The sequence below is a fragment of the Parasteatoda tepidariorum genome, chromosome 8 (genome assembly GCF_982258835.1).
Source record: "Parasteatoda tepidariorum strain Cologne lab strain chromosome 8, Ptep-v5.0, whole genome shotgun sequence".
In the NCBI taxonomy this organism is placed as follows: Eukaryota; Metazoa; Arthropoda; class Arachnida; order Araneae; family Theridiidae; genus Parasteatoda; species Parasteatoda tepidariorum.
In genome coordinates, this window is record NC_141762.1 from 61,836,924 (window position 1) to 61,972,524 (window position 135,601).

The 135,601-nt window shown below is 29.0% G+C and overlaps 4 protein-coding genes across 4 annotated transcripts; 2 read left to right on the forward strand and 2 right to left on the reverse strand.

Moving 5' to 3' along the window:
* The first annotated feature begins 41,792 nt into the window (after positions 1-41,792).
* On the forward strand, positions 41,793-64,666 carry LOC107448857 (uncharacterized). The gene is made up of 11 exons (XM_043050410.3): positions 41,793-41,901; positions 43,588-43,679; positions 43,777-43,873; positions 44,958-45,066; positions 48,165-48,251; positions 51,141-51,176; positions 53,471-53,604; positions 55,586-55,855; positions 57,360-57,469; positions 60,697-61,147; positions 64,090-64,666. Exons 1-11 carry the CDS (start codon positions 41,861-41,863, stop codon positions 64,136-64,138), a joined length of 1,476 nt encoding a protein of 491 aa, XP_042906344.2. The 5' UTR covers positions 41,793-41,860; the 3' UTR covers positions 64,139-64,666.
* Positions 64,667-76,495: 11,829 nt separating this feature from the next.
* LOC107448858 (LIM domain transcription factor LMO4-B) lies at positions 76,496-105,267 on the forward strand. The gene is made up of 3 exons (XM_016064212.4): positions 76,496-76,591; positions 83,128-83,393; positions 102,332-105,267. The coding sequence occupies exons 2-3, from the start codon at positions 83,182-83,184 to the stop codon at positions 102,603-102,605; spliced, it is 486 nt and encodes a 161-aa protein (XP_015919698.1). The 5' UTR covers positions 76,496-76,591; positions 83,128-83,181; the 3' UTR covers positions 102,606-105,267.
* An 11,303-nt stretch (positions 105,268-116,570) lies between these two features.
* On the reverse strand, positions 116,571-118,199 carry LOC147806194 (four and a half LIM domains protein 3-like). The gene is made up of 2 exons (XM_087149434.1): positions 117,814-118,199; positions 116,571-117,036 (listed from the first exon to the last, which is right to left on the reverse strand). The coding sequence occupies exons 1-2, from the start codon at positions 118,082-118,084 to the stop codon at positions 116,840-116,842; spliced, it is 468 nt and encodes a 155-aa protein (XP_087005560.1). The 5' UTR covers positions 118,085-118,199; the 3' UTR covers positions 116,571-116,839.
* Positions 118,200-119,636: 1,437 nt separating this feature from the next.
* Positions 119,637-125,437, reverse strand: LOC139425632 (prickle planar cell polarity protein 3-like). The gene is made up of 4 exons (XM_071181032.1): positions 125,186-125,437; positions 123,410-123,586; positions 121,859-121,975; positions 119,637-119,849 (listed from the first exon to the last, which is right to left on the reverse strand). The coding sequence occupies exons 1-4, from the start codon at positions 125,435-125,437 to the stop codon at positions 119,637-119,639; spliced, it is 759 nt and encodes a 252-aa protein (XP_071037133.1).
* Between the last annotated feature and the right edge of the window lie 10,164 nt (positions 125,438-135,601).

Here is a 135,601-nt window from a genome sequence, read left to right on the forward strand (position 1 = left end):
TTATATTTTTATTTATTTAGAAGAGAGGGGTTAGTTTCAAAGGAGGACGGGTACATTGTTAAACAAGCCGTCCTCGGGGACGGGTACAATTTAGGAGTTTTTTCGAGCCCTGGATGAAATTATTATTTTGTTTGCTTCACACTATTCATTTGTAATGTTTTTCTTTGCCATATTTCTATATTTTGCACAAAAAAATTCCGTTACAGCAAAGCATCGAAACTTGATCAATCAATTCACAATCAGCTTTCTTGAAAATACTCTTTCAGTTAATAAAGTGTAGTGATGACTGAAATGTATGCTCTTTTCTGTTATTAGTACCAAGTCAGTCAAAAAAAAACATTTCCTGCAACGTTGTATTAATAAGTGACTATCAAAACAAAAAGTATAGAAAAAGAAATATTTTGATTCACTTTTCGACGTTATTAATAAAAAAAGTAGAGTTATGTTGTTGACAATCCCGGATCTGAAAAGATCAAAAAAATGCAGGCTTAAATATTTCAGCAAACCCAAAAAAATGGAACTCGTAGCAGCCGTATAAGCTAATCTCAGATGCAAAAAAGAGAAAAAGAACGGAAGAAAGAATTTTACTCTGAAATCCCTCACATTTCCTTTGTTTTTCTATTTTTTTTTTCTAGTAACAAGTCGATAAACCTTTATATATTTGAATCCTAGCCTGCGGTGTCAGAGAGTTTTGATGGCTGGTAAATATGATTTATGTTACTTTTTTTAACAGTTTAATTTTTTAAATAGAGCAATAAAATGGAAAACAGAAGGATTTTTGCAGCATTGTTTGCTTGAACATAATAAAAAAAAGTGATTTACAAATCAATTTATAGCCAGGATTTCGTAATTAAATTAATTTTAAAAAAAATTAATGTATGGACAGACACGAGAATTTTTTTTAACCTTGACAAATGACACAAAACATGCGGTTTTGTAATGTTAGTAAAAAATATTAGTTTTAAAAACAATATTATTTTTTAAAATAACTATGTAATTGTTAACAGGACCAATACGCAAATCAAAAAATTACTTTCTCTTTCTTACTTACTTACATACTTCAAAGATACAGCAATCTTTGAGCTACATTTCGTTAACTAGGAGAATTATTTCGTCACGAAATCATGTGATTTGTGACGAAACAGAAACTCTCAAGTATGTGATGAAAAGCTATATGTTTTCTACGATAAAGTGATTATTAAAAAAAGTTATATATATTAAGCACAATAGTTTTTTCTTTTTTTTTCGGAAAAAAATAGAAACTTTCATGAGTGTTTTTTATGAGTTCATAAAACTGAAATTAAGTTTCAGTTTCTTGTTTCACGAATTAAACTAGATGTACAGAACACAAAAAATAAATAAAAAATATCTTAAAAACGTTTAATATAGTCATCGGAATTGCACGCACGAAAAAATACAATATTTGTTACTCATAGATTTTACCTAATGGTTACTTTACCTAAACTAACCTAAATATACAATTAGCTTTGACAAACACCCTTTTAAATTACAAAATAAGTCACAAAAACGTACTTGCTGAATAAACAATTCTTTTTTCTTCGATGGATTCGAATATTTGACTCTCAAATCACCTTCAAACTAAAAAAGATAGTTCAATCTGGAGAGTAAGCAACAAAAATGGAAAGCTATATCAAAATCGGTCAAATAGGTCTTGAAAAATGAACATTTTCAAAATATTTTTTGAATTGCATAATCGATTTTAAGTTTAACACTTGATTCTAATTATGACCAAACAGTTCTCTCTTTCAAAATACTCACATTTTTTCACAGATATAAAATTTGTTCCTCGAAATAAGAGATACAAAAAAATACTATTCCAATAACCAGGAATTCAATGTTCCTCTTCCCTTGACAAGAGAATTCGAACGCTTTCTAGTTTAATCTATTTGCTTACCCTCTAATAATTTTTTTTTAAAAAATTGGAGAGTTGGCTATTAATTTGTTCAGCCAGCTCTCTTCTTTGAGAAAAAAAAACAATATCCAAAATTGTAACGAACTTAAGCAGAATTAGGTGAGTTGGCTGTTGATTTACAGCTCCCATCTTTGACAAAAACAACCTAATGCCTGTAATTATGAATAACATCTGCAAAATTTAGAGCTCGTCGTTAATTTATTCAATTAATATATAAAACCTCCTAACTCAATTCAGGGGTACACACTCTTATCCATGGTTGCCACAGCAACAAACTAGGAGCACAAAGGTTTCTGGTTCAAACACTTCAGGATCCTCTCTCGACTTCCGCTTCATTGGTGACCACGGATAGTAAACATGCAGATCTCTTCTTCCTCGACACATGGCAGCACTGCCCTATTTTGCCTCACTTCATGATTCATCTTGAATGTATAAACAAATTGCCTGAATCCCAAACAACATCAAGGCGCGGACTGAAGATACCTTTTTCAAGCATAACGTTAATTTATGGTCAGCAACACCTTGTATTTTACGAAAAAAAATTACAGGTAAATCTATATTTTTATGTCCATTATTACCTTGGAGCATAAATTTATTTTTATGATAGGTGACTGGAACATTTCTTGCCAGTCACTAACAGTAGTGACTTTCTTTTAAGTGGATAACTCTGGATGAATTTTCGCGAGTCTTCTTTTTTTCTTCATACAATTACAAAGCTTGTCTATTCAAAGAAAATCTCACACGAAAAACAGTTTTTAATATATATTACTTTTATTATGTAAATTAAAAAATACTTAAAATATAGAATTGTGGTTCAAATGGAATGGAAAATTTGGAATAAATATTCAAATACTCTTAAATTATGTAATTCTACGCGTAAAAAAAACTCAAAATTTACGAAAGTAAGTTTAATGTTTCTTAAATAATAAAATTTCAAAAATATCGCATTCTTTACTTTAAATTTCTGTGAATTTGTTCTTCGTTTTCCTGTTAAAAATGTGAAAGAAAAATTATCCGATTGAACTCTCCTTACACTATTTTTAATCTACATCTATTAAATTAAAAGTTATCTTCATATTTTGTGTCTGATTTCGAAACTTGAGTAATAGAAAACATTAACGATTTAGTTCAAAAATTATTCAGAGTTAACCTTTTCTTTTGGCTTACCTTACACCATTTACCTATAATGCTGTAATGGGATCAATAAAAAGTCGTTCTAAAACTATCAATAACCCTTTGTAACCTTTATTTAAAATTATTACAGCTAAAACAGATACAATTTCAATTATTTATATTGAAAGTACCATTAATAATTTTTCTTACTTAAATTAAATAAATTATTTCAATAAAATAGTTAAAATGATAGAATTTCATTAAAATGTTTTGATAGACGTAAGCAAATCCATTAATCGACTGAGCGCACGAATTCACTTGTTCATATGTATCACAGATTGTCTTGCTCAGCAAGCCGTTTTGCAAAAAGGAAAATAGTTATATATTTTTGAGTTTTGTATAAAAGAAACAATAGTACTTTTTCATTTTGATTAATTTTACATTTTTTGATAAAGTTTGGATAATAAATGACAAAATGGTAAAAGAAGTAAATTATAATTAATAGCTCTTTCACCCTCAATGAATTGGATTAGTCCAATATTCGAGGAAGTTTTTCATTTCTTTAAAAGAAAATGCAACAAAAAAAAACTTATCCTTAAATCTTTTCAAGGAAGGATTTTGAAAGACAAAGAATATCAAAACAGATTTATAAAAGTAATTCAGCCGTATTCTAAAATAAGCTCTACTAGATAAATTTTCCATAAACAAGTTTCTTTTATCCTAAAAATAAGCTACGTAGTTTATGCTGAGTTTAATTTAGCTCAAAATAATTGTTTTTACAAATAAAATTTATCTTCCAACACCAAAGTGTCTTTTGTAACCATAAACCTACTTTTTTTTGGTACGTTAACTTTTAATTAACACAAATATACTCGCACAACTTCATTTTTAAATATACTTACGACGTTGGTCTCTACGACGTCGTTTTAATTATTTCTAATTCCAGGACCCACATATGAGAATATTGACTAATTACTCCTGGGAAATTATGTCTATTTTAGTTATTTTGGCTGATTATATCTGCTACATGAAAAAAAAATACAATCAAGCTTACAAAAGATACTTTATAAAAGAGGATATATTCCCATTCTCTTAGAAAGTCTCCTTTTAATTAATATTTGTTTTAATTAAAATATTCTCTTACGCTCACTAGTGTATAGTTTTATTAATAAAACTTCATTTGTTGGCTACGTCCATATGTTTATGCACAATAAGCCTATTTTAATTTTTTTCTTCAACTACAAAGGATTTATCTGAAGCAAAGTGTATTCTACAGTCCATTGTTTAAGCTATGTACATCGAATATATTTTTTTTTTCTATTTGGAATGGAGTTATAGTGGCATTTACGGTGTAATTTTTTCAAAAGCTAGGCACTATTAATAGTTAATAATATATTTGACGTCTTAAATAAACTTTTCAAAAGCATTTTAAAGCTGCATTAAAACTACTATTAGTTAAATGGGAGAAGGGATTTGTGTATTTTAGTTACTGTATGATAAACGTTATGTTCTTTCAAAAGTTTAGAGACAGGTTTAAATAGAAAGTTTTTATTTATGCGATAAGTTTTCATTTACATTTTGAACATCTGATCCTTTTTGAAATCATAGTATATAACTTTATTCAATGTAGTGAAGTAATTAATAAAATAGTTAATTTAAATTTTCAAAAAATCAAGGAAAACAGCAGGGTTAATTTAAAGTATTTATGTTTATTTTTCCTCAAATACAAAATTCATTTTTTATTTATTTACTATTTTTTTTAATTTACTTATTTGTTAATTGCTTAGAAATGTAATCATATTATAAAGAAAAAGTAGTAAAGGATCAATTAAATAATACCATTACAATTTACTGTTTTTTTCGGTACTTATAAATGAATCTCGATTCCCTTCCAATTTAATGAAACCAATTTAATTTTAGTACAGTGAATTGTAGGCTGAAATCTGAGTTATAAAGCTTATATTTTACTCTCTGTGAAATTAATTAGCTGGAATGAATAATTAAAGCAAATATTTATTAATATTTAGCATATTTCCTCACAAATTATTTGTTCATTTTCTAAGAAATAGTGTTATTAGTTATTAAAGTTCGTTAAACCCTTTAAAAAGAATTTATGAGAATTTAATAACAACTATAAGAGTCACACGCGAGTGATGCGAATCTTAGGAATATGAATAATGGGGTGATCTTTTTTTTCGCAATATCGAATCTTTTAGTTTATAGTTATAGAAAAATTATATAAATAGCATTTGCTATATAGCGTTGCTTCATGTGGCGATGAAGACTTTGAAAATCAGCCTTAAATGAGTAAGTCTAGCTATACCTTATTATAGAAATAATTGGGTGGGTCAGCCTATCAGGTTTGACTCACACCCTTGACGTTAATTGCAGGCATCCAATTGAATATGATCCAAAAAATGATTCAGCGTGATATTAAAGTCAGGCTTTGAAGTTGCAACTTTAAAAAGCCATGCACAACCACATAATTAGACATAATACTATGCAAAATATAACTCTTAGTAAATATTATATATTTTTTGTTATTTTATTTACAAATCGTCGTAAAAATTTTTAAATTGCAAGTTATACAATTTTTTACATTATTTTAAAAAATACAGTTTTAAGTGGCATAATACAAACTGTAAGCGAAATCAGTCGAATTTTTTCCAGAGAAATCGAATTTCGAAAAAGTCGAATTTTTAAAACTTGATTCTTCAGGAACTATTCAGCTAATTCCGCTCAAATTTTGCATTTTGCCTTTGAAAACTGCATTCTTTAAAATTATGCAAAAAAAATTTTATGCCATACAATTCAAATTTTTCGCTGCTATTATTAATGGAAATATTAAAAAATAATAAATATTCTGCATAGAATTATATTTCCGTAAACAAATTTTATAATTGTGTCCAAATAATTTTCAATTAGCTTAAAATGTTTACGAAATATGGTAAAATATTCAAAAATAGAAATTTGTATTAAAGTGTCCAAACTTCGGACAGCTCTCCAAACCAAACTATTGGGACTTTATTTCCCAGATTGCAACTAGATCGCTGTCAAAAATCCAAATTCGTCGGGAAAAAGGTGTGTTTGTTCAAAGAAGGTACGTTTTTATAACTTCAAATATGTTCGCACTAACTAGGTTGCATATTTGAGATCATACCTTCAAACCATTAAAATTGAGTCTTAGAATTTGAAGATCCAATCATTGGATTAAACTTTATTCAGGGTGGTCCTTTTTTTGCGCACTGTACAGTTCTTAATAACTTTTGATCTAGTAATTAGATCTTCTTCTACTAGAACAAATAGCTTAAAGAGGTTACCTCAAATATGCTAATTATTTAGTGGATGCAATATTATTCTTTGCGCACTGCACAACGGTGTAGATTCAATGCAAATTTAACTGTTTTTATAGTTTAGTGGAAGTGCAAGTACTCCCCTAGGAAACATTCGAATTAAATCACTTATGTAGAGCAGAGTGTATTAAAATATATTTTTTTTTCGTTTTTTACTTTATTCTATACATTTTATTGTAAATTTTTTGTTCCTCTGTAGGTGGAAAAGAGCAAATATGAATTTTAAACCTGTTTAATTCTTCAAAAAATAAAAATAAATTTTCCTTAAAACGTTAATTTAAAAATGTTTCAAGTTTCAAAAAAAAAATTATGATCTAAGTATTTTATTTCGTCAAACATTTTACTCGTACTTCTTTTTCTTTACAATCATATTTTTCCTTTTAGACTCATCTCATTTCAAACACTAAATTTTGAGGGATAAAAAATTTTACATTTTAGACCGACAAACACTTTAGGATTTCATGCAAATGAAAAAAAATTGTTTTCTTTTAAAACAGTAAAACACTTCATAATTATTACATTGAGCTTATGAATAAAAATCTTTCTTATTAGCGAAAATTATAAATGATAGATATTCAGCTTATTATCAAACCTTCAATTTATTCTTTATAATGAGCGTATTTCAGTATTCAAGCGAATATTCATGTCTTTTTATTAAATTATTCTTTTTTTAATTTTAATTAAATCTTTTCAAATTTTGTACAAAAAAAAACTTCTATTTACATTTCAATTTAGTCAATACATAGATTTGTTCTACACAAACTAAGACACATGAAAGTTTTATTAATTGAAAAGACATTAAAATGAAAGGATATGAAATCCTTAGTTTTATCTCCTTCAAAATGGCACTCTTACATTCATTTACTAATTAAATCTAATATTCTCTTTATTCGCATTTTGCTTTCTCCCAGACGTATCCTACTGATTTCAATTTGCATAAATAAACATTTGATATCGGAGGATTAATTTGAGCAATTATCTTTCAACAGAAGAGTCTTAACAACTCACAAAAAAAATTCTTAATCTCATATTTTTTTAAAGTTTGCAAATGCTTTTGCATGACCATTAAAATTAAGTCCAAAAAGTAATTAGAATTTTTTAATAGGAGCAAAACTAAATCTTTTGATTGCTTTTATTTTGAGAAAGGTACTAATTGAGTGTTAAATAAAGTACTCACTTTTACGAATTAAATCCATCCTTTTATATCTAAATTGCTTTTTCATATGAAAACATTCTAATTGACATTTTTTTTCGAAATTTTTTTTACAGCATTCAAATCTTAAGTCAAATCAAAGAGTTGCTTTCTAATTAAGCAAGGATTTTAAGCTTTCGAAGTTGTTTTATACCTATATGTTATTTTTCCAAGAACGTTGCAAACAATGTAACATTTTTATGCATTAAACGTTAATTATACGGCATACATTAATGCTATATACTTTAGACAGCAGTTTTAAATAATTTTTGTCTCACTAATATATCTTTAGATGCACTATTAATTATGAAATACAACTGAATTACTCCTGAAATAAAAAAAAAACCCGACTCTATCTGGCGAATACGGCTGTCTATGGGCTGAGAAGATTTATTAAATCTAGGTTTATTTCTACAAAAACAAAGTTCTTAATTTACAAAGCTCTTGTCCGGCCAGTCTTGACATATGCTTTTGAAGCTTGGACAAGGACAAAACTGGAGGGAAATTGTATCGCAATATTTGAGCGAATGATCTTTCGGAGTTTACTTGGTGGTGTAAATGAAAACAATAACTAGAGAAGGAGATTTAACTTTGAGCTGTACAAGATTTATAAACAACCTGATATTATTAAATACATAAAAATAAATAGAATGAATTGGATCACCCACGTGATTCGAATGAGTGATGACAATACAATAAAAAAGATACTTCTTTTTAGACCCACTGGAACAAGAAAGCGGGGAAGGCCGCTGTTGAGATGAACTGGCTCAGTGGAGTCTGATTTTCTCTCAATTAATGTAAGGAACTGGAGATCAAAGATAAATCAGAAGTCGTCATAGAGAAATCTTCAGAGAAAGGCATTGGCTCACATTGGGCTGTCTGACCAATAATGATGATGATGATGATTAATTATTAAATAATCAATTATTAATGAATTATTTCTTTAATGTCTTACAATAACGCTGTTGCGGAACGATAACTAAAATGGAGATTGTGCAAAATTATAATTGTATTAATATTATAATAATTTATTACTGTGTCAAGGATTAATAACTAACTATATTATTAAAAAAATTACCACCACTTTGGGTGCCAGTACTTTTTACATTAAAATCCATTTTCACCGAAACATATTACTGTACAAACAACTGGTATAGTTTATTTTTTACAGTAATAATTATCGTAAAATTAAGGAAACCCTCTAATTAAATTAATATTACTGCAAAAATTACAGTATAATATTTTACTGTAAAAATGGATTTTACGGATGATGTTCCCAAAATGCTTATCTTGTACTTTATACCGTAATTTGATCCAAAAAATTTTTCAGTGTAATTGGTAATATTTTGAAAGTAAAACTTTTTTTACAACATTCAAATCTTAAAGTATCATTTTCCTAATAGGAAAGTATTAAAGATCCCTTAGCTTGCCGAAATCACTGTCTATCGATATTTCTTTTTTCACAAACCGTTTTAAAAAATTTCACATTTCTGTACATTAATTGTGAAATTTCTGAATTCCCCGCATCCCCCCTCTGAAATTCATTAATACTGAACACGTTCGTCATATGTTTTGAAGAAGGTCAGTTTCATTTATATATCATCATGTTTTGTAATCCGATATATCTTTATCCTTATTGTCTCATTATGAAACGAAAGCAATAACAATAGTGAATACTTGAAAATATAATATGATTCGACGATTCTTTTATTACTGTTTTAGAATAAAACAACTATATATTATTAATCATTCTAAATATTTTTTCAAAACAAAGTTATTGATCTGTTTAACCAATTACGTCTTAAAAAAAGTTCATTTCTAATTAAGAAAAGATTTTTAGTTTATTAAAGCTACCTTAAATTTCATTACTAGAAATATATTTTTAAAAAAACTATACAATTTCTACACATTTCTAATCAATAATTTCTAATTAGCTGCATTCCTGGAAAAATTATTGCCACGCATTTTGAAAAGAATTTTTGTTTCATTAATATTTATCTCTGCACAATATTAATCAGCCAATATGTTTCTCCCCTTTATTGTCTCAAAATAACATTCCAAAAAGACAATTATTTAGAGAGAGTCTGCATGGTTAATATAATTGAAGCAGACAACTTTAGAATAAATGTATCAATACAAAACTATCCACTTTCTACTTTTGATCAAAATGAAGCTTTAAAAAAACATTCAAATCTTAATGAAAGAGTTGTTCTCTAATTAAGTTTGTTGAAGTTACCTTTTAATTTTTTTTTCATTCTTTCAATAAAGACTCAACAAATGTCATATTTCTGTACATAAACTGTTAATTATCTGAATTTAAGTCATAAATTATTACCATGAACTAGAGACAGTGAATTAGAGAACTACTTCTTTCATTCAAAGGAAAATGATTAAGTATCAATGTTTTCTTTCATCGGTTTATATATTAATACCCTTTTATGTCAGCCTTTGTATGCTATTTCTATTAACTCAAATCTTATTTTCCTCAATAAGTCGAGAAAAACTGATTATTAAGTAAAAATAAGAAAACTAACTCGGAGAAAATTCGTATAAAATCATTTAAATGATACTGACTGGATATCTGAAATAATGCAATTTAACTCAATTTAGAATAAGAACGATGAACAAATATTTGAAATATTTCGAGTGACATTTTTACTCGAGTAAATTTAAATCAAGATGAGAAAGCCCATTCCATTTAAGCAAATAAGTTTAACTTACTGAAGGTGAGTTATTTTCACTTGACTACTTTAACAATGCTTTTCGAGGTTCTCTCGCCAAGGAAAAGAATAAAGCCACTGCGAAGTGCAAAATTATAATTTTAAACAATAGATATTACCTTACTATACATATAATATACATATTAGAATTACCTGGGGCTTATAACGGACAAATAACTTGAATAAAAATGGTGGGCACATTTTTGAAGTTATACTTCTTATGCGACTTCCAACAAGGTTGCGTTAAACGTTTAACGCTACATTTTTATTGGCCGGGAAATCACGTGGTAGGATCCCGTTTCCCCTCATTCATTTCCATATTGTTTTGGCTCTCACTTGCATAAAAATAATAAAAGTATTGTTTTTCTATAAATATTTTTTTAGTTTGATTTGATACACACATAGTTTAATAGGATAGTATTTTTTATTTTCAAATTTAGTGGATAATAATTGTAAAAAATGAGTGAAAACAATCCCACGGACAATGCGACGGATTTAAGGTTATGTCAATTTACGTCTCTTGTGAATATCAATTGATTGTTAGGTTTTCTCTTTTGAAATTACATTATGACGCATTCACATACAGTATTAATACAAATACATTTTCCATGGCGAGAGGATGAAGCAACCACAAGCATTTCCACTGGTTCAAGAGGTCCACGAGGGAAAAATGCACAATATTACTGTTATTACAGAGCACGGAAGAGAGCGGAGCAGGAAAAAGAGTCGTTGAATAGAACTAGTGATCCTTCTACGACTGCTGATTCTTCTACAATTAACGTCGCAGGTTACGAAGTTTAACTTCTTCCGCGCGGAGGGACTCTACGCACTATTTTTTTTTTTTTTTTTTTTTTTTTTTTTTTTTTTTTTTTTTGTATTTATGCAAATACTTAAGCTCGTCTAGTTTGGGAAAGGGGACTTCAAATCAGAAATTGGTGTTGCTATTAAAGCTACAAATTTTTTTTAAATTGTTTAGTTAATTTTGTTTCAAATGTACAAGTTTAAGAACATTAAATATAACAGGGGATCACGTAAATGCTGCGAAAAACTTTTAAGGGAGTTAAAGCACATCATAAGGATTTAAACTGCATAGGAACTCATGTCTGGAAATGTCATCTCACGCGGCTATCTGCACATACCTATCATGACCTGTTCAAAAGTGCGCGAAGAATCAGTTTATAATAGGGAAGCGAACCTAGCGGTGTATGGCATTTCTGGGCAATTTTAATCCTGCAGGGTTTAATCCTGATGATGCTCCCTAACTCCTTTAGAAAATTGTTGCCATATTTTGGCAACCCCATGTTATTGTTTATTCATATCTCGACCCACCCTATTCAAGGGCACACGAGATTAGAACATACACAAACAATCCCATGGTATATATAAAGTTTTTAACCTTGTACATTTTAGCAAAAAAAATAGATTAAAATTTAATTTTTTAAAAAAAAACTGCACATTTGAAATCAGCAACATCAAAATATCCAAGATGCATTAAAAGACAAAGTATAAGACAAAAGAAGAATAAGATTAATAGAAGAAGATTAATAGAAGATAAAAAAATGTTGTTCCCTAGGGTGATTTAAACTTTATTAAAACTTTTTTTTAAAAAAAATCACCCAATTGACAAAATTTTTTCACATAGATGAAAATTATCAAAATCAGTAAGGAATTCTCAATTTTCTGCAAATTTTTATGAGTCTAGATAAAGTAGCGTCGAAGAAACCTTATCAATATTAATAAAATAAATCACAATCACAAATGTTTTCCATTTTCACAAAACTGGGACTTTTCTTCACACAGTTATTTTGCGCTATTCGCGTAATTAGGAATGGTAAGCGGTTTGAGGAACTTAATCAAACAGTCTCCTGTATTTGTCATATGGCTGTTACTAACTCACAACATTTATAAATATAGATTTCGCTCAAAAGCGTTGCTTCGAGTGACGATAGAGTCTTTAAAAAACATTCTTGAACGAGTAAATCTAGCTATGCCTTATTTTGGAGATAAGGTAATTACTGCAAGCGACGTCAGACGTGGGTCAACCAATCAGGTTCGACTCACTCGCGTGATGCCACTTGCAGGCATGCAATCTCATCTAAAAATTTATTTATCGTTACTATAAACCCAGGCCTTAATGCTGCAATGTTAACAAGCCATGCACAAGTACACTATTAGACACAATCATGTGACTAGTTGCACACATAAATTATAGTAAGGAACAAATTTATTTTTATTTTCTGTTGCATGGGAATTTTTATCCTGAATATTTTCAAGTCGTTAACTTCAAATCTGCAATCAATATCTCTCTCCAACTACAGTTTAATGACATTTTTAGTCTATTCTTTGTTGAACCTTTTAAGTTAAAAGTATTATAAAAACTAGGGCTCGCTAAAATGTTGATGCGAACTTCTAAGGGAAATATGGCATATCATCAGGATCAGATAGGAACCCACTCTCGGAAATGTCGTCATACGTCGTTAGAAACGCTTTCCTGTTATGAACTGCTTCTTCGTGTGCTTCTCAATAGGTTATATTAAAAGAAGCTCCCCCAGCTACTTTTGGCGACATTTAGGGCATGGGTTCCTATGCAATTTTAATCCTGATAATGTGCTTTAACTCCCCTATTAGTTTGCTTCAATATTCACGCTACCACCTGTCTGGAATAACGTTTCCAAACTTGCACATTTCAACAAAATTGGACAAAAAATGCCAGTTTTAAAAACTCTGTAGCTTTTGGAGCAAAACTAATTTCTGATTTGAGATTCCCACACCCAAATTACGCATGATCAAATAGTTGAGTAAATGAAACAAAAAATGTGTTCCTCAGTGTTTTTTTCTCCAAAAATTCTTCACATAAATAGCTTCAAAGATAAACAAAAATCTTTTAATAGTACATTCAGCATTATTTTTTTATAATCAGCGCTTATTTCAACTTAAAAACTTTTCAGCGCATATTTTGTCAAACGCAGATTAACTTCAATGACTGTTTTTTTATCCATTTATTTCATATTTCACTGTTTTATCTTTTTTCCTTAAACAAAGCGATTTTTACCAAACCATTAAACTTTATACGACCTCTAATCGTTCAATTTTCGAAAGAACATGTGTATGGGAGTCCATTAAAATTGAGAAGCTCTCTCCGCCTTCGAGAGCGAATATATCATTCTAACTGTGCAATTTGTAGCGTTTCGGCTTTTTTAATTGCTGTGATAACTTTTTCCCCCTGCTGAATAAAAAAAGGTTTACTGGGTCATTTTTCGCTAAGTTCTGTGAATAGCAACTTAATGTTTCCTATCTTATCATTATTTTAACTTTTTTTATTTCCTAAAATGCTCGTTTGTTTCAGTTTTGTGTAACATTTTTAATTTTTTTTGGCTAGGTTAGAATTTTTTAATCTAAAATATTGCAATAATCTAACGCTTACGTGCTTTCAAGGATATAAAATATTATTTCCTGCAAACATTACTAAATATTCTTATGTGTTCAAGAATATTTTTAGCAATATTTAGTTTTGGAATTAAATTATTAGGAATTAAATTAATAATGGATCAATGATAGTTTGCGCGTTGGTGAATCGATTCAACACATGAGTATATCCGGGATTTGGTGAATTGATATACTTGAAAGAATGAGGTCATTTTGTAAAGAGATTAAAGGAGAACATGGAGACAAAATTTCTGGTAAAAATTGCCATACTGAATGGAAATTATATTTCCAGTAAAAAACCTATTTCTGATTAATAAAATAAAAATATACTGCATATAAACAATTCATTTTCTAATTTTTCCGTTCATATGGTAACGGTATGCAGGAAATTCTAGTTTTCAAAATTATAGTTCACATAACCACACATTTAGTAAATAATTCAAAAGTTAAAAGAAAATTTCCACCGAATAAAGGGAGATTTTATGCCCTACTTTCATAGAACCTGAAATATAGTAAATTTTTAAAACGGAAACCATATTCCGGTAGTTTTGACCATACTGTATGTATCGGTGAAAATTTGTTTTAAATAAGCACGTAAAACTCAGTGTAAAACTTGTAGTATTTGAATGTTATAAGAAAAACTGAACAGAAATTGAGGCACTCATAGAATAAAAACGCAAGATCTTAACCGACCTCGACAGGTGTTAACAAATATTACACACCTGTTATAATATCAGTTAACTTGATAGAATAAATAATATATTTGCGCAATTTCAAGAACAATAATGTTTTAAGTGCTATCAATTTAGGGTATTTCCTCCAGATGTTATAAAACATATTAAATTTCCACAAACTTTTATTTAAAAGAGCTGGAATGAGATGTTAAACAGTGTACTTAATAGTATACTCGCTGGTGCTTAGCTATGCTCACGACTGATAACCGTCATTTTATTTAAATAGTTTCTAAAATGAGCTGAAAGTGATTTAAGATAACTTTGACATGTGCCTGTTAAATATGTCTTTAATAAAAATATATAAGATATAAATAAATATTGTAATTTGCTGAGAAATACCATTATAACTAATACTAAACTCATGTTGATGACAACCAAATATTCCTGTTTCTTCATTGTTAATTATATATCTCATCATATGCTTTTTCTGTTCAACAAGAATGCACTGACAACAATGTGAAAAAATTTTGGATAATAATCTTTTTACGTGTATAGAGATACAAAATTAGAGATGTTTTTTTTGTTTCAGATTTTTAACGCATCAGAAACATTTTTGATTCTCTATTATACTTTTAGCAAAATAATTAACTTATCTGAAATCTATGAAAAAATATAAAATATTCAAAAAATGCCTATATATATATATATATATATATATATATATATATATATATATATATATATATATATATATATATATATATATATATATATATATATATATATATATATATATATATATATATATATATATATATATATATATATATATATATATATAAGCTTCCAAATAATCTACTAATTTCTTTTTATTCTTATTTCAGCAATTTCTAAAGATCAAAAATAAATTTTAACTTCAATAATTGATTTTTTTTAATTCTTTTCCGCTGCAAATTGTTCAAAATAAATGAGAAAATGCATGTTTAAGCTTTTATTTTTATTTAGTCTTTCTTCACAGTTTACATTTTAAATGGGAAAAAAAGCTTCTGTGGGGAAAAAAATTGAAAACTGCTAGTGACATCACAGCTGTTATTAATACTATCCAAAATTTATATTTTTGTTTGAACTTTAGTTGTATTTTTAATTTAGTGCGTTTGGAAAACAATCCGCTTGATTTGTTTGATGCTTTTTATTTGAAAATTAAAAGTTTCTAAATTATCAGTAAAAATTTAATTAAATGAACGTAGTAAAATTATCTCATGCAGAACAATTATTGCAGAGTTTAATTTTGAAAATAACTCTTGAAATAACTACGACAGTAAATTTATCGCTCGACTGATTTGTGACCAATGAAGTGAGCTATAAATTTTTTGTTGAAAAAAGTGAATTTTTATTTTATCTTTTTTGACCTACAAAAAATTTATCTGAAATTTTGAAAAGCTAAGTACAGATAGGGTCTGCGGGACTTTGAAGTGCATTTGAGTTAATTATCTATCAAAGAATTATTTTTTGTATCTGTGTTTTTGGTATAACAAACTCCAAAACTAATATTGGGGGTGCATTGATTTCGCGCTAACTTTATTAATGAGGGAAATTTTGAAATTATTTATAGTCTTCCAGTTTTCTTTGAGATTTACCAATCATGTTTGAGACTCACTACTTCCGTTCACGAAAAGTTCTTATTTCGATTTCTTAATGTGATAAGTGATAAATGTAGGTAATCCATAATCATCATCCTAAAGACATAGACTATTTTGGAATCCATATCAAAAATAAAAATAAAACTTTATGACAAAGTTATTATCTCATATTAAAGTTAGGAAAAACTAATACCGCTATCGAAATCTGTCAAACCCCTAGTGAAGAGCGTGAGATAAAATACGTCAAAACAGTGTGATTGTACACGGAGAAAAAAATTCTAGTAAAACTACAGTACATGTATAGTAATGATAATTCTGGTAATAAAACAGAAATATATGTATTTAAATCATTCTGTAATTTTACCATTCATTTAGCAGTTTATCGGAAATTTCGGTTTTCAAAATTATAGTTCCTATTACCAAACATATAATAAAAAATACAAAACAGAAAACTCATTTTCACAGAGTGGCTTTTATACCATGCTCTAAGATATCAAGATAATATTACCAAATTTTAAAATATTTACTAGATGTTTTCACATATTTTAGAACCATATTTTATTGTTAATTTTACTGAAATCATTACCTAATCTCTAGAGTGAAAGTTACCGTACTTTTTAGTGTTCCTAATAGAGCGAGAAACGCGGTTACTTAAATCATATTCTGGTAGGTTTGAGCATATTTTTGCCATATGATTTGACCATGTGATCCAATTATTGAATTTCAACTCCTCTCGGTTTCCTCCACCAATCAAACAAGTCTTAAGTTTCTTATCCTACCTTCCTCAGAAAGGATATGTTACATTTAATTTGTGCTTTTCTTTCGTCTTTGTTTAAACCTGAAGTTCGATGTATAATAAAGATGGTCCTTAGAGAACATCCTGCATGTCCAATATTCAAAATAAAAATCAAACAGCCTGACTAATTTTCAAATACAGATAAGATACTCATGTATTTTCATTTTCTGTCTCAGTTGTAATTAAACAGTGTCTTGCTTTGTGGGTGAAAAGTTATTTACCTTTCCCTGATAGGTCATGTGATGGGCACCAAGAAACCTGGACCTTACACCATGTGATTTCTTTTTATAGGTCACTTCAAAGTCTCTATGGTACCAAAAGCAGTGCAAGATTGACAAATTGTACAGAAACTTTTCTTTAATTTTGGGTATTGATCGTCTTAAGATGTGTAAGCTACCCATTTAATCTGCAACTTAGCAAATAAAAATTCAATAATTAAGACCAAACATTATAAGGATGTTCCGCCTTTTATATTACGCACTGAACGTCAGACAACATTCTGTATTTATACTGCATATTATGTCTAAACCATTCTCTGACTTTCTCTTTTCTTGTGAAATAAATCAGGGTCATTCATGCTCTAGATTATAAGAAATATGTTTAAAAAATCATAGTACAAATATATAATATAAAATAATTAAAAAACAGATGATGGAAACATCCATAATTATTGAAATTCACATGTTAAGCTCATTGCAAAGGAAATTATACAAAAGAAATTAGAAAAAAATTATACATCTTTGTATCATTTCTATTCCTGATGATACAATTCAGTGATGCAAATATCTGTCGCATGGTTTTTGGGAGGATTATACTGTATATTCGATTTAAATTGCTCAGAAAATAACAGAAACACAAAAAGCAGAACTTTTTTCCACACCTTAACGCTCTTATTAGCAAAGAAATCTCAGATTAGTTACCAAAAAAATTTTAAGAAATCTCTCGTTTCTTCCAATCACAACAAATGTTGAATGACAAGTTCAAACCCGCTATAATTATTGTGACGTTTGATTTGTTTTTGGCAACTACGTTCCTTATAACGAAATAATCGTGAAAAAAGTTGCAAACAACAACCAATTTACAGTACACCTGTTTGGAGTGCAGTTTTTTGTTTTCTAAATGTTATGATGGAAATTTCCATCATGTTGAATGACAACAAATGTTGAATGACAAGTTCAAACCCGCTATAATTATTGTGACGTTTGATTTGTTTTTGACAGCTACGTTCTTTATAACGCAATAATCGTGAAAAAGGTTGCAAACAACAACCAATTTACAGTACACCTGTTTGGAGTGCAGTTTTTTGTTTTCTAAATGTTATGATGGAAATTTCCATTATGTTGAATAACAAAAAATGTTGAATGACAAGTTCAAACCCGCTATAATTATTGTGACGTTTGATTTGCTTTTGGCAGCTACGTTCTTTACTACGCAATAATCGTGAAAAAAGTTGCAAACAACCAATTTACAGTATACACCAGTTTGGAGTACAATTTTTCGTTCGCTAAATGTTATGATGGAAATTTCCATCATTATGCAAAGGAGGGTTAAAACTAAGGGGGAAAAAATCGATATATTTTTTATTAATTAAAAATTATTATCAATCACCAAGGCTTGGATATCATATGGATATGAAAGATATAAATATGTAAGGGTTGAAAGTCAGTGATAAAGTTCAAATAACCTTTATATTCGGAAAAAACACACCCGCAAACACAGATATTTTATTAAAAATCCTCTTAAAGGTAATTAATTACCAACAGTTTACATAAAAATCGCATATATTATAGTTAAATTAATAAAAATGCGTATTTATAGGATTCAGAAAGTAAATTCTTTGCAACTTATCGATTTTGCAAAGTCCAACAAACCTCTACTTACCGCAAGATACATATGTTTTATTCATTTATTCCTTAAAATATTAAATTAATTTATCAAGCTTCTTCAATCTTTGTTTTCAACTCATACTTCTGATCTTCTTATAGGAAGAAAAAGTAGATAGCTGAGAAAACTTAAATAAACTCTCTTATGCCTTGCTTGAATTAAAATTTTCTGATATTTTTTGAAGGAAGGGACTACATTGTAAACCAAAAATAAATAAATAAATAAAATGAAAAACAATATTTCAACTGTTAGTTTTTAAAAATAAGCTCTGTCTGAAAATAATTCCCTCACATGGGACTGATCTGTTTACAACTAATGAATATGTATTATTTTATTTTTTATTGTAAAAGTAATTCTTAAGATATTTATTCCTTCCCAAGATATGCCTTTGCTTGAAAGTTGAGAGTTAAATAAAAAAATAGCTCGTCATGGAATAAAATATGTTCATTTATAGTATTAATAAAATTAATTAAATAACACATTCTCAATCTTACATTGATGACGATGTGAATAAAGAAATAAGGTTAAAAAAAACTTAGGCAGTGTAAAAAAATAATAAATAATCAAGCATACTTCTGAAGTATTCCTTTTATAGAATATTAAATTACGATCTTTATACATAAAAACTAGAATTGCTTAGAATTAAATTTTTAATCTCCACAGCTAAAGACAAAATCAAGTTATTTCTCATAAAAAGTCTACTTCAATTGAATTTATAATTATTTCCTTTTCTAATTGAAATATTAAATTAGTGGCAGAATATAATTTTATTTGCTACAATACTAACTCAAAACAATAATTCTGTGAAGTGTTTATTTTGGTTTTTTTAATTATGCAATTATTCGCTTTTTTTTCCTAGCTTGTTAATGAATGAAATCTAATTTCATTTTTATTCCAAATTTCATTTTTGTTCTTATAAAAGCAATTAGAATATTTCAGATGTGTTCGAAAATAATTGTTTAAAGTATGCTTATGCTAATTGTGATTGTTTGAAGATTATTCAAGTACTAAAGTGCCTTTTATGGGTATAATATTGTCGTATATAAATTTCGATTTTTTTTTTACACTTTGTTAAATGATAGGCAGTTTGTTGATTGATTGTTGATTAAATTAAAATACACTTATATACTTTCTTTTCCATTTTATTACTTATTTTTAACAAAATAATCTCTGTAATAAAATATAATTACTCTTGTAAACTGAGTTTTGCATAAGTTGTATGTTTGTACAAATGAAGTTCGTAATTAAAAATCTTAATTTTTAAGAACACATGATTGAAAGGTATTAATTTCTTTTCCTTTAAACTTTTGCTTACGACTGGTACAACATGTGGACCACGTGTGATGGTACGACATGGTGCACCGTAAGCAAAGGGTTAATTATTTTCAAAAATCTCTGTTTTCTGCCGTTCACGTTGAAGGACATGAAGCAATATAATGATAAGTCACATTTTCAATTTGTTCAATAGAGCATTTCTCGTGAAAAAATTATGAATTTCGGCAATGAAATATTTCTAATTATTGTGTTGTCCTCTAGCAGAAATTTGAAAAAGTCGTTAGGTTCCGAGGTAGAAACAACATTAAGGAATAATTTAATGCAAAAATGTTTACTTTGGAAAAAATTATATTTTTAAATATGTTAATCTGCTCCTTAAACTTGTCGAACTTGTTTCCGCTTAACTAAGAAGTCAACTTTTAGGGAACATGGAAAATTAAACTTGAAATTGAATCACATTTTCTCCTAAACTTATGATTATTTATATATAAAATTACCTTTCAACTACAAACTTTATTTCTCAATTTTAAAAAGAATTCATGCAGAAAATATGAATTTTGAAAAAATGTTGTTTTCGAAATTCAAAATCGTGAAACTATTGAATAATAAATTAACAAATTTATCTTATGTTCATCCACGATTTGTGATTCCAAATAATGATTTTAAGCTGAATAAAAATGTATTTTCCCAATGCAAACCTGTTCTAATATGTCCCATGTGACATTAAAACTCAATAGTATTTTCGTCTAAAAGTTGATATTGCATGATTATAAAAATTGACTCTATACTGAGCATCTCTGCGAATATGATATTGAACAGCCCAAAATAATCTTACACAAAACTTACACGCTTTTACATCACACGAGAATAATTTTCATTTCTGAGAGCACCAATGTTTGGTGATCTTTAAATCAAGAAATGCCAAGTAGAATATCGCGAGTAGTTTGTTTACCATCCGAAATAAGCTGACAATAATTTTTTGTCACTTCAACAGAAACAAAAATTCGCTTTTAAATATATATACATGCTTTCAGTTGTGTAATATAGATAATTATTTTTTAATTTTTAAATCTCTGAGGTGGTAAGTAGGGCTCTGGACTCACGTTCTTGAGAACGTGAGTTCGAATCCAGACGTCCAAATGGTGACTGGAGCACGTTTAATCCGTTGGGTCACAAAATGTTGCATGTTCCCATAACAAATTATATCTCTAAGGGTACTGAATTGGAGATTGATTGTTCTTTGGTTCAGGTCAAAATTACGATCTGTGAATGAATGAATGGGTGTATGAATGGGTCCACCCTATAAACGGGTGTGATGTATGGATGTGGCCGAAGTCGAATTCTTGGATATAGATGGCGCCACTGGAAAACAAAAACAATAGCACCTCTTGCCTTTAATGGCCCACGACAACAACAACAAGAAATCTCTGTGAACTGTATTAACTGATTTTATAATATATAATTTCTATCGGCTTCCGTTCTGTTAAGTCTGGTTCGTAAGATTCTCTCTGTTCTAAGCGTATGTTTGATTTAAAACCAAATTTTATTTTAAGAATTAGCGTATTTATTTATTCTAAATCAATGATTCTCATTTTACATTTTATTGTAAGAACAACTTTACTGACTCTTATGTTTATCTTATCTTACTATAATTACAAATTCCGATATTATTGAATAACAATAACGGTAGCGGCTACTTTACCTGAAGTAGTGTAAAAAAAGTATTCGCGTAGTGTACCACTATGGTGAAAAGTAGTTGCCACCATTTTTGGCGTAGAGATACACTAAAATTTTTTACAGTGTTGTGGATGATACTTATGACCAAAAAATTTAGATTTTGCGAACCAAATTTTTTAATTTAATTTCTACAGTATCCCTTGTAACATTAAAACTCATTCACATTTTCACCGAAAATTAATATTTCGAATGACTTTTAATATCTAGTGACAACAATTACAAGTACAAGAAAATTCCCTGCACTTAAAAGTCCAATATTTGACTTAATAAAATTGCTAAGAGCTTTTAGCCATTGCTTGATAAATGGCTTCTACCATTGTCATCTGTAATTTATGAAACTTTCAACAGGAATTCATTTTCACGGGTCAAATAAAGTCGATAGTTACATGCATAATCTCCAATCTTCCGGTAAAAAGACCCTTACAGCACTTACTATTCTCACTCATTATAACTTAAGTAATAAGCCATTCAGACTGCAATGTGCACCCTTTCCACTCTAAATTAATAAATGCGCATAAAAGCATCCCCTGTAGCACTCAATCTCTGCGCTTTAACATTTCAAAATGCACTCAAACTCTGATGGTAATGCATCACTTTGATACAAAGGAGTTGTTTAATAAATATTTATGCTCCCAATATCGTAGAGGACATAAATTTTTAATGGATCGTTTCATAAAACGTATTAATCAGTTTCCGTTTACTCGACAGCTGAAAGTGATGATTCATATTAATAGGAGAATTTTATTTTCAAACTAATATTAGAGATGGTAGTAAATAGATCTTTATTTCTATATGTTTAGTAAAATATTAATTGCGAATTAATTTATAAACTTGCACTTTCACTGGCTAATATTAAACGTTTAGATAAGTTGCGAATAAGCAAAAATATACACTGGTGGACAAAATTAAGAGATGGTAGTAAATAGATCTTTATTTCTATATGTTTAGTAAAATATTAATTGCGAATTAATTTATAAACTTGCACTTTCACTGGCTAATATTAAACATTTAAATAAGTTGCGAATAAGCAAAAATATACACTGGTGGACAAAATTAAGAGATGAAAGACATTTTCCCAAATATGTCAAAAAATACTGAATGTAAAAAAAATGAAATTTGGTATGGATATAGCCTATTCCATGATAATAAATTATGCAAAACAAAAATGAAAGTGCCATTCACTGGCAAGACCTATTGCCAATAAATCCAATGTAGTCTGAACTTAAGGATAAAAGATGACAATAAAAGTGAGGCTTGTACAGTGTGTGTTGCCTCTAGTATGGTGTATGGTCACCCCTGACAGACAGACAGCATGCACAACGAGTATGCATGCTGTTAATTAGGGAGTTAAGGAGGACTGGTGTAAGATCCGCCCATTCTTCCACCAGAGCAATTTTTTAATTTAGAATGGTTCTGGGGGGAGGTTGGCGCATCGCAATAGCTCTCCCAAAAGCATCCCAAGCATATTCAATAGGATTCAGGTCAGGGGATTTAGCTGGCCAATCCATTTGTTGATTATCCTCGCTTTCCAGATACTCATCAACCATGAGAGTTCTTTGTGGTCGCGCATTGTCGTCCATAAAAATGAACTCAGGGTCAACTGCGCCCCTGAAAAGACGCACATAGGGCTCTAGGACCTCCTGCCTGTACCTCTGGGCATTCACGGAACCATTGTCAAACACATGGAGCGGTGTGCGGGTATCTTGCATGTGCGAATGAATGTGCGAAAAGGCTTTGTCCACCAGTGTATAAATGCCAGTTCGTAAACACGAAAATTTGATTTCAGCGTTGAACCATGACAAATGCACCGTGTACAATAAAAAATCAAAGTATCATTCGTATTTAAGCAAAAATTCCTCTGCTTCGTGCTTCAATAAGCTTCTTAAAATTTTTTACTTACGTTAAAATTATCTCAAGGAAATAAGAAGAATGTTTCAGTTAACACAAATTCTGCCATTTTAATGCAAAAGTTAACTTTAAAGACGCACGTTTAATTTTAAAAAAAAACGATTGGAACAATACATAAACTTTATCAGACATGTTTGAAATTCTCTAGAGGACAATAATAATAACAATTTTATTCATTTTTTCCAAAATTTTGAACATTAGTGTAAAAAAATAAATCATGAGCTCAAGTAATTCAATTTAAAGACTACTTAAGCCCAAAAAGATTATTTGTGTATTATTAAGTTCAAAAGTATTATAGTAAGTTTGGCGCATGTTTGTGCATTGCTAATTAGTAGTGTTTCATTAATCATTACTTATTTTTTACCCCTTCCGAAGAATTATGCTATCCAAATTAAACATGAAAACATCGATTGATTAATAACTGTGTAACTGTGTACTCTGTAGAAATTATGGGGCAATATTTCTTCCAATATATTGACTAACCCAAACAATTGTGTAAAGAAACCCTTTATATCAGGCTAACACTAAATAAAGGTTTAATATGCAATTTAAAGGGTGTAAGTTAATTCGAAACACACAAAATAAAAGAATCTTTCACCAAATACTCACTCAGTTCTAAAAAATGAGAATTACTTTAACTTTTAAAAACACCGATGTTAGCGAGCTTTGAATATCGCCTATAGATTGTTTACATTTGAATACAAGTTGACGGGGTTAGGTAAAATCTTTGACACCACTATACATCAACCAAAGCAAAAGGGTGCCGTGAAACTTTTTTTTATTTCCAATGAGCTGCACAATCGGTCTTGCCGATGAGCAGACCTAGTGCGTTCTCCAGAGGTGGTATTCACTCTTTCAGGACCACCACTATGGGTGAGATACCGTTGGTCATGTTAATTTGGACGTCTAGTTTCTGCCACACTAGATGGCAGCACCGAGACTCTATTTGGATGCTAAAGTGCACTAGGAATTTAATTTTGCCGGAAATGCCAAGAGCCAATGAGGCACTCCAGGGATCTTTTACATGCCACATAATCATACGACATGGCCGCTGAGGATTTTCTGCATCCCGAAAATCCGGTGTCTGGGCCGGGGATCGAACCCGCAGACTTGGGCTCAGAAGGCCGACGACAAACCAACTGCGCCACCCAGCCACCCGTGAACTAGTGTATTTTAAAATTTGAATCTCTAATAGTGTATTTTAATTTTTAAATTTTAAACTGTACTAAGTGGTTTTATTATGAATAATAAATTCTATTCTTTTAGAATGGCTAATAATATCTGCATTCTGTTAAGCCTAATTCGAATTCTTCTTTATATTCTTTCTAGTTTTGTTTGAAAAACTAGTGTTTACATGTATTCTAAATTAATGATTCTTACTTTAAAGCACATTCTAGATGGTTTATAACACCAGAAACTATCTTTGATTCTTGGTGTAGTTGAGTATCACTTTGGTGTAAAGTAAATGACCATAGTTTTCATGTTAAGATACACGAATTTTTTTTACAGCGGAAAGTGCTCTAATTACACGAAAAATTACTATTTGAAATAGAATCTAAACTAAATTACTAAGGCAATATAATTCAAACTTATTAAATTAACATACACAGTAAAACTTTAAAAATTACGCAGCTTTACGAAAAGAAAAAAATCTTTGTGAAAATTGACTCCTGTGAAAACAAATCATAGTTTACGTTAGTTATAATATATTATAATTTCATACGCTCTTTCTTTCCTTACAGCTGTAAAAAAATCTACATGACTACATGAAAATTATTCGCAAAATGGTTATCATTTTGATCTCTCTCAAATATTCATCTCTTTTAATGAATATAGTTAGGCATTGAAAAATAAAAATTTTGTAGAGATTCTCATTATAAAAATAATGATGCAGAAACATCTAATTACCTTATTATTTTATTTAAACTATTGCAACCATTAAGCTTATTTTGAACAATGGAAGCACAATTGTTTTGTTTTGTAGAATCGAATGCTTATGTACACATGTGTAATGAGGAAGATTTGGGTCATCATGTGATCAAATTCCAAAACTAGTTCAAGTTACATAACATTTGCATAATGACTGTTTCATTTTATATAATGACTGTTCAGGAAACAGTTTCGAAAGGATATAGTTCCATCCTTTGAAGGGATTGAGTTTGAAATACACGTCGTTAAAATTGAAAACGCATGCTTAATATATTAAATAAAATCTTACAAAAATAAAAATATACTGTAATAATTTATTGCATGTTCAAAATTTCTTCAAATTATGTGTGTGTTTTCTTTTCAAGTTTTTTTTTAAATCGTTTTTTTTTTAATTTTTTTAAATTTTATATTGATTCCTTTCATCAGAAATAGATAACTGCAAACTAAATTATTTTGAAATATTGGTTTAATTAAATATATCGATTTAGCACTTTAAAAACACATATAATAAGTTAGAAAAGCATAAATACGGAGTAGACCAAGAAGAGTGATGTATAGTTCCGAGAACGGTCAGAAATGTTATTTACAGTGCATAAAAGTACCCTAATAACTATGGATCTAATAATCGGATTTTTAAGTTGTTTTTGTAGATTTTTTTTCGATTTTAATAGTTTGAGGACCATTAATTAGAGCAGATGATGTTTAAAATTCAGAAATCAGACACAAAACCATACCTTTTCTATCTATAGATACTCCTGTTTAACCCTGAAACAGATTACTAGGAGCAGCCGCCATTTGAAAATTATGATCATAATATTTTGATCGAAAGTTGGGGCAGTATGCTAATTTCTCTTTTTGAGAATTTCACTATACCTTTACAAAGCTAATCGCACACTTTTTGCATGAAATTTAAAAACGTTTTCATCCAAAAGTAATTCTATGTATAAAAATTATAATTATTTATTTTTTATTTACTAACGGTCGAAAAAAAATTGAATTGTAAGGTATAGAAATTTTAACTTCATTTTAATCTGCGCAATTCTAAATGACCGAATCCAAATTTGATAGTGCTCGGCAGAAGCAATAAAAATTTTAAAGCTTGAGTTCTTTGAGTTTGCAAAATAAGCAATCTTGACCTAACTTTCGCAAGCGTCCTAACTTCCGATCGCTGTTCTGACTTATTTTTTGGGATAATGTCTTTCAGATTTCGCAAGAAATAATATTGACGCAATAAAAATGTTTCGTAAGAAAAACTACGTTTTTGTTCCCTTTTTCGTCACCTTTAAATATCGTCTGCGCTAATTGATTTACATAATTAAGTTATAGTTATCGAACCATTACTGTAAAATGTCTTACTACGTTAAAATTTGAACCTAAAATTGAAGTGTTTTACTTTTTATTTTGAGCTCTGTACTCATCTTAACTTTTCAAACATTAGATTTGTAATACATTTTGCTTGGATTGTTGGATAGATGAACCTATATGAACCTCTTTGGGGTGGGCACCTAAAGCTTGAAGCTTACACTCTCAACATTTCACTATTACTTTCGGTACAAAATATTTTTTAGTTAAAAATGCTCTATTTTCTATAAATTATCTTATTTTAGAAGCTCTAATTCATTAGTTGACTCAATGGAGAACCCCGAACGGGGATACTCTGATCTACTTTAGCAACTTTTCACGAAACTTTTAAAGCATGTTTTTGAAAATAACTCGTGCAAAAAACATAAGATCTAAAAAATTCAAGAATCTTTTGGAAAAAATATAAAATAAATTTTAAAAAAAAAGAAATAAAAGGAAAAAAGAAAGAAATCTGTTGGAAAATATATTTCCCACAGCAAAATACAAGGGTCATTGAAAGTGTAAGCTTCTTATTGCCCATTAAAAGACACAAAGCATAATTACTTAAAAAGATTTGATGCAGATACAGCAATAATTAAAATATGCAGCAATGAATAAAAGATGCAGCTATATTTTAGCTACTTCTGAATATATTAACCCCTGGAACACTTGTTATTACTTAGGATAAGTTTCTGTTGAGCAGAATGCATAGCAACTTGCTAACAGGAATTGCTTCATCTGTAAGAAAATGATGTCTGGAATTTCTTCCATCGCAAGAGCAGGTGAAAGCCTCAGAGATCAAAATCGGGACTTTAAGGTGGAGGGTCAAACATCTCCCGGTGAAACTTTTGCAACAACCTTTCTGAAATTCTTCATAGGGGAGCAACAGCACATGACTGAGCATTCTATACCTCTCGTTCCGAATGGCTCGTTGTAAGTTACTCAGTAACGTTCAGATAGCCAAGACAAGCTGGCTTCATTCCCAGACAGCGGATTCACGTGACCCTGGACTACTGAAACTTTTCCGATGGTTTTACAAGAGTTTTACTTCTGCTGATAATTAGAAGTTGCGGAAATATCACTGTGCCATATCCAATAATTTTTTCCAGATCATTATGTTTCTTATGAAAGGGGGAAGACTTATTTTCTAGATGACCTTCTTTATGAGAGCTGTATTAACTTCACGAACGTGGTTGCTCCTGTGTTGCTTTTAGCAGTCGAGTGGATACGTTGTGCGTTGTGTATGATTGAAACTGAGCAGCAACAGCGCTAGAAGTTGGTTAATGTCGCAGTCACAAGAAGCAATTCAACTGTTCAATGTGGACCATCCATCGAAGTAGGCGTGTTCAGATCTAAGTGGGCGTTTCTGCCAAGGTAGGCGTGTTCACATCACGTCCGAAGGTCACCAATGTGGGAAGAGTAGTTACAAGCCATGCCAGCTTTCATCTATGAAAAGGTACCCCATCATAGAATCGAATTAACATGTCTTATATACTAGTGATTTGTAGTGGTCGATACCCTACAGTTATAAATCTATCGTTTTCATAGGACTGATCACAGAATAAGTTAATTTACTTCAAAAAGAAAATTTATAATATTATTAAGTTATTTAAAGTTTTTAATAAAACAAGTTTAAAACATTTTTGCACTTTAATTATTTAATAAATATTTTTTTTAAAAATAAGATTCAAATTCATTTGCGAAATATTTCGCGAAAATATTTTATGCTTCATTAACTGCCTTGAAAATATGTCTTCTTTCAGAAATAAAATCTTTGCTCCTATGTTTCAAAACATTTCTTAAAAGTAAAAGAAATAATAAATTAAATTTCGTGCCTCAATTAGTTTGACTATAAGAAAATAATAGTTTTTCTTTGTCATAAAGCAACTATTTGCATGCGCTTAAAACAATTTTTTTAAGAAAAGGAAATTTAAAGCCTTAATAAGAAAAGTAGTTTATTACTTGGTTTTGTTTCTCAATTTTGTTTTATGAAATATTTTTCACTGAAACTTGTTCATTTATTAAAAAACGGCTTCAAAGAAACCTTTTAAAGGATTTTTCAAATAATTTTTAAATTAAGCCACTTATTTTAAGGTTATTAATAGTTGCAACAAATCAGTCACTCAAATTAGACCAAACACAATCATTTTCAATCAAGAAAATACGTATTTAAAATTTCAAACAATTTTATATTAAAAAATGCTGTGAAATACTAGATATTTTAATAAAGATACCTGTTTTTTTTATACGAAAGGAAGCGAAAGGTCAGTAATCAACAGCTAAACATTTTGTGAAACATCAAACCTATCTGAATTAGTAAGAAATGCAAGTTATTAATAATTAAAAATGCATTATTAACTGATATTACTTTGCATTATAGAAAAATTTAATGTTGCATAATATTTACATTCTTAAGCATATTCAAATTTTGAAATATTAATCAGTAATAAAAAAATAATATCATTTACCTAAAAAAAAAATTTCTAAAAAAAAAATATTGTACGAAACTGTTTATTCTTGTTATATTGTTGTATTATTAAGTAATGGAAAGTATTATTAATTAATACTGCACTGTTAGTTGATATTACTTTGTATTAACAGAAGTTAATATTGTAAAATATCTGAATTTTTAAATATTTGCAAATTTTAAAAATATCATCTAGCAATACACTGTTAGAAATTTCTCGGAAGAAATGGTTAAATAACAATTGATTGCATGGCTATTTTACCATATTTAATCAACACAGTCAAATAACCATAAATGAAATGGTAATCAAACTGTTAAGTTTAAGAAAAACTGTTTATTGACTGCTTTCCCCTAATACGGTTAAACAACCAGAATTTTATTGCACCAACTAGAACCACCTAATGAAGCTACTTAGTTCTTCGCTACTGCGTACATATCATAGCCGAGCGGGCTCATCTGTCAATCTCATGACCATCAGAACTGGAGTTCGAGTCCTAGTGTTGACACTACAATATTTTCTCCATTCCGTTCAACACGTGAAGAATTCCCAGTGTCCGGCACTCTCCAATGACCATTAACTTACGAAAAGCCGAGCTTCTATGTCTAGTTAAAAAATTATTACGTTTTTAAAAAATGCTAGTAGTAAATGGTTAAAAAACCGTATAGTTTTGCATTCATGGTCTTATAACGATATTTTTGTAAATTGTTATAATACCATAAGGGAAAAAAATTTTCTTTTCCGTAAACTTTATGGTTAATCGGATGGACAGACAGCTGTCAGTTATATTACCGTAATTTTAGAAGGAAAATTTTAACAGTGTAGAAATTACTATTATTTACTTAAATAATTTTCTAAAACAACTATAACTAACTTTATTCGAAATTGTTTATCTTAATTATTGTTCTGTATTGCATTAAACTGAGTATTAAAAAACAAATTTATGAAGTTTTTCGATTTCGAATTTTAAAAAAAAATCTCTTAAACAAGTTATTACCTTTGCAAATAAAAAAGAAATTCTTAATTTTAAATATATTCGAACATATTTATACTTAAGTGGTACTGTTTACTCTCAAACAGTGGAGTTTCATTCCCTTAACCTTTTTTTTATCGAAAGCACTTGAGGGTGTGAATATTAAAATCTCCATTAAAATTGAGAACTTCAAATAAATTGACTAACTTCATTAAACTCAAGAGTAAATTTTTTTTCATAAAGAACATTTATTTCATGCTAAAAAGGCGAAACTGCGATTTTTAACTCCCAAGCACTTAAAGCACTGCAATAAAATTCTTTTCTTTAAAAAGGAGGGATATTTTATGAGAGCATTTCTTCTACTAAATTCCTTAAATGTCTAGCCACTATCTTGTCACTGGTCATCATTTTTTCTCACAAATAGCATTCTTATGTTCGTAAATGACTACACTTCATTTTTATGTGAATAAAGATGGTTCTCCTGTTAAGATACAAAGATGTCATAAGCGATGTCATGTAAACAAATAAAGTTTTTGCCATTCATAAAATGAATAACAAGAAACAAATACTTTAAAATTAACTAATAAGCATGCAGGATAAAGTGGATTAATATTAAGAGAAGTCGGATTATTTAATATCTGGAGCCAGTAAAAGATGTTCAATAATTACCTCTCTTAATATCTAGGATAATTATAAATAAACTTGCACTTTTAAAAATCGTATTTAAAAAATCGCTCGTCAGATTGACCAAATATTTCATCTGAGCCTTATGTTAAACTAACTGTAATAATTGCTTCTTTTTTTTTCAAAATCAAAATAGTTTAAATATGGATCGATAGATGGAGCTATACTACATTAGAGATATTAAAAATCTATTTCTTTAAGAGATATGCTAATTTTGAGATGCTAATTAAAAACATAAAATGCGCATCGCTCATTTCACTTGTAAAAGAATATCAGGGAACATTTCCACAACTGTACGGTTTTTAATTTTTACTTTTGGGACTTTAGGATGTGGCACCAATTTATCGTGATTTATGGGTTTTAAACAATGCATGCCACAACATATCACGTCGTATAAAAAAATCAGTTTACCTACCTCGCGTCGACTGGGTGATAATCTTGGCAACTTGGCTATACTTTGTTATCATTTTGGAGACAAAATTGTAGTTCTAGAAATTTCGAGTTTCAGAGCTATAGGACCACTGCTTACTGAGTTATGTGAAAATAGTCTAGAATCATGTTTAAATCTCCGGGGCTTCGTCGACAAGCCTATATAAATAGGAGTGTGCCTCGTCACAGTAGTGACAGAAGAAGTAGAGTATTAGTTTGTTTGTGACTGCAATAGTCTTTTGTGAGTTCATTAAACCGTCTGAGGTTATAAAGCCTGTGTGCTAGAATGCTATTTAAGCTATAGTTGAGTGCTAGAAATAGCTGTGCTTTCTAAAAAATTCTGCTTATTAATTTTTTCAGTCTTAAAGACTGTTTTATTAATCTCCAATCGAAACTCTTAGTACTAAGGGTCGTGGTTTCAGAATGTTCTGTACAATCTGTAGGGTATAATAAGACGGTAGTCTTTGATCTATTTGCAGAAAGATACACTATTCGAAGCTATGGATTGGATTCCAAAATATAGTTCAAGTTTTTTACCTTAGCACGCTGCAAAGTAAAACCTTATTTAGGGATAAATTAATATTTCTTAAACTTGTTGTGATACTATGGTCTAACTTGGACATAAATATGTTTTAATTTGACAACTTATTAAGATTATTGCAAATTCACGTGATATTAATCCCCTCGGCGCTTTGTAAGTGGGCAGTAAAGTGCAGGAACTTTCTTATTGTACACTAGTATCCTATTGTATGTATATCATGTGGCAAATACTGAGCTAAAAGTTCAGAAAAGTCTGGTCTAATGCTCAGAGGGTTATGTCCTAATCTACCAATATCATGGTTCAGCGCTGAATCAATTTTTCTTAAAGTGAGGCTGTACTTTCAGACTTAATGGAGGAAAGTTTCTAAAGCGATTTAATACAAGAACTAGTAAGATTTTAAAGTATTTTTATTTTTGTAATTAATTATTTCAGTCGAAATACTCTCTAACCACCTTTCTAATGATACTAAGCTGGACAAAAAATAATTTTTGTAACTATAATGACCAATAAATAAGGATAGCTTAAAAAAAAGATAACATTTGAGAGTCGACACAGCAAAACTAACTTATCTACACAAACACCATGAATTAATCAACAACAACACGCCACTATGGTAGGCACTTCTTCTTGACTAGTAAAGTGTAATTCAGAGTTGATTCGCTAGAAAACAGAATTAACTTTCACAAAATCGAGGCTCCCGATCTCACCCCATCCTCCCCTACTAAATAGGGAAATATAAATTTTCACAATATACATTTGTTCTGAATAGCTGGAATCTGCACTTTTTATAGATTTTTCAGATGGGTGAAGAGTAAATTAGTTATTGATAATCTAAGCAAAAACCACTATCCGTAACAAAACCATCCATTATAAAATGATGAAAATATGTAGATTTTATTCAGTGATTCTTAATGATAAAAAATACTACTTCTGAACTATAACTTGTTATAATAAGCTAAATCTTGTAAATAAAAGGCTAAATATAACTTCCTAAAAACAAGAATGAAAAGACATACTGAAAAACGTAAGCTAGCTTAGTGCATAGCCAATTTATACAACGCGTAAACCAATAATAATGAAAAACATTAATCTTTTATCGTCACCGCAAGACATTAGTGAAAGAACAAAAAATGAATATAGTTAAATTCACAAAAAATCGAATATGTTAGAGTGAGGTCTTAAGCTATGATGAAACTTTCCGTAGTTTCGAAATATATAAATATTTTCAGTATGTAATGGATTAAAAAATAAAAATGTCGATAAAGGAAGAAAAATTTCGTTTCAGGATTACATCAAAAATTTCCGTAGTAAGGCACACCAATAAGTGTACCATGTTAGGTTTTTTATTATTATTATTTTCACAACAGCACATTTGTTGAATTTCTTTTACATAAAAAATTTACATTAAAATTTTTAATAAAAATTTAAACGATTTTCGAAATTCTTTCTACTTAAATTCTTTGCTAGATTCACTATTCTTATCAATAAAATCCACATTTGTTTCTTGCTTTCTCTTTTAATAAGGTAATAAACAACATTAAAGCTTATTATTCTATCGAAGCAAAGTCCAACATATCGCAGTATAAACATGCTTAATGATTAAGTTCGCGATGTGAAAAAATTTTAAACCTATGAAATCAATATAAATTCTTACCAAAATTAAGTGAAGTAAGTTTTATACATGTTTTAAACTTTCAAACTGCTCCAGTTCGATTCATAGAGCAATTTATAGTATGTAAATTTAAGTGGCCAACAATGTGTTATGAGTTTACATAGTTTCTACAATATGGCCATATCACAACGAGACACTAGTTAAAATCCTTATCAAATCTTGTAAATTTAGTTGGCTTATGAAATAAACGACGAACATTAATTAAAGTGTCAAAACAGAGTCTCGAAACTTAATGCCTTGATTGCACGAAATAAATTTTGCCGTTATTGCCCTAAAGGTTTACAGTTACGCTTGTGCCGGATGATTATTTGCCCCATAAACAACCTCAATGTTTGCTATGATATATTCCTACGCATTTTGTAAACATAGTTAAAGTATTTTGCAATCAATGGTTTGGAAGTATATGTTATCCGTCTTTCTGAAATGCAAATTCTTTCGAACAATTGGCTTCTGTATGTATAAAGGCTTTAGAACACAGTATGAATATAATTTAAGCAAATATTTTAGTACTTCATAATCTGATCTCCTTAGCAATCACATTTGATTTCGGTTTTGACATAAATGTATTTAATACTAAGTATACAGTAGGAAGATTGAAATCATTAAACTATAAGCCTAACATAAATTAGCTAATAACAATAAGTTTATTTTAGATTCTCGGTTTTCGTTTTTATTGTATATGGTTTTTTTCATGTATGAATTTTAAAAATAAACTCTCCTAATTTTTGGTTCAACAAATACCGTTTATTTTATATAATTTTTGCATCGTTTTAAAGTTAAAATATCTGCATTTCTACATGATTGTTCAATCGTTTGGTAATTTCTGTAGATGCTGTGAAAGTTTTGCATGCCCATGTATTTGTATACCAGCTCCTCGCCGTGTACTTATATGAACTGCATTCTTCAGCTCGTCGTCACAAAGCTCTTTAAAGCTCTATAGATCGATTTGATGCCTGCTGGATTCACCATGAACACTAGCAGAAATTTTGAAATGATAGAACTAAACGGGAAATTCAAATCGGGAAAGAGGAACTGAGGCATTTTCCAACTTCACTCATCAAACCGTTGCGCACCTGTTGCAGTTTCTATGGAACATCATCGCACACAAACACTTTACTCTGGACTTGGCATACTGTGACTACCACTTAAGTCCTAATTTGTAAGAACATTTAGTGAGAAGGTGATTAAGCTTTTTGACCAGGTGAAAGATGAAATTAGAACAAGGTGGAGAGCTATTATCTGATTAAAAACTTCATTCGCTTCAAAAATAAATAAATAGGAAAAAACAGTCGACATGTTTCAAGAGCTCAAAAATAGGCCCCCATTTCTCTGACTTGCCAGATATGAATGAGAAGAAACAAATGTGATTTGAAATATAAAATGTAAAGTTGCCAACGAAAAATGAACAAAAATAAAGTTGAGAAACAAAACTCGAAAAACCATAGTAATCGAGAGGGGTAAATCAGGGTAAAATGCATTTCCACGTGTTATGGAGAGGTAGGGGGGAACTAATGTCTTTAGTAAAAATCGGCATTCATATGAATAAAACAAAGGAATCAGCATTCATAAGAATTTGTTTCAAGAACAAGAATCTTTTCGTAAAGCTTTACAAATTTTTGCATCATCTTAATCAAAGTAATTCTAAATTTAAAAACCTTAAATTTGAATGAAATTGATTGAATGGCGTATGAAAAATCGATATTCAATAGTAAAGACTTCGTATAATTTTTATATCGCACAAACATTTCTGCCAAAATGATTCAATTTTTAGAAATTATCATGCACTTTAACAAATTTTAATCACTTACAAAATGAATAACGAAAAAATAAAGCATACTTGTTAAAAAATAGTTTTTTTATATAAAATAGTCTTTGGGTTACAGAGCTTTTTAAATAAATGCAAGGATATTAGTTACGAGATAAATTTGTAGCAAATATGTTTACAATATTTTTCGTTTAATCTTTAAAGAATAAGTCAATTCATAATTATCATAATCATACTCATGTATCATAATTATGCATTTATAAGTAATATTATAAGTAATAATTATTTGAATCAGAAGAAATCGTGAAACTAATAAAAGCTTCAGAGCAGTGATTCCGTACTCAAGGTCCCACACCCACTGGAACTGAGGCGTGGACACTGGCCTAGTATTCTGAGCTCGAAATCGACTGTTGATTTGAGCGTTTGGAAGCTGACCAAGAGGCGCTGTATCTGAAATTCATATTTCCCTGCTTATGGATAATGTTTTTAACATAAATTTTAACAACAACAATCTCGAGCTCTTGACCTGTTCTACTTCTAATTACAAAGTATACAGCTGCTTTCTACAGCTTCTTCTGTGAGGTGACATTTTCAGACCGGCAATTTTGCTTTTAATTAAAGAAATAAATTATATAATTTCGAAGCTCAAATGTGCTATATTTCATAAGATATGAATGATATTTTTTAATTCTGGGGAGTTTGAAGAGAAAATTTGTTTTAGTTATTAGATGTATTGTTGAAAAAAAGTGACATGGTTGCAAGATTTAGAAAGAACTCGCTGTTTTGGCAGATCTGATTTGGCCTCTTTCTACTTGTTAATTACTGTTTATTCTTGTTGCAAGCCGTTCAGCATCATACGTAAGTGTTAGCATATTGTTTGAGCAGCGAGATCAAGCTCATTTTACAAATTATCATTTAGGTTTAAATTTTGAAGTTGGTATATTGTTAATAAGGTAAGATGTGTTTTATAACGATTCTTTTTTTCAAATGAGAATTCTTAAGTCTGGAAATAACAGTTCTTCAAATGAAGATTCTTATAACGATTCTTCGTTTGAACACAAATAATAAATCAGACAAGAAATACACGTATACAAGAAATGCCATTAAAGAGTCTCGAAACACACTAAAAAAAAGTAACCCAGTTATTCCATTCTAGTTTTTATCGGACTTCTGCTTTCTTTCTGGAAGATGCGAAAATGACCAGTTATAGCAGTAGAGTCAAGGGAAGTGCGTGAAATGTCTTAACCAGTAAACTATAATCTAGTAAAGTACCTGTGTCTCGTCAGGGGTAAAAAAATGTCTATTAGTAATGATGTTATGTACACAACAAGGATTGAGTTAAATAAGTAATTGCCATGTTACTGCTTTATAAACGTTCTTGCTAACAAAAAAAAACGCTTCAATCAATACCTCTTTTTGCCATGCTTTGAATTTTCCATCTGATTTAACACGCAAACTGAATTGACAAGTCTTTAAAATATTTGATTTAAAAATACAAATTCTGACAGCCAAATATCACAATCATAATTGTAATTCTCGAAAATTGTTACTAAGGGTACCTAATAATATTTTTTTTAAGCTATTAAAAATGAACTAATATTTAAGACAAAAATGTTTTTCATTTCTTTTCTTTTCTTAACCTTCTATAAATTATACCGATGGTGACGAATAATTGACAATATTTCACCGATCTTCCTGATTGCTTCACATTAGACAATAACAAGGGGAATCAGACATTCAAGTCACCGAAAAATAATTCATTTTGCTTAGTATTATTTAATCCGTGTTGCAATGTTTACAGTTTTTCTGGTGAATTGACATTAAATTTATCACTTGCTGACCTTACATAATTTAAGTTTATCGAAGTACGTTTGGGACCATTTGTTCCAGACTATGGGTATCTCCGCCCTATTTCTTTGTGGTCAAAACTTGAAATTATTTCAAAAGAAAGGTATATTTATTCTGGAAAAATATCTCTTTGCATCGAATTTTGAGAGTTAGTTAATAGTTTTTTTCTAAATAAAAATATTCAGGGTCATTATTTCGAGAAATTAAGATTTACACTTAGTGCGTGAAAATACTAGCTTCAAAGGAGATAAATTTTCCTTCTGGCTCAGTAAACACCAACCATTACATTTAGAGTGAAATAGTTCAGAATATGGATCATACATACATTCTATTTCATATAAGAATTGTTCACTGCAGGCATCGATTAACTCCACTTTTTGAAATATTTTATTTCTTAATACTCATGAGTCAAAGCACGTATTTAGTTTTTCCAAAATACATATTTAATAAAGACTAACCCCTCTAAACAACAAATTTTTTATTGAAAATTTCTATTGCATAGGGAATTAAAAACTTAACATTATTTCCTCGAATTTCACTTATTTCGGTTTCATGAAACTATCGATTTGTGCAGTAAATGTCTTATGTAAAGAATATTTGCGCTTAGTACATATATTTTTTTTCTTTTGCAACACTACTTTTTGTGGGAGTAAAGATTTAGTGGTGCTATTCCGTGTCAAACAGTCGTAAAAAAAGATCACCAAACTATTATTGACGCCAATGGTGATAAATTAGTTGTGGTGATAGGTTTTGTGGTAATAGCTACCTAATTTACTAATATAAGTACTGTAGCAATAGTTTTTTATGATCCTCCTAATCAAAAAAAACCGCTATAACGCAATAATTAGCACTTTTTGCGAAAATAATTACAGTACTACTTTACCTCAAAAGATGTAAAAAAATCTGAAAACTATAATTTAATCTTGAATTATTAATTTATTTAAGAGACTTAAAATTTTAAATGGTTTTCAGTATTAAAGAAAAAATTCACCTCTTTAAGCGTCATATAAACTCTCTCAAATACGAATAGTGTCAATAATAGTTAGACGAATTTTTAGGAATCCTCAGAAAAAGAGTATTACAGAAATTACTAAAAGCACTAACATTCTAATTATTATTTTATGCGAACTAATATCATGTTGCTATAGTTATTGATAATATTTCCACAACAAATCATTTAGTTGACACACTTATCACAGAACTTCTATTTTTTTTTTTTGTTCGTTGCCTCACACTAATTCCTTTCCAGTTAATAACATTGTTATGTTTAAAAAAATAATAATGATGTTGAAGCTTTGAATCACTGAAACTATCTTTGCATGTTTACACGTTTACATACTATGATTTTTTTTAAACCCTGATCATCAAAATTCATCACAAGATTTTAATTGATCGGCTTTTGCTAAATTATTTCAAATTTTATTTCACTTAATATTTTTTTTCATCACATTCTTCCTAATTTAGCAACAAACACGTTTTAAAAGCAAAAGCATTTTTAAAAAAAGTTGTTTCTTAGATTTTTAAATTTCCAATTCTCCGCTATCACACAGAATTATCCATCCCTAATAGTAATTTTTTTTCTTCCACTTATTATAAATTGAAGCCAAAGAAAACAACAGTACAAGAAAGATAAATAAAACAAAACTCAAACGCAGGACTCATGGCAAAGCAATACTGTAGTAGAGGTTTAAGATATTTTAAGAGAGAAATTCAAGCATTTTCTTTGGCTAATAGCAGGAAAGAAAATTCCCCCCCCCCCCTACTCTAAACATGAAGTAGACTAGTCAGCTTTCATAATTCACTGCTCTCAGAACACCAAATTTTAAAACAGAGGATGGTATTACGTCAAGTAGAGGTATCACCCGCAGAAGTTTCATTTTCAATATGGGTTTATTTAGAATCCTACCTGGACACTTGCCGAGAGTTTGAACCAAGATAAAGTTTGGTGTCTATTGCTAGTTTTTCGGGAAAGATTCACTAGTTGTGATATATTGCGTCTCTCAAAAGCTCTCGGTGTGCGCCTGGTCACTTAAAAGCTTTCTGTTGGGAATAATTTGAGACTAAAACTGACCATATCAATCCCCTTTAGTCGTAGAGAACGATTTTTTATAAACATTCCCTAAATTCCAGCTTTGTACACCATCTTGAAAAATTGCTAGTATTTCAATAAACTGCTGGTCTGCGTATAAGACAAAAAATGCGTAACAAATTTTTTTCCAACCTAACCTATCAATATTTTATTTCTTCCAAAATTAAAGTGAAAAAAGCTGTAAAATTTACGCAATTTTTTAAATTTTGTTGATTTAATTTCAAAACGTTAAGCATCTTATAACAAGATGCACAAAATTCCGAACTGCCACCTACTTTCTTGAGTAGATTTCTTTTAACACTCAGTTTTAATATTGATATTTAATTGAGATTTTACCGAGCATCGACTGTTTTTATTATACATGGTTATTTAGTAAACTTAATAGTTTTTAGCTTAACCTTCTTAACTTTGACTTCTAATTCTGACTTTCACTGCTTCGAGTATTTTAATTAGTTACTACTGTTAAAATAAGATTTATTATACTTTTTTAAATTATAATTTTACTTGTCTTAATCCAATTTATAAATATTACCTCAAATACCTTTTTAATTCTAGCTTTTTCTAACTTTTAATTTAGAGGCACTGTCAGACTTTGATTTTTATCAATCTATTGGATGGTATTGAGTTGGTTTTATTTTAACTCTATTGTCCCCAATAAATTATCGGATGATGGACAGACTACTTTAGGAGCCAATTCAGAATAATAGCTGGAATTAAACTATTAAATTCTCTTTGACAGGTGATGTATAAATAATCTTTTCCCTGAATACAATATAAATGATCCGGCAATGGAGCAGAAAAAAATTTGCAAAAAAATTTATTTTATTCATGGGCATAAAGTCAAACTGAGGAACTGGAACTGCAATCAACTATAATATCAGATGAATATATTGTTAATCAATTTATGTAAGGATCTGCTGCCTAAAATATTTTACGTAAGCTAGTGTTGTAATAAATGCCAGGTCCAGCTTGGCCACCTTGACGGACGCATAGTGTGCGTATCAGCTCTCCTGGAACTATCACGGCTACTAGTCAAAATTCCCGTACTCTCCAGATATTTGAAGGGTTGGATAAATGAGTTGCTCACTTCAAAAGATATAATGGAAGGTACCATAAAATGTACAAATTTTCTAACTTTTGCCAATTTTTACTTCATTTTAAAGAGCACTTCAAATTTTACGGCAATTTATTTATTAATAAAAGAAAAAATTTCTATTGTTTCTTACGGAATACATAAAGATATATGAAAATAAACATTTGCTCATTACGAAAATTGCTTGAAAAATTTTTCAAAATTTTGTAATAATATTGAAGAGGCTAAATCAGTACCATCTGAAGGTAATTATCAAAGTTTTTTTAACCCAAATTATTCCAAAATAACGAGGTCTAAGTAACTTCAAAAAGCAGATTAACTTTCAACAAAATACAGCAAAGGAAAAAATGCGTGATCACCATGGAAGTAAATTAAAAAGTAATTTAAAATGAGCGATGACAAATAAAGTGATGACTGTACCTCTTTTCTTAGAAGAGACTTTTCTTTATTTTAGTCCACCGTAGCGTTGAAAAACTTTACCCAACCGCAATTTTATTTATATGAAACTTATTTATTTGCATGAACTTCTTCCAAACTTAAATTATACTATATTGCACTCCAAATTGCATTCTAAAGAATAAAATACATTAAATGTTCTCAGATTTACTGTTTTTGAGTAAAATTAGTACTTAAATGATACAATGATACGATTACATACAAAAATTCTTTTTTTTTTATTAAAATTGCTTATATAATGGTCTGACACTTATATGTAAAAAAAAATTTCGAATCGCAAATAGTGTACACTAATTTAATTAAAGTGATTCGTATAACTGGATTCGTAGTTTCCAATATTATTATCATTGTCTTTATTACTCAAATGAAACATATTATTCAGAAGAAAAAAAAATTTTCATTTTTACGATACATCAATAGATTTAGCACACTGTTATTTTAATGTAATTGATTTGATTGAATTTTAATACATTAATAATAAATTAAAGATAACTCATTTCTTTTCATTTTCTTAAAATGTCAATATTGCTCAAAACTTTTTCCATCACTTCAACATTCAAAAACAAATTTTATAAAAATCAACTGACTTATAGCATTTTTAGTTTTTTTGTTTTTTTTTTTTTCTAAGATTACAAATATTTACAGTATTTTGCAAAGTGAATTATATTTGACTTTTTATACAGCTTCACTAAATCGACTTAAGAGGACGCTTTCATACTTTTTATAAAAATTCCCCTCTTTCAGCTTTAAGCTTTCTTAGCAGTAGGTAGCTCATATTTTGTTTATACATGTAAGCTACATGCAAAATAGCTTTGTTTGTAAAATAACCGTAAGGTATGTAAATAACCTTACCCAATCTCCAACCAGAACAAATGGCTCCCTACTAAAATATTTGACTGCAAAAATTTTATTGTTTGTTCTAAAATGAATGTTTCTAATTTTGCTAAGCAAGCTTGTAAATTGAGGTAACTTTCATTAGTTTAGTTTATTCACAACATTTATGATTTAATTATTAGATAAAAACTGGTCTAGAAATCGTTGACTATTTGCAATTAAAATATATTTATTCTTGTGATAATTTTGTCTATTAGAATTCACTTCACATGGCTTAAAGAATTATTACATTATTAGAACATTATTTCAAGAATTTTTAACTTGGAATATATTATTCTTGTGAAACTACTCTTATTTTAAGTTTTTTGTTATGTTTGTAGAAGTATGGTTAATTTCAATAAAAATATACTTATCTTTCTTTGCAGTGCTTGTTAGATATTAAAAAGAATGAGAAATAAATTGAAATCGAAAGAAAAAGCCGAAATAACACTCAATATCATGCATTAAAATTTGCCTGTCATTATATCATAATAAAATATCCGGTCTTCAAAAGCCATTAAAAAAATCGAGGTGATTTCCGTAATCGTGATTTGTAATAGAGCCTCTTCCAGTGTTTTCATCACAGAAAAAAAATGGGAGAGAATTTCTCAAAAACAGAGTGAGATTTCAAAAAGTTAAAAAAACACGAATAGACTTGGAAAAAAATTATTTCTTCAATTACAACACATTTTTAACATCTTCTAATTGAATATTTTTGCTGCATCATCATATGGAAAATGTTCTATATCTACTTTTTCATCAGCTATTATATTTATTTGGCTGAAAAATATCCGTATTTGTTTCGTTTTGACCGTTTCTACCGACATTTGTTTCATTTTCATTTGTCCGCCACGGAGTAGAAGATGTCGCCTTAACAAGGTATTTGTCCATCTTAGATTCATGCACAAAAAATGTAAACGTTTTACATGAAGAAACCTTACCTACTGTGAACACGTGGTTGCAGAGAAATGTGTTCTGAAAGTTGTTCCCTGGTTCGGAAGGGGGGTGGTATTCTGATGTTCGCACTGGTTCTGAACAATGCTGGTAAATAGGGAAGCTAGATAACACGGACCGATGTTCAAAATAATGAAAGATCAAGGAAGAAAAGTGAAACAGATTTTATTCAAAATGGCAAAAGACTAAATTTTTTCCAAAATTTGCGCATTTTGAAATTGATTAATAGAGTGCGCGAACTTCTCACGTTTATAATTTTTTATTGCGAAAAAAGAAACAAATATGTGAGATTCTCGCGCTGTAGTGAAAACACTGCTCTTCAATTTACGAAACAACAGTATTTGTTCTTATTGTTTCAATACTTGTATAATTGTAGGTCTATAGTTTGAACATCACTATTGGCTTAAAAGTAAAATATATAATTTTGGAAATTTATCCTCCTATACTTTCCAACAATCCGAATTTTTGAGGTTTACTATATTTGTGGTTGAAACTGATATCTTTGTTATATTTATTGAACTATTTAAAAATTATTTTGTCCACAATTTTTCCTCTTTTAACACTATATTTCAGATCTTAAACTTCATATTATTAAACACATGGTCAAAACTGGCTTTCCATTCAAATGAATACTGGTTGACCAAGAGTACACACTTTGAATATTCGTAGAATGTACCAGAAATTTGTTTAGTTTCAAAAATTTTTAAATATCTACCATCTTTGATGCATATAAAAATATTGCTTGCTTAGCAATCTTGAATTAAATGCATTTTTGATGAACAATATTGTATTATAAATTTTAATTCCAGTAATATTACTTTTAGCCATAAGCAATTTCGAGCACTACTGAAAAAGTTTCGCAGAAAGAGAATTCGTCAGCAAACTGCTCAAGAAAGGGACTATCAAGAATTATTAGGTAAATTTGTTTTTTTTTTTTTAATACTTCAGTTTTTGATAATTATATGTGCTGTTATAAATTGTGTTTACATGAATGTTTATTTTCTTTATTTTAGAACTTAAAAAGAGAGAAAATTCACCAAGTTTTATTGAACAAGAGGAGGATCGGCGGAGAAATTCTCAATTATATGAAGAATTTGAAGAAAGAGAGCGGTAATTTGAACTACTTAAATTCTTCTACCAAAATCTATAAACTTGCATGTTACTAAACTTGTCATGCAAAGATATGCATTACATATTTCCTGTCATTCAGAAACTATTTTACAAAACTAAAATTACTAAAAAGTAACGTTCATTTTATTATTTACTCAATAAATGTCATAAATATATTCAATGACCTTGCCTTGAGTAAATAAAATCTATTTTTAGAGAATATCTTTACAACTGCCAAGCATAGTAAAAAATTCTAATACCTCTTCATGGTTGTTAGATGTTTTAAACTTATTGAAATTTGTTATTCCGTCTCGCACTTTCTTTTCTACCAACATTTTGAAGACTAAGAAAAGGAACCAAGGCTTTGCGTGAATTTCTTAACTTTCCTTATCGAAAAATACTTTAACATCTACATGTCACTTGTGTTTTTATTTCTTGATGGATGGGACATTTTGTTGAACTTGCCCCTGCAGCAGAAAAAGTTGCAAATAACATTTTTGCTAATATTCCGTTGCTTGTCAAGAAAAATTTACATGGTGTTTTCCATTTTTCAGTCTGCTTGGTATTTAATTAAAATAACAAATAGTTGTTTTATGTGAAAAATTTCAATGTTAGTCTACAAAAATTGTTTTACCATTGTTAAAATTTTAATGTCTTTCAAACGTTAAATTCATTATGTAGCATTATTAATCTATAACTGCAGTTAATATGTAATTTTGACCCTTTTTTCTATTGTTCATCTTAATTTCAAAGTTCTTTATTGTTATTTATTATCCCTCAATTTTATGAAAAGTTAAGGACTAGATGCTATAGTAAAGAATATAATCAATGTATTTTTATTACTTCATGTAGTGGAAAAATAACATTTGTTCTTCTCTGTCTGTAGTAAACAATTTCCCCACATATTTTTTTTTTTTTAATTATAATTCTAAGCTAAATATAATTCAAATATTTTCCAACCCTGTTCACTTATTTGCTCCTTTATTATTATTAATTCAAGAATTCAGTTGCTGTCTGTAAATATTTTAACATTAATATGCTTTTTTCCTTGTTTTTATACATCATTTATGTTGACTCTTTTTAGACTTCGTAAACATAAAGAATGGCTCTGGAGAGAAGAGATAGCTCAGAACCAATTTAGAAAGAAACAACAGCAGCTGGAATTAGAAAAAATTCGACGCGAAGAAGAGAGGGTAAACTTTTACATAATTTATCTACTAACAAAGCTAAGCAATGTTGCATTTTTCCAAACATATAATTGTGTCGTTATGTTACATAAAAAATTTCACATACTAAATTTATATTTAATTATCATTGTTCTTTGAGTTTATAATTTATTAATGCATACATTTTTTATTTTATTTTTATAAATGTATTTATGAGAGGGGGTGGTCCAGCATATCTTTAGTGTATAGTGGAAGTAGCATCATTGTAGTATTAAGCATATTTTATGAGATACATTTTCTTTGGTTATAAAGGAGGAATATTTATCCCGGGAAAATAAATTAAATTATTTAAGCAAAATTGATTTATTATCTTTGTTATCTTATTATAAAGAATCTGGCCATATTTTTAAATTCATAAAATAAAAAAAAATATGTGGAGATTCATTCCTGCCATCAGGGCTGATTGTGCTCCAGAAAAATTCCGGATTTTTCACTAACAGTGATCCGGAAGTTTCCAGAGATCGAAGGTCCAGACATTTAAAAAAATCATTGATCACAGAAGTTTCCGGAAATCAAATTTTCAAAGGTGGAACTTAAAAATACAGTTTATTTTATTTGTTTGTTAACGAGAGCCGGATACTTTATAAGCTCATTTTTTCATTTCAGATCATTTTTTATCAATAAATAGTTATTATAATCATAAACTCAGGAAAGACATATTTGTAAATTTTAATTACTTCTCCAGGTCATCATACGTATGTGTAAATGGTATAGGTATATGTAAAATTGTAAATATATTTTAACTAAACTAAGAAATATTGAGAATAAGGAAAAAAAAACTTGTTTAATTTTTTTTTTAATGTTTTAATTTAAACTGTCTAAATACTGTCAATTGTTCAATTAATATTGTCAATTAAACTCAATAAATTTTCCGGAATTTCGACTTGAGCTCACAATGCCATCAAAAAGTAAGCTTTAAAATTGAACGTTTTGGCTGAGGGCCGAAGCCCCCAGTCCTAAGGCCAAGAATTCAAAATTAAAACTCAAGTGAATTGTTCCCAACAGACAGGAGCATGGGAAGAGATCCATGGTTGGCGATTTATTGAAAGATAAAATAGCCAAGAGCAAAGCCAACCCCTCGTAATCAATATTAAATTTGAAAAATAATTTGGCTATGGCTAATAACCAAAAAAACTGTGAGAATTAGTATAACCCTGTGATCGAAACAATTTTGTGGTAAGAGAAATAATGAGTTAAAAATAGATTTTTATGTTCGATATAGTCGCGACAGTGAATTATTGAGTTTTACATTTGTATTGAAATAAATAGTTAGCTGTTACATTGATTGTTAACAAAAGAATAAAATATTTATATTAGCTTTTTATAAAATGTATTAAAAATTAAATAATTTGTTTAATTTAATGAAAATTTGATTGAGAATGATTTAAAAAAAATGAATTAAAGAAATTTTAAAAGCTAGAAAATATGTAATGCCTATTATGGCATTGCAGTATTCATAAAATGAATACTTTTTTTTTAAAAAAAAAGCATATTTATTAGACTCTGTAGCATTAAAATTTAAAGTGTTTGATATTATTTTTACTTTTTTTAAAGCTTTGGGATGTTCTAAATACACTTCTTTCTTACATTTCTCTGTATTTAGGAACAATTAGTATTTATTGCTTTTACATACTATAACCTTTTGTTCTTGTTTTAGCATCCATGTAAAATTATAAGCTCAATGGTGAAGTTACTCTTAATCACTAAATTGTCTGTTTTTGCCGTCAAGCATTAAATATAAAAATTAAAGTGTTGAGCACTGGTTTTGTTAATTTTATGTAATACATTAAGATGAAAAGTACTGTAGTGTCTGTTACAGAAAAAGGGGTAAACTATTATCGATGCCAGTGATACTTTATTACTTGTGGTAATAGGTTCTGCTGGTATTGTGGAAATAAATACCTAGTACAGGTACTGTTGCAACTGATATTAAACTTACCGTTAAATGGATAAGTGCTATACAAAAATGTAAATAGTTTTTAATATTTTCTCATTTTTGGGCTAAAATCAATTACATAACCCAAAGGAGATTCTATTGTGTATCTTAGAATATCTTAACTATTCTAGTTGTTATTCCTTTTTTATTTTGTTTGTTTTCTCTTTTTGTTTTTTCATTAGAGTAGTATGATTTTGAATTTGGATTAGTACATCTGTTTCTGGGATTAAACATTACCAGAACAATACCAGCACACTGCCTTGTACTTTCCTACCAGTTGAGGGTAGTATCCAGAAGCTTCATTTGAGGAAAATTTTACATACAACATAGCATATGAAATAGGATACAATATATTGAATTAGATTTAAGAAATGCATCAAAGTAAAGATTAAAAATTATCATATGACAATCTATTAAAGTTAATAAATAATGATTAATTAGATGTATTGTTTGACACATAGTTGCTCTTATATATGATTGCAATACTTACATAATTATATTATCCATGCCAATAATACAAACGTTTTGTTGGTCATGTTTAACATCCTCCTATAGCAGATATTTTTAAATAAAATTCAAAAGCAATAAATAAAAAATGTATGATGAAGTCGACAATAAGAGTGTAGAAAATGTTTAAAAGGCAAATAAGAATGAGATTTACCTTAAACTTGAAGAATTTATGAGTTAAGATTTAAGATCTAGATTTTTTACTAATTAATTTATTAGGTTTTTTTTTCTTTGTAACTAAAGTAAACTTAAAAAATTTCTTAGCGAAAATGGGAAGGTTTTTAAAATAAATTAATTTGCATGGGTTATATTGTAATAAGATACATTTGATATAAGAGTAAATAAGAATAATTAGTGAGACTTACATATTTCATAAGTGCAACGAGTACTGACCCTGTAAATACTGAAGACTCAGAGCTTGCATTAGTATCTTATATGGTCAATCCACCATTTATAATAATAAAAATTTTCTTTTTTTATGATATTTCTTATCTAAATAGTTCTTAATATTTTATTAATTTATTTTTCTACAAGTGAAAAGTTAATATTATGTGATGATTTTTTTTTCGTGTATATGTATTTATGTTGTAATAGTAATAATTAGAACTTTTTTTTAATTTAGAAAAGAATATTGGAAGAATTTGAAAAACAGCAGAATCTTGAAAATAAATTGGAATTAGAAAATAAAAAAATGAAGAATCAGAAAGAGGTGGTCTTCAATTACAGATATCCAACTAGTTTAATTTTTACATTTTCTAAATATATTTCACTGTTTCTTTATGTTTCAGAATTTTTTTTTTTTCATTTTGTTCTAAATCATTTCATGGGATTTATAAATATTTTCAATTTTTAGTATAAATCAAAACTCTTCTAGCTATATTGTTCTTGTAAAGTTTTTTAATTGAGACAATAGTTTTTTCTATAATTAATCAAGTTTTGTTATAAGTGCAGGACATTAGGGGCCATCTTGTATAGCCATTTAATAAATATTTTATATTAGCCTTGCTTGCCCTTATAGATACCGGGGTGTTAGTTAATAACTGCCTCTAGCATATGTTTTTAGTATGCTTGTCAAAATTTAAATTAAAAAATTGGACATGTTAGATGTTACAAACAAGCAATTTCTTCTCTTTTCTGCTTCTTATGGGCTGCTGATAATTTTTTTTTTAAAAAAAAGCCAATGAATACCAATGTTTTGCTAAAAAGCTAATCTTCTCTTATTATTTACCTTTTAATTTTTGGTAATTAACTGTCATTTTGACTTTGTGCTATTAAAAGAACATTTAATTTAAATTTTAAAGTTTCTTTATCAATTTATTTACTTTTAAAATTGCTAAATTTTGTTGGTGAACCCTACTATAATACTAACTTTAGTTATTATTATCAGTAAATTAAATTCAGAATTTGTTTAAAAAAATTTCTCAGAAATATTTATAAATTAAAATGGATATTTATTCTTTCAAATACCTGATTTTAGAGAGAGAAAAAAATTGCATTTTCTGTATTATATTAATTTATTGTGTAAAAAATATTGTACTTTGATATTTTATTTGATACATATTTTCAATATGATCCTTAACTTTCACACAACTATCAAATCCTTGATCTGGATCTTCAAAGCGATTGGATAATCTTCAACATGTATCTTTTAAGTGTTATATTTCCCTTACATACTAGTCAGATTTATACAAGCATCAGATTATTTATTCAGGCCTGATATTCCTCCCATTTTCTACATTTTAGAAAAGAAAAAATAATGAAGGAAAATGCCTTGTTAAATGTTTATTTTTCTTAATATTTCTACATTATTTTATTGTTATACTTCATAATTTTTTTATTGTATTTAATCATGATTAAAATATAAAACTTAACAATTTGTTAGACTGTTAATGTGCACTGCACGAAATAAAAAAAACGGCCTACCCTGAATAACTTTTGATCTAATGATCAGATTTTCACATTCAAGGACTCCATTTTAATGGCTCAAGGGGCTGACCTCAAGTATGCTAATTAGTAAGGGCAGACGATATTTTAAATTTTGGAATTGGACAAGAAATGTACTTTCTCTAAATAAACATACCTTTTTTTCAATGGATTCAGATTTTTGACCCCCAAATTATAGGGGGTAGCCGCAATCTGGGAAATATGGTCCCCCATAGTTTGGTCAGGTGAGCGATTCAAAGTTTGGACTCCTAATGTTAATTTTATTTTTGTGTGTTTCACCGTATCTTGAGAACTTTTTAAGCAAATTAAAAAATATTTGCACACAATTAAAAAATTTGCTTATTCAAAGATAATTCCATGCAAAAAATAAATTTTAGTAAATATTTACTATTTTTAATTGTTTTTCTCTTCAAACCATTAAGATGGAGTCCTAGAACGTGATGTTCCAATCATTAAAGTTATTCATGTTAATCAAAAGTTATCCAGGGTGGTCCTTTTTTATTTTGCTTACTGTACACATACAGTTAAAAAAAAAACATATAGGGTAAATATGAACCCATAGCACATACAGCATAAATAATTAAAATGGTATCTTTCATCTTTCATGCAGAATTGTTCCACACACTTTTTTAATTATTTTTTTATGATTTGAGTAGATAGGTATTTTCAGACTTTTTGTTCTCGTCCACTCTCATGCCTGTTTTTATAACATTGAAAGCTTTAACATATTGGCTACAATTTTAAATTTCTTGGATATCATTTTATTTTTCAGGCATTATATTGTCAATCTCACTTTATAAGTGAATGGTTTTCAGATTTTAGGAGATTAAAAGAATAGTCTCTTTATAAGAAATGTAGTTGGGGCTTTATATTACTATACCTGTTTTTGTAAACATAATTAATTGAAGTGCTTATAAAAGAAATAAGCTTCGTGTGGAAAAAGGTTTCCTCGAACAAATACATTACATGGCAACCATAGAAGGGAAATCTGAAATCAATGAAAGAAAACAAAGAATTTGATTGAAATTTCCTCTCAGCAATTATTTAACCAAATACTGCTAAAAATCAATTTATCATTGTGAGGAAAAAAAACATGCAAAGTGGCATTTTAGGGAATATGAATCACAAAAATATTTTCTAAAGGGTCATTATTATTATTGAAAAACTTAATTTAAAGACTTAATGGATTAATTTAATGTGTTCTGCATGCAGCTAAGCATAACATGTTTTTCAGTCCAAAAAGCTGTACAATTTTTAACCCACTGACCATTCTACACATAGAAATATATTTTTTGATCCTTCCAAATAGCTAGGCTCATAAAAACCTTACTTCATTTTCTAACTACAAGCTCAAATTCTGCAGAGGTCGGGAGTTTATTTCTCTTGCTTAATCATATATTTCTCTTTCTTTGCATTATTTGGATAATTGTCTGTAAAATTTTAGTAAATACTATAACTATGTACTTTTCCTGTGTGTCAATGTTTGCATAAATTCACAATCTCAAAATCAGTTAAAGTTTTATTTGGTACCAAAATTTCATGTTACATTCAGTATCATTTTAATATTTGATTTCATTTATTGTTTCACTACTTCTTAACTTTTTATTCAGAGTTTTTCAGTTGTATTAAATAACAAAACCACTTCATCATCTAGGAAGCTCTTCAGGAAGCCTTAGCTAGCCTACCAGAGGTATGTTTCCCACATTATTGCTCAATTATCGAATGTTTTGTATACCTTATTATTTTTTGTTTCTTTGCTGTAAAATATAAAATTTCACATAGTGATAGTAGTTTTTAGTGAGGATTACCATTGTGTGTTTAAAATATGTGAAGTTAGAGTTATTGGTTCTCTTATGGAAACAGAGCTGTGAAATTTATTCTTCTTAATGATGTTTAAATTAGATTTAGTGTAAAACTTTAAAATATTTCAATTTTAGTCTCTCTTCTCCCTTAAAGACTAGGACGGGATTTTGATCAATATTTGACTCTTTTTACCTTTATGCAGGGTATCTAAATTCTGTTGTATATGCAACTGTTGTCCTATCTTTAAGGAGCTATTTTAATTACTCGAAAGAAGTTTGGAGAAGAATGTAAACTTTATTGGCTTTTTTTCTCTTAGGAATCTTTTACAATTTTCTCCCATTTTAGAAACAACAAAAAATTTTAGTTTAAGATTTTATCGTGATTCTGCTGAGGTTCTCTGCTAACCTTTATCGCTTCTCATAAAGTAGTTTTACTTCCCAGGCTGTAAGTAAGACAACTTACGGTGATAACTGCTGAGAATATTATTAGAAAACGACATTAATTTACATTGCCATATTCGTGCATTGAGTATGTCTAAAGTGATTAGTCGATTTTGAAATTGATTTGTCGTAATAACATCTTAAAAATATCTTTATTTGAAAAACTATGTTAAAAAAATCTCAAAAACGAAAAATAACTGTTGAGACAATTGGCGGAAAAGGACGTAGATAATGGATGGAATTGTCCCAAATAAAGTACGTCAGAAGATTATTACTCAAATTCGAAATATCATATTAAGAAATCAAATCAAACTTTACCAAACCGTGTTGAAACAGTAGAAGATCGGAAAAAAAACTTCAAAAACTTATTAATTATAATTTTTTAATATTCATGTGTCTTAGTAACATTGTATTAAAAATATTGAAACTTAAATGACCCTATTAAAATGCCAAAAAAATGAAAAATAGCTAAAGTAATTTCTGAGAAACCACATAGATTAACAACGGAATATCCATGAATCATGCGTATTAATTAATGATCACTCAAATTTGAGCTTCAGGTGCCACAATATTATCATGTTAAAAATACTGAGTTTGAAAAATCATCTAAAGATTGCCAAAAAATAGGATAAATAGCTATAAAAAATAATACGAAAAAAGATGAGTATTAATGATGGAATAATTGTCATACGAGAATGTTAGGAAAACACAACTCTACTTCGAAATTGGCATGCCGTAATAACATTGTAATAAAATTATTGGAATTTGAAAAATCACATGAAAAAGAAGGAAAATCCTGGCCTTAGAAAGTTACTAGAAATTTTTGTTTTTGTGTTTTCTGTTGCTAACATTTTGTTTTTTTTTACTAGCAATTCGCTACTTTCTAGTCAACTGAATCGCCCCTCATGTCAACTCTACTGGAAAATCCAGTTGATTATTGATTTGATTTTATCATCTGAAATAATCATGACCTCTTCTAATTTTTTAGTTCTTTACATAATTCCTTGAAATTTTGAATGTTTTTAGATTATTGTCTTGCACAGTGTTTGCTAGCTTGGGAATTCATACAAATAATGTTACTAAGTAATGAAGTGAGACTTATATTACAAATCTTGTATAAAAAAAATATTCCATTGATTCGATCTTTTGTAAATTCTCAATTTTTTTTTCATTAGCTTTAAAATATTTCATTTTGTTCATAATGAATTTATACACGACCTATCTGCAATGAATGAGTGTAGATGTAGATATGTCGAAAAAGGGATTTTTTTTAAAAAGTTTATGTTATTACTGTGTATTTAATATGAACTTAATATGTTTTACTTTTCAAAGTTGTAAATTTAAGAATGTAATTGAAATATTAAAATGTTTTTATATTCAGTTTTATCTTTCTCAATACACAAAAAAAATATTGCAGTGAATTTTGTAATTGGGTATAGTTTGTATTTAATTGGTATTTCATAGTGTCTTTGTGTCTATTTTTTTTCCTTGTTAGCAGCTTCTGTCAAAATTTAAGGTTTTCTTTTTCCTTTAATATAAAGTACTGTAATGTTTGAACCTTGATTTTCTTGCTGTAAAGCCATAACTAAATCTTCTGCCTTTAAACTGTGCATTCAATCCAATTCCCCCAAAACTTTCTTACAGCTTCATATTTCTTCACAACCATCTTTTAATGTTTATTTTGAAAGTCTGATTATCATTAAATAATTTTGCAGTTAATTATTAGTAATTAAATTTTTAGGACAAGGGTCCTTTTCACAATCCAATTGCTCCAAAGCATTATACTAATGACAATTCAGGACATCGTGATGGAGGACAAGAGCAACCACAATGTCAGTTTTTTGCAAAAACTGGTGCATGCAGATTCGGTGAAAGGTAAAAGAAAAAATTCTTTTTTCTTATTTTTTTTACCTAAAAATTTAATAATTCATATTTTAAGTTCTTGCAGAACTATATTAAAAAAATTCTCAGTTGATAATCTTAATACAAGAAAGCTCTATGTAATAGTTTTAATACAAATGAATGATTTTTCTGCTATGATCAATTAAGAATAATCTATGTTATTAATGTCTTCTAATCTAAATTAATTTTCTTTTCAATGAATATCAATTTGGTTATCTCTCTTTACTCTTAGTTATGAGAATATTGAGCTCAAATAAAAATATGCATGATTGTTTTTAATTAGTGATTAGTGTTATTAATTCTTTTTAGCAGAGCTTTAATTGGTAAATATTAAAAAAAAACGTTAAAAAAAACTGATTAAACCAAAAAAAAATTCTAATTTGAATCAAAATTTTATTTTAAAAAATTTAGTCATGGACTTATATACCCCCCTTAATAATATTCCTGCCTCCCAATGTTGTTGTGGTCGTGATAAATCTATGTCAAAGTGTTCTAATTTGTGGAGTATTGCTTACATAATTTTTTTAAAAAATAAAAATTATGATAAAGTTAGATTTGCATTTTTATACTCTACACGTTCTTTATTTTTCTTTTTACCCTACTTATTATGAAAGCAGTTTAGATGGGGGGTTTTTTTTTATGTATTTAAAAAAGAAAAGGAAAAAACAATTCTATAGTGTTATTTTTTTCTGTTTTTACATTATAATTCTCTTTTAATAATTTCACAATTTAGCTTTTGTTAAAATAATCTTTGTTGTCTTTAAAGTACTAATTTGAATTATCATTATACTAAGCATCCTATTATGGAAGCAATCACATAACTTTTTTTTTCTAAAAATAATGTAAGTGCAGTAGAGTCCCGATTATCCGAGTTAATGTGGACCACGACTAACTCGGATAACTGAAAAACTCGGTTAAAACGAAGAGTATAAAAAAAAAAAGAAAAAGTTGGTATAAATGTAATATATTTAAGAAATATAAATTTTATACGAGTATACCACATACAATTCCTATTACAGTAGGCAACCGATTATCCGGAACGATCGGGACCATCTCTATTCCGGATAACTGATTTTTCCGGTTTTTTGAATAGCTACAAAAAGCTGTTTCTTTTATTGTTAAATCCAACTTAAAAAAAAATATTTGGAAATAATCTTAAAAAGAAGAAAAAACGATGAAGTAATACACTAATGATTATTTCCAAAATGATGGTAAGGTAAACATCTTTCAAAAAAGAAAGAAAAATCCTAAAATCCTATGAGGAAAAAAACATTTTTTTAAGAAAAATGGCTGGAAAATTTATCAAATTTCGTTCCGGTTTTTTGGTTTTCCGGTTTTCTGATTTCCGGATAACGGGTTCTGTACTGTACTATTAAAAAACTTTCTTGAAAAAACTTAAAAAGTATACTTTGTGAGAATTAAAGAGTTTTTAATTAAAAAAAAGTCCTTATTCGTTTTTTGTTTTACATAACTTTGGTGCTTTTCTGCAGAAATGTTTCGCCATTTTTTAGGGATAACAGGAAGACTGGTGTCACCTCTTTTTGCTGTTCTATGTATTCAGTAGCATTTTCGACAGCTTGAAGTTCATCTATGTGAGAGATTTTTATATGTTGATTTTTATCGTCACTGTCTTCATCATCTTCGCTAGGTTCATTTTCATTATTGACAATATTAACGATCATTTCATGGGATAGAGTTGTTAGATTTTGTTTTCCCGAGTGTTTGGAAGATAAAATTCAGATTTATTTTTCGGCGGTATTTTTAAAAATAAAAAATAAACTAGAACAAAAAAATCCTTAAAATATTTTATTGCTCGGTTAAAGCGGAAGCTCGGATTATCGGGACTCTACTGTATATAAATTATATTTTTTTGGTTCGCTTAGAAATTTATATTTGGTATTGTGTGTTTAATAATTCATTTATCACCTCTAAACTTGAATTTATTTTATTACAGATGCTCTAGGGGTCATATACACCCGAGTGTCAGCACAACTATTCTAATCAAAGGAATGTTCACACATTATAGTATAGATCACACAGGAAGAGAAGATCATGATACTGATATGGCATTGGAATATGATGATAAAGAAACTTATGAAGACTTCAAAAATTTCTATGTTGATGTTTTGCCAGAATTTAAAAAATATGGCAAAGTTGTTCAATTCAAAGTCTGCTGTAATCATGAACCTCATCTACGTGGGAATGTTTATATCCAGTATTCTAAGTAATTTTTATATATAAATATGTGTTTCTATTTCATTGTATATTGCTTTTTAAATTATTATATTCTAAATGTAATTCTTGGATTAAATATTTTTCACATTTATATCTTTCCGTGTTTTCTATTTTTTTTTTAAATCCTTTTTTTTATCTACTGATGAGGGTATTAAAAAGCAATTAATTTGTCTTTGTTATGAAAAATTTATTAGAATATATTTCACTAATTAATTTTTGTAAAATTATATATTTTATCATTTAAAATGAGACCTCTCTGTCCAGTTTTGCTATGTTGATAGTTTTATTTTTATGTTGTAATTTAATCAAACTTTAAGCTACTAATCCATTCTATTAATCAGAGACTATTGAACATTTGTTAAACTGTTTGTCTCTTGGTTATGCATAACACAGCACAAGCATTGTTAATTAATAAATTTGCTGCAAATATGCCTTCTTAATTGTTTTCCAGACCTATTCTTCAATCTTTATTTTTTTATTTCACTTGTTTTTTCTGCAATTTTATCCCTTAATTCTGTATAATTTTTTAGACTGTAGACTAATTAGGCAACTTTTAATTAGTAATTATTTATATAACTGGCAGGCTCTTTTCACCAGCCCTTGTAAGTGCTTCTCATTCATCTTTTTTTTTTCCTTAAACAGCAATATCTCTCACAAAACATTTTATTTTCAAATTATACAATTATTGTAATTTGATGTACAAACATTTTGTTAATATGTTAATCTTAATGTAATGCATGATTACCCAGATTTGAAAAATAATCAATTGGGAAAAAATTAACCTTAGAAATATAGGTTTTTGAACTTAATAAGAAGAAATAAATGAGAAGTAATTCTACTCATTAACTAGACTTATAACAATTTAAATTTGGGAACGTTTTTTATTTTGCTCTTTATTGAATTTTTTATTTATTTTTTAAATTTTCGATATAAATATTATATAAATATATGTGATAACATTTCATCTTTTTTTTTTCTCGCTGACTGTTGATTGACATATACTTGAGTGTGAGCTTACGAAATAAAAATTTCTCAGAAGAAAAATAATACAGCAGGAAATAAATAATCAATATTTAAAACAAAAAACTTGAAAAAAAGCACTTAAAGTTGCAATTACTTTCGAACAAGTTGGAATTTTGAAGAAAAATTGGCCTTAAGTTCTCAGATAAAAATGGCACTTTAACTCCCTACTTGTATTTTATCTAGATCGACCAAACATGATATTTTTTCCTTCAAGTTAAGCAGTTAATAATTCTTAAATTAATTTCCAAATCTCAAATTTTTTATAGGCATTGTGTCATAAGTCGTAGATTAGCCCCTGAATACAAAAAGAAAATTTTTTATATGATTTCAAAATAGTAGTTTTCAGAATTTAGTGTAGTCTGAAGTTTTGATTTTTATTCATTTTAATTCAATAATTTAATTTTTATTGTTTATAGTGTTATAGTTTTAAAAATTTTGTTTGAACTTAAAATTGCATATTGTTTTTGTAGTGAAAAAGAAGCTGTTGAATGTTTCAAAAATTTTAATGGCAGATATTATGCTGGGAAGCAGCTAACATGTGAATTTACTCATGTCATTAAGTGGCGATCTGCTATTTGTGGTAAATATCATTAATTTGATATTCCTTTATTATTTAATTCATTTTTTTGGTTGTATGATCCAAAGTATTTTAATTTGATTGTTATGTAATATATATAGACATTCAATGTCTCAAAAGAACAAATTTAATTAAATATTTTTATTTTCTTAAGGAAACCAAAATGATTCAATACAACATCTATCTTATAATTTAATAAACTACAATATTCTTTGCATTTAGTTATAATCACTGTGTGTAGTTCAAATGTGTCTAGTTAAAAAGAATTCTTATTCATTTTTGTAACATTACACTAAGTGTAATTCTTACTATTGTAACAGTCACTCTTTGTGTAATGCTGCAAATGCTAACTGAAAGCCGGTGCTTCATACAGGGTAAGACAGAAAGTTAATCTTGTCAATTCTACACAATCATACATGAAATTGAAAGGTATATGCAGTCACAATTAAAAAAGTTTTAAAAAATCCCAAGTTTTTTATATTAATGTTATGAGATCTTCTACAAAATTCTCTATATTTTTTTCATATTCACTTGCTAATTTAAATAAGTAATATTTCTAATTTTAAACTGAGACTCAATAAGAGTGTAACATTTTAAAAAGGAATGAACTTTCATTTAAGTAATCAGTTAACTTCCTTTCAGAAAAATATCTTTCAATTTGTTTATGAATATTTTTATGCTGAAAGTTTTTTCTTTATTTTAAACTTAAGATCACATACTGTTCAAAAACATGTTACAACTATTGAAAATACGTTTGAGGCCTTTCACTATTCAAAATGTTAAATTTAAAAATATGCTGAAGATAATAAATGATATTTATATTCAAGTTTGTTTAATGCCAACTGAAAATATTGCAGCAAATTTAAATCTGTAGTTATTAGTGTGTAATTGCTTTTTATATTTTATTTCCTTTTCTGTTAATAAGAATTCCTGAAATTCCTAATTTGTGACTTTTATTTGTTTCGAAAGAAATGTAAAATAGAGATAATGGGCTGTGAAAAACCCAAGATAATTTAACCCCTTAACTGCCGCGGGCGTACATATACGTCTCAACCAGACGATGCGTTAACTGCCGCAGGCGTATATATACGCTTTCCCAAAGTACCATGCCTTGCATTGCGCTGCTATAAATAGAACTACACCCCCTACTTTAGAATGCAGTAAAATGGCCTTGAAAGTGTTTGCTTTGCGAACGTATTACTAATTTCGGAGGAGGAGGAATGGGAAAAGGATGTTATGGAAAAGTGATATTGTATTAATTGCTTGGGTGTATTTATTTGAGTAAGGTCGGGTTTATTCTTTTTTCGCTTTCGTTTCCCGTATGTATTTGGTGCTTTTTATTATTTCCATCAATGTCTTCAAAGAAAAATGCATCGCGGAAATGTGCTGTTTGTTCAAGAAAAAAAAATCCCGCTATCAGTGTGATGAATATGATGTTGGTTTATGTGTCCAACCATGTTTCAGGATTTATCATACAACAGCTAAGTTTTAACATCTTTTATATTGTATTTTTATTATTTAATTTAAATTTTGTATTTTCTATCTTTCCTTTCTCTTGTCTTGTAAAAGTAAACTGTTTTTAAATTGCAAAGCGTGCATCATTTTTCCCCACCAAAACACAGTGTAAGAAAGTGCACTTGCGCGAAAAACAGTGGCACTGGGGAGTGCACGTTAATTTTACTCGGCAGTTAAGGGGTTAATATAACTCCAAACAAAAATGAGTCATGACTGTTTTCAAATAATTTGCATGACCTGATTTAACTTACAAACCAAAATGTCCTATAGTTCATTACTAAGGTTGCAAGTTTGTCAAAGCCCAAATATTCTTGATGATTTCTATGAATTATTAATGTTGTTTTTTTTTTCAGATTATCGGAATATAATTTGTTTGTTTTTTACTTATTCTTTTTAACTTTTACTTCCATTTTGACATTAATTTATACTTTTCTGAAATTTATAAACTTATGCATAACTGATAAAGCCTTTAAGAGGAAAGATCAATAACAAGACGACGAGAAAATATAATATTCAAGAGATAATCTGAAACCATTCAAGTGAGGTGATCTTTTTAACTCTTGGAGGATAAATTAAAAATATCATGCCTCTTTAAAGTACAAAAAGAATGCATACGGAAGAAAAAGTTTAGTTAGCCCCCACTGCAAACAAGAGAACATACTGAAATGATGGGGTAACACAGGCTATTGCACTGGACTTCAGCTATTGCGTTAACTTTTATTTTATTATTCATGTCATGCCCATGTCTTTCAGTGCATATATTTTACACTTTGGTATTTGTGTTCCAGTGAAATTTTTAAAAATTTCTCGCATATCTTCCCCGAATTTCTGTTTCTTTGTTCCCGCTACAAACTTGCAACCCTACCCATAACTTCAGTGGAAGTCAGAAGCCTTCTAGTAAAGAAAATGATAGATCAAGGATAAAAAAAAGTCAAGAGACTGTCTCAACTCTTTTCCATCTCAATATGGAATAGGAAAGTAGAAAGCTTAATTATCCACCTCTTCAGTTATAAAAATGTAACTCCATACAACAAATATAAACATTTTTCTAAAGTATAGCTGAAACTTCATCACTTTATGTAAACAAAAGGTGTTTGGTTGATAACAAAACCAAAATGGTTTATAACCTACAGTTTTTTTTTTTTTTTTTTTTTTTTTTTTTTAAATTATTTATTTTAGAAAAGTTGCCAAGCTTCCAGTGAATTCTCGAATCTATCACTTCTTAATGTATCTAAAGCCTTGAACCTTAAATTAGGTAGATCATCAGATAACACTTTTGTTTTTAAAATTGCCCAGTCACAATAACAGGTCTCACTGTCCAAAAAGAGCCTTTGCCTGTAAATTGTTGTGTGATTTAAGAATACATAAAGTTGAAAGAAAAATAGTGCATGGAAAACAAAAGTTAAATACAGATTCATTATTTTCTGCCAAAAGATGCACAAGAAACGCATATATTAATCCTAATAACATTTTTCATGTTGTGCAGTGAAATTTATAGCTGAAATATGTCCCTTCTCGTAAAATTGTCACAACCTCAAGCATTTGCTTTTACATCCTGATAGGTTAGAAAAAAATTTAATATGTGCATAAATGTGATTGATTCGGCATATTTACAATATTATTGCTTCTATAAAAAATATTATTGTAAAGGAAAGTTTTTTTTATATTTGAAAAAAAAATTTTTATATTCCAAAACTTTTTCTTGTTTATTTTAGGTTTATATTTTCGCAAAGCTTGCCCTAAAGGAATCAATTGTAACTTTTTGCATGTATTTAAGAACCCTTCTAATGAGTTTTGGGAAGCAGATAGAGATTTATCTCCCAGAGAATTTGAAAGCCACTCACATTCACGGAGAAGTCACAATTCCAGGTACAACAGTGAGCGTTATTCTTCACAAAGAAGTCATTCAAGGGACTTTAAACATCACCAGGATGACTACAATCGGGACCGTTATCGCAGTCGTTCTAGCAGGGTATCAGAATCAGACAGTGATGAGGATGATAGAAATTATTCTGTGTCCTCTAGAAGCCATTACAGAGATAAAAATGAATCATCACACCATAAGTCTAAGCATAGAGACTCTAGATCGAGATCCCGAACTCCCAAAAGAAATTCTTCGAAATCTGAAAATTCTAATAGTTCCAAGAAACATAAACACAAAAAAAAGTAAGTTTCATTTCTTACATGGATTGATTACCGTTGAGTTTTTATATTCCTTTTCATTTACTTATACATTTGTTTTTAATTGATATTTTAATGATATTTCATTACTTTCTCTTTTTCTAAACTTATATCCTAATAGCACTCTATCCTAATAACTAACATCCTAATAACAGCCTATATAACTTACACTCTAGGTTTTAGGGTGTTAATAAAAACTTAAAAAGAGTTGAATTTTATCCCCCCCCCTCCCCGAGAAAAAAAACAAATAGCATTGTTACTCATTCACTAGATAAGAAAGGTACTATTTGAACATCAAAACAATAAAATTGAGGTTTTCAATTATAAGTTTAGTAAAAAATTTTATCATTGTGCTATATAAACAAAAAAAAAATGGATTAAAATTATATTCTAATATATTAATGGGTCATTTGATAGTCGAAATACAGTCTAAGTTATATATAAAAGCCAAATCTTATCTATCATTTATTAAAACAAAGATAATGGTTAGCTGAAGAGTTTTTTTTTTTTTTTTGTCAGGCATGTTAATCTGCAGCATACATGCCTAAATAAAACCCTTACATACCCAAACATCTATTTCAAATGCATATTGATGAAATTATATTAATGTATTTTTTATTTATCTGCGGAAAAAATGACATTTATGTCACTATACAGGGTGTGTAGTGTTTTTAAAAGGTGCTTATTTTCGTTTTTTAAAAGCCCTTAAATGTGCTTTTTTTCATTGGGTGTTTTTAAAAAGTGCTTAATTTTCCCCTTTTTCAAAATGAGATTTTTCCTTTACTATGTTAATTTTCGCTTCGAATTGTGCAAAAAGACGCACTTCACATTGTTCTATTCAGCGTTTTCACAATTAATCCAACCCAATCTATTTTCGGCGTATCGTCAGTCCATAGCTTATGAAAACGCTATTTGCTTTACATGATTCAAAATTTCATGCTTTTTGACACAAGTGTCAAAAACAATGCCAAAAGGTTTTTTTTTTTTTTTGACATGACGGTTGAAACAAGATAAAACCGTCAATTGTCAAAAACTTTCCAACCCTGCCTAATTATGATATTTTTTATAGTGCTTTAAAATATTTTTTGAGTGCTTGAAAAGCGCTTAAGAGGGGCTTATATTTTGCTGCATAATTTGGCTACGCACCCTGTTATATGTGCCTCAACACTTTAAATTTAAGCATGAATCCGATATATTAAGTATTATTAACAAAGAAGTAATCAGTACAAATGAGTATCAATGGAGTTTTTTTTCATTGAGCATTTTTCGCCTTTGATAGATAAGCATTAATGAAATAGAGCAGAACATTATTATTAACAAGGATGTAACCAATATGAATAAGCATTGTTGGAGTAAGTGCAGAAAATTTTTATAAAAAGAAATATTATTGTCAGAAGTATTAATTCTCTAAGTCCCTGAGTAAAAGTTTGCAAAAATTTCCACTCTACATGCTACTCTCCCATTGAAAAACATGAAGGAAACCAGTTTCTCAATTCAGGAATGTTTGCAGCTAAATGTTCGGAAAAAACCAGGACTGACATTCAGAGGGTTAAGTATTATTTGCAAATGTATGTTATTTTATGTGCATATTCCTTTTATCCAAAGCATTGTTCAGTTGTGACTGATAAATCAAAGGTTAAAAGATTTTATTCCATCAATATTTATTTCCATAAAATTATTGCTTTCCTCTGTGTACAAGTTACATCACAATTTGGCTTTAATTTTATCATTGCACTGAATGTTCTCTAACATATAGTTAAAAATATTTATATACTTAAAAATATTTTATAGTATTTTCAATTAAATATTTACATGGTGCAATCGTGTTGGACATGGATAATGCAATTTTCAAGCTCGTCATGCTTTCTGGATTTAATTCCTGAAGTGCCCTTTGATATTAATGCTTGAAACATATTCTCATCAGAAAGAACTCTATTATTTTCTGGCAATTTTTGGAAAATATTTATTTCTTAAGCTTAAAATACATGATTATTTTAAAGAACAACAGAAATAGATTTTATTTTTTCCTTTAAATTTAGATTTTGTGGAGCAAATTTATTAAATTTGTCTCTTAAGTGCCTTTCACGACCTTAAAATTTTAGTTTCATTTTTACCAAATAAAACCTTGCATTTAACTGAAATTTTTGGAAAAAGTTACCTCTCGAATATAAAGTGTATAACGTCATTTTAAAGAACCACACACGTAGAGACTATTCTACCTTGCAATTGAAAAAGCAACGTAAGTGCTTCATGATTAATTCTGAGAAAAATGGCTTGACAACTTTTCTCCTATTGCTAATGCTATGAATGCTAAAATACAATTTCTAAAAACTGATAAAACAAAATTTATTTTTGAAAAATTTTCTTTTGTAATATTTGTGTAGCTTATGGTGTAAAGATGCCAAATAAATAAAAATCTCAATTTTGAATTTTTTGTTGCTTACATTGATTTTTCACTTGCACGACAGTATTGATGTCCTAATTATGTAGGTAATTGGGTAAGAGGTGTGCTTTGTTATACCTTTTTAACTATGAACCTGATATTTTAGATTAAGCAAAATATCTGTTCTAAAATTATGGAAAATAACTATTTTCCCTCACAAAACTGTTTTATGAAAATTAAATTATTAGGGTGTTCATAAAGACTACTCTTAATCTTTATAATTAAGACAAAAAAGTATACACATTTGAGGTCACAAATTAATATGTAAGCATAGCAAAGACAAAAATAATATCGAAATCTGATAGATCATTGTTGAGAAAGACAGGTGTACAAACATGTTAACCTTTTGGCCCTTACTAACCACCCCATGTGTAAAATAAACCAATTAGTAATTTTGTAGTTTTTCAAAATATAAAAACAATCTCTATTATGAGTTATTTAAGTATGTGTTCAAGTTTATATTTATAAGATTTTTTATTTTTAGGAAAAAGAAAAGCAAAAAATGGAGTTCTAATGAAAGTGAAGATAGTTGAACTAGTCTTATAATTGAACTGCTACAAACATAAATTGATATACTTAATAATATTAAAAATTGTATATAACTTAAAAAATAGTTGGTTTTTTTTATAACTTCGTATAAATACTATCACTGCTAAGTACTACTTAATAATCAACTAAACATTATTGTTAAAGTTTAAAAAGTGTTTTTATTACAGTTAAAGTGCCTCAGAAAAAAATTGGTATTTCTAATATTTTTGTATAATCTGCACAGAAAAATTAATAATATTAAACATTTCTTGTTTTTATTGCATAGTCGAAAAGCTAATTTTTTTCTCAAAAAATTTATTGCTTTTATCTATGATATTGGAAAATATCAATTGAAAAATGCTTTAATACCAAACTAGTTTTCAAAATAATTTTCTGTTTATGTTGTGAATATTTAAACATGCTCTTGTTTCTATTGATATTATGTCTCGTAATATTTTTTCTAATTATAATTTATGTACATATGTAATTAATAGTCAATGCATTTTTAAGTAATAAAAATTATTCATTTTCTATTATGTTTCAAGTTCATACATTAATTTAGTTAATAATATATATATTGTTTATAGTTTTGATTTATCGCTCTATGCTCTCAGTCAGTAATTCCCTACTGTTTGTCTACGATGGGTACTCTGAAAGACATTCGTCTGGAGGGGTGTCGGTGACTATGGTAACGAGGTATGATTATTTCAAGTAGGGGTGCGGGGTCCCTCTTTAGGACTGGTTTCGGTGGGAGAAAAGGAGACTTCTTTCTTCGGTGTATTGTATTAGCCCTAGAGTGAAGAGAAATGAGCATTCACGCCTGAAACATCGTTTACAGCGTTCGATTCCTTTTTTAATCTTTTCTCTTTTTCAAAAGCTTCTAGTTTAGAAAAAAAATTCAACAAATTTATTTGTGTTGTTATTAATTTTTTTAATAAATTTTTTATTTTATTTTTCCTCTTTTAACTTTTTTGAATATTGAGAAATGCCTTTTAAATTTAAAAAAGGTGAAGTTTTGAAATCACAAGCACGTGAAATTGTGCACAATGTGTTTGAGTTTTTTGCTTATGAAGCTAAGGAAAAAGCTCTTAAATTACCTCTCCAACAACCAGCTCAAAGAGCATGTCTGGCTACTGGAGTGTCAGACTTCACACTTAGAAAAATAAAAAGAGAAGTTTCTTGTTTAGGAGAAGACGGTGTGTTGCGCACTACCGGAAAAAGCAGGAGAAGGAAATCTGGTGGACTTGCTTATCTGGATGATTTCGACAAATGCTCTCTTCTGATTTTCATCGATACTATTTGTCCAAATACAATGACAAATTTAAAGTGTTATTTCTATGAATAACGATTGATAAATAGGATATGTATGGAAATTGTATAAAATTGTTTAAAGCAGCTCAATGTTTTATTCATAAATAACTCATCTATAAATTTATCATACATAGTAAATTGGTTATTAGGAAATAAATAAATTTGCTAATAAAAACTGTTTTAAATAAATAGTGAAAAAAACTATGCAGGTTACAATAAAATATGAATAAGAAAACGTAATTTAAGCAAAAAATATAAAAAATAAATATTTAAAAATTAATAATAAAAACAAAGATATTTAATATTTCTCTGGCACAGATAACGTGAACTATTTTTATTTTCAACAAAAGTTTTATCTCCTTTTAAAACCAGAGTTATTAAGTTTAAGCTCTTCACTTTTTCCAGAAAATTCAAGTTATAATAGCAATTAACTGCTTTAAAAAATGTGCAAGTTTAGAAATTAAACCATCTAACAATCAATGAACATTCATAATAAATATCGTAAAATTAAAAAGTAACATTAAAAAAACCTTAATGTCAGAATTAGTTCACTTTTTACCACGTTTATATAAACTTGCCTTCGTGTATGTCTGTCCAGGTGGAATTTTGTAATCGATTTTAAACTAACTTCCCGACTAGCTACAAACTTCAAATTTAGCACACAGTTCAGAATTGGATGACAATGCATGAAAATGAAGAGAAAAAAGACATGCAAAGTAAATTAAAATTTTTAAAAAAAATTATTTTCGAGATTGTCTTTTGTTGTCTATTCCATTATTTCAAATTATTACGTGTCAGGTGAAAAGATTTTTGTTGTCGGAGTATTTTTATTGGCTGAAAAATCACGTGGCAGGATCCAGTTTTTCCTCATTCATTTCCAGATTGTTTTGGTTGTCATCAGCATAAAACTAATGAAAGTCGTAAAGGTATTGTTTTTCTATAAAGATTTTTGTATCCCTAATTTAAAATAAAAGTTCTATTACTTTAGTAGTGGTCTTGTAGAGGTCTTGACTACTCTTGACTAAGAAAAATAATCTAAATAAAAATATATATTTTTAGAAACCACGTTTTTTGTAGTGAAGAATAATAATTAAAAAATAATAATTTTTTAAAAATATAAAATAAAAATTAAAAAAATCATAGTTTAAAATAAAAATATTCAAAATAAAAAAATTTAAAATAAAAAGTAATATTTTTAAAAACCACGTTTTAGTAGTGGAGAATAATAATTAAGAAAAAAATTGAAAAACGAAAAACGTGGGGCGCATGAAATACATAACAGTACACATACATATACACTTTTCTTACTCATACACATGCACAGCCACATATACATACGCATATTTCGCATTCAGATACAATTACAATTACTGATATACATACACATATTCTCAAGAGCACACATACACACACTAATGTAACATTACTGTTATGTATTTCATGCGCCCCACGTTTTTCGCTTTTCAATTTTTTTCTTAATTATTATTCTCCACTACTAAAACGTGGTTTTTAAAAATATTACTTTTTATTTTAAATTTTTTCCTTTGTATTTAAAAAATAACAACCGATTGAATAGAGAGAATTATTTTAAGTAAGTAAGAAATATTCATGCGAATCTTAAAAAAGTTCTTGAATCAGATTAAATAAGTCGCCTACTGGTGGCTGAGTCAGCCAATCTGGTATACTCCCCATACAAGCTATCATCGAAGCTACCCTCCCTAAAATGCCCTCTTCTTGTTTCCATAGCACCAGACTGCTGTAGACTTTGTGGCAGTCAGAGTACCTATCGTAGACAAACAGTACATATTGATCATTACCTAGTTCTAAAATGAATACAAGTAAGATCATCAAAACTTAATGACATTCACGTTTATATTTTTTGTCCATCCAAGAGCTTCGGTTTTTTATTATTACAATTATTTTTGGTTTCTTTAATTGCTCTAATCCAAAGCTTCAAATTCTGTAATTAATTGTAAATCACAATTTTTCTATATGTAATTATTTTCATTTTTTTTAATTTGATCTGGTAGCCAAAAATTGTAATTACTATTAAACTTGTGTAGGATATCCCAATGTAAAATGTTTGAAATGAACAAAAATTCTTATAAGGCTAAAATTAATGGAAATTTTTTTAATGATTGAATATTAAGCCATTATAATGAAGGGTTTTAAAGTAATAGTCTTCCTTAATAAAGACCATATTTTTTATAAAATCACAAAAATAATGAGGTCTATGGCTTGAAAGAACTCAATTTAGCCCTAATTTCAGATTCACAAAACTATGAGAAGAACTGTTTATTAAAAGTTTAGTCTCCCTAATGTAGGAATTTAACTCGATGGAGTAAAAAGTCTTGTGTGGATATTAGTTCTCTTTATAGAAATGTACGGTATATTAGAAAACATGGGAACTGTCAAATATTCCAAGAAATTTTTATTGGATCAAAAATCTACATATATACTTGGGAAATATTTTCTAAAAATGCATCCAAATTTAACCACCCAACATTATCCTCAAGGGGTGTGATGAAGATTGATTTTTTATTGCTGATTCAGATTTTATCAAGAAGTACCTTGATTGGACCTACAGGTGTTTGCAAGTTGATTAACAAGTGGAGCTATAGGTAAAGCAAACATAGGATACATGTTCTTTAAAATAGAGATATATTAAGAAATATATCAAATGGATAGAATAAAATTGATTGGTTTCATATTTTGCAAATTATTAATTTTTTCTTTTAATAGAGCATGATCAAGTCTTGACCGAGTTGCCCCGATTAAGCATTCTACTAATGATGGAACTACTTTCTTGTTTCTTTTCTTCTTTCTTCCTTCTGCGCATTAAATTTGGGGCATTGTTTTTTCGTTTATTTCAATTTAGTTGATGCATGGTAGTCAGTTGTGTACTTTGGTTTTGGGATGTATTTTCAAGTAAACTTTTGAGCATTGTATTCTTGTGTATTAGTTTAAAATTTATACTTTTGTTTTTGTAAGTTGTATTGTCTTTTCTCTACCTGGACTTTGGTCAAAATCTTTGGGGTACAGAGAGAGCAACTTAGACATTTGTTGTGCTTTCTCGATAGAAAAGGTTTTGCATTTATGACTTCCGGGGCTGGTACCCCCTGACGACGTCAGATTCGGTTAGCATATTTTTCATTGTTTTTCTTTATTTATTCTTTTGGTTTATTTTCAAAAATTTCATTTAAAGCTAAATAAAAAGTTTTACAAAAAAAAATTATTTTGACACTTTTGAAACGTGAAATAAGAGTTGAATTCTGGGAGCAGGGGGAATTCCTCTTTCAGTTACAGAAATCAACAATTTTGAACACAAAAGATTCTTTAAGAATATACTACTCAAAATTTTATAATTTTATTAATCGAAACTTAAGCTTTGTTTAAAGCAAATTTGCATATTTTAATCTGAATTTATCCTAAAACTATTTTGCTGCTGTAAAGTTTAGAACAAAACACTGGAGGAGGGGTGTTGCGACTTTTTTTCATGAGCATGGGAGGGGGTTGTGATTTGCTTATTTTTGCTGACCAGGGGAAGGGGAGTGTAAAATTGCCAAAACTATGCTTATATAATATTTAAACCTTCTCAGGCCTCTATTTTTTTATTTTTTCAAATCAACATGTGCTTCTTGAGATATCACCTTTTTAAATAATTTGAACCCCATTTTCATTTTAAAATTTGTACAATTACTAGGTCATCAGTTTGCAATAACCTGTATATTAAATTAGGATACTTTTTTACTGGAAAGAGCAAATCTGCAATAAAATTCCTGTGTCAAATGGACAATTACAGCACATCATAAATTTTTTTATTTTCATACCTAACCTATTAGAAATTTTCCCCTGAAACCGAAAATCTGATTGTTTTTTGCGGCAAATGTTAATTTATTTAGTTATTAAACATTTAAATTGCCCCAAAAGGCCTCCGTAAGTGATGCAATCAAAAACGACCCCTGATTGGTTATGACGTCAAATGTGCCGAAGGGAAACGTGCCGTCTCCATCCGCTAAGGCTATTTCAATGCTCTTTTTGTTTTGATATCACCTATATCGTATGAACATCCTTTGTAAATTATCAGTAAAAATTTTGTGAATTAAATTTACGGTTCTGAGAGTGTGTGCAAAATGAAAGAAAGATTTTAAAACTTCAAACGTTGTTATTTATCATTAAAATATCTGAAGAAATGATTATGAATGATAAACTCTTTACAGCCAATCAACATTTCTTTTCGGCTGAAATCAGTGGTGTTAAAGTTCATAGAAAATACTATTTTATTCCATTTACTTTTAAATTAAAATTATGCTTCATTACAACCTAATTACATAATTAAAATAAGTCGCAGATTGGATAGAAATTTTATACATTTTGATATAGGATGAATGATTTTATAATTCGTTATTGCATTAAAACAAATCAGTATTTTCATAAATCTAGTCCATTGAAAAATATCAGTTCATCATCGTTACAATCTATGTGCTAATGATCAAAAATTCAAATAATGTTATTTAATGTTGTAATTTATTTATGTAATGTAATTATTATAATATGTAATTTATTTATTTATTACTAGAGTTGAAGGATTTTCTTTTTAAGCAAATATTTACTAATGCAGTTTATGTTATCTTTTTTTTTTTTTGTTTCACTATGCATTAAATATTTAAATACACATTAACGCTTATATTTATTATTCCCAGCTTAAATAGGAATTCCGTTACAGTTCAAAATTATTTTTATTTTTAAATTTATAAATTTTAATTCCGTTTTCTGCAATATAGTATTTATAAAGTATGGTTATTGTTAATTTCTCTCCTTATTTTTGCAAGCTATTTGTCAGTGCTTGCAATGAAGAATTCTAAAATAGTAAAATTAATACATTATACATTTTTAATTTAAAAAAAATTAATAAAATAGTTTTAAAAAAATATCAGGTTATGCATACGGTATAGCCGAAAACGTATCAACACTTTCAAAAATCTAGTCCATTGAAATATATCTGACCATCATCATCACCATAATCTAGTTATACTTAAAATTTCACTTAATTTCTCATTTATCCATATCTAATTAACTCATTTATCCACAAAATTTCAGCGAATATCATTAAGCTGGAAGTTTTTGTTTCACTAAAAAATAAAAAATTAACTTATACAAAATGGAAAGGAATTCTAATGCACATTCTTAATAATTTATTAAATAATTAAAAAATGAACAGTAATGTTGATATTTTTTCTCAATATTTTTATTTTTTGAGTAAATAGGAACTTTTCTATGGCGAAAATGTTTTTTATATGCATTTATGAAATTTTATTCCTATTTCTGCAATAAAGAACTAAATAAATGCATATGCTTGATTTCAAATACTTATAGCATAGATTAAGACAATTAAAGTAAAGTTAATAAAATCTGCAGGAATATATATATATATATATATATATATATATATTAAAGTTTTGCTGGGATCACAAGTTTTTTAAGAGGCTACTGCTGTGAAGACAATTACATGCTTTGAATTCACGCTAGAATAAATAGATAAAAATTATCAGTAACTTACGCTGTCCTACATTTTAAAATCTGAAACTATTTATTCTACATAAGAAATTGATCCAACATTTCTTTCACTTAAGATGAAAATATATCTTCCAAATGAACTTGAAGTATACATTAAAATTAAGATTATAGTTAAAAAATGAAAAAACGAAGTTATTTTGTATTTATAACGCATAATTTATAAGCAATACAATGCACTTTTTTCATTGAACTAAAAGATCTTAAATATTCCGAGCTAGAAAATTTCAAGTATTAACAATGTTTCAGTGGGTACCACTGAAATTTAACATTATAAAAATACGTTATATCAAATCCAAATTTTATTAAGCAATATTAAGGCGCAATTTTTTATACAGATAGCTTTAGACCATCTAAAATGGTTGGATTTAATTAGAAAATTTAAACGAAAGCAAGAACGTATTGGTTTTCACAGCACAGCTATTGTAAGCGAACGGCAGATGGACACGTGTGACGTCAGTTCGTGAATAATCACGTGACTCCCCGTTTCAGGCGAAAACGAAAGTAAGCGTTTTTTGATTGAAAGTAACTAAATAAATAGCCTTCTTAGAAAAGTAATAAAATGTTTTCTGGGAGTTTTGAGGGATTCTGAATGCATTAAAATTATAAAAAAATTTGACTGTAATTGTCCATTGAAGTTGTTCCCTTCCCACTTCACCCCCTGTGAGATTGTAGTCGAATTCAGTATCATTTTATGCATTTTAACATATTTCACTTGTGTGTTTTAAGATTTAAGACCCAGTATGTATCTCTCAAAATATTGTAAGCTTTCATACTTTTCAGACATATTGTATTAACTTACATTACTACTTTGTAGGCATTCTATTTAAAGCCATTTTCGTTCATAGATGTGCCACCAATTTTATTAACTTCTGCAGCCTGTTTTCAGTCGATATTTTTAGAATAAAGTAATTGAAAATTAAAGTAAATGACACAAGTAGAATTAATGAGTTGTTCTAATAATGTAAGTTTATTGAGCAAATTTCTGAAATTCATTCTGAAATGTCCATTGTAACATAAATAAATTTAGACAAGTTTTCATTTAAAAAAAAAAAAAGACCTTTTCAGCCTTTTTTTTTTTTTTTTTTTGAAAAAATTATGATTTAAACTCAAAGTGTGTGGCTTAATTTTGAGAACTAATTCATGAATGAATCATTTAAATAAAAAATATAAGTTACGTAGTGCTAATCTGTTAATTTTTTTTCCATAGTGTCTTTCATAGCATTAAAATTTTAAGCACTCTGCATTGAAAATTACTCTTTATTTGATTGCCTATTTGGAGAAAGTTATAACTTTAATACCACTTTAAAGAACGATGCATATTGAAAATTTTAATGTCATGTAAGTTAGTTTTCGCTGTGCTAATTTGTAAAACTTTCAATTAAATTAAATGGAAAAAAAATTACTGTAAAAAGTTACACACTTTTTAATATTAGAAACTAAACATTCCATTGTCGTTTTTTAAATAATGTAAATCAATATTCCTTTTATATATGGAGGAAAGTTGCCTAAAGTGTACCTTTTCCAAATTTAAATTTTTATCAAATATAAAAACATTTATATTTTTGCATATTTATGAAAACTTTAATAATTAAATACATTAAAATATTTTAACACTAGAATACAGTTATTGAGCTATTTTTATTATCTTTTGGTATTAACAATTGTGCAGTAAGTTCTGAAAATTAACAGTTTTCTCGAGGTTTACATGTGGTACGATTTAGGAAACCAGTTGCCTTACTTGAACCTCAAAAATATTTATTATTTATGAAAGTGAATAAGTTGAACATATGTAATAATAAAATAATATATATTTTTCAAAAAAAATTATAACTCGAAACAAGTATATTAGACATTATTTTAATTTACGTTTCGCAGTGCAAATTCGATATGCGATTGCTATTTCCAAAAAAGTTACAAGTTCAGCCGAAAGCACAGTTTTAAAATGTGAAAATATATGCTTTGCGTTGCAAAATTGTGAAATCTGTTCCCAGGATCCGTGCTGACTCAGGGGGTAGAGCGTCCGCCTTCCAATGAGGTGAACCGGTTTCGAATCAATCCATGGCTGGTCGATACGAATTCCGCATCCGGCTTGCACCGACCATAGTGCTGATGTAAAATATCCTCAGTGGTAGACGGCTCATGGGTTAGAGTTCCCTTGCCGTAATTTCCCTCTCCGTGAAACGCAAATGCGGGTTAGTTACATCAAAAAGTCCTCCACGTAGGCAAATTTCTCCCAATACTTGATTCTGGAGTTCACTTGTCTTCCTCATTGCATTCAAAATTGCCAGGCTACGGAGTTGAACATTACTAGTCGTAAACCTAAAAAATTGGGCCGGCTGTTCAACGATGGTTGTAAAATTTAAAAAATAAAATAAATCACTTCCCAAACATATCCACTGTGGTATTTAAAAACAAAAAGGAAAAACGTCATTTTGACTGGAATAGTCGAAAAAAGTAATTGCACGATTTTAAAAGTGTATGGCACTTTTTTAAAGTTTTTGGAAACCGGTTACCGTAAAAACAATTTCTTGTCTTAAAAACGATTTCGGGGTACTAATTCGTGAACATGATTTCTCTTCTGTAATATCGTTACAAATTTTTAACAAGAAAACTGAGCTTTCTACCAACATTTCTGAATAAAGTTATTACTCAAACTCATGATATCATTTAAAAAAACGACACACATATAAACTATTTTTATCTTAAAAATGTAGGTTTCGCGGTGCCAACTTACGAAATTCATTTCCGAATTACTCCTCATACCTGCAAGTTCTTAACTCGATTTTTGAATTCCATTTTGGGAAAAATTATAATTTGAACCGGAAGTTAGTAATAATATTTTAAAAAATGACGCAATCCGAAACAATTTATGCCTTATACTTTTTGCTGTGCGATTTTGTGATAAAAATTTTAAGAACTTTTGCTTACTTAGTTTATATTAAACTAACATTTTAAATATTGTGGAGATCTATAACTTCTGGGTTGATAGCTCGGATATTAAAAGTTACGACGCATCTTAATTTTAAAACAAAAAAGGAAAACGACTTTCAGATGTCATTTTTTAGAACAATAACAGTTGAAACCCGAGGTTTGCAATTCTAAATAAAAAACTGATATTGTGTTCTGGATGCTAAAATATTTAGATCAAATTATGCAACTGTTCACTAACTCAAATCACTTAAGTAAAATGATTAACCTGATACGAATACCTTTTATAAATCGCTTTGCCTATCTTTAAAACGTGCACGATATATTCATCTGTATTTCTTCTAAGGTGTATCGTGAAAAATGCTTTTAAAGTTATTATTATCCCTTAAAATAAGTTTTCCTTAATCCTTTTAAAAATAAGATCTTAATAGAAAAGCGGTTGATATTTTGAACATCTCGTTGCTAATTGATGTCTATTTTGCTATGTCTACTTATGTTTTTAAGAGTATCAAACATTTTTTAATCGCAATTATAATTATTATTTTATAATTGTCAAAGCAATTTTGAATCGAAAGGTGCAAATTTTGTACGACATCGGTCTAATAGTTATTCAAAAATCAGAACAAAACCAGCTTTTTTGAAATTTTTTTCATCAGAGGGTATTTGACCGATTTCATTCAAATTTTGTATTTTATCATTTAAAGTTACACAATTTAAAATGATATAAAAATTTGTATACCTTACAAGCCACAAAATTTTCTACTATTGTTAAACAAAATAATAAATAATTATTGAAAAAGTATATTTTTTGGGGAAATTATCTTTGTATAACGAATTTTATAGCTCATACATTAAAAATTATGTGCTGAAAAAGTTTGTCAATTCCGAATTTGTTTTGAAGATATTTGTATTCACAATTATGATTTCGGTTTTAAATCAATGTCAATACATATTGTAGCCACCTAAAAGCACATTTCTTGTTGCTTTGCATTTATCTCGCGAATATTAAATACATTATAAACTTACTTTGAATTGTATAGTCACGCTAAATCTGACAGTATGACAGGGTTTACTTTATACAGAAAAGAAAAAAAAAAAGAATAGCATCGCTTTCGCCTGCTACAACCCAGTTTCCTCCTCTTACTTTGTCGCTTATATTTTTGCCTAAGACTGTTTTATTACACAGTTTTTGAAAAGTATGCAATGTTTATAATTTGCGCATAATTGCTGATACGGCTTCTTGTATCATTCTTTTCTTGTGTCGTCAATTTCTTTCTTTCTTTTTTCTTCAAACAATCAAATATTTTCTCTATTTTTGAAAATATAGATTGCCGTAATCAGGGTGAAATAGACGAAATTTCTTTGATCTATGTACGATTCATTTCAGAAAATATTTATTGGCTTAAATTTATTGTGATTAGGTAGTGGCAATTTATGTAATTGCCTGGTTAATATTTTGGAAAACATAATCATAGAAATCACACGAACATTATTTCATTGTTCTCAAAAACTAAGCATTAAATTATATATGTAATAAATAATTTCTTGAGTTAAAATATGTTATTAAATTTTAAATAGTAAATCAAAATTGTTGAGAAATTATTTTTCTTTGTAAAGTTTCTGATTGACAACTCGAAGAAATTGTAAAATTTAGGTAGAAACTGGAAAGAGTTAAATTTGAGTAGTGACGCTTGTTTAATTTTTAATCCTATATGATGCATGAAAATTCCAATTTAAAATTAAAACAGTCTAAAAAGTATAACTTTTTTTTAGAAAAACATTTTTTCCTTAAGAAAGGATGTAAGTTGAACGTCAGTCCAATAAAAAGAGAAAGTAGGTCTTTCCCTACCTTACGATTGGTTTATTTCATTTAGCACTATGACTAGAAACATATGTTTAATCTCTCTAATGTTCTTTTATGTTTACTTTTTTTTTATTTATTTATATAGTTTTTCATTATTTATGTGTTTATTTTTTGCCTTTAGAAAATTCCAAGTTTTAACAATTTTAAGCTATTAATTATATTCTTCATTTTCGCTTTATTTTTAGTTACATTATTTTTAGAATAAATTAGGTTTAAAACGACCTTGTTTTATTTATTATTTTTATTTATTCAGTTGCAAAAATTATTTAAACAAAATTTTATATTTTTTAAACAAAATTTAAATATTATTAAATGAAAATGCTTTTTTGAAATTTCAAGCCAGGATTTTATTGAATGAAACACAGTTCAAAATATGAATTGTTTCCACCAAAATCGAATAAAAAACCCATGTTCGTATCGAAATCAGCTAAAACAAATTTTACATTTTCGCAATTACAAAGATTAAGATGCACCCAAAAATGAAAAAATTCGTATAATTATCAACAGTTCTTGTCAGAAAGATTTCCAAAAATTAAGAATGGAGATGGAATTGATTGGGTAGGTTTCATTATATAGCTCTAACATACCATTAAAAATAAATCTTGATTATTCTTTGCCATTCGTATTTACACCGAAAGATGGCGCCTTTTTTAATAAAGAGTAAGGAGATTGTGAATGAGTCACAGAAGGTATGTTGCAGAGAAACAAACATCCAGGAGAAACTTTCCCTTTCGTCGAAATAAAGCGTGAAACATCACATCAGAAGGATTTCTACCAAGTAATATGTTTCGAATAATAATATTTTTACGCGTGAGTTTTACTTTTAATGTAATGTCCATTGCAATTTATTCATATTGAATTTAAAAGTTTTGTTTGAAAATTGTATAATTTCGTGAATTTATCATAAAAACTTTTAAACTTACATCCTATGATACTTATCTAAACTTGTTGCAAAATTGCTAAAGTATTCAATTTAAATTAATGCAAAATTATTTTTTAAATCTTTTTTATATTCCTCCAAAAAACAAATTATTATTAAAGTAACTCGATATTAAAGTAACCATTTATTATTTTTAACTTGGTGCAATACTCATGAAAATTTATTTAAAATCGTAAATTAAAAAAAGTTTTTCCGTTTAAGAATGTGATTTAGAGAAAAAAAGAAAAAAAAGCGTATTCTAACTCTTTTGCAATCCATCATTGATTAAAACTCTAAAAGTTAAATTTTCTTAGAATTATGGGAAATGTTTAGTACTGTTTTGAAAAAAAATTTCATTTTAATTAAAATTAAGCCATAAAATTACACTTATATGTTCTAATTATAATTCCACTTACTTCAGCGATCACTTCGTGCTTTACAGATCAGTTATGTTTGAAATAAAGCTTTATTTCCTCTTAATCTGAATAAAAATAACATTGTTTATAAAAATAAAAAGAAGATTTAAAAAATAGTAATATTTATATATAAAAATTATATGTATGAAACTGAAATTAAATTACTGAGTAAGCTAATTAATTAACAGAAACTTTAAAGAAACAAAAACACTATCGAAAACTGTCAAACCCCTAAAAATTAAAATGAGATTAAAAACTTCAAAATTAGTTTTCTGAAACTTTTAGAAGTTTCTAAAAATCTCCTTACAACTTCTCTTTGTTTCCTCTAGAAATTAAACTGATTTTGATTTTTTCCCGCCTTTCTCACAAATAATTCGATAGTTTTTTATATCGTTTTTGTTTTTCCTTACTTTAATACTGATTTTCAAGTCCTAATGTGTGTAGTTTGTTTTTACTTTATTTATTTTATTACTCATCGCAAAATAATCTGTATAATGTGATTTTAAGAGAGAGAAAAAGTTTTGTTAGTGGCTTTCAACCGCAGTTTTTTTTGTTCGAATTTTGCCGAAATTCACTTGCATTCCACTTAGTACTTTCTTAAATTGAATTTGAAAATTACAAGCACTTGAATTATTTAAATATTCTGTCTATCCAAAAAGTGAATGCCATTTAAATTGTGCTTAATTGTCTATATTCAATCATATGTATTACGAGTCCTTAAAACCTGTTTCTTGTTAGTGAATCGCATTCAAAGGCATAAAACTTGGCAAATTTAATAACGAATGTTAAAATTTTTCATAACTTATTCATAATAAGCATTCGTAACATTTTAATATAATCATATATTAAAATTTTCATGAACAGTTATGGTTTAAAAAATAACGATGATAAATAAATTAATCTACGCATTAAAAGTATTAATTATTTAATACACAGTAATAGTCTTAAAAATGGCGATAAATAAATTAAACCACACATTTTATTCTTTTACAACTATTGAAAGGCCAGTGTGATGGCTAAAATTCGACAACTTTATGAGTAAAGGAACTTTCTAAGAAACACATCTGTAAAAAATTGAAATTTCGCTGTTGAACGATCTTATTTGACTGACCAACATTCATTTTTTAATGTTATCAAATGTTAGAGATCTCAGGAGATAAAATTATTAAAGGATATTCGAGTGTTTTTTAAGTGGAAGATAGTTCCAAGTGCATTTGGTAACAAATAATCAATGATAAGTAATCTTATAATTCGGTATCAATTGTGCAAAACCTATGACTGAAGTGTTAGGAATTTCGACAATTTTAAGCTTGAGGACAAAATATAATGGAAAGGCTTAACCTTTATTTCTCATTGCCGATGCATTAACTTTAAAACTATTTATTCAAACTAACCAAAAGGTCGCTTAGAACCTTTATACATCTAACTCTTTAATTAAAACATAACTTACATCAATATTCAAATTCTTATTTACGACATGCCGCAGATCTTTGTCACAGTAAAAAGATTTACTAATATATTAATTTAATTAAAAGTATATGAAGGCTTCCTATTTTTATCTGAAATGCAATAAATTATTTATAAATGGTAATAAAGTTTTATTTATGATCATTTCATTAATATGTAAACATATAATGATATTTGCAGGGAATATAACTTTTAAGCATTGCTTATAAAATGATATAAATTATTCTGTCACTATAAAATAGTTCACATTAATATTGTTTATAATATTTTTTAAAAAGGAGACGACATTCCAATTCTATTGATATGGATAGTAGTATTAGGAAAGAACTTAATAAAAAAGAACGCAATAATTCTTTACATTTATATTATGCAGCTTGGGGAAAATGAAAAGAATAACCAGCTTGGCTCACTTATTGGCATGTTACGTGATATTACTTATTGTTTGAACATTTTTGTTGTAACCATTTTTCAAATTTCTTATTCTTTTATTTACCTAGCCCACATTTCCATTTTTAGATACCGGAAAATATTTATATATATTTTAAAACTATGGAAAATATCATTACAATCGGGTACCTCACTCAAAAATATTCGATAATTACTTTTACAAATTTAGTTATTTAAACTTTTTTCTTCTTCCAGCAATGTCTCGTTGCAGACGATAAATGAATAATAATTTTTAATATTATTTCTTTGTGCATTCCATGTGTGCGAAATTTGAACAAACATTCGTGAGGAACTATTTACTTTCAAGTAGATTAAAACTTTATCACAAACTATATTTTGTCTATTTTAGTTTTATTACTTTTCAAAACTAAGAACTACTTAATTTTTTTGCTGTATTTTTATAATAGATGGTTATGATGCGTATTGTAATTGGGTACTTGTTGTGCAAAAAGAAGTAAAGTAATTATACCTAACTATGTGATTTAATTTAAATATAACTGCATATCAGTAAGTGACATCACGCGTGTGTGTCGTACCTGATTAACTTCTTAATTGACAAATGTTACGAATTAACTACAATGACGTCACTTGCAGGTATCCAATTGTAGTTTAAATTTTCAAACTATATACTTTTCATATGTCTGGAAAATTTATAAAAAGTGCAGTTTACAGTTAATCGGAATAAATATTTGTACTGAATATTGATCTATATTTGACTATTAAATAAAAATATTATATTATAATTAAGTACGTCTAACATAAATTATTTATAATTTTAGAAAGTCATCAAATTTTGCAATAAAAATCATTATTGAGCAAACTCATTAGAAAATGACGTAAACAGACTGCCGTAACCTTGGTAATGCTTAAATGTTAGTTTTACCACGAGTATACCTAATTGATTCTCTAAAAAAAATTGTGTTTTAGAAAAATAAATTTTAGTAATATTGTATTGTAATAAGAATTTTCTTCTTTTTTCAAATCAGTAAAAACGTCATGGCATCATTTAGTTCATCCAGATTACTTTCCTAGGCAATCTTGTACATTATGATTCTTCGCCGGAAAATATTACTTCATAAAATATCCAGAGGAGAAATGACTACCAAAAAATATACTCATCAAATTCAGCAATTATATTACACATTAAATGAAATAAATAAATATTTATTGATGCTTGCGGCTGACAATATTTATAATTTACAAATTCGGTATTAAATACAAGGTTTTCTACGATAATAGCTTTTCCTATTATATTTTTGAGAATCCTTGATAAAAATGAAATCAAAAAGTATATATGAGCGAGTTAGAACTTTTATGAGAAAGGTATCAAAATATGTTTTACTGCTGGTTGAAATTTAACTCTTTGACGCAGATGGGACACTGGTGTCTATTTAATACATTGTTCTTTTTTTTCGACACTCTAATTACAAGCAAAAATATATTTTGGTATTTTTACTTATTAAAAATAATCTTATAGTTCCTAAAAAAATCTGTTAGATCATCGGAAATTTATTTCTACTAAAATTAAAAAAAATCCAAGAAAAGTAGCTTGAAAATTATTTTTTCATTCATATTCAAAAATTTAACTATAATTTATTTTTTAAATTAAGTAAAAAACTGTTTCTCTTGGATCTAAATAATTGAAAATAAGAGCAAATTTAAAAAGTTATTGTTTGGAAGTGAGCCCTGTTCTGAAGATTGTACCTTTAACACAGAAAAAGACACCGGTAATTCATGCTGCACTGTTAGAAATTTCTCTGAAAAAATGGTTAAATAACAATTTATTGCAATGTTATTTTTTCCATACATATACAAAGCGGATAAATAACCATAAATAAAATGGTATTCAACTTGAGAAAAACCGTTTATTAACTGCTTTCACGTAATACTGTTGAACAACCAGAATTTTATCGCGCCAACTTGGTTCACCTAATGAAGCTAATTAATTCCTTTCAGCTGTGCTAATATCATAGCCGCTAGGGCTAATCTGTCAATCTTATAACCAACAAAATGGGGGTTCGAGTCCCAGCGTTGACGCCACAATATATCCTCAGTTCCCTTCAACACATGTAGAGGTTATAGTGTCCTGCACTCCCCAATTTGTGATCTTGGGATGTTATAATACGATATTCTCATTTGCGCTTAGATGACAGCACCATAAAACTTCTAAACTATCCCCAATGTCCAGTTAAATTTCTTTTTTTGCCGCTTTGAAACCATGCTAATTGTAAAGGGTTAAAAAAAAACTGTAAAGTAGCTCATGGTTTTTTTAACCAAACTAAATGTAAACGTTTTCAAAATAGTAAAGATAAAAAATGTTCTTTAGCGTAAACCTTACGGTTAATTGGATGGACAGACTCCTGCCAGTTATTTTACCATAGTTTTAGAATGAAAATTCTAACAGTGTGTATTTCATAACCATAATTTATTGAAATGCAAAATATAATAATTTTCCTCTTATTTTGACCTAAATGCCGACCAGGTGGCCGAGTGGTAAGCGTGTCTGACTGCGGAGCCATTTGTCGCGGGTTCGAATCCCGCTCAGGGCATGGATGTTTCTTTCTCTCTCCCTCTGTGTTCTATGTCCTTTCTCCTTTGTGTGAATGTGGCCCGCTCTGTAAATGGGGTTGTGGTTCTGTGACGTGGGCGATGCTGCTCCACCACCGTGGCTTCGCCACAGGTGCCCACTGGGTAACGAGAAAAGAGTAGCAGTTCTGGCATTCCTGTGGCCAATGGGACGATCCCCAAGTGTCCGCCATTAAAAAAGAAAGAAAAAATATTTTGACCTAAATTTTTGCAAGTAAGGAAAAAAGTATGAAAATTATGTTTAATAAAAATGCTGCGTGAAAGGGTTAAATTAGTTTTTAATATACTCATCCTTCGACTTAATACTAAAGAACTTTGCTACCGTACCTAGGACTTAAATGCCATAAAATTCAGAGATCGAAAAATCAATCAAATAGTTTGAAATAGTATGTTTAAAATGGCAAGTATGCACTTTGAGCATAACCTTGCAATATGCTTAAAAATTACAAAAATTGCCTTGTCTGCCGTTAAAAAAAAAAGAAGTAAGTCAAATGTTTGTACTAATTTCGATAGTAAAAAGGATTTCGAGACAGAAAAAATTATTTAAATCGTTTTTTTTGTTTGTTGTGTATATATATATATATATATATATATATATATATATATATATATATATATATATATATATATATATATATATATATATATATATATATATATATATATATATATATATATATATATATATATATATATATATATATATATATATATATATATATATATATATATATATATATATATATTGTAATGTAGACCAGTGGTTCTCAAATGGAGTCCTAGGGTTTCGTGAGATTATTATATTTGTATCCAAACATCAAACCATAATTTATTTGTTAATTTTATTTTTTTTTGGAAATTATTTAAGTAAAATAACAATAAAAAAGAATTAGTAAAAAAGAATTAAATACTTTTCCAATAATAATATTGAAGATAGAATGTGTATTTATAAAAAAAAATTAATTTTTGTTTCTCATCGAACTTTCCAATTCAATATAAAATAATCGAATCCAATAATAAAGAACTATGTTTCCCTGGTAACCATTCTCAACTTTTATAACAATATTTTCTAAACTATAATTCAACTTACTTTATTCGTTTTCAGTTTATGCATACACCAAAAACAAATTCAGAACGATACCATTCCAGACTTGCTAATTCAACTTGTTGACATAAATTCTATAATTTTAAGTCTATTCATCGAAATATAAAACGATGACTGAATAAATTTCTTTTTTCTCAATAAATATAATCAAAGCAAATGGTAGTTTTTTTTTACTTTTTCGTTTAGTATATTCACAGCGTACTAATTTTGTTTACTAACTTGGTGTTCCGTAAAAAGATGCTCGATCATTAAGGCTTCCATAGCAGTAGAAATATTGAGAACCGCTGATGTAGACAATAACTGATAAATTTTATAAATAAACCCTTATTCTCCTTGTTAAATTTGTATCTATTTCATCTCAATAATGATTTCAGGTATTTATGACCATTACGGTTGAGTAATAATCGTTCTGATGCCTTGATCAGCTGATGATGGAAAACCAAATTCGTAAAAAGAGCCTATCTCAGTACTGCTGGGATTGTGGTGAGACTATTAAAGACAAGTACCTTTTGTATGCCCTCGACAGATATTGGCATAACAGTTGCTTGAAGTGCAGTGTTTGTCGCATTCCTCTGGCAGACGCAGGAACATCTTGTTTTACAAGAGCTGGACTTATTCTCTGCCGGGACGACTATTTACGGTGAGTTAAATAGCTTCATCTAATTATGCCGGGAATGCAAATAGGAATAACCTGATTTTAAAATCAGTGAAACCTGACTTGTTAAATCCCTTTAGGCTGTTTTACCAGTTTAATTTCATCTCAATGAGCAAAGTCCAAAAGGAAAAAAAAAGACAATTAAATTCATCGTTTATAAGTTCGTCACAATGAACTTATAAGCTTAAAACTGATGAATCCATCAAATTGTTCTGCAACTTTCAAAGATTTTAGTATATTTTTATTAATGGAGCTATTACAAGTATTATAATAATTGGTACACGAAATTGAAAAAAAATATACCAATTTTATTTTATTTATTTCTTAAAATGCTTAATGTTACCCGGCAAACACCTAATCAGTAATCAATCGTTCCATGCAAATTGTAGTTTCTCAGTATCAGTGGTTTTTAAATCTGCTCAAATGCATTCTTTAAACTCTTGCCACGTTTCTTTTGTGTCAGTAGTTCATAAAAGGTTTTTTTTAATATTATCTCATTAAAATAAATAACATGGCGTAAGGTAAGGAGATATTGATTGTCTTGTGTTTGGGAATAAATCGCTAAATCTACCAGTGAGGCAGCTCTTCGTTCAAGTAAGCACATACTTACAAATATTGATGGATTTCGCCTTTATCTGTTGATACTCAAAACAAGTGTTGTTCTCACTAGGTTGTAAAAACTGTAATTTGGTTCCTATGAATCTGCACAAAAATAACTGAAAAAAACAAACCTTGCATATTCTAATACTTAATCTCTATTCTGTTAATGTCACCATTTCAACGGATTCGGGTTTCAGCCCCCAAAAATGAAGGGGGTAGACTCAATCTGAGAAATGTGGTCCCAATAGTTTGGTCAGATGAGCGATCCAAAGTTTGGACCCCTCAATTACACAGTGAGAGTCCAAAATTAATATTTATGTGAAAAAGAAACGAAATCTTTATCAAAATCTGTCACATTATAAGTGAGAAGAGAGATACGTCAAATATCGAAACTAGTTTCATTGCCTGAAGAAACTTGGAGGCGTTTCTAGTAATCAACCCCTTCTCGTTTCATTTGATAATTAAACTGGTTTTGATGTTTTCAGTGCCACCTTCTTCTATAAAGATTTGTTTAGTCTTTTTATCTTTTTTTTACTAAAATATTGATTTGCCACCCAATTAGTAAAACTGTTTCAATCATTTTCGACAAGAATTTTGAAATTTACATTAAGGGTTGTCATTGTTGTTTTATATTTCATTTTATATCCGTCGTTGAACAGCAGACCCAATTTTTGGGTTTACGACTACTAATATTCAACTCCGTAGCCTTGTAATTTTGAACCAATCCAGAAGACAAGGAAATTCCTTGATCAGTACCCCCAGAGGTATTGATTTGTTATGGGAGCATGGAGGACTTTGTGATTCGACAAAATTCACGTGCATCAGTCACCATTTACTACACAGAGAAGACACATTCACACACCATCCATCCGCAGATCGTAAATTTGACCTGAATCAGAGCATGACCAATTTCAGACACAGTACCCCCAGAAGTATTGATTTGTTACAGGAGCTTGGAGTACTTTGTGACCCCGACAGATTTAACGTGCGTCAGTCACCGGTGGTCTTTGACCGGCGAGGATCGAACTCACAACCTCTTAGGGGCGAGCAAAATGCCCACCAACCAAGATATCCCAACCCCAGGACTATTTTTCAACATCCTATATAATATTTTGATATGATGTGAATTTCTGAGGTTTTGTTTTTATTTTCAATCCCTTTTTATTTTATTTTTTACTGATACTGCAAAAAGTTAGTCTAGGATGAGATTTAAATCTCTTATAACATTTTTGGAAATTTATTTTAGTAATTTATGTTTTCTTTTTTAATGCAATATATGTACCTGTTGAATCACGCTGCGAAACCCACAGACGGTAGAAAGATCTCTAAACTACCAACAATATAGATAAAATGGACATTATTATTTTATATTTTCGTAATAACTAGGGGATAGATCTTTTTTGTTACTTCGAATTTGAAGGTTTAAATCCAATTCATTGCACTCTGGTTTGCTTCCACAACATGCAACTAAGATTTCTATCCTATTGTTATAGTTAATTGATTCATACACTGCTTCGTATCTGAATCGCAACAATACTGATTCAAAATTCGAAGAATGGTAGCCGAATCATTAAAGTTCATAGACAGATGACATAACAATGATCCGGTTTCGTGATTTTCCTCTTCATGTAGCGCAAATGTGAGCTTTTTTCTATTAAAATATTCTTTTACAAATGCAAATTCGTTACGACAGTGCTGACTTGTCTTCTGAGTGAAATTCAAAATTGCATATGAACACTATCATTTCAAGTTCACGTGCATAGCTAATAATAAAATATTTTTAAGAGTCCTCGTTCCTCTAGATTGAACTCAACTGTCAAACAGTTTATGGTAGGGGAAATTATAAATTTACATTTAATCACTTTTATTTAATTTACGCGAATAAATTGATGCTGAGTATTTAACCTACTCTGCAACGTTACGCTTTCTAACATATAAAAATGCAAAGTTGTCACTCAATTGAAATGGGAGATATATAAGGATGTTATTTAAGAATTCAAACGCATTTATTACAAAATTAAACCCCTGCAATTAAGCTATAAGCAGTTAAAGTGTAGAAGGTGAAGAAGACGGGCAATTTATAGTTTAAGTGTAGATACCGTTGTCCAATTTTAAATTTTGATAGCAAAAAAAATTTTAAAAATCTTTATTTTTGCGTAGTTTGCGTTAAGGTAATTTTTCATCCAAATTCGAAATTGGATCTTATCAGTTTAAACCAAAATAAAAGCATACTTTGGAGATGTAAAAGAAGGACAAAGCATGGTATTAAATTATCTATCAAAAATATTTACAGTGTAATTCTCCTTTCTTTTTCTGTTTGAGAAAAAAAATATAGAATTTCTAAAAATTATCCTTCGTCATTTCGTTGAGTCTAAAATAAAAGATGCGTTTACCCTTCTTGCGAAATATATAGTGCTCTAGAATGACTCTATCATCAAAAGTTTAACAGCAAAAAAAAAAAAAAAAAAAAAAAAAAAAAAAAAAAAAAAAAAACTGATATTTCAAAAGTTAGTCTAAAATTAAAAATGACTTCCTGACTCCTGTTGCTCCAAACTCTCTAAAAACTCTTTCAAACTCACCAAAACTCTTTAAATTAATAAACAGACTGTTGGTAAAGTTATAGAAATAGGAATAATTAAAAAGAAATAGAAATTGTTTTCATCTACTATAAACATAATTATTACATAACGCATAAAACTAAACAGAAAATAATAGTTGTTGTTCACCTGCATTAGAAGGTAACACGTTGAATGCCACTCTAATATTGCATGGCTTGCCCATCTGGCCACAAGGGTAAATAACTACAAACTAAATTTGCAAATATTAGACAGATTTTGCTAGTTTTTTAAAAGGTTTAGCGTGACATATCTGAAAAAAGTGGTGAATTATATAAGCCTACGAATTGTTTAGAAATAATGGTGGATAAAAATTAACTAAATTGAATTTATTAAACCAAGAATCACAATTAATAAACTACCACTTGAAAATATTTATTCGCTGTCCGGAGCAAGTTGGCATCTCTGTGTATATAAATAAAACTATTTTTGTGTGTTCTATATTGCATTAATTTCTTCAAATCATTTTATTAACGATAATAATATAAAAATAATTAAAAATTTACTCGAATTCTGTGTTTCTAATAATCTTAGCTTCGCCGGTCACCGGTTACCCCCGTGGCGCTACGAACAAACTCAGTGCCGGCCACCGGTGACCCCATGGCATTCAATTTGTTAAATAATCTGAGTTTTGGAAATAGACGATTCAAGTAAAACTTTGCATTATAAATAAAGTGAACAAAACTTCAACTTAGAGAGTGGAAGCAAAATGTTCAAAATAGTATCCAAAACAAAATTACAATCATATGAATGGAACATTTACTTAGATGGCTTTCGATAGTTAAAATCTCTTTACTGAAAACAAATCGTGAAATACAAGATTCAAATTTGGCTATTACTAGATCTTAAAGCATTTCCCAGATAAAAGTTTTCAGACCTTTTTGACTTGAGATATGAAGGCTGAGGTTAAAGAACGGTTTGTGTTCATTTTTTACAAAAATTACGATTGCATTTGAGGATTAATTAGTTTTAAGAAATCAATAACGTGAAAAATTGACTCTTCCCGAGAGTTATTACGCACTGAAAATGGGTCGTACTAGGGAAAAATAACTTTTCCTTTCCACTCACAAAATCATTTGTTCTCGGAATCAGCTTTTATGGGCTGTTCTTTTCCTCGTGGTCTTCATATTTTAAATATTTAGTTGTATTTTAGTTTTAATTTTTAAAAACAGTCAAGAAAAGGATGTGTTTTTTTTATCCCATTTGTTTAAATTATATGAAACAGCAAACTAGTTATACTATTTTTTATCTTTATTTTTGTTATATTTAGAGTGCAAATCATTAGTTTTTAAGCTTTAATGTTTGTTAATTTAAAAAAAAACTTTTGAAATGAAAAGACTTTCCATTCAAACCAATTATTACAAATAAAATAATTCTTAATAAAACATAATAAAATCTTTTTGAGTTTAATGTCGTTTTTAATAATTACTAACAAATTTAACCACTATTTAATACTATCTGTGAGCCAAGATCTGGAAATAAATTTATTATAATATTAAATTAAACTTTTTTTTTCTGTATCAAACGTTTTGCATTAACATTTTAATGTTCACGTTGAATAACTATTTTTTTCATATTGAACCTATTTATTAAAAGTTTTCCGATGAATACCAAACTATTTTAGAGAAATATCATTAAAGACTTTGAGTAAAAATCTTTGTGTATATGTAGTTTTTTCTGTATTTTATCATTAGAAATATAAGTTTTAAGCTTAAATAATATATATATATATATATATATATATATATATATATATATATATATATATATATATATATATATATATATATATATATATATATATATATATATATATATATATATATATATATATATATATATATATATATATATATATATATATATATATATATATATATTATACAATTCTTCTTGAAAGAGAGATAGCTATAGAAATAGGCCGCTACATAGACTTCATGGTCTCCATGGTTACCGTTAATGAGGCAAGTAAGTCAACAGCTGATACTTTTCGACCATTATAGCTAAGTTGCGACGTGGCAACATGTGTTATACCAGAAAACTCGAGGGGGGAATTATACTTTGGGTGAAAATATACTAAAAATGCGTAAAATGTGTTTCTTTTTTACACATTTTCTCTTCTTTTTTCACTTTATTTATATTCCATATCGGTCTCCAGAGAAGGAGTCGACAGTTTTCATTTGGCAAAATCGATCATGTTTTTTTTTCTTTTCTTTTTTTTTGGAATCCCTATTCTCCTAAGTGTTTGTAGTGTCGTTTTTGACGTTCACCTCTGTTTCTAACAAAAAAGAAGAAAAAATTTCTGGTGTAAATGGTTCCTCTGACGGTTATTTCTATTTTTCTGTTTTATCCTGTGGGGGAAGTTTTTCATCGCTATACTAATTTTTCTGTTCCAGCAAACATGAGTAAACACAAGTTATATGTGACTTTTGGGATATATTTTTTCGTTTCTTTTCTTCAACTTATTTCAAAATGCGTGAAATTTTCCCATCATTCTTTCCTCAAACAATCTTTTAAGACAACAAACAATTTTACTTTTTAATAATCGAAGTTGTTGATTGTAGTCGAATTTCATTATTGGTCTCTTGGGAAAATATAAGTTTTTGCCTTAAAGCTAATATTTTTCTGTATAAATGGCATAGATCAAAATTACAAAACATGCAGAAACATTCTAAGTGGAAAGATCGTTAGAAAATTTATCTTTATAACAGAACTTTTTTTCGCTACAATAAACTGTCAAACTCAATAATTTGTTTTTCATGACTTTAAACTTGAACCATAAGCTTCTCAGTAATCAATGAATATTCCTTCTATACTGTTTTACGAAGTTTTTACTATATTTGTTTTAAGAAATAAATCTTAAAACTGTTCATGGAAGTAATTGGCATTTAACAAAAACACGAAGCGTTACTTGGTAATCAAGTCTGTTGCCATGAAACGTTATGTGAAAATGTAGCAAGGTTTCGACAATTTCCTAAAATTTACTGAGAAATTTTGAGTGATAAATAGCAGAAATATTCCAACTATTAGCCTCAAGCTAATGACTAGCCCTTTTTGCCCTATATTTCTGTATAGACATTGAACAAATAATTTGTAAATAACAATGAAATGCTTAAAAAATCATTACTTTTTATTTAAGAAGATTTTCAAAACTTAAATGATCCATACCTGTTTTTTTTCTGGTAGCATTCAAACTATTACTTTATTGCATGCATTGAAATGAAGGTAGAATAGAATGGATTTCATTGTAGCTTCAAAATGCTTCTCTACAACCAAATGTTATATGCTGTGAAAAACTTTTAATCTTGTCATATGGTAGCGAAGGGCATCGTCTTTCAAACGGATTTTATTTTTTCCTCAAAATGACTAACTACATTCAAATGTTGCATGCAATGAAGCTTTTTTACAGTCACGGCTTACGATAGCGAATGGCGAAAAATATTGTCTTTGAAACGGATTTCATTTTACCCTCAAGATGCTTCACTGCACTTAGATGCTCTATGCAGGGAAACACTTTTACAGTCACACCATGTAATAGCGAATGATGAAGGATATTGTCCTTAAAATTGATTTCATTTTATCTTCAAAATGCTTCACTCAATGAAATGTTTCATGTAATGAAACGTCACGGCCTTTGAAAGTGATTGGCGGAAAATATTGTCTTTGAAACGGATTTCTTTTCACCCTCAAGATGCTTCACTGCACTTAGGTGCTCTATGCAGGGAAACACTTTTACAGTCACACCATGTGATAGCGAATGGTAACTGATTTCGAATGCTATATGCAGTGAAACACTTTTACAGACACGCCATATTGTAGCGAATGTTAATTGTCGCAAATGGCGACCATATAGTTTTATTATATGCAACTTTCTTAGGGAAAATAGTTTCATTTAAATAGGTGCAGAAGTTTTCAATTTAAAACTTATAATAATTTTGTAACTTGTTATAAGGCTATGACGGAAAACCTATACAAAAGCAAAAATAGTTTTAAATAGATTAAAATTTATACAATTGCTATTAAGCAATATCTACTAGTAAACTATTTATCATCACAATTGATTATTTTTAGATCCCTCCCACTTTTTACATCTACCGAAAAAAAGGGAACTTATCCAGAGAAGATATACATTTTTTTGTTTAATTTCGAAACTCTAATTACTTACAATGTTTGGCCTTTTGCTTATGGCGCTTTGCATGATGAAGCCATTCTGGTCGCACTTATTATACCAGCCGTAAGCAAAGGTTTAAAAATATATATTCTCTGTTTTACCTCTTAGTTTGCAAAAATCCAATAGTTTTCAAATTAATAAGGCTTTTTCTACTGTTCAATAAATATCAATAAATCAAATAGACCTCAATTAATTCAGAAAATCGATGGTAAATAGATTTTGGTACACAATTTGTGAATTTATAATTCTATATAAATTCGACTTACGAATATATTTCCGTTTTCTAGAGGTGATTTAATACATAATATTCTACAAAGTGCCCTAAATATATGGAAAAATGTAAATTAGAATTCCGAAAAAAAACTCGCGTTGAGTTAATAAATGAAAATGACCTTTCAGCATGATTCAGCAAGAGGTCTGCCTACATGGTATTTTTTCTACTTCAAGTTTAACAGTTTATAGTTCTCTCACTAAAAATTAAATCGTTTTTTTTTCTATTCTATCGCACTACTTGAACAACTATCTACACATCTTCGTAATTTCAAATTTTTAAGCCTTATAATTCTTTCGCAGCAAAACAAAATTTGACAAAAAGGAGAAAGAATAGAGAAAAAAATTGCTGCAATTTTAAAATTTCCATAACTGAAACTTTTATTTGCTGTAAAGTTTGAATATTTTTTAAGTGCAATATTTTTTTATTGAGAATTTTGTTTCATTTTTTTTTATCTATAGATGAAAATTTTTATTTTCTCCAAGATGATTAATAGTTGCAGTTTTATGTTCAAAATTCTTTTAAAAGTTGACCAGATTTTAAATTCAAGAGTTGGATTTTTTGGTTTATTACTATATTACTATGCGTGTCAGAATATTATAGTATTGTATAATGCAACAATGTAGTTTGCTGGAAAGCTTATGATTTTGTATTGAAATTGATTCATATGACTTGATTTGTCATGTTTTTTTAGATTCATTGGTATTTTGTCCATTGATATTATTCTCTTTATTTTTGATCGATACATTGTGTAGCAGAACACTTTTTTTTTTAAATATTCCCCCGGATAATCAAGAGAAACTCATGTTAGAACTAAGTATGAATATTGCATGAGGAAACGAGAAATTTAAAACACGATGTGGATTTACGATAAAATATTTGTGAAGTAAGCGTATCAAAAAATGGTTACTGAAATTTGTTATTCAAATGTAATAATATCATATAGGAATTTAGGAATTTAACTGAACCATAAAAAACGACCAAACAATTATCGGTAAACAGCGTACATTTATAACAGAATCGTTGCGAATCAACGGAGTCGGAAAATAGTTACTCTAATTAGAAATTTAAGCAATATAATATCATGTGCAAAATATCAGAATTAGAAAAATCACATGGAATTGGCCACACTAAAAAAATTATCGGAAAATGGCAGGGATTTACAATGAAATCATTGCTTCTTAAGCATAGCAAAATGCTATCACTCAAACTCAAAAACTCTAATAATTGCTACTACATATAAAAATATTGGGAATGGTAAAAACACGTAAAAATAACCGAAAAAATTTAAAGAAAAAATAACTGCCATAATATCAGAAAATGATGCAAATTTACAATGTAATCAGTGCATTGAGGATGCGAAAAAGTTGATTACTCAAATGCGAAATTTTAGACCTTGAAAATTCTTGTGAAGATTACAAAAAATATCAGAAAATGATATGGGTTTACGATGCAATAATCATCAAAAATTGAAGGAGTAAAAAGTGATAAAATTCAAAACTTACGTGTTTCAATAACATCGTATCAAGGAGATCACAGTTTTTAAAAAAATACCCATAATCCTCATAGAACAATCCCTGACGTCTGCAAGCTACTTGAACATAGTTACAAACCAGGTTCACCCATTCATGGCAAAAGTTTTTCCGCCGGGGGATGGTGTTTACCAACAGGATAATGCACCATGTCATAAGGGTCGAATCGTCGAGAAACATTCCAGTGACTTTCAAGTCATATATTGGCCCCCAAATTCACCTGATCTTAATCCAATAGAGCATTTGTGGTCCTATTTGGAAAACCAAATTCGTGCTGCCACGCTACCCCTTCACAATGTGGGGGAATTGCAGGACCAGTTGGTGAGCGCTTGGTACCAGATACCTCAGACTACCTATCAGCACCTTGTGGAATCAATGCCACGGCGAGTGCTAGCAGTTTTGAGGGCTAAAGGTGGTCTTACATGTTATTAGCAGGGTAGTCATAATGTAATGGCTCTTCGGTGTATATTATCTCTATATTCCTGCCTTATGGGTTACTTTTTTTATCAGAAGGTACTATTTAGGCTACTATTATTTATCTTCACTTATTACCATTTAGGCAAATATTCTTAATCCATAGGGCTAGAACAGTAACTATTTTTGAATGCTAACTTCAGAAGAGGTCCATTCATATTTCAGCAGGTCATATTTCAACCCTCTAATTGCATTTTCTCTGCCTGCAGAGTGGCCGGCATTATATTTTTACGACAAGTTCAACAACTAATTATCCTCGAACTAAGTGTTGAATGCTATTTTTTTTATTCCATCATACTCCTTATGCATTTTTCTACACGTCTTCGTAATTTCAAGTTTTTAAATTCATAGCTTTTGCGCAGCAATAAAAAAATTTAAAGTTGAACGCCATAATACTTAATTAGAAAGAGTTGAATCAACATAAGTTAGTAACTAATACAAGCACTAATTACTTACAAATTTAACAATTATTGTTATAGCTAATCATATTTAACTAAAAATTTAATTTTAACGAATGTTAATTAAAATCCTTGTAATAGTCAAAATAAATCATTTATAAAAATTTACTTTTTATGAGTATAAGAAATAAAATCGCTACTTTAAAAGTTTGATAAATTATGACGCTTGCTCCTAGCAAGCACGCAGCTGGAAAGACAATTTAACTGTTCCCCCAGATAACTAACTTAATGTTTACATAGGTTTATTCAAAATTTTCAACACATAAAAGTAATTGTTACCGTTCATTCTACTTTGCCTATCTGTTAAAAACTCTTAGAATTTCAAATATCCTTTAGGGGATAAAAAAAAAATGAAATTTGCTCCCCGTTTTCTTTAAAGTCCACCACCAAATTGAAACTGCAGTAAATGGTGGAGCTCAATGGGATAGTGCCATGCTCAATGGGATAGAGCCATCAGTGCTCATAAATTACAGTACATACTTAACATATTTACTAACATTCCTTAATTTTTCCTTTATATGTATAATATAAATAAAAATTAATAGTTAATTTTAAACTAATATTTTTTATTAAAATTAGACAAATAATAAACAAATAGTTTTAAAGCATCTTTTCAATGATTTACACTAATTTAAACGATAAACTTGAAGTGCTAAATTTTGAAGAAAAAAAACATGGAATTTTTAATAGGAACCGTCTCTTTTCTTTCTTAGCAGCATAAATATTTTCTAAAATATGAAGAACTATACTCCATATAACCAGCATCCAAAGAAAATTATAATAAACTTGAAGTTCGTTCGCTTTTAAACAACCAGTCGTGCTACTTTTCATTTAAGCTAATCGCATTACACCTTTTACTACCAAAAAAGTTCCGAAAGAAAGTTGAAAGAAATATAGAAGGAAAAAAAATTGCTAGCAATTTGACAACGAAAGATACTTGGCGGTGGCGGGAGAGGACGAAGCTGATCGAAAGTTCAATAGAGGAGCGAAATTACGCGCCAAGCGCTTATTGCGTCCCTCACAATAGAAGGTTCCACTCGTAGGAAAGCAGCTTTCAATCATCTGGCCGGCTTCAAATTAAACATCGTCCCGAACCAATCTCGTCGACAGAGATGATTAAAAGTACCCCCCAACCGTGTGCCTTCTACTCCCTCACTCCGAGTACCGTTACGGTTAGGAAAATCCGAAAATAATAATAAAGAAAAGAGCATAGAATAAAAAAATATATATCGTTTGGGGACGCGTTTGCAACAAATTGAAAGCAAATAAAATCCGGCTCATAGGGGCTGAAAGCTTGGCGAGGTGTCGTAATTAGAAGGGGAAATTGGAAAACCCCCGCCGACTGTTAGCAAGTGCCAAATATTAATTTACAAGTCCCGGCACGCGTGTTAATCTACCGTCGCTGCTGTTGCCACAGTGGCGGTAAGAAATATTTGCTTCTAACGAAAAGCGGTCGCTTTTAAAAAGTCGTTTGGCGAATGTTTAAAAGTCTCCGGCGTTATTAGAAACTTTTTCCTTCTGCGCCCATCAGCCTTTTAAAAATCAAATCGCCGCAGCGGAATAAAATAAAAAGAAAAACGTAAAAATAAATTACTTTCCTTTTAAAAGATGCGCACGATGTTCGATGGGAAATCACTTTTGTTCGATGAAATTGCAGCCGGTATATTCAATAAAGAACGTTATTACGAGTTTCCGAATACAAAAGAGAAAAGAAGCGACGTCAGTTTTTTTTCTTCGTTTTTTCATCATCGTTTTATTATTTTCTGAGTGCTCGTGCCTCTCTAAAATAAGGAAAAATCTATTACTACCCTTTTATATGAGATTTTTCCGATTCCTGCTTCATTTTGTGTTAGCTAAAATGATTTGGTTGGGAAAAAAATGTTTTAGGTAGTTTTTGGATTCAAACTCATGTAAAGTACTAATGAATTTTAGCCTATAATTTCATAATATTTTAGTTTTCCAGAGAAAAAAAAATTCTAATTCTATTTTTGATTTATGAAGCTGAAAGTATATGACAGACTCAGTTAATTTGAAACTTAAACATTTTCAAATGCTAAGATTTTTCAAATTTCTATTTCAAGCAAAATACTATACTGAAACTTAATTTAAGTGTAAAGGATGAGAAGAAATGGGAAAAGTGAGATGAACTGACTTTCTTTTTTTATTCTTAATTTTTTTTTTCAAAAAATTTAAAAATCCATTCGCAAAAAGTTGAAACTCATCCATTTGTTAACATACACGCACACAACAAAATGCATTAATGTACAATAATTTAGAAAGTAGAAGAAAAAAATTTAAAATCTGATACATAAAATAGAAAAAAGCTAGATTCAGTGCTCCACTTTTTTCATTTTTAATTTTTCAAAACATTTTAAAATTTGCCTACTTGCAAAAAAATTTCATATTCTCCAAAGTCAATATTCATCTATAATTAATTTTAGGAACAAAAACTTTAACTAGAAAAGGTTATTTCTTTCATCTCAGTTACGGACCCCATCTCAATTAATCTGTTTCGCTTAGCTAAATTTAAATTATTTTATAGCGTTTTAATTTTTATTGTCTATACACAATAATTAGGTTGTTGTATAAGAGTTTTTACCCTCGATTTCAATACTCCGCTGTTCATTTTTCCTCAAAACCTAATTGTTCGAAAACAGTTTATTAAATACTTTCATTTTTGAATGAGAAAAATTCATTCAAATAACAAAAAGAATCGATTAATAAAGTATGAAAAAACCATAGTATTTTATCTGTTAGCGATATATGCTATGCAACTCTATCCCTTAAATATTTTATCCGCTGTAAGTACTTGATATATTACAGTACTCAATATGCCTGATAATATACAGTAAATAATAAGGTAAGAAATTAAAAAATGATTTCGCTTCACAGTATTCTTAACATGGTGTTTAATTAAACAATAATTGTTACTTATTATTAGCTAATTAGAAATCTTCTGTCATAGTTTTTAGTAACTTATATACTTCGAACTGTTAAATATCACTTATACAATAGCTGTACAGAATGCTTAACAATCCTCACCTCTAATATCTCAATATTCACTTTCAGAATCTAAAACCAAAAATGCTGCAAAAAAATTAGCAAATCAGTGTTTTCAAGTTAATATTTAAGCGAGAAAGAAACAAAAATATTATTCAAAGATTAATAGAAAAAATGTCAAAAACTGTTTGATTGCCTGATAAAGCTTAGAAGTACTTCAAATAATTCCCTTTTAACTTCTTTCCCTTCCCACCGACAATCAAACAGGTTTTAGTGTTTTTACAAGGTTCCCACTGCCTGGAAAAATAAACGAGTGGTAGCTAAGATTCTTCAAGACTACTGAAAAATGCTTAAATTTAACTTTCATTCGTGAAATTTGAAATTATTCCACCCATACAAGAGTTATTTTTCCACCCATATATATTCCCTTTAAATTAAATATTTAATGCTTAAAACATCTACATATATATCATTTTCGCTACCACTTTAAAAAAATTTCAAATCCGTGGAAACCCTATTTTAGTCCTATCTTCCTGAGTTGTTATTCGTTAGAATTAGACATTATTTTTTGTCTTTTCCTAGCTATTAATTTATTTTGCGACACCAAATGTGCATACTATTACTTTACATTACTTTCAACAATTCCAAAAATATATTTTAAATTAAACACTCTGAAAAAAATTCTGAGACATACACTAGCGTGCAAAGGTCTTTGGTCAAACTCAATATTATAGATGATTGGAAATGTAATAAATAATGTATAATTTTATTCCTAACCATTTTTAATATTCTTATCAACTTGAAAGCAGCAAAGTTAGTTCTTTGAAAGTCACTTAAAATGCAATTTCATATCAGGTATTTGTTTTGTCGTATTTTGTATATTGTCGGATGTTTGTTTTTCGTGAAGCGATTTTCTTATATCTAAGAATTGTATGAAAATACAATTTAAAAGATACAATTTTAACAAATAAGCATAAGTTTTGCATATTTATTGACGGAAATCGTGATCTTAAATTTAATTTAATATTGACATTTATTTTCGAAGAATTAGTTCTTACAAGACTCGAATTATATTAAAAAAAGAAATATTCAACTGAACTGAGTGCAAAGATTTAAATTTAATCCAAAGAAGATTACATATTCCATTAAATTGCAAGAAAATTAAAAATTCTTAAATCAAGTGTAATATACAGGGTGATTCTAAAAAGATGGGCAAAATTTTAGGAAGTGATAGTACACACCCAAGCAAACGATTTTTATCAAAGAATGCATGGTCGAAAACCAAACGCAAAACCGCTAGAGGGCGTCGAAGTTTATGTTATGTTCTTATATGAGGCAAAAACACTCAAAGAGCGATGAAGTTAAGTAATAAAAGCAAATTTAATGGCATGTGATTACCATAAGTGTTCAAAACAGTGGCCGGCAGCGGCTATGCACGCAGTACAACGGCAAAGAAAAGACATGGCGAACATTCTGAAACACACTAGGCATGTCACGAGCTTTCCCTGCAGTGGCCGAAAACTTGGCGACAAGTAACGCAGCGCAGTAGCTCGCAACAGGAATGGAGCTTTCACGTTTGCATCAAACAACTTTCCAAATGCGCCAGCACCTTTGCATTTTGTTTTCGACCATGCATTCTTTGATAAAAATTGTTTGCTTGGGTGTGAACTATCACTTCCTAAAATTTTGCCCATTGACTAAATGAAACGGAAATTATCTCTACAAAGAAAAGAAAAAAACGCATGGAAAGGTTAACTCGTTGATCAAGAACTTTTGCACGCTAGTGAAATGTTGAAACTTCTTAAACGAATATTTAGAATATTCTATTTAACTATACTAGAGGAACCCAGTAATATCTGTGCAACAACAAGTAAAATCTAATCTATAAACCTTAAAAATATTTATTAATTTTCATAATTTTTAACAAATAGTCCTAAAATAATGAATGATAAAATTTGATTTTCTTTAAAATTGGAATTATGGGAAAATTTGATCAAACCCTACTTTTATGACTCATAACTTTTTAGTGTAAGCCAATATACTTTGATTTCTTATAACAATATCAATTCCTTTTTATTCAGTATACTTTAATAAATCCAAGCGAACCTTGGAGCTCTTTTCTTTTAATAAAAATTCCTCGAGCTTCCTTTTTTTTAAGAGAAAACTTATCATAAAAGCAATTATAGAGGAAGGTGGGATTGTGCGGTAAAGACATTAAAAATAAAGAACAAATAACCAATAAAAACTACGCAACATTATTAGAACAGGTTCCGTATTAGGACTTATATACAGCTGCAAGAATTTCGCTGTATGATTTTAGGTCCATTATCATATATATTGCAGACGACGAAAATTGCCTCAGAGATATGATAAGTTATGAATGGAGACAAAAATATCAAAATAAAAGGGGCTTGTCAAAAAAGCAACAAAATGGGATATATCGCTTTAATTTTCTTTTTATTAAGTTTTAGAAAATTACATAAAGGAATTGTATCGTACGTGGAACATATAGGTTCGTTGACTGAACAAAAAGTTAAAGGAATTTTTCTTACTCGATATTAAACTGGACAATGGAATGTACGAATGTAATTGAAAATTTGAAAAGAAATTTATCTTTCAAACTATATTTTTCAAGTATTTAATATTATTTTTCCGAATCGCAAGCTTTCTTGATTCCAGCAGAATAATTGAGTTCTAAAATAAATTTTAAAAAATGCAATAGTTAAGGAACTAAAGTAGAATTTCAATTATCTGCTTTGATTTAATTGGTTTTAGTTGGAATGAATTGAATTATCTAATTTGATTGAAATGATGATAGTTGAAATAAATTGAATTATCTATTTTGATTGAATTGATCACAGTTGGAATAAATTGAATTATCTAATTTGATTTCAGCTGGGATGAAGTGTAAAAATTAATTGTTTTAAGAGCTGAAAAAAGAAGAGTAATAATAACGCTTTTAATTACAGTGTTAGAATTTTTGGAAAATGTTAAACAATAATATGGATCTAATTAATGCCAATTTTAATAATGGTGATAATTGAACCCTATTATCATGCATGTTATACCACCTTGATAGAAATAAAACGATACTATGGTAAACGATATTAAAACGATATAGTTGAAACGATACTTACTAAACTTGAAAGAAATCTTTTGAGACTTAAAAGAAACTTGAAAGAAATCTTTTTATGGTTGCAACAAATTTTCACAACTTTATGGTTCAATATGCTGGCATTATGATTCAGCGTTGAACAGATTTTTCTGAGAGGAGACTGTAGCAACTACAAAATAAAAACTCTTGTTCAAAATAAAATTGACACAAGAAAAATTATTAAAAGAGAAAAAAGAGAGCAATGGTTTAGGAATTAAAATATGTTGTGTTAGATATCTAACTCTGAAAAATAATTTTTATAGTTTTAAATGGAGCTATTGATTTAGATACAGCGTAATCGCTGTATCTAAATCAATAATTCTCTCTCAATAAAGCTCTTTTTAAAGTATTGCATACATCATTCATCCACTTATCTTTGAATTATAGTATGAATACAATATGTTCATAGCTCTTGTATAATTATATTTCACTACTAAATCATAATTCTCTTAAAGTCTACAATATGTTGCATAATTGAAAACTATCTCCAATTCTCTACAGATTTTATAAAGTGTCATTCAGCATAATACTAATGCTTCTACCGTGGCATAATATTGATACAATAATGATTTTAAAATGAGTAAAATTTGCGAGCTATATCAAATAGTAACATTTATCTTCTTTAATGCCTGTATTTTAAAAAAAAATCCTTGTTAAAAAAATAACTCTAACATTGCCTGTGTTTAAATAGCTAACTTTTTTGTGTGGTTACCGCTGAATATTTTTTTTTATCCAGAGTTTTAAAATTAAGAGCACGAAACTATCATCGTGAAGGGTACCAGTAGTAGCTTGAAATGATAGTATCAGATCACTGAGATACCAGCTAGTCTGGAAAGTACATTGTAAGCAATGATAAACCAGATGGTCACAATCACGTCGTTGGGCACAAAATTGTGCAGTCTTCACCTACATGACCCCCTTAGCATACAACGGGCTGTAACTAAATATGTGGTAACTTTGTACGGGTTTTAATACTTTACAGTTTTACAATTATTTAATACTGCGTTTTCTTATTTGGAAAATTTGACTATCAAAACTAAAATTTAAGTCTCAAGGATGTTTTGCCAAAATTAAATTAGCAAAAATTTCTGAAAAATAAAGTTAGAATGTGCAAAATAATAAGAGGAACTAAGCAAAAAAAAAGTTTTTCAAAATAATTTCATTAGTTTCTAGACAAAACTTCATTTAAGTTTGCCATTTTTACCGTGACAAGGATAAATCATTTGACTCTCTCTAACAGTTTGAGATCAAATAGAGCAACAGAAAACCAAGTTTAAGGAATTTTTAAATGACCACTCTTATTGAATTTTTTTTCCATCCTGATAAGAAATAAAGGAAGGAAATACAGAATTATTCATATTAGGCCATATAACGCGCTATCTAATTGAGTCAAAGATTTAGTGAAAAAAAAATTAATAAAAAAATATCAAAACCAGTCTGATTGCAGGAGGAAGCGATTTCTAATAATTGCCTTTTAACTCTCCTCAATTCTCCTGCTTTCGGTTCCACCTTCATAAATAGTAATTTGATAAATTTTGATAACATTTTTCTTAGTATAATCATTTAAATATTAGTTTTTTACTCCTAAGTTGTATATGTCGCAGGGTGATGATAAATGCAGAGATTTGATTAAATCTTTAAGCTAGATGATCAAATCGTTAAGCTAAATGATGAGATGATGTAAAAATAACAACTCTTTTAGGTGATATCCCTAACTAGAGTAAGTGATTTAATCAAATCCATTAACTGTTTTAGTTAAAAGATTAAATAATATTGTTTAGATTTTACTGTCAATGTAATTAGTAAACTGTTAATATTAACAATCGCCTTTTATTATTAATAAAAAGCAACTCAGTTAAAGTTAGCATAAATGTATACCGGGCAGGGGCATTTAACCTTTAAAGAACATCAATGTAGCGAATACCGGGCAATGGCATTCACTTCACTTGATTGATCTAATTATTAAAAATAATATACTGTAATTATTATCAATATTAGCATTCCAAACACTAATATTTTAATTAATCGGAGGGGAGTGATGAGGTTAAAAACAGGGAAACATAAAGCTGTGCGAGTCCTGACTTATTTATTTCACCTTTTCACTAAAACAGTTAAGGGATTTGATCAAATTATTAACTTTTAAGTTAATCACCCCCAAAGAGTTAACATATTGCGTGAATTTATCGTCTGGGTTAGGGATTAGATCAAATCTTCGATTATATCTCCTCCTTGAAAACAAATCAGAATCAAATTCCGATATAAAGTACCAGTACTTTGGGTCCTCCGTGAAATTAATTTTAACGTAAAATCTATTTTTACCGTAAAATATACCGTAATTGTTACAGTAATATTTATTTAATTTGAGTAATTCAGTGATTTTACTGTAATTATTACTACTTAAATTACGGTTTTGTTCCGCAACTTGTTCCGGTAGATATAGATTTGACGATAAAAAGAAACTTCACTTTGATTACCGGTACTTTTTACCATACCTTACCGATACGTTACAATAGGATCGAGAATTTTTTACTGTTTATGTATATTTGTAAAGGATTCTTAAAACTGAGAGACTATATGACTACAAAGCTATTATCTGAAATCAACAAACATAAAGAAATAATTCATAATCATAATTTATAATCTTTCAGGTTGTTCGGCCAGGAGGGAGAATGTCATGCCTGCAGAGAAACTATACCTGCCACAGAAATGGTGATGAAAATTCAAGGACTGGCATACCACTTGAAATGTTTCATCTGTTCTAGGTGTCACTCTAATTTGACTCTTGGTGACAGATACCAGCTGTGGGAAGGACGAATCCTTTGTGACAGAGAGTGTCTGAGACTGCTCAGACGTAATATGAGCATTGGAACTTCACGCAGAGGGGCTAAGACGCCAAGAGCTCAAAGTGCTGCGAAAACATGACAATGATGATTTGTTTGTTGTCATTTAGGTGGATTTTAATATTTAATTTGTAGATATTGTTTAATGAAATGAAACAAAATCTATATAACTTAGTTGTGACACAAAAAGTCATATGTTCAATTTTTATATGCAAGGTGTTTTGTTATCACTGCTCTAAACTTTTAAAATCCTTATCAACTGTGAAGTCATAAAAACCTGCAATTCAGAATCAATAAGAAGCACTTAATTAACACTAAAAATTATTTACTCTTTGATAATAGTTTTTTTCTTTTTATTTTATTTGACAATTAAACTAGTTTTTGATTATTTTAACTTCATCTTTTCTCTAATTCAACGCAATAATGTTTCGTTAGCTTTTGATTTTGATAACAAATAAGTTTTTGCCATTTTATTTTCCTCACGGATTTTGGAAATGTCATTACAAGCGGTAACTACGTAACACCCTATGTAAAAATTGCCTATCTTTTTTTTAATTTACTTCAAAAAAATTAATGCTGTAGCTTTATCACAATATAAAAAGTAAACACTTTCGATAAGTGTAAATGAAAAACCAACTTACAGGTCTTTTGTTTAAATTTAGTTACATTATTAGTACATACATCATTGCCTCGTCATATTATCATAGCTCGCATTCAAAAATTTAAAAAGCATAAGTGCAAAGATTCATCAGATATTAAAACTTCAAAGAAAAAAAAGAATACATGAAAAAAATAATATTTATGGGAAAAATTCCAATGCAAATTATAGATCATTAGCTTCACCAGCTAATTATACCCTCTTATTAATATTAAGCATTATTAATTAGCATGCGTTATTAGATTCCCTCGAGTCACGAAATTCAAAGCTAATTCATCCCATTTTGGCTGTTGTTGAAGTATTATTACACTCAAATTATCACAGAGAGTATTTCTTGCTTGTGTCTACACATTGTTCACAGTATGCTTTTTTTAATAAAAGAATTATAAAGATTAAAAGAATATTTTTTCAATTTAATGTTACTTTTTCATACAATTGAGTATTTTTTTCATACTTTTACATACAATTAGTCAATGTGATCCTAGCTTTTTTTTATGTTTTTATTAGCTTATTGTTTATATTTCATAAAAGAAAAACTAGTACGTAGCCATGTTTTGGTAGTATTATTTACTATCGTATTTTCCTTATTTTTAGTATTTAGAGTAGGGGTGGCCAAGCTCCTTGATAGTCGAGCCATTTTTCAAAATTTGAAACTTTTCGCGAGCCGCAATTAAGTACGTATTTAAAGGGGTATGCAAAAAAGGCATTAAAAACTTTTCTTTAACAAAAATTATATTTATTGAGAACATAGAAGTAAAAGTACAAAATATGTGTATTGAATTTAAATATTAAAAATTAAACACATTTATTTATTTCTCTTGATAATTCCTTAAAATTTGGTGAATAATTGGTGACAGCACTTCTCAGTAATTTTTTGAGATACTGGTTAGTCAATACTGATCGGTGTTTGGATTTCACGAATTTTAAAGTGGAATAAAATGATTCACATAAGTACGTTGTTCCGAATATTGAAATAATTCGACAAGCAGCCTTTTTTAATTCAGGATACTTCGATTCTGGTACAAATTTTCAAAATTCAGTAATCGACGTCGACTTATATTTTAATTGTGGATCTTGATACTCTTGCATCTCTATTAATTCTAATTCTCCAGATGCTTTCTGTGTCATAATTTTTTGGAAAAGGAAAACTCACCTTGAATTGAACAACGCTGCACTTAGTCTTTCATATTTGTTCTCAGTAATTTAAAAGACATTTTGAAACACCTACGGTATGATATTAACTTCTTAAAATATAATAGCACAAAACTGAAAAGAGAACTCGAGTACATTTATCGAAAACCACAAATAATCCTTCAAAGAACAGCGTGTGGCTCGCGAGCCGCAGGTTGGGACTCAATAGTGTTTAAGAAATATATAATTAAACTAGTTACTGAAATAAATAAATACCAGGAGTAATTTAACAGTTTATTGTAAATTTTTTAATAGTTTAATTCTAACTAGCATACGTCATTGCCGAAGAGAAATATTTTATAGCCAGAAACCAGTCATTCGTACTTTTTGCTTTGGAAAGAATACTTTTTTTTTGATCAGATATAAATTTCAGATGCGTAGTCAAGTCCCTTCATTACAAGTCAGTCATTAGTCTTCTGAGGAATAAAAACTTATGGTAATTTGACTGAACTTTATCTGATATTAACCATCCTAAATTTAACTTATTTTTCCGTCCTTAACTAACTACATACTACAAAAAAAAAACTTACGTTGTTCCAAAATTTATTGCCGTAATTTTTAATGAACGTAAAATTAATAATTATTAATAAATTTTGAAGACATTAAAGTAATTGGTCTGAAATTTTCCAGATTGCTTCAGTTTCTCACAACAACCAACAAGAATGGGGTTTTTTCTTTAACTAATATAGTTAAATTAAAGATTTTGTTTGTGCAATAAATGTAAATAAAAGGATATCACTAAGATTCATAATTACTGTATATATAAGTGTAAATATTATATGTCTTATCAGTGCAATCGATGCTATTTATTCCTATTACTTATTATAAAGTGTGCTATTGATTAAAATCGATATATTCTTTATGTTATGTTATTAATAAAAATTGTGCCAAACTATATAAGTGTAATGCTTGTGTTACTATATTTTTATGTATGTAATCACAATAATTAATCACCTACATTCTTCTACAAATTTAAAATTATTAACTGTAGGATTGAATGACCGGTTCCGATTTATTTAATTATTTCATCTTTTTAAAAAAATTAATTAAACTGATTAGATTTATCGATTTTTGTTTCGAAGTTCTCACTAAATAATAAACAAAAATCTACTTCAGATAGTTAGGGACAAAAATTAGGCTAATTTTTGTGAAAATTCTAACACCACAAAGGAATTGTTAAAAATTAATGAACTTAATTCCACATTTTTATAGATAATGGTGCAAATAAGCATGCACAATCAGTTTGTAATTTTAATCATTTGCGTGTCTTGCCTCACTTTACATTTCATGTGAGTTTAGTTCAATTTACATAATTATTTCACGATGTTGTAATTTTCACAAACAAAAATATAAAAGCAGTGATTTTTTCATATTTAATTTAAATTATGCCGAAAAAAAGCACAGAATGTCTCTTAAGTTGGAGAAATGTTGTTTACTTTATCGAATGCGAGACTATTAATTTCCCGGACTGATCTAATTACATATGAAATTCTTATGTGAATTTTATACCCGTTTAATCATACTTCGAAATAACCTCCACCTGTTGTAATCGGCTGAAAAAGGTTCAGATACAACTTTGAAAGCCTTCTTTCTATAGGCTTTTTACTTCAGGCATTCTTAATATCCTTGACATATTTGAACCTTGTTTCTTAGACAAATTTTCACACTTTCGGAAACAAGAAAAGAATTTGCAATAGTACGGCGAATCTGCTAGATGAGTACGATGAAGGATTCAGACCCTCAACTTCCGAGATCAAAAAGAATTACTAGAGATACAAGGTTTAACCTTTTGACTCGGATAGGACACCGGTGTCTCCTTTATATATTTTTTTCTGACGCTCTAATTATAAGTAAAAATATATTTTGGTATTTTTTAATCTTAAAACTCTGTATAACAGTTACTTAAAAAAATCTGTTATATTATTGGAATTATACTTGGCTAAGGGAGACCTAAAAGTAATGTCGTTTCGGTGCATTTGATATTTGTTATCAAGATTTTATTTTAATCAATACTGCATTGTATGTATTCATCCTCGTTAACAGCAATTATTCAATGCCGGATGAAAAATGAATCGAAATGGATCGAAAAAAGGAATGGGTTTTTAAGACTGGCAAATATTTAATGCGCCGAAACGGCATTACCTTCCTCTCCCCTAATATTAAAATATGAAATCCAAAAAAAGTAATTCGAATTTTTTTTCATTCATATTAAAAACTTTATCAATAATTGATTTCGTAAATTAAAATTTCAGTCGTAAATAACTGTTTCTCTTAAATCTAAATAACTGCAAGTAAGTGCAAATATTTAAAAAATATTGTTAGGAAACGAGCCGTATTTGATAGATTTTACCTTTAACGCAGAAGAAGACAGCTGTGTTTCACTCAGTATTACATAACGATAAATTATTGAACTGCGAACTATACTATTTTTCACTTAATATGACTTAAATTGATACAAATTAATGAAAAAAGTATGAAAAATATATGTAATAAAAATCCCGCATCAAAACTTTAGGGATATTCAAGTTGTTAGGATAACCCCAAATTCCAGAATTTACGAGTATTCCAAATGAGAACTTAAAAAGCTGTCACTGAAATTTTTACATCTAACAAGGGAAGGACACGACTTTAAAAATTCACTTTTGAATGAAACATGATAGATTAATAGTATTATACAAGGGCTTTAAGTACCCTTAAAAATAATAAAGTGCACTAGCCAGACAATTTTGAGAAAAACGAATTTGAAAATTTACTATTTAAATGTTACGTTTTTTAACGACCCAGTGGCTTAATGGTAGTATACTGCCTGACTACGAAACGATTGTAGATCGATTGGCGTAGGGCAGTGTTTCCCAAACTGTGGTACGCGTACCCCCAGGGGTACGGGAACAGTTTAGTGGGGGTAAGCGTTCGTATGCGAAATATTTTGCAACAAACGAAAATTTCAGAACATTTTATTTAAAAACAAAGCTAGTCATGAAAATTTGAGATTACGTATTTTTCTATTGGCTATTTTTCGCAGAGTTAACAGTTAATAATTTGTGGCGTCAATAGCCAGTTGTGATTTTTAACTTTTGTGCAATTTTTTTCGTAGTAAAAAATACATTCATTTTTTTTTTGTGGTACACGGCGTTACGAAAAATTTAGAAACGGTACACAAAACTCATAAGTTTGGAAACACTGATGTAGGGTGTCATTTTATTTCCTATTCTATTAATTTTTTTCTAATATTTTCTTTTGCTTATAAACATTATTAATTTAAATTCAATTTTATTTTACTTGCTAAACCATTTTATAATTATGGAATATTATATGGGTGATTCTCACGAAACATGACATTCACTGTTCCTTGCTCCAAGATCTAATACTATAATACTAAAAGAACATTTTTTTAAGAAGCATTTATAAATAGCATTGCTGTTAGCATTTTAAAATGACTTTTCACTAGCATTGACTGTTTTGTATACTCAAAAAATTTAATTGAATATCAAAATGTCATTTTCAGACCTGCCAACTCTCCTGCTTTTAGCAGGAGTCTCCTGCTTTTGCCTCAAATCTTTCCCCTCAGGCCTTCATGGTGTTTTCTCCTGCTTTTTTTCTATTTAGTGCACAATAGAGGAAAAAAAACAACAATTTGTGCAATTTCCTTCCCAACTTGTGCTTCACATCATGCTGGGCATTTATTTAGAAAAATTTTCACCTATAGCAACATCACTAAAAATTACAGTGAGTGTGAACCAAAACAGCAGCCATAATCGATGAAATGGCAAAATCGGAGATATCTTGGACACCATTAGGCAGAATGTTTTTTCACTTTCTATAGATGGCAGTTTTTTTTAAAAATAATGCTAAATCAGCAACATCTGCAGTTTTAAAACAGTAGCAGTTAAAAAAAATATATATACATTTATAAAGTACTGTATTCCTCCTCATTGACATATTTTGTTAATTTTGAAACTCTTCCTAAATTTTAATAAATCAAAAGATGTGTTTTAATTTAATTCTATAGAACCTTATATTTTATAGTAAGAACACATATCTTTATTAGTCAGTGTCAGAATCTTATTGTGGTCTATTTTATGTAATGTAAATAATATATTTTGAAATAAACTTCTTGTAGGAAGTGTGAATCAGGTTTAATTTTCAATCTTGCGCTATGTCGTGATACAGAAAGGGTCTCCTGCTTTTTTATTTTCTAAGGTTGGCAAGTCTGCATTTTCCTGGCAAGTCCCAAACAATATTTCCAATAATAGCTAGCTTCAAAACTTCCCATACATTTTTCAAAATCTAATTTTTTTATCTTATCCTATGTAAGCATTTCTAGAATATACGCAGAGGGTATTGTTTACTAAAACTTCGTTTAAAATAATTTTTTCACTCAATTTGTTTGTCCCATGAAAATCTGTCATTTTCCTGGATACTTTTATTTAGTGATTTATAACCATAATAGATAGCGCCAGAAATCATTATCTTATGTTAATAGATTGATTAGATACCCTCCTATCTGAACATGCCTTGTTGCATGAATAAAGAACCAATTTTCTGGCTCAAAATCTATTTCAAAAAATTTTTCAAGGTGAGTAGGTTTTTATGCTGTCATTTTCCTGGCTTCTTGAAATCATTAATAACAAAAACTACACAGATTCATCTGAGTTATTTTAAGAAATATTGTTGTTTTCTGCAGAATATAAACGTCTTCGGCCAAAATATTAAATTAAAGTAAAGTTATATGCTATAAAATGGGGAATTTGTCATTATCCTGGCTGTCATTTTCCTGGCTTTGCCAGGACATTGAAATGTTACCAGAAATTCTTTTTAACTGCTAATACTGTAAAGGGGGAAAGCAAATATTAACCTAATACCAAGTTTATGTATGATTGTAATATGCTTGGATGTAATCAGAGTTATTTATTTATTTAATGATTGATTATTATACACAATTTTATTCTGCACATATCAGCAACAAAAATTTTTCTGTTTCTTTCAACAGTGGATAAAAGGAATTAATTTAAGCTATTTATGGTCCATCTAACATAAAGGCTTAAGTTGAGCTACTTACTATTAACTTAAAATGACTGTTTTTTGAACTTCTAAGGTAATATGTCATTTTCCTGGCATTCAAGAATTGGTGAATTTCTATTTTATTTCTATTTTATTTTCTCGAGCAAATTTCAATAAACTACACTGCTGTCTATAAGATATTAATAAGTGTAGCTAAAGAAGTATACAAAAAAATTTTAGAATATTTTGAAGACTTTAAATTTGAAGAAATTGTTTGGTCCGAATTGTCATTTTTCGTGAGAATCACACATATACATTTAAACTGTAGTATTTTTTTATTTTTAATAAAGGTTTTTTCTGCATACAAATAGTATTAATTTAAATATAAATTATTTTATCTTATTTTATTAACCGTGCTTTTTTTAATATGCTTACATTTTCAAATGCGTTTTTCGCAAAATTGTCTGGCTACTACGCTATATCATTTTAGTGGTATGAGTGAACACTCCACCCTGCATAATAACTACTGGTGATATACAAAGTTTTACCCCAAAGTGAATTTCCGAAGTCATGAGCTCCTATTTTAAGCGCAGGAGTTTAGTGCTCAAAGAATAATCCAATCCCTGAATAACTTTTATTCTAAAAATCAGATTTTCACATATTAGGATTAAATTTTAAAAATTCAAAGGTATAACCTCAAATATGCTAATGAATTAATTAGTGTAGCCGATATTTTAAGCTATGAAACCAGACACAAAAATACACTATCTCTGAGTAAGCATACCTGTTTTCAAACGAATATAGATTCCTGGGAAGTCGATTGAATTATTTCTCACATTAAAGTCCCTCAATCTGGGAAATGTGGTCTCAATATTTTAGTCAAGAGAGCTGTCCAAAGTTTGAACCCCCTAATGTTAGTTTTAATTTTTGCGTATTTCGTAATATCGCAAGAAATTCTTGAAAACTGAAAAAGTTTTGTTCGCAATTATAAAATTTGTTTATCCACAAATAGTCCCACGTAAAAAATAACTTTTATAAATATTATTTATTATTGATTTTTTTATTAATATTCAAAAAATTTTGAATTGTAATGTATACAATTGTTTACGTCATTTTACAGAATGCAATTTTACATTGCAAAATACAAAATTTGAGCGAAATCAGTTGAATGGTTCCTGATGAATTGAATTTTAAAAAAGTCGTATTTCAAAATTCGATTTTTCAAAAACTATTCTGCTGATTTTGCTTAAATTTCTTTCTGTTTTTTTCTTGTTGCATAAAATTGCATTCTCTAAAATGATGCAAACAATTGAAACTATTTCCCCCAATTATTAAATAAAAAAAATAAATATTTACTAAAAGTTATTTTTTGCATGAAAATACTTTTGGATAAGCGAATTTATAATTGTGCGCAAATTTTTTCAGTTTGCTTAAAAAGTTCTGGAGATATGGCAAAATATGCAAAAAGTAAAATTAACATTAAGGGGTTCAAACTTTGGACCGCTCACCTGACCAAACTATAAGTCATTATGACCATCATTCTTCCCAGATTGCGGCTACCCCCAATATCATGGGTCAGAAATCCGAGAGGATCAGAAGGAAGAATTCATGGAAAGAAAAACTATGTTTATTCATAGAAAGCACGTTTTTGTGTCTGATTTTATAACTTAAAATATCGTCTGCAACAAATTAATTAGCATATTTGAAGGCCCCCTTCTTGAACCATTAAGATTGAGTTTTAAAACGTGAAGATCCGATAGGATCAAAAATTATTCAAGGTAGTCCGTTTTTTATTTCGCTCACCGTACACTATGCCAGGTTAATATTTCTTCGAAAAATCTACAATGGGTAGGTCATCTGCCCAATAATTTTGAAAGTTGTTAGATCGACCCTGAGAATTTCTAGTCACACCTTGTAAACCCAGTAGACTCCGTTGCAAATTCCACTCCGTAACATTTTTATTTTCAACCAACCCAACATGATAGAGGATCTGCTGTATTTACTGCACCATTTTCGTTGCATTGAGGAGAAAAGCACGAAATCCTCTGATCCTACGCCAAAGGGATCCAACCCATTAATCATTTGTCATAGGCTTTTCGACCATTTTGTATAACCAAAGAAATATTGTTCTAGATATTGTTTTGATGTTTCAATACAAATAACAAATTTCGAAAGATGTAGCAAGAAAATGTTTCCTTTGATTCATACTGCTTTACAGACTAGTGCTTTACTGTGCCATTACCGCACACACATTCCTATCCGAAATATGCTTACTTAGGTCCCCTCTACCTAACCTACCTTTACATTTTTGACACATATTTTAGGACTACCCTATATATATATATATATATATATATATATATATATATATATATATATATATATATATATATATATATATATATATATATATATATATATATATATATATATATATATATATATATATATATATATATATATATATATATAGATAGATAGATAGATAGATAGATAGATAGATAGATAGATAGATAGATTTTATAGACTTTTATAGAGAGATAAGTATAAAAGTCCTTCTTCTGTAGTTAAGTAAAAATCAGAAATAGTATTCTTTTATTCCTCTTACCTCTCAATATATATTTTAAATTTATAAAATTGGAACAAAACATGCATTCATTACCCCCAATGCATACAAACAGCAAACGTTTCTTGAAACCTCGTACATGAAATTTAAAGAGGGGGTACAGAGATCGTGTTTAAGTTTCTCACGAACCCATTCGAACGATTCCTTTCATTTCCATTCCTCATTTCTAAATAGAATAAATTAAAACCACAGAATGCAATGAATAGCAGTGTACACAAAGAGAAAGGGGAGCTTAGTTTCGGATACTTCAGAACATTTTGTACATACATTGCAATACCCATGCATCTGGAGTAAATGAAAATTGTTCCCTGTCTATTATAAACTTTACGAAATTCATGAGAGGGGGGTCATGTTTTCACTCCCTTCCACTGAGCTTTTAAAATATGTTAAGAAGGGATGAGGGGGTGCATATTAACATCCCAACATAGACAGGTCCGAGCTTTTGCAATTCAATGGCATGACATGCGAGAAACTTTTGCAACATTTAATAATTCATAAGGTTGGTTGCTACAATAGGTAGTTTATTGATCAATGTTAAACTCCTAAGCTTTGTAATATGAAATTAGCAAAAGGGTCGAGAGCTCACTCAAATAGAAGCAACACGTTCGCATAGTTTAAATAATAGTTTATTATCTGAATGAAAGAGATGATGAAGGGAAAACTATTCGAATAATGAATTCTTTTTAATAGTTCTGTTGAACTACTGTTCTGTCTCTGAACTTATTATAAAGTAATAAAGCATGCGTAAACTTTAGGAAACTAAAAAAAAAACATAAAAAATAAATTTATTAACTTTATATAACATATTTTAGGAATGAAAATATCTATATAACATAAAAACATAATGGTCGAACGCAATCTTCCATTGTTTTTTATGAATTTTTAATGTCCGGAACATTACATGGTAAGATCCATAGGATCCAGTTTTCCAACATTGATTTCTGTATTGTTCTGATTGTCATCAACACAAAATTAATAAAACTCATAAAAACATTGTTTTCCTGTAAATATTTTTGTATCCCTAATTTATAGGTACTTTCCAGTACTGCTATTACTGTGTTTTTTGGTTATGATTGTTTTCTTAATTACGAGTTTAAAACTAAGAAAATTATTTTTTTATTATAATGCTACATATTGAGAAAAATTTAGACAATTCTACGCTACATATTTAGACAAAGTTATTTAAGTCGGAGTTTGATCTAATTAACAGTTTTACAATTATTTTTTGAGCAAATTACACTAATATACTATTATAAATTACAGTTAAAGATATTCGTAAAAATATTTAGAACTAAAAAATCAGCTTCATGCACAATATGATGCATACAAAAATTGTATTTAATATATCGATCCACTTGGTAAGCGAAATTAATAAATTATAGTTGTGAACTCACCAAATATTTTAAAACACTTTACTTTTAATTTTATATGTTATATTAAAAAATGATTACTTAGATAAAATTACTTATGTTCACTAATAAAATAATAAGGGAAATATCTGGAAGTGGTAAGTGGGCGCGCAAGCATAAACAAACGGAATTTTCTTTAGTACATTTATTTTGAGAAAATAATTTCCACTTTCGTAGAAAAAATTCTTTTATGCCAAGAAACAACTATTGGGAAGCAATTATTAAGGTTGGTGAGCAGTAGCAAACAGGGAGCTTAGCTTCCTAGTATTAAAATAAAATTATTAAAACTTTGTTTTTATTTTTTTAAGTGAACTAAAATTAGGAAATAATTTTATTTTTGTCAGATCTTTAACAAAAAACGTAGTTGCACATCATTTACATAATAAACTTCTATCACTCCCGAAGTATGTCCAAAATTCTTTTTTGCTTTAAGTTTGACAAAAATAAAATTAACTTCTTTTTAGTCTACTTTAAAAACGTGGTTTTTTATTTTGTTTCTGATAAGTTGATGTCAAAAAGAGTTCAGAGTTTTGACCGGCAAAAATAGCAACACATTTTGCTTAGACTATTTGAAAAAACATTTGCAACTTGCTTTGTATAAGCTTAAATTGAAATTATTATAACTTTCATTTCTCATTCAGCACAGAGCTTCTGCTTCAGTTAAAACTTTATCACACTAGGTAGTCAAAAAACGCTCTAATTTATGATCAAAATTTAGAATTCCAAATTTAGAGCTCTCCTGTTGTTTTAAAGGAAAAGAAGTTTGGCATACAGAGGTCAAAAAACGATTGAAGTATGCATTTCCATCAAGTTTGGAATTTCAATAGAAATTTGAGTTCTCCAATCAGTCAGAAAGTAATAAAAATTTTACGTGTGTAAGTTAATAAAATTGTTCTCGTTAGTTAGTTAATAAAAACGTATCAATAGTTATTCCAAGAGATTAATTAACAGTGCTGTATTTCCTATATTTATTTCACAAATTTTAATCACTGCTTTTTTATTTTCGTTACCTTACACAATAAAAAACTAACCAGAAAATTAACTGTAAAAAATAAACCACTTTGCATATAAAGAAATTATAAGATTGCTACTCCAAATTACACATGACTGTAAAGATGACCTTAGAAGGTTTCTGTTCGCTAGTTTTTAAATATTGGTTACCTAGTTTTGTATTCATATTTTCCATCTTAAAAAAATCTTTTTACCTGTGCACAATTTATCTACAATTGTTTGAAAGTATCTCTAAAATCAATGCTTTATTTATTCAACAACAAACTTAACAAATTGGAAATTATTCTAATCAATCATTGTCTCAAATATTTATATGCTTTTGTTCTCATTTGACGCCTCTTACTTAATGACATATTTAAAGGAAAAAATGCAATTAAAAAATATATATAAAGACCTCGAAAGTGATAACCCACATTTTATGTAGTACTGGCCGCCTAAGGCGGCCAGCTGTCCGCCACGCTAAAGGTTTTCACAAATAAAGTTTTTTAAAACATAGCAGGAAAGCGATTATCATATCAAAGCGAAACGTTCTATTTACGTATCGAATATGTTGCCACATTTTTAATACAAAAGTTAAACGTTTCTCCACTTTGATAAATGTAAACTAATGCGAACCTTACAATTAAATTATTAATTTTCGTATAATATTGGTTTAAGTTGTCGAAAATTAATATTTCAATTGCAAAGTTCGCATTAGCATGTATTTATAAGAGTGGAGAAAAGTATATGGATTTTTTAATAGTTTTTTTTTAATATGGCTCTTTGAAGACGAAAAAGCATAGATTTTCTTACAAAATGACTGATAACTAAAAAACTAATCCAAATTTTTGAAAAAGAAAAAAAATACTTCTTCATTATGACAAAACACAATTATGTGCCGAGTTTCGTGCCTGGGCGAGGCTTCTGGGGCGATATATTGTGATTACAGACAGACAAACAGACACACACACAGCCGCGTTTATTATTATGTATAGATATTATTATACGTAAAATGATGTTTTCTTACCTAAGACGTTTTATTTGACAGTGAAACAGTATTTTTTTGATATTTCGTGACAAAATCTCTTAGTGCTTGTGCAAAATCAAAGGTTTTCTTAATACAATTATTTACACGAGGGAAATTAAGTTTTTATAAGTGGGCCATTCTCTTTTTCTTTTTGCCACTTTCAATTGAGCAATCAAATGAACTTTAAAACGAATTTGTTGTATATTGTGTAAAACTTGAAAGCTAAATATTTACCATATTTCTTAAAATAAAGCTGTTAAATTCTTTTGAACTTAAACATTGCAGACGTAAACGGCTAGCGATTCAATGGAATACACACGTCCGATCGGTCGCAGATCATCCCTGGCGTCAGCTGTGTTTCTGTGATTTAAACTATCACTCAAAAGTACCAAGGCTTTTCGCATGCTTTGATAAAATTGTCAGCTATTAATTATTGTAGGACATTAAGATTTAATAAAATCATTAATTTTCATGATACTAATGCTATATTATATATATTTATCGATCGACTGATAGTCTATTAACCCCTTTACGCAGATAAGACACCGGTATTTCTTTTGCATTTTTTTTTCTGACGCCTTAATTACAGACAAAAATAATTTTGGTATTTTTTAATTAAAGCAAATTTAGTTTTAAAAACAATCTGTAAGATTGCGGGAATAATATTTGTACTAAATTATGAATTTCAAGTTATTATAAATAAACAATAAAAAAATTAAACAAAAAATATTTGAAAAATATTTTGAAACTCTAATCTACATTTAAAAATTTATCAATAATTGGTTTTGTAAACTATAGAAATTTCAGTAATGAATAACTGTTTCTCTTAGATCTAAATAACTGCAAATAAGTACGAATTTGAAAAACTATTGTTTGGAAGTTATCTGTTCTTGAAATATTTTGCATTTAAAACAAAAATATAACGTGGTGTCTCTTGATGCATTTCATGACCATAAATTATTAAAATGCTAAATATAATATTTTCCACTTGTTTTGACCTTAATTAGTACAAAATAATTAAAAAAAGTATTAAAAATATTTTTAATAAAAATGCTGCGTCAGAGAGTTAATAGTTTGTCTATCAGTAATTGGCTGAGCCAAAAACAGGATATTAATCAACAAAGTGTTAACATTTGACGAGGAAACCTTAAACAAAGTTTTTTTTCGTTTTCTTGACAAAATTGATGTAACTATATGCAACTTACTCTTACTAAATAAAATGATTTAACACTTTAAATATAAATATCTATTGACTGAATTATAAAGAAAAAACAATATAAATCACAATGTTAGTTCGTTGGTATGAGGAGAGTATACAAAAATATATCTTCATTACAAATATTCCATTTCTGTCAAAAGTGCTTTTATAGTTTAAATTAAAAAAATCTCGCATACATGCAACATGTATCTAAATTCAGGTGATAGAATCATCAGACTTGGTGATAGGTGATGCTGTAGCTCCTTGACTGCAGCAATTCTGGCACAGCGCATCAACACCACGCATGACAAACATAGAGCTTGCTAAGGAGCGCTGACAAGATTTGCAATAAAAACATTCAGGGTGCCATTTGCAATCCTTAAATGAATACATCTCATTTCTTCCACCTACAACTGAAAATATACTTTATTTCATGAAAAATACTTGGAAGAAAACTGAAAGTTACAATATGTTAGCTAGCATTACTCATAAGATAGTTCTCACTCATAGAAAAGAAAACATTAATTCCGACAGAGATTTTATCCGATTCAACATAATAAAATTACTTTCGAAACAATACCTCACTGACTTGATATTAGTTAAGTATGTTTCCTTACGGATTCCTTTTCATCAAATTCAAGATTGCGACTAAAGCTCATCTTAGAGGAGATGATGATTTTCATATACTCATAGTGGGCCTGAAACAATACTTTTATATCAAATTTATAACAAAAAACTACAACTTAAACGAATCCAGTTGATCTCATCTCTGCTCCACAGTGGACAGATTGAAAAGACACGGTTTCAATAAAACACCATAGTCAGACATCACTGGCTGTGGTCAATGACTGGGTGGGTGATCACTTTGATCAACCTTCGAAGGAACTGAGAGTTCTCGGCATAGGTACGCGTTAAACTGTTCTTCCGTAAAATGCTCGACATCGCGTACACATCATCGGGATACTGAAGCAAGGGTACCATCCCCGCTGCAGAGTGTCGAAATTTTGACGGCAAGTCTTCAGATCATCCTCGGGTATGTTTCCCAGATCGTCGCCAATAGCAAATTGAGCAACTTTAGAGTGACGTAAATAAAGTTCTACTACTACTACCATCTGATATCTATTATATAATTCTCTTACAGCTAAGCATCCTATGATGAAAGTTTAGTTATAAAACAGAACAGTAATTACCTAAGACAATTAGTTCTCCACAAACATGACAAATCATGTTTTTTTTCTTCGCATAACAAGGCAGGCAGTACCAATCGTTGTCTACAGTTTTGAATGGTTGATTAGCCAACAGAGTAGAACAGAAATGACACTTGAAGCAAGCGGTGTGGTACGGCTTCTTATTATACATTATTCCTTGATCTTCGGTTATGGCATTCTTGCATCTCTTGCACTTGATACCGAAGTTCCTGATGCAACATTCTTTGCAGAAAATTCTATCACTGTGGGGCATGAAACTATCACTTCCAATAACTTTCTGGCAATCAAAGCATTTAAAGCATCCTACGTGATAAATGTCTTCCTAATGTTAAAAAATATCATACTGACTACTTGGGTTTTAATTTCAATTGATTTTTTCAGTTTTAATAACTGATAGCTTTGTAATTAATATTACATTTTAACTATAATTTACAGTTATGCTCTGGTGATTACAATAAACGTGAAGAAATGACTAAACAATTTCTTGCAACAAAAATAACGCTGCATAAGTGAGGAACATTAGTTTTGCGATTGATATTCAGTCAAAACTGATTTTTAATTATACTTACATAAAAACAAAAAAGATTCCTGTTTGAAGTTTAAAATGCATTTCATTCAAATATTTAATTTATTTTTATTGAATAAACAAACAGATTTCGTGGATTTCACTACACGAAATCACAGTTATAAAAAGAGATAGATCTGTTTTAAAATATTAAATCTATTAAACTCTGCCGTACAAGTGTACATATGAAAAAAGAATTAGATCATTTGAGTAAATAAGACTTATGTTAGAAGAACAGCAAACTGGCAAGCCACAAAACAGTTATTATGCGGAAGAACACAAGAAAGAGTGTGGGATTACTTTTGTTACTACACTTTAATTTCGCAAAACAGTAAAGAAAAGTTTTCATTCTAATTTAATTCGACCCTTACAAAATTTTGAGAAAATGGCAAGCTTTTTGTTCGAACGAGTGCAGTGCTCCTCAGTAATAAGCTTAACTACTTGTTAATCGATCAATTCATATTTTTTTTATTATTATTTTGAATTGAATTTTGAAATTCTTTAAAATCATTTGGTTATTTGTTTTATATTAATTCTACAGAATGTTTGGATAATTCTTTAAAGATATCGAATTTTAATGAAGACAAATGATATTTTTATATCGCATAAAATGAATTACGATTTAACATTAGTAATTAACCTTTCTCAATTTTTTTTTGTTCTTATATTTAACATTATGATGAATATAATTCATATTTATATGATTGGATGGCACCACAAGTTCTTTCAAACAAATAATAGAATAAATACGGATCGATGTTTTTGTTTATAATAACTGCAGAAATGCTTTAATCTGTTTTCATTGCAGAATTAACTGGAAATAAAGAAAAGTAAAAAAAGAATATAATCGAGAAACTAAATTGAGTGTTAACTCTTCGAATCATACAGCATCAAATAAACGTTTCATATTAGATTTGATTAAGAGTTCTCAGTAAGTTTCGAAAAATGTGTTGCTATTTAATCATAGTAGCACATCCTTAAATGCTAATTCATGTTCAATTTTAAACAAACGCAATTAGAAAACTTTTAATTGAAAGATTAAAACAGTTCATATTGACTAAATTAAACTATTTTATCAAATTTTGAAACTGCTTGGAACAAAATATCATTGTTTTTGCGAGCTTATTAAAAATTTTAATAATAATTTTAAGTATTAAGATAATAATTTTAAGTATGAAGATAATAATTTTAAGTATTATGCTCAAAGCCTACTGGCATGAATTCTATAAAAAAAGCCATTTTATTGATTAACTAACATGTTCACTTTGATATCAACCTCATATTTGATAACTTTCGCGTGTCCTTCAAACAAACCATCGCACTCTTTGCAACGAGGAGCAATATCATCATCATAGCATTTGATGCAATAAAACTTCCCTTCGTGTTCCACTAAGTCCAAGAGAACCACATCACATTTCTCACAGGTGATGCAATTTAAATGCCAACACTTACCCTGAAAGGAAAAAAATAACTTTCACTTTTAAAGGAAATGAATAAGCTCTCTCAAAAAAATTGATTAATTGATTGATAAACCAAATGCTCGAAAACAATTTCTTAAAACCCGAAGCCGGTTCGTAAATTTTATACTGATGCAACAAAGACTACATTAATAATTTAGTGGTCCAGGATACCTAAACTTTAATTGCGTTTGGTTCTTATTTGCAATGATAGCTAACTAACACTGTCTGGCTCTTTGTTGCATTTTAGTGAAAGCAATGTCACAAATTGAAACTTCATGTAACCAAGTTGTTTTCCCCATATACTAATATTGGTGGAATCTAGAAAAAATGTTAAACCGAAAAATAAAAAACCGACTACAAAAAAATCCCGTCCGAAAGAAAGTTTATAACGCTTCGAAGTTTAAGATTTTGATAGTTATATTCAGCCTAAATACATTAAAAAATTTTAGAAGCTAATGATTAGAAACTAATGTTTATAACGCTTCAAAGTTTAAGATTTTGATACTTATATTTAGCCTAAATACATTAAAAAATTTTAGAAACTAATGATTAGTAAAACTATTTTTTCCCTAGAGCACTTATTAGTAAAGGAATGTGCATAAAAGAAATCTTACATCATTCTCGATATATCGGCTACCAACTGCAATACACTCTCTGCATTTTGCACAATTAAAGATCTTTTTATAACAGCTGGAACAATAGAGTTCGCCATCTTTCTCAAAACACTTATTATTCTCAAGTGGTAGAGCACAATCAGGAGAAAAGCAAGACAGGTGGTCTCGGTGATAGAACTTATCACGAGCCTGGGTAAATTGAAGCTCAAAAATAAGTTCGTCACAAGCATGGCACCTATACAAGAGAGAGAGGAAAAACCAGATGGCATCAACCGAAAATCATCTTCATAAATTTCTTAAAAGTTGTCTTCAGAGAAATATATAAAAGAGTTTCCACTTTAATACTAGAACGCATAAAAAAAATTGCACTTTTTTTGCAAATTAGCTGTAATTATTTGGTTTTTGGCTTTATATTAGTTCTATAAGAAGGATAAGTGTTAATTCTTGAAGAATGTTGAGTGTTAAACAAAACAAGTATTCAAAAACCTCATTCAAATAAACCGAAATTGCGAAATAACATTTTATTAGCCGCTAGAATGGGATAGTTCCGGAATGGGATAGCTTTTGGAACTCGCTCCAAATTCCTTTCACTTTTGAAAAGTAAACAATCGTTTGAAAGTAGACTTTCTGAACGATCCAGTTCATAGTTTTCGTGAAGCCATTATTCTTTATTTAATAATAATTCTTTTTATCAATACTTTGAATAATCTAATCAGAAAAATAAGCTAAATTGAAGAATAAAAAAATATAATTTATGAATTTTTTAAAAACTTGGGGAACATTCTTTCTGAATCTAGTTAAAGCTCCTTACTTGAAATGTACCAATCAAATTCTCAGTTTATGAATGTATATTTCATATGAATTTTTACTTTAATGAAATAATAACAATAAAAAAATGCAGTCGGTGCAGTGTTAGAATTTTTTTTTTTTTTTGTACTAAAATGAAATGTTTATTTTCAAAATATTTTAATGCAACATCAAATCATTTGTTTATAACAAAAATGAATGAAATATCTTCATTCTTCTCTTAAAATTAAAACTGATTAAACTTTTTTGTGCTGTTTGCAAACGTTATTATTATAGTATATATCTTGGAGTAAACTCCAAAAACTCCAATTCAGAAAACTGATCTTATATTTGCGATTAAAGTTCTATTAGCCAGTGCAAATTTGACATGTTGCTAGAAATTTTTGTGAAACAATATTTCAGTTTTTTAGCTACTTTAAATATCCGAAAGTTTTAATCGTAATATAGATTTTTATGCTGACTAAAATTAATAAAACATACCTGCTTTTCAAAGTTTCTGAAAAGTGACGAACGCAATATATAGATCCCTTTCTATAACAATAAATTAAATCCACTATATATGCACTGCACTCATTGCATACAAAACATGCTATGTGAAATGCTTGTGGCCTTGTAACTGAGAGCGTAACAACTAATTCATTATTTTTAAACGATGCCAGGCATCTAAGGCACTGCAAAAGTAAACCTGGTTCCCATTCCTGAAATCAAATAATTCATAATAAGTTTAAAGTAATAAATTAATGTTTTTGATAAATAATTATTAAATACCAGAATAACTTTCGTTTTAATGGTAGGATTTGCATGCTAATCTAAATGGCTTAAAGTGGTAATTTCAAGCATGCTAATTAATTAGAGCAGACGATAACGCGATAAAGTTATGAAATCAGTTACAAAAGCGTAATTTCTCTTCATAAACAAACTTTTTTTTCAGCATTTTGTAGATCTCTTTTTTATGAAATAAGACATAAAAGCATACTTTTTCTGAATAAACGTACTTGTTTTGGCCTGCAAAATATGAGAGTATTAACGGAATGTAGAAGATATCGCACCAATAGTTTACATCAGAAAGCGATCGAAAGTTTGAGGTCCACATTTACGAAATTTTTAAACTCAAGTTGGTAAGAGACACAAAATTGATCCTTCTTCATATTTCAAGATCCATCTTTTATCCTTTTAATGACGATGCTTCTAAAGCAGTCTCCACCCTTATAGTAATAGGCTACACAGCGACAATTTGGAAATTGCTAAAACTTGGAATCATTTTTGGCAGAGGCAAAGCGAAGATGAAGCGAAGATCCCTTGTGATAAATACAATTATTAAGCAATCAAAATCACTATCTCATATATCTCAAGTTTCATTTAGATCCCCTACTAACTTGGGCAAATCACTTAAAATACGTCAAAGACAAAATACTAAAATATCATGCCCACCAAAAAATAATTACCAAGGCAAACTTGGTGCACACGGTAAAAAAATAATGAAAATATCTATGAATCTGTCACTAAAGAAATTTCCTTCTCTTGAACAGCCATTTGTTGTAATACACTGTTAAACAGAAGACAGAGTTAAAATTCCATCCAACGAAAGCTTTTAATCTTAATCACAAAAACTTATTGAACCATGTCTACGGAAAGACAACAGAGTTTGGCCGGAGTCTTACCTCCTAGACATAAAGGCTAAATGCCAAAACTCTTCTAACTAAATGAAAAATACGCCGTTTTCGAGGGGAAAATAAAGAAATAAGAGCTATACGAATACGTTATGCGTTTGAACTTCTAACTGCAAGTGTGAACTTTAATTGAATATTACCCATGATAGAACTCAGTAGAGAGATATGATTTAAGCCTTAAATGCTCAAATGTCACACAAAGGTCAAACAAGTGATCAATAGCGTACTAGAAGGAAATTCTATCTATTAGTAACTATGTACTAGTACTATAAATTCTATGTACATAGTATTTATAGAATGTATTCTTGGTTATAAATTCTATGTACATAGAATTTATAACCAAGAGGAAATAAAAAATCTCATTATACGGCTTACAAAAAAAAATTCTAGGATTTTTTAAAACATTATTGAGACATACAATTTTGAATCCTCCGGTAGACAGATACTGTAGTTAATACCAACCTTAACAGATCCAAATCTCAAATATTTGCTTTTAAGATTCTGAACAAAGGCTATCAATTCAGCTTGGCATTCTGGTTCCACGAAACGACAGTGACTCTCTGATAGATCAGTTATGGGTATTTGTTTGGAAAGACCCTTCAGTCTGTTTAGTGCTCCTTCGGATCCGAGTTTCGGCACCTTACGAAAGTAATGTACGACATAATTGATATAAATATTTATGACTAGGACTTATTTGAAATAATTTCAAAAACTCAAATTCAAAATAATAAAAACAATATGTTTTGTGCTTTCAACTTCCAATTAAAGCTTTTTCAAGCGTAATAAAGCCTTTCAAGCGTAGAACTTTAGAGCAAAATCCAGTAATTTCCTTCACTTTCTCATTGAATGGCATTCCCATTTAATGGGAAAATCCAATAAAAGTGTCTGGACTTACGCTCAAAGTGTGTTACACACTTTGAATTTCACTTCTATTCAAACGTTAAATACCATAATTATTTATTGGAGCAAAATTCAAAATACGGATTTTGAAACATTCTCTGTTTTATTTCATCTTAGAATTTTTCTTTAAAAAGGCGTAGGGAGGTGGGAATCCGTTGATTACTTAATTTAAGAATTGCTAAAACTATTTCGTTTGACTTGGTTTAAGTTAATAGGCAATGTATCCATTGAACTTAAACTTCAAAACGTATTTTAAACCTAAGAACTCTGAGTGTTTTACCTATACTGCATCAGTTGATTAAATGTCTAGAAATGTTAACACTTCTTTGCAATATATAAGAAATGTTATCTTTTTTCGAATTACACAATAAGTTAGATTTACGCACGATGTTCTGAAAAGACCACCCTTCCTATATATGTTTTCAGAATACATAGAACGATCCTTAAAAACCACAGATATATGAATATAAATTTTTAAAATCCTTATAAAAAATTAAAACAATATGAATGCTCAATGGGGGATTCCAAATGAATATTTTGACAGAGAAAAAAACAGAAAACTCTATTGAAATTTGAAAAATCACAGTACAGGAAACGAATGTAATAAACATAAAAACAAATTTAATTGGAGATTGAAACTTGAAATTGTTTTGAATATTTATCTTTCAACTTCTTTTTCCTCCCACAATCAAACTTGTTTTGTTGTCTAGTACATACAAATTCCTGAACTGCAGTTCACCCGATTTTGATAGAGGTTTTGTTTCTTCCTCTCTTAAATATTAATATTGATTAAATTGTTATATAAGTACTTTTCTATTGTTATTTTTGATAGGAGTTCTAAAAATATATAATATAATCGGCATTTACGGAACAACTTGTATTTAGGGGTCGCAAATAAATATTTAAGCAAGGAAAATCAAAAACGCTTATGAAATATGACAAAAATAATTGAATTGAAAAAAAGTGGTCATAATAACTAACCAAACATGTTTGCAACAGGATTGTGTTTTGCTATCGACGCTCCTCAATTATGACATAACGGATTTTGATATCATTTTGTTTGTGATTGAAATTGTTTCGGTTCCAGGAATTAATATTTAGGCGAGCTCCTAAATATTAATTTCTGTCACCTAAAGTGTAGTCAGTTTTCTTTGTTTTCATGTTTGATAAGAATTCCAAAAAATGTGTATTAAATTTGGTTCTTACAGAACGCCTTTTATAGCTTTTTATTACTACTATCCCCTCGCTAAAAACTTATGCAATTTTTTAGAAGAAAAAGTATTCGAAAAAAAATTTTAAAAAGTTCTGAATGAACTTCTACATCTAAGTTCACCTTACCATATCTGTGGGTATTTCCTCAAAATAATCTTCATGACGATTAGAGGGACACTTTGGTGGAATCCAAGAATATAATAAGTCAGAAACTGGATAGGAAATTTCCTGAGTACTTGCTATGTCATGGAGAATTTCTTTAAGATCGGAAATATCTTCGTCGACAAAGATATGATCTTCCTTGAGATTATAGCAATGATTACAAAGCTTTCGTCGTGGTAGTAGCTCAAAATGTTCACAAACAGGCTGTTTTTTCATTTAAATAAAAAGAAATGTATCTAAATTGAAATAAACATGTTTCAGTTAAACAAAAATACTCTCCCCTATACTCATGATATATTATAATTTACCTTTTGTTTAAAAACAATATATCAATTGAATAACGTTGAATAAAAAATAAATTATTCTTATCTTAAAATATAACTGTCGTAATTTTAATATATAATTATTTATTCTAATATGTAAACAAATTTTTATCTTATTTTCTCCCACACTTAAGAAAATATTAAAATAATTGCTGAAACAGAATTCTGTTTAATCAAGAAACTACAACACAAACATTTGCTCTATTGAATCCCGTGCAAGAACTTACAGTACGGTTTAAATGATTGTTTATATTTATTAATGAAAATAAATTTTTTTAAATTAATATTTTATTTAGTAAGTTTTCAAATTCTAATTTTGGAAGGAAAAAAAAATTTAAAAAACCGTTTTTGCGGCTAATTCAAAAAATATAGTGTCATACGAAGTGAAATGTTATACGAAAATGCATCAAACTTTGACAAAAAGGACGATAACAAAGAGATAATGAAAGGTCAAGATTCTAAATTATTGAGCATCATAGAAAGAAAGTCTAAAAATGATATAGCAAAATTGCCCTTGGGGAGGGTTTCATAAAGGATATGATTCATAAAGGATGGCAATGCTGGCCTCAAAACAAACTCTCGACCTACTTATGAGATTAAAAAATTTTGGAACAGTAAATTCCAATTTTCAAGCAAAGCAGTTTTTAGCTTCAGGAGGGCTTATAAGGAAGAGGGGGTGAACTGCAACTGCTCTATCAAGACCATGTCAGATATGGTCGAAGGAATTCCGGTTTGAAGATCAAGCGGGTCTCTCCATTATCTAAATACTCTCAATATTTTTAAAGTCATCAAGAGATAGAAGCCAACCGTGGAAGGTTTTCGTGGCTTTCCTTTCCACGTCACACAAATGCGAGTAATCGCCAGAGTCCACTTCGGCTTTTCTGCTCCGGTCACAAAGAAAGATCATATTCCAGCTGAACTTAGGCATCTAGCTTTGGAAATTTTAGGCGAGATTCCCAGGACGCCGTAAAAATTTACACAGACGGTAGTGGACTGGGAGACCTGGCTGGTAGCGGCGTCTTCATTGAAAAATCTGGGCAAAATTACTCCATCTGTCTCCGTAATCCTGATTTCACTTCAGTCTTTAGAAGTGAATTAATCGCAATTGAACAGGGCATCGATGCTATAATCAACGAGAGTGACTTTGGAGATCTTTGGATCCTGTCGAACAGTCGCAGCTCCCTTCAACACCTACACAATTGGACAAAAAATGGAGACAAAGCAAGCATCTCCATTCTTCTTAAACTTCAACTTATTTCAAAGTACCACGACGTTCATCTTCAGTGGATACCATCCCACATTGACATCTTTGGCAATAAGCAAGTGGATCGCTTGGCCAAGGAGGGCTGTAGTCATTCAACACCTGCGTCCTCAGCCCTTACCTACTCAGAGAATCAGTCCAAAATCAAAAGCCATCTATCAAAAGAGTGGATGACCCCCCCCCCTCTCATAACTGGTATGCGGCCAAGGAACCGGGCTCTTCACTTGTTCATATAGGTGATAGAGCGTCTCAAACAGCAATTTCCAGATTGGCAAGTGGACACACGAATAGTCTCTCGTACTTTGAAGGAAGAAAGACTTATGCAGTCTGCTCCAAATGTGAAGACCAGCAGGCCTCTGCCGAACATATCCTTGACTGCTTGGGCCTTTCCAAGGAGGACTTATACGCTACTCCACTTCTTGTCATCGACTTTTTGAGGGTCAACAACCTATTGGATCTTGTATGACTCCGTCAGACAATTGGAGGATAAGGAACAACAACAACAACAAATGTGAGTTAGTTCCCTCATAAAGTCCTCCACGAAAGCAAATTTCTCTCAATACTTGATCCTTGTATTCTGAATTGGGTTCAAATTTACAAGGCTGCGGAGTTGAATATTAGCAGTCGTATACTCAAAAACTGGATTGGCTGTTTAACGATGGTAATAAAATGAAACAAAATACTTTCGACTTTTAGGTATTTCTTAACCGAATCAGCTCCGTGTGGACAAGTTTTGTCATCTATAAAAGTCAACTAGAGAAAATAAACTAAACTAACATCTATAAAAATAACTAGCACCTCTTCATAATCTTACATTGGTCTCTAAGAATCTCATACTTCAGAGAAGTCAGTGCGCTTCTCTGAAAGGTGCTCAGTCTGTGAGGCCGTTTATTTTTCACGCCGGCTAATACCAAAAACGCATCGTCTTCCCTTAATCCACGTTCATGACCACCTAAGATGCAAAAGTGGATAAGAAGTGGAATATCTAATCAATAAAAACAATAAAATCCCCATTTTCTTGCCTCTAAAAGTATGAATTGCTCGCTTTCGTTAACTTACTGGACATAACTATTTACAAACGCATTTTTATATCGGATTGAAGTTAAGGATTCACCTTGTTGTCCCTTGTATTGATGGTGACCACCTCAAGAACTGCTCCATTATTTTTGAGCTTTTCTAATTACTAAAAACTTTCTTTATTATTGTTACAAAATACTTAAAAACTTAACTTGCATCGTCATCAGGCACGAAGCTCCAGTAAAGAGTGAGAGTGGCTTAGCTAGTCGGAAAAAGTCTAAATTCTGGTTGCAATATTCCAGTCTTACAGAATTGAAATCTAGTTCATAAAAAATTTAACAATAAATCAGAACTATGCTATTTTTTATTTATAAACTAAGTTTCATACATCAGGCTATAAAATTACCCTGACATATGGCTACAAAAATAGCCAAAATAAAAGTGATTTTTATAATAAATGCGTATATGAAAAACTACGCTTTATTATTATTGTTAAAATTTTAATTTAAAAAACTCATGCTATTACAATCAAATAAACACTCACTTGTGTTTGTATTTTACCTGTAGCATTGCTTACGCTTCTTGGAAATGTTATAGCTTGACTATCTGAAAATACATCCAAATATAGTGTCAAATTCGGACAGGAAGCTTACACTCACTAAATTATTTTCCAAGAAATTTTTATTTACATTTTTGACAAATCTGAAATAGTTTATTAATAATATATTTTTTTAAATTCATTACGAACTTAGAGCTCAATTAGACAAAATATTTTGATGCTAAAATCGTATACGTCACGCTTTTACATCAGAGTTAAATTAAGGCTCCTATACTATCAGAGCTGACCTATCAAGCAATATTGGAGCAAACAAGTTCGCAAGTTAACGTTGTGTTAGTATTGTGCTTATGTTAGCTCCTTGTTCCAAAAATAAATGATAAGTCGGCTTGTCTAATTCAGGGGATCTAAGTTAAATATTTTGTGCTAAATACCACAAATAAATATAGAAAGAATTTCTGCTCGAATATAAAAAACAACGTTTTTTTAAAAAAAAATCGTGTTAAAATGGCAAACCGAACTGCAAGTGTATACATTTTTTTAAGTTAAAGGAATTCGCGATCGCAACGAACTACAGGGGGCGTTGTTGTATGAGACTAATACCTGCGATTTCTATATGAACAGTCATTCAGTTACTCTAGAGACGTCGTTAATGTAGCACGTAGCATTGCAACGTTCCTTCTTTATTGTGGCTAATTAAATTTAAAAAAGAAAAATGCTTGATATTCTTTCTTATGCAAACGAAAACAAAATGGCATCTCTTTTTATTAGAGAAGGAATATCCAAAACACATCGGAAAAATATTTGTACGTTAACAGAAAAAAATATGTATATTCTTATAAGAGTTAAAACCTAATGCCCGAGAAATAGTTTTACTAAATTTAATGATATAACATGAAAGGCTTATTTAAACTTTACATTCCATAGTTTTAAGAATCATATTACTTCAAAAATTAAAATGAACAAAAAGTATACATAAGCCTCATAATTTTATGAAATTTACTTTTGTAAACAAAGCTTTTTGACAGCAATTTTTATCAAAAAATTTCAAGTTTCAATAAAAATCATTATTTAGAAACTAAGAAATAAAGAATGCTGATGAAACAAAAACAAAAAAACAATTCTTTTTTGTCGCCATTTTTAGTGCTACGAAAATTCGTCTTAGGGATTTGCCAAAAACAAAACAAGATGCAATTTTATTTTTTCAGGAGGGAAGTATTTTACCGAAAAAACGAAAATGTACCAATTCCCACAACATGAAACTTTATCTTGGTAAACGTACGTTTTGGAAATATTTCATTTGGAATCTTATTTATCAGAGTTCATATGGCGATATGATTGTTTTGAATCTATGGTAAACTCTCTATCTCGGTTCATTTTCCAACGAAATCCGATTGACTATTTTGATTTTAAATAAAGTGTTTTATTTTATAAATCGTCGCAAAAATTTTAAGTGTAGATTGGCGGCACTTAAAAACCGCCAAATCTGTAGCGGCGGTGGCGTTAATACGTAGGGGAGAGTCGGGTAGCCCCGCCCAGCGGGTACCCCCGCCCACTGTCAATTTCATATGTATAGAATATTTTTTCAAGTCAATGGGCCATCGGACATTAATTGTTATATTAAAAAAGATTATTTTCAAAGTTTCAAGTATTTATGCAGCTGGTAACATGGTAAACAAATAGTTTTGAAAATATGTTGAATACAGTAGTCATGAAATTAAGAAAAATTGGTTGAATGTTTCGATTAAACTCCATTTTAATACTAAAAAAATAATTTTTTCTATACATACAGCATTAAAGTATGCAGTCTTAAGTTTAATTTGCACGAAGAAAGAAGTTTGTATGTAAACAATTATTCGAGTAATTACAAATTTACAAAAAAATGGAATTTCGGGTAGCCCCGCTCACATGAATGTCGGGTATCACCGCCCAATTTTATTCGTACGGTTGCAAAGATTATTATTTTATTGTTTCAAATTTTAATGTTATATGCATTTTTAACAACAAATATATGTTTTAATATTATACGAAACATAAATTTGTATATTTTAAAAAATAAAAAATTTAATATTTTTAAAATGTAATTGATATATCCAAATTAAATTTAATATCAAGAAATCATAAATATTATGATAAGCTATTTGCTTACTTATTTATTTTCACTTATTTGTGAACGAATCAATCTACAGAAGCATTTGAATGCAATCAAAATACAAAGTGAATTTGTAATTTTATAAGAAGTATTTTATATTAAGTTTATAAGAAGAGATCAACCAAATAAGTTTATATTGAAAAACAACTATTGTTATTAATTATTGTTACTTAAATTAAATTATTTTCGTTAAATATTTAATTTAAATATATATTAATATTATAATATATTAATATACATTTATAATGATAAAAAGTATGACATTTGTTGTTATTAAATGATAGAATTCACTAAAAGTATATAAATATGTAATAAATAAAATAATTTAGTGATAAAAATGATAAATGAGGTTTATCTATTGTCAATACATTGGTCATTCTCATTTACACCTGAAAAAATAGCCGAAAAACATAATTTTTGTAACTGGGCGGGGGGCTACCCGACACATTTTAAAAAAAGCTGAAAAACATGTTTTTTTAAATTTCTATTTTTTTAAGTTTAACTATTCTTTTTTTAGTTCATTCTTTTTGCATTATTTAATTAGATAATAAAACAATAGAAACATACAAAAATGTTGATTATTACTCAGTATTATACAGAAATCTAAGCAATACTCCTTAAGTGAGCGGGGCTACCCGATTCTCCCCTAAGTACCGAATTTTTATTCCATACTTTTCTGAATCATATTACTTCAAACATTGGAATATACAAGAAGTATACATAAACACATAATGTTATACCATTTAATTTTTCAAAAAAAGTATTTTGAGAACAATTTTTATCAAAAAATTATAAACTAAAAAACGGAAAATAAAGAATTCTTAGGATAAAAAAACGATTTTAAGAATTCTTTACATTGAAATAAAAACTTTCATATTGTTTCTTTTTTTATTATTCTTATAGTTCTTAATCAGACGTAAAAAACTATTCTGTAGAGAACCATCACCAAATGAAAAAAAAATATTTACAAGCAAATTTTTTATTGTAAAAATCATTGCACTTACCTGATTTATAATTCCCGGAGAATTCCAAAATGATAAGTTCCTTGTTTGAAAACTTTATTCTCAAATAATAGATACATAGTTTATCCCTTCATTACTTTTAGATAACATACTACACAGCAAAATTTTATAATTGATATGAATTTGAATATGTAGCTAAAAACAGAATAGCTGAATTCTAGTTGAACTTATTCTTTCAAAACTAAAAAATACTTACCAAGAAAACGATTAAAATTAATTAAGAATCAGCACAAATGGCACTATTTCAAGTAACTTGGATAATTTTTTATTGTTGTTTTCCGAATTATATGGATACAGAAATATATACTATTCTATAACGAAGAAGAATATGCTATTGTGGCGTAACTACCACTACAAAAGTTTAACATCATTCACTAGTATATAAAAGCATGCTAACTTGATTCTATCACGAGGTACCTTTTGATAGATGACGGTTGGTATTGTCGATTAACTCCGCCCCCCACATTGGTGACCCGGACGTGATTTGCTCACACAAGTAACGCCCACTTCGCAATCTCTTAACGGTTACGCCTACTTCGATGGATAGTCCACATTGTACGGTTGACTTGCTATTTGAGAATGCATCATTCACCTCCTGCGCTGTTGCTTCTCAGTCTCGTCTCGAACATTCACACAACGTCTACACTCTCAACGCCTGCATACTCTCGACTGCTAATGGCAACACAGGAGCGACTTCGACTGTGATGTTAATACACCTCTCACATTCAGCACTCAAAAAAAATCCGGTGACTCTCTCCCGGTCTTTCACAAGTACATCAACTAGTGAGATCTGTTCATCGAATTATATCCCTGATAAAATTCTGGTGGGGGAGTACTGTGGCGTAACTACCACTACAAAAGTTTAACATCATTCACTAGTATATAAAAGCATGCTAACTTGATTCTATCACGAGGTACCTTTTGATAGATGACGGTTGGTATTGTCGATTAACTCCGCCCCCACACTATAACTATTACAATTCTGTATGTTCTGAATTCATATTTATTCACTGGAATGACGAAAGCAATGTTGACTTCACTTTAATTCGTAATGAATTGAAGACAGAAGAAATGCATTTCACCTTAATACACACATCTGTAACAGTATCCGAAATCGGAAGTCATCAGTTGTAAGTTTGTTGATAATAGAAATTAAAAATTATTGAGGAATTTTTCTTCAAATGTTTGGCGTGTTCTGTTCCTGAAAGATTTACTAATATTCTGGAGATTTTTTTCAAGTTCTTCGGCCTTTTCCTTAGGGAAATTTTGTTTCTTATTCGCTGCTAAAAAATGGCGTCTGATTCTGTCAACGATTTTGATGGAACTAAATGAAAACGTGATAAATTAATGTCTGATATTTACAGGCTCCCGCTAGACGGCGTACTCGAGCGTTGCGATCACGAATTACAGGAAAAAACTTAAATACTAGCATGCACTATAATTCAGACTGATCAAAGAGCTTATACGCTTCCCGTGAAGTAACTAAAGACAAACTAGTTACTTCACGCAATGTTAGTCCAAATGTATTACTTTATTTATAAATAAATAAAGAAATACATTTCACTGCGACCCTAACATTAGACTGGAAACTCCTTATATTTTACTGTATATGAGTATAGGTCTACCATCAGGAGTTGTGGCATGTACAAAGAGAGAGTTAAGCACACTGGTAGAATTTATTTCAGCGATTCAGGGAAAGAAAATGAGGAAAGTTGAATTCAAAATGTTGAATTCAATTTCAATGTGAATGAAAGTTGAAAAATTGAAAAAGAAGCGCAAAATTGTGAGAAAGAGAATATAGACTTCCTATTTCATAACCATCGTTGAACAGTCGATCTAATTTTATGGGTTTACGACTACTAATGTTCAACTACGTAGCCTTGTAAATTTGAACCCTATCCAAAAGACAGTGGAACTTCTGGATCAAGTATAAGGAGATTTTTCTTCGTGGGGGACATTTTGATGAAACTAACCCGCACTTGCGTTACATAGAGAGGAAGACCACGAGAACCTCCCCCGGTTAGCCTGACGGCAAGGGGAATCTAACCCATGATCCGTCTACCACAGGGATATTTCGCGTCAGCACTGTGGTCGGTGAAAGTCGGATGCGGAATTCGTATCGACTGGGATTCGCCCCTGATTCGCCTCATTGGAAGGCGAACGCTCTATCCCCTAAGGCAGTGTTTCCCAAAGTGTGGTACGCGTACCCCCAGGGGTACAGGAACAGTTTAACGGGGGTACGCGCTCTGATGCGAAATATCTTGCAACGAACGAAAATTTCAAAAAAATTTATTTAAAAACAAAGCTAGCTACGAAAATGTAATATTGCGTATTTTTCTATTGGCTATTTTTTGCAGAGTTAACAGTTAATAATTAGTGGTGTCAACAGCCAGTTATGATTTTTAACTTTTGCGCAATTTTTTATAGTAAGAAATACATTCATTTTTTTATTAATGGTACACAGCGTTACGAAAAATTTAGAAAGGGTACGCAAAAGTCATAAGTTTGGGAAACACTGCCCTAAGGCATCGCGGCTTTTTATTTGGCGTAATGTAGAAAAGAAATGAATAAAGATTTAAATTATTTAAAGAACTTTTTATCGTAGTGAACTAACGAATCGAAATGGTATCCCAGTTTGGCATTTTCGCCAAAAGAAATGAGATCACATTCGCGTCATTTAAATTTCCCCACCAATGAAAACATGAATTCTTCTGTTGAACTTTCCCGCTATCTGCCAACTTCTCGTGTTCGTTTTGTTTTATTATTTTTGATTAAAATTACGAATTTTCATTTTGCGAAGTAAATGACAATTTTTTTTTCATACTTCAATTTTTAATCATTTTTCTTGGTTTTATATTAATTTTAATGTTGAATTTAATATGTATTAACATGGATGAAATGTACTATTAATTTTTTTAAAACTAATTGAAGAATAAATACAGAAAAGAGTTATTAACGCAGATTTTTTCCCCCTGTTTTTAGTAGAATATATCATATGACAGAATGAAATAAACATGAGCAAAGAAAAATAAGAAAATTATGATTAATTACAAAAGAAAGAAAATCGCGATTGCATTATTGCAATCACAAGTTACTCATTTGTAATTTCTTTTTACAAATTTTTCATTTTGAGAAACATGGCAACTAAATAGACTTCGTAAACATCACAACATTTCATGTCCTGGGTTGTAAAAACTGCATCAAACGGTGTTTGTTTACTTGTCAACCAATGGGATAATTAGTTTCTGATTTACTTATTGCCATGCGTTGCATTTTAGTGTTTTTATTGAAATCTTTTTACATTATTTTATTTGCCCAATGCCCATTTTTATTTTCTTGTTTTTTAAAGGTACGATAAAAATGTTTACACATTTGAAACTACGGAAAGTTTCATCGTAACTTGATAACTCACTCGTAAATTTTCGATTATTATTTTCACAAATTTAACACTCCTTTCTAGTTCTTCGTTAAATGCCTTGTAGCTGAAAATAAAGGAATAATGATTTTTATTAGTATTTTCTTACGCGTTGTACTACATTGTCATAGTGTTTCAATGACTGTCAGTATAACAGTATATAGTGTTTCAATGACTGTCAGAGTAAAACTTTTCATTCTTGTGGTAGAAAACTTTATCATATGCTATTTCCTCTTTTTTTTTGTCCATTTTAGTCTTAGTTCTTTTCAGTACTGAGAAGTACTGAATAATATTGAAGAGTTTTTTGTATTAAATGTAAGTAGTGAATAATGTTTTTTATTTAACAATTATTTAGTAAAAATGCTGTACTCTAGTGAAGTATTTTCTTATTAAACGCTATTTAATAATTTTAAAAAATCTCAAAACTTAGCGATGAAAAGCATAATTTGACAAACCATTCGAAAAAAATAAGCAAACAGATTGTAATGGCCTGGGCAAAATGCTTTAAGGTTTACTTTGCCACGAGTACAGTCGAATAATGTTCGGACATGAAATTTCCCAGAACAACAATTTGATCAATGGTTAAAAAGACAGAACAGTTTTTACGAATAATTGAAATAAAATGTAAGATAAA

What these genes read in the sequence shown, in the direction of transcription:
- LOC107448857 (XM_043050410.3), top strand. Translation starts at nt 41,861, where the DNA reads ATGAATGTTTCTAATTTTGCTAAGCAAGCTTGTAAATTGAG. An exon ending in AAGCAAGCTTGTAAATTGAG is followed by an intron (nt 41,902 to 43,587) that starts GTAACTTTCATT and finishes TATTACTTTTAG; the next exon opens with CCATAAGCAATTTCGAGCAC. An exon ending in TTCGACGCGAAGAAGAGAGG is followed by an intron (nt 45,067 to 48,164) that starts GTAAACTTTTAC and finishes TTTTTAATTTAG; the next exon opens with AAAAGAATATTGGAAGAATT.
- LOC107448858 (XM_016064212.4), top strand. Translation starts at nt 83,182, where the DNA reads ATGATGGAAAACCAAATTCGTAAAAAGAGCCTATCTCAGTACTGCTGG. An exon ending in TGCCGGGACGACTATTTACG is followed by an intron (nt 83,394 to 102,331) that starts GTGAGTTAAATA and finishes ATAATCTTTCAG; the next exon opens with GTTGTTCGGCCAGGAGGGAG.
- LOC147806194 (XM_087149434.1), bottom strand. Translation starts at nt 118,084, where the DNA reads ATGCCCCACAGTGATAGAATTTTCTGCAAAGAATGTTGCATCAGGAAC. An exon ending in TGGAGAACTAATTGTCTTAG is followed by an intron (nt 117,037 to 117,813) that starts GTAATTACTGTT and finishes GTATATTTTCAG; the next exon opens with TTGTAGGTGGAAGAAATGAG.
- LOC139425632 (XM_071181032.1), bottom strand. Translation starts at nt 125,437, where the DNA reads ATGAAAAAACAGCCTGTTTGTGAACATTTTGAGCTACTACCACGACGA. An exon ending in AGGAAATACCCACAGATATG is followed by an intron (nt 123,587 to 125,185) that starts GTAAGGTGAACT and finishes TACTTTCGTAAG; the next exon opens with GTGCCGAAACTCGGATCCGA. An exon ending in TGAGATTTGGATCTGTTAAG is followed by an intron (nt 121,976 to 123,409) that starts GTTGGTATTAAC and finishes ATTTGATTTCAG; the next exon opens with GAATGGGAACCAGGTTTACT.